This window comes from Pleurodeles waltl, chromosome 3_1, assembly GCF_031143425.1.
Source record: "Pleurodeles waltl isolate 20211129_DDA chromosome 3_1, aPleWal1.hap1.20221129, whole genome shotgun sequence".
Classification (NCBI taxonomy): Eukaryota; Metazoa; Chordata; class Amphibia; order Caudata; family Salamandridae; genus Pleurodeles; species Pleurodeles waltl.
In genome coordinates, this window is record NC_090440.1 from 1323420763 (window position 1) to 1323564941 (window position 144179).

Below are 144179 nucleotides of genomic sequence, written 5' to 3' on the forward strand. Positions count from 1 at the left end.
CTGTACTACACTCTATGCCACTATACTCCACTCTATACCCATCCCCATGTTATTTTAAGAAAATAGTGTGCCTCTCTTGGGATACCGTAAGTAGGTTTAAAATATTTGTTTAAAAAAAATAATAGTTAAACTATTGTGACAATATAAGAGAGGAGAATGTGTACAGAAGTGTGGGACATGTAGTAAACTGAAAGTAGAGCATACATTATAAATGTAAGTTGTATTTAATGGTATGTAAATTAAGTACTTAGGTTCTAACTATAAGTTTATAATTTCTCAAATTTGTATAGTTTAAGTTGGGCTTGTATATAAAGAATACATACAATTTTCCTAAAGTATAACTTAGCTTTAATCTTTGGTTTTCTCATTACTTTTTTTATTTTTTAATAAAACTTTTATCAAATCAAAGTGTAGAGTTTTATTTAATTGAGTGTTTTTAAGGGCAGTGTTGTAGAGTATAGTAAAAGACATTGTCATACAGTGTAGTGCCATAGAGTCTAGTGTTGTGGAGTGGAATGTAGTAGACTTCAGTAGAGTGGAGTGGCTCTGTATATAGTGGAGTAAAGTGTTATATTTTGGAGTGGGGTGTTGTGTCATATAGTGTAGTGCAGTCCTGGAGAGTGGACTGGCGTGTTGTACAGTAGAGTGGGGATTCATGCAGTACAGTTAAGTGTCGTGCAGTGGAGTATTGCCAATTGTAGTATAATGAATATGTGTTGTGGGGTGGAGTGGAATGTTGGCAAATTGCATGGAGTTGAGTATTGTGTCATAGATTTTGCACAGAGGGGAGTGGAGTAGAGAGTTGTACAGTGAAGTGGCATACACTGGCATAGAGTGTAGTAGAGTGCAGTTTTATAAAGTACAGTGGAGCATTGTAGAGTGGAGTGGCATACATTAAAGTGTTGTACAGTAGGATTAACTGTTGTTCAGTGTAGTTGAGTGAATGGAATAGAGTAGAGTGGACTAAAGTGTTATATAGTGAAGTGGCAGCTCAGGTAGTACAGTGCAGTGCAGTGTAATACACTGTAGTGGCATACTATGCAGTAAAATAAAATGTTACAGATTATACTGGTGTGTTTTACAGTGATGTAGATAGATAGATAGATAGATACTTTATTTTCATAGTCACTTCAGAATCATTGCACTATAACCATGTTCACAGTTTCATACATTACTAAAAGAATGATCAAATTCTGCGCTATCATAAAATACATTCCTCGTTTACTACTTGGTTAATCTAACCATGTTAGTCGGCTACAGTTCTGTATGAGAAAGGATCTCAAAGCAGGTTGCCTCATTGTGTTTCATATTGGCCCCTGCTGCTTTTTTGTTACCAGACTTAAAAATCTGACCAGTCAACAGTCCAACTGTAGGTCCCCTGGGACAAAGCATGCTAGGACAGCTTGCCTCATTGTTCCGAGGCCTCTATCTTTAAATTGATTTTCTGTAGAGCTTTCCTTTCAGGTGAGAGTTTTTCACAGGTGCAAGGCAAGTGTTGAAGGTCTTCAAAGCCAGTTGTACACAGGTGACAGGTAGTATTTGCATGACCTCTTAGCCATGGGTCTGTATTTGGAGCACATGGTAAAATCCCCAGTCGTTACCTTAAAAACAGCTCTTTGGTGTGCCTTGAGAATCCAAGGATAAGGTGTGCTTGGGGGCCCAGGGCCGAGGAGGTCTTCAGTGTCATCCAGACATGGGACCTCTTTGAAAAGGCTGCTTTGTCCTCTAATGAAGACTGGAGTCTAATTGACGTCTACACTGCTTTTTTTAAGACGCTGTGAGAAGTAGGGTACCCCAAGCCTTGTCTTCCTCAAGGAGTCTTTTAGATAGACTCTGGCAGGTGAGACATTCTTACGCTAAAGCTCCTGCCACATGTGTTGGATAAGGGGGTATGAGGTGGCTCCCCGGACTTTTTTCCAGAAATTTATGTATGCCCCTCATCTTGCCAGAGACTGATTCAGTAAGCCAAACTCAAGCCTGAGTTGGGCGGGAAAGGTGTATTTCAGGACATTGGAGATGATCTGATAAGCTTTACAGACAGTGCAGTCTAGTATTTGCGAGTCTCTTCCTCTTTGTACTTCACTCAAGTAAGTTCTTGAGGGCAGGAGTTTGGCTTTCATTACCTGTAAAACAGGAGTGAAGGATGGGCCATTCAGTTTTGTTTTCAGCCTTTTCAGGGATAATGCTACGGCCAGGCCTTTCCTCATGATGCTAGTTCTTTGACATGCAAAGTTACCGAACTTGTGAATGGAGACCCCAAGTTATTTATATTTGTGTGCTTGCTGGAGTTGTGTCATACCCCAGTACCATGGCTGAGGGAACATTCCCTTGCTACTAATTGACATAGTACGAGTTTTTTCTAAGTTATCAGATAGGGCGTTGGCATCCGGGTATAGCTGGGTGGCATTTATCAAACGCTGGAGCCCTACCTTGGTATAGCTGATCAGTACAAGGTTGTCCGCGTACATGTGACACGGCGGTGTCTGATCCTCTATTTTCAGTGCATGTGAGTTTGTGAGGGCAAGAAATCCCACCAGGTCTGCTAGATACATATTGAAAAGCCCTGCTTCAGTCCTTGGATGGATCTGAAAGTGGTTGGGAGATAGCCCAGCTTGTTAGTTTCCTCCAAAGCATATTCCTCTCAACATGGCCAAAAGCAGCCCTGAAATCAATGAAGCATAAGTGGAGCTTCAGTTTTCGTGCCTTAGCTTTGTCAATGAGGAGTGCAATAGCCATGAAGTTTGTTATGGTGCCGGATACTTTTGAGAACCCTGTTTGGGTGTCAGGGAATATTCTATTTTCGGCTATTCATGCATACAAATGCTCCTACAGGAGTCCTGTAAAGTACTCTGCTTCATTGTCTATTAGAGCAATTAGACAATAGTTCTTTGGATGTGATATGTCCCCGTTTTTGTAGATGGGTGAGATTATGGATCCCTTCCAGGACAATGGAATCATGCTGGTAAGGCCAATTTCTGAATAGAGGTGTTCTAAAGTCATTCCCCAGAAAGACCTGTTGTGCTGAAAAACTGCCGGAGGGAGGCCATTCGGTCCTGGTCCTGGTGCTCCTTCCCTCCTGTCTTTGGCTTTCAGGTCAGTTATTGAGGTGGTTGCTGCCATTGTAGTGCGTTTGCATATTGTGTGCCAGAAGCACTTGCTGCTCTTTACGTCTATATATAGCTTAGCCCACAGATCTTCTTCGCATGTCCTGTTGATTGGCCACTTGAGCTTGTTTAATGTCCACTTGTGGTGTCTTGAAGCACCTAGTAGGTCTGAGTTGGCCAGCTTCTGAGGTGCAATATGGTGGAATTGATCTTCCTTTGAAGATCTTTTAGCGTGGCTCTTTGTTCCTGTGACATACACTTTGTCACTGAGGGTACTGTAGGTGGACAGTCGAAGACAGGTTCTGCCAATTTTTCAATTAACTTGGTGGTTAGTAGTTCCCACTTCGTTACCTCACTGTTGCTTGTAGTTTTCAATTCGGCTACCAGGTCCATTGCTGCATTGGATAAGAGCTCTATGTTTGATTGAGCACATTTAACACATTTGTAGTTTGTGGTGTAGGGAGTGATGAAGGGTACTGTTGTCCTTTCTGAGTAGGGATCGTCAGAGGGAGTACTACCTCCTGTGGACAGTAGTCACTCTTCCCCTGTCCCCTCAGTGGTAGGTGGCAACTTGGTCAAACAGTGCCAACCAGATGAAGGAATAGTCAATCGTTGTAGAACATTTGCTGTTGGTATGAGCTCCGCCTCTTTTTTGGTCCCTGGTGTTGTTTTGCACATGCCGGCTGTTGCTCGCTTGTGTCTCCTGTATAGGAACGGTTTGTTTACAGGACGATATCTGAGATCTTCCCTTGGGGAGAGATGGGTTGAGCTGTGTGGATTCCAGCAGGGGTGCAGCTGTGAGGTCCGGTGAGACCTGGCATGCACGTGAATTGCAATTTCAATAGGTGGAGGTCACCTTAAGTTGTGTGAAGTATGCAGTTGTGGTTGTGGCGTTGTTACCTACCCGTTCCTCTGACAATGTGGCTAGTGCAGTTGGTGCAGTTGTAACTGTGGCCTTGTTGATGATGACAGGGACCTCCCCTTACCCCTGCTCACTTCCGGTGGATGGTTGCTGTTTCCAGGTGGGCCATGTTGTAGTGGCCTCCTGTGCTGTTATTATGAAAGGTGTGGGAAGATGATCTGCGTTAATAGTGTTAATCTTGCCCACGTGTGTGGCTGTATTTGAACATGTCTGCTCTTTAATCCCCTTTGACCCTGAGAACAGTGGATTTGTTACTTCGTGGCTGGCCTCTTTTACTGGGAACCCCGGTTTGGTACCAGTTGCAAGATTAATGATGAGGGCAATGTCCTTGCTGTTCATTTGTCTTTCTGTTGATTTGTCAATCCACGGGGCTGCCAGGTGGTTGTATGAATACCAGAGGTTGAGTGTTGCCTGCCGTCAGAGCCCGGGTGGTTGATGCTGCTGCTGCAGGAGCCATCCCAGGTGGTTGTATGAATACCAGAGGTTGAGTGTTGCCTGCCGTCAGAGCCCGGGTGGTTGATGCTGCTGCTGCAGGAGCCATCCAATCAGGCTCTGTTGCCCGGTCCTGGTCTCTTGCTCCCTGGCCATGCTCAATGATCTTGTCTGCGTGTAAGTAGTTTCCTGGCAAGTCCTGAGCTGGGGTGCCAGCTTTGGGATGGGAAAGGGGAGGGTAGCTGAAGGCCTCCTGTTTGAGAGATGCACACAGATTGCTGAGCATGAAAGGTAATGTGGATAGTTTGTCTATAATTGGGCCTCATGTGCAATTGCAAAAACAACAAGTGATGGACGGAATGCTGAACATTGTCAAACATTCACCCCCAGTCGCAGATCTGGGTTTAATCCATCGTTTTTTTGCTGCCCATGCCATTTCAGTTTGGATCCAGCCATATGCAAATCAGTCTTGACCCTGTTCCCCATGGGAACAGTCCAGCCCGAACTGCTAGGCCAGGTCTTCCCTGGACTGGAAACAAGCATCCTGGGACCGATTTCGGGGTTTCACCCCTCATCAGCCAGGCTAGCTTGAATCCAGTGGCATGGGAAGCACGGGACCCACGTCTGGGCATACCCTTTCCACTTAGGGCGACAAATGCAAAAACAACAAGTGATGGACGGAATGCTGAACATTGTCAAACATTCACCCCCAGTCACAGATCTGGATTTAATCCATTGTTTTTTTGCTGCCCATGCCATTCCAGTTTGGATCCAGCCATATGCAAATCAGTCTTGACCCTGTTCCCCATGGGAACAGTCCAGCCCGAACTGCTAGGCCAGGTCTTCCCTGGACTGGAAACAAGCATCCTGGGACTGGTTTCGGGGTTTCACCCCTCATCAGCCAGGCTAGCTTGAATCCAGTGGCATGGGAAGCACGGGACCCACGTCTGGGCATACCCTTCCCACTTAGGGCGACAAATGCAAAAACAACAAGTGATGGACGGAATGCTGAACATTGTCAAACATTCCCCCCAGTCACAGATCTGGGTATAATCCATCGTTTTTTTGCTGCCCATGCCATTCCAGTTTGGATCCAGCCATATGCAAATCAATCTTGACCCTGTTCCCCATGGGAACAGTCTAGCCCGAACTGCTAGGCCAGGTCTTCCCTGGACTGGAAACAAGCATCCTGGGACCGGTTTCGGGGTTTCACCCCTCATCAGCCAGGCTAGCTTGAACCCAGTGGCATGGGAAGCACAGGACCCACGTCTGGGCATACCCTTCCCACTTAGGGCAACAAATGCAAAAACAACAAGTGATGGACGGAATGCTGAACATTGTCAAACATTCACCCCCAGTCACAGATCTGGGTTTAATCCATCGTTTTTTTGTTGCTCATGCCATTCCAGTTTGGATCCAGCCATATGCAAATCAGTCTTGACCCTGTTCCCCATGGGAACAGTCCAGCCCGAACTGCTAGGCCAGGTCTTCCTGGGCCAGAGCAGCACTGCCACAATGCCGCAGTGGAGCTAGGGAGAGCTGAACGGGCGTGATGCCGGCGGTTACGGGGGAGTACTGGCCTGGAGGCTCTGTCCTGCTCCATCTGCTCAGTCCGCCCTGTCCTGCTCCTGTCTCCAGCTTCGACCCTGGTCCTAAGCTCGGTCCTCCAAGCTCCGATCTTGTCTCTGGTGCGCTGGCTCTGGAGTGCTCTAGATTGCTTCCGGTGCTCCTGCTGCTTCCACTTCTGCCTCAATATCAAAAAATGTGTCCTATTCAGAGAATGAAGTAAAATTATCTCCAATGAAAGAGAAAAGGGAGAAAAACGTTCAAAAGCAAACAGACTGTTAAAGGTTCTGGCTCAGCTACACTGCTACAATCTCCTCCAAACTCCGCACTGAAAACTCACTGTCGCGAAAAGCAGCATGTACAGTGAAGTGATATGCTGTGTTGTAGAGTGTGTGAAACTGTTGTACAGTGAAGTACAGTGTAGTGGCACAGAGTGAGCACATACAGGGGGTCATTCTGACGCCAGGGTTGGTGGGAGCACCGCCAACAGGCTGGCGGTGCCCCGCAGGGCATTCTGACTGCGGCGCTTTGGCCGCGGTCAGAAGAGGAAAACCGGCGGTCTCCCGCCGGTTTTCCGCTGCCCATAAGAATCCTCCATGGCGGCGCAGCTCGCTGCGCCGCCATGGGGTTCTGACACCCCATACCGCCATCCTGAGCCGCCAGGAACAGGATGGCGGTATGGGGTGTCGTGGGGCCCCTGCAGTGCCCATGCCAATGGCATGGGCACTGCAGGGGCCCCCGTAAGAGGGCCCCACTTTGTATTTCAGTGTCTGCTTTGCAGACACTGAAATACGCGACGGGTGCAACAGCACCCGTCGCACCTTCCCACTCCGCCGGCTCCATTCAGAGCCTGCGTCCTCGTGAGAAGGTTGATTTCCACTGGGCTGGCGGGCGGCCTTTTGGCGGTCGCCCGCCAGCCCAGTGGAAATCCCAGAATCACCGCAGCGGTCTGACGACCGCGGTGCGGTGTTCTGGCGGGGGTACTTTGGCGGGCGGCCTCCGCCACCCGCCAAGGTAAGAATCAGGCCCACAGTGTTATACAGTGGAATGGGGTATAGTAGACTACAGTGAGGCAGAGTGTGCTAAAGTTGAGAGGCAAACAGGCCCTCATTACGACCCTGGTGGTCAGTAATAAAGTGGCAGTAATTACCGGCAAATTATGATCATGGTGGTGATATCTCCGATAGACAGCCAATGTACCACACCGACTGCCAGGGCGGAAACAATAGTCACCACGGCGGTAGCCGCCTACAGCCAGGCGGAAGACAAAGTACCACCCACCATATTTTGACTCACAATTCCGCCACCTTTTCCGGTGAGGTACCAACGCCATCAAAAGCCTGGTGGAAACATCACAGAAGAGAAAGGACTCACCATTGGCGACACAGGGAAGAACCACACCACCATGGAACCCGAACTGCAAGTCTTTCTGATAATCATTTACGTTATACTCCACCTGGAACACCAACGATGACGAAGACAACAACGGTGAGTACAGCTGCCTAGCACACAAGGGAGGGTGGGAGGAAAAAGAGAGTGACACACACATGCACCACACACACCCGACATACACACGCCATATACACAACCGTATGCATTACAAAAACAATTTGACCATGAAACTCTGCAGAATTATGCAAAGGCAACAGGAATTTACAAAAATCATTGTAATCAGTCCAACAATAAAATCAAAAATCCGGTTTGGCCATGAAATAGAGCTGTACACCTGTATAAAAAAGGGACACTGCCCAGTTCATAGTTCAAAGGGTCCACATGGCCACAGGGCACAGTCCAATGCCCCACTCAAATCCTTCACTAATCCGGATAGAACACTGTAGGTGCATCAGTTGTCAAATAGGCACGCACCTCAGGGGGAGGGGGGGCACCTCAGCCGGATGCGGGAACAAGCCCACTGGTTCTGGAGGGGGCAACATGCCCTGTGCTTTGTCCTGGGGAGTGCAAGGCCACAGTCTCTCAAGTGGGTGTCTTGCCCACTGGCTCTGGAGGGGGCAACATGCCCTGTGTTTTGTCCTGGGGATTGCAAGGCCACATTCTCTCAAGTGGGTGTCTTGCCCACTGGTTCTGGAGGGGGCAATATGTCCTGTGCTTTGTCCTGGGGAGTGCAAGGCCACAGTCTCTGAAGTGGGTGTCTTGCGCACTGGTTCTGGTGGGGGCAGGCCGCACAGCAGCCCTTGGAGGATGGACTATATGGCGTCCGCCGGCGGTGATGGCTGCACTGTGGTGGTGGTTGTGAGAGGCTCCTGCTCAGACCCTGCACCCTCTGATGGCTGCACTGTGGTGGTGGTTGTGTGTGGCTCCTGCTCAGCCCCTGCACCCTTTGATGGCTCCACTGTGGTGGTGGTTGTGGGAGGCTCCTGCTCAGCCCCTGCACTCTCTGATGGCTGCACAGTGGTGGTGGTTGTGAGAGGCTCCTGCTCAGCCCCTGCATCCTCTGATGGCTACACTGTGGTGGTGGTTGGGGGAGACTCCTGCTCAGCCCCTGTACTTTCTGATGGCTGCACAACCACGGCTGGCGTCGGGGGCCCTGTGACAGCTGGTGGTGGTGGAAGTGTTTGGCTGGCAGCTTCCGCTGGTGTAGATTGCCTCCTTTCCTCCTGCTCATGGGTTGGGGATCCCTTACCCTTCCTGGCACTAGTGGATGGGCTCTTTCCCCCTCTGCCTGCTGGTGCAGGCTCCTTCCCCTTCTTTGCAGTGGGTGCAGGCTCCTTCCCCTTCTTTCCAGCTGGTGCAGGCTCCTTCCCCTTCTTTGCAGCTGGTGCAGACTCATTCCACTACTTTCCAGATGGTGTAGGCTCCTTTCCCTTCTTTGCAGCTAGTGCAGGCTCCTTCCCCTTCAGTATTGTTGGCCTGGAATCCTTACCACCATGAGTAGGTGGTGCTACCACTGGGCCCATTGACTATTTGGCTGAGGTGCTGGGCTGGGTCCTTGCTACCCTGCCCATACGTGCAGGACGGGGGGAGGAGTAGGGAACAGGTCAATCGTGGAAAGGAAAAGCTTTTTAGGGACATTGGGGCGGGAAGAGGGAGTAGTAATTGAAGTGGAGGCTGAGGGAGTGGTTGTTGGAGGTGTTTGTCTGCTGGATTTGGGTGCAGGTGCATGGGCTGTATGCTGTTGTGAGGTGGATGGCTATTGGGTGTCTGAGTGCTTGCATTTGTGTACTTTAGGAGTGGGGGACAGACACAGTGGGAGAGGACACAGGGGACGTGTGCATGGATGTTGTGGAGGTGTCTGCCAGTGAGGTGTGTGTTCTGCTTGGTGTGGTGATGATACTGGTAGTGGATATTGATGTAGTGCATGCAGGTGGGAGTGTAGACGCAACTGGGTGGGTGGTGGAGGAGGAGCAGGAGGAGGAGACAGCATAGGGGTGTTGTCATGTCTGCAACTAAATGGTGTTTGTGTGAGTGCCTGTGGGATGAAGTGTGGTGCTTGTGTTTGCCTGTGACACCCTTGGGTGTTGTCTTGTGTGTATGCTCGTCTGCCTGTGGGCTTGGGATGGGTTGGGGTTGAGGAGAATGGGACAGGGAAGTGGAAGTTGGAGGGGGGACAATGCCTGCCATCAGAGAGGAGGCCAGAGCCTGAATCAATCTCTGTTGGGCCACCAACCCACTGTGAATGCCCGCCAGGAATGCATTTGATTGCTGCATCTGGGCTGCCAGCCCCTGGATGGCATTCACAAAAGTTGTTTGCCCTACAGAAATGGATCTCAGGCGGTCAATAGCCTCCTCATTCAGGGCAGTAGGGCTCCCTGGGGCAGGGACTGAGGTGCCTGGGGCGAAGGAGATCCCCACCCTCCTGGGTGAGCGGGCCTGGGCAACTCGCTGAGGGGCTACTGGGAGGGCAGTGCTGGTACGGGTGGTGGCTGTACCTGCAGCTGGGGTGGGCACAGAGGTGTCCGCCACCACCAGGGAGCTCCCATCGGAGGAGGTATCAGAGTCTATGTTGTCCCCTCCAGTCTCCGCCGTGGTGCTCCCCTCGCCTTCCATCCCACTGGTGCCCTCAGCGTCAGTGGACTCTGCCCCCAGGGTCCTGTGGAATGCAGCTCCCTCTGTCTCCAGTGCCTCTGCCAGATGATGCTAATGCACATGAGGACAGGATGAAAAAACAAGAAAGGGGGGAGAGGGACAAAGGATACACAGGGTCAATGGCTGCACCAACACCACTGTTGGCGTACACAGCACACTCACACACAGGGAACAGGCCTACGCACTATGCATGGCACTATCAGTGAAATGGCTAATCACCAAGGAATGAGGAGGGGCACACACTGCCAACTGCAGCAAACTTGGGACCCACGCAGCCCTGCCCAGGAGTGAATACTAACAAGCTAGGTAAGCCGTATTTCCCATTCAAACCCTTAGCCACCAGAGGACCTACAGTGCTATGTCTGGCCTAGCCTGGGGGCACCCAAGGACACACAACCACCACCCGGATACCACCCCACCAGCCGTAAGTTGTAATGATAGCCACTGTACTCACTCCCTTGCGGCTGCTGTGATGCCCTCAAGCACCCATCCAGCTCAGGGTAGCCCACTGCCAGCATGTGGGCCATCGGGGGGTCAGGGTCCAATGGGCACCCCTTCCTCGTTGGGAGGCCATCCCCAGCTGGGCCTCCGCGGTCTTTCATGCTCAGCATCTCAGGTCCTCCCACCGCTTCCGGCAGTGGGTGCTCTGCCTGCCACAGACCCCCAGGGTCCCCATGTCCTTGATGATGGCACGCCATATTCCCTTCTTTTGATGGGCGCTGACCTGCAGAGGCAATACAGACAGAAGAACACCATTAGACAAACAGTACAGTCTGTTACACAGATGGCCCAACATACCCTTTTGCATCACCATTGGCAAACACATAGCCCAGCCCACAAAATGTACACAGCCAAGAGGACATCCACCCACTCTCATACACAAGGCCTTCACACATAAATTCAAGCATTCATGCCACATGCATCGTACACAAGGTGTACTCACCTATTTTGGTCTGGAGTCCCATACAGCAGTCCGTACTGGGGTAAGACCCCATCCACCAGTTGCTCCAACTCCTCAGAAATGAAGGCTGGGGCCCTTTCCTCCGTCACACTGGCCATGGTAGGTTCCAGACACAGGTCACAGCAGCACATGCAGTGTAGGTCCTCTCCAATGGAAGGTCAGGAAAGAAGTGAGGAATCAGATAGAAAATGGTGGTCACGTCTGCGGCGGTGCATACTGTCACCGCCGGAGTAGATCACCATTGGCCACTGTACCCAATAGTGCCCAATATTAACCAATGAGGAATTGCACAGCAGTTCATGACTGCCTACCGCCACGGCACACAATGTCAGCGGAATCACCTCACTTCCACCTGGCCCTACACACAAGACAGGCGGTTGTCATTTCAGGGGGGGTGAACAGGCCTATCAATTATTGCTGCGTCACAGGATAAATAGGCACATACTTCACAAATTACACTGTTCCATAACATGTTTGCACATGACGGACTGCTGTTGTGGCTCCATTGTTCAGTTTATGACAGCCTGCTCACACTTGTGTCCCTTAGATACCTATCACTGCGGATGAATAGGAGATGGAGACATACCCCCGTGTTCAGACCCCTAGAGGACTTGGCTACACTTGAGGACACAATCACAGAGCTGTGTGCCCAATTGGAGCGTGACCTGATATCTGCTATCCATCACCCTAATGGGATCCCCCCTCTAGTGCAAGTGCAATCAGTACTCCATTTCCTGGCAACTGGTTCTTTCCAAATGACAGTGGGTTTGACAGCAGGAATGTCACAGCCAATGCTCTCAAACGTGCTGACAAGAGTGTTGTCTGCCCTGATAAAACACATGTGCAGCTACATTGCATTCCTCCAGGTTGAGGATTGGGCCACTGCAAAAGCCGGATTCTATGCAATGGGACATATCCCCATTATAATTGGTGTGATTGACGGAACACATATTGCATTTGTGCAACCCCACCAGAATGAACAGGTGTTCAGGAATCGTAAGAGTTTCCACTCCATGAATGTGCAGATGGTGTGCTTGACGGACCAGTACATCTCCCACATCAATGCTAAGTATCCATGGTCGGTGCATGATGCCTTTATCCTGAGAAATAGCAGCATCCCAAATGTGATGGCCCAACTACAGAGGCACAGGGTGTGGCTAATAGGTGAGCCCTGGTTCCCACCCAGTATATGTTGGTGTATGCCTATGGTGTTGACCATAGGATAGTGTGTGGCTAAATGTTGTTCCTCAATATTTGCAGGGGACTCTGGTTACCCAAACCTATCATGGCTGCTGTCCCCTGTGAGGAATGCCAGGACAATGGCAGAAGAACGTTACAATGAGAATCATTGAAAGGACCTTTGGCCTCCTGAGGGTCAGGTTCAGGTTCAGGTGCCTCCATCTAACAGGTGGATCCCTGTGCTACTCACCCAAGAAGGTCTGCCTGATAGTAGTGGCATGCTGCATGTTGCACAACCTGGCCCTCAGACAGAATGTACCTTTTCTGCAGGAGGAGGAGACTTGAGATGCCCCTGTAGCAGCAGTGGATCCTGAGGACAGTGAGGATGAGGAGGCAGAGGATGAAGATGTGGACAACAGAACATCTGTGATACGTCAGTACTCCCAATGACACACAGGTGAGACAGTGCAACTTTATATTTCTATGACTATTGTTGTATTCTGTGTGGCATTACCATGTGGGCATTACCCACTTCTTTGCCCTACTTACTGTTACCTCTGGATATTTATTTTGCAGATGTCGGTGATATGACACATTCTCCTAGTGTGATCACAACAGCCAGCTATAGGTCATTAATTCAATGGTCATTCTATGCACAGTTCATTTGCAATGGTTCTAGCTGTTTCAATAAATACAAATTTGCAGTACATGAAATACTAGTAGTCGAGTTTTGTCCAAGGGTGTTTATTGTAGTGCTAAAATATAGAGGGAAAAGTGCAATGGAATGAGGTGATGATGGAGGAAAGTCCAGGGTATTGTTCCAGTCTGTTTGTAGCACAGGTGCATTGTCCATGGGGACATAGGAAGGGGAGCAATGCCAGTTCAAGGTGGACAAGGTGAGTGAGTGGGACACAAGAGGGACAATCAGGAAAGTCTAATTTCCTGGCGGTGGTCTTGGCAAGTGTCTCTGGCTTCTGTCTAGTTCACAGGGAATGTTTGTGGGGTGGTTCACCTTCTGCAGGAGGAGGGGTGCTGGTGGCCTGTTGCTCCTGTGGCGGGGCCTCCTGCCCACTAGCGGCGGATGTGGAGGGCTGTTCAGATGACTGGCTAGTGGTAGGGGCCAGCTGGTGTGACACTGCCTCCCTCATGATGTTGGCCATGTCTGCCAGCACCCCTGCATTGAGACCAGGGTGGTGTTAATGGCCTGCAAGTCCTCTCTGATCCCCTGATACTGTCCTTCCTGCAGCCCCATGTTCTCCTGCACGTTGTCTAGGATCTGGCCCATCATGTCCTGGGAATGTTGGTAGGCTCTCAGGATCTCAGAGAGTGCTTCCTGGAGAGTCGGTTCCCTGGTCCTGTCCTCCCCCTGGTGCACAGCAGTGCTCCCAGTATTCCTGTTGGCCTGTGCCTCTGTCCCCTGAACAGTGTTCCCAATGCCACTGACCCCAGGTCCCTGATTGTCTTGTGTATCAGGTGTGGCGTGGGGTCCCTGTACAGGTGGGTACACAGCTGATTGACGTGTCCTGGGGACAGAGGTGTGGTTATGCTGGGTGGGTGCTGTGGTGTTGGTTCCTGATGGGGGAGGCTCTGTGGTGGTCTGTGACTGGGCTTGGGTGACCGACTGTCCAGTGGTCCCTGATGGGCCAGGTAGATCGTCCAGATCCTGAAGTCCAGAGTTACTGTCATCACTGTGGGCCTCTTCTGTTGTGGGACAGGATAGTGGTGGGACCTCCTCTCCAGTGGCATTGGCTGGGGTACCTGCGGGGATGTAAATGATGTATTATGCTTCAGGTGTCTGACATTTGTATTTCTGTAGCTTCCCCTCTATGGTTGTTGTTCCCCTGCCAGCTTTTGCTTGTGTATGTTGGTGTATAGTGGTTATGATAGTTTCCCTATGCTGTGCATGCTTTGGTGATGAGTGTCCATGCAGGGATGGGAGGGATGTCCATGCATTGGTACAGCATACAGGGCTTGGCATTGGGATTAGTGTGATGTGATGGTGGAGTGTGTGGGATGGACTGAAGTGATGGGAGTGAGGGTGTGGGTGTATGATGGCATGCAGGTATGGGGGGTGATAATTGTTAAAAGTTGACTTACCAGTGTCCAGTCCTCCGCCAACTCCGGCGAGTTCCTCAGGATGCAGTATTGCCAGTACCTGCTCCTCCTATGCTGTGAGCTGTGGGGGAGGAGGTGGGGGTCTGTATAGCGAGCTGGTGTCTTGCTGCTATGGAACGTACCTTCCCCCGCATGTCGTTCCACCTCTTCCTGATGTCGTCCCTTGTTCTTGGGTGCTGTCCCACGGCATTGACCCTGTCCACGATTCTCCGCCATAGCTCCATCTTCCTTAATATTGATATGTGCTGCACCTGTGCTCCAAATAGCTGTGACTCTACTCTGACTATATCCTCCACCATGACCCTTAACTCCTCCTCAATGAAACGGGGGTGCCTTTGTGGTGCCATGGGTGTTATGTGATGTGTGTTGGTGAGGGTGTGTTGGGTAATGTGTTGGGGTGTGTGATGTGGAGTGCGTGATGGGTTTATGGGTGTGAGTGGTGTGTGTGTCTAGTTGTCGCAGTGGTCTTGGTGTCAGTCTTTGGGCAATGATTTGTATTCGTAAAGGGTTGTGGGTATTGTGGGTGTGGGTTTTATAGTGGTGTGGGTGTGTCGGTGTGGTGTGTGTATGGGTGTCAGGTGTGGTGTTGTTTTGTCTGTGGGTGTCCATTGTGAGCGCAGCGGTATGTACTGCCAATGGTTTACCGCCGTTGAATGTCCGCTCTGGTGATTCGTGGGTCATAATGTGATGGGCGTTGTTCTGTTGGCGTAACGGTGTGGGTTTTGGGACTGCCACTTTTCCACTGACCTTTGGTCTGGCGGATTTGTATATGTGGCTGACTTCTGTTGGATTGGTGTGTGTGTGTCACAATATGGTGAACGTATATTCACCAGCGCGGCGGTAAGTTGGCGGCCATAAGCACGGCGGTAAGCGGCATTAACCGCCAATGTCATAATGAGGGCCATAGTGTTGTGGAGTGGAGTGGCATATAGTGCTGTTGAGCGGAGAGTGACCTGCAGTGAAATAGTGTAGAGTAGAGTGTCATAGAGTGGAAAGGCATCCAATGGAGTAGCATGCAATTGACTAGCATACAGTGGACTGGGGTACACTGGAGTGGCATAGTGTGGACTAGCGTAGTATGGAGTTGCTTATAGTGGAGTGTCATTGATTGGATTTGCATACAGTGGAGCGGAGTATAGTGAAATAGTATCCAGTGGAGTGGGGTACAGCAGACAAGTGTACAGTGGAGAGCCATAAAGTGGAATAATGTACAGTGAAGTGGCGCTGAGTGAAGTGAAATGCAGTGGAATAGCACAGATTGGATTAGCATACAGTGCACTGTTGTAGAATAGAATAGGATACAATGGAGTAGAATACAGTTGAGTGACATAGACTGTAGTGGGGTACAGTGGAGTAACATACAGTGGAACAGCGTACACTAGAGTTGGGAAAATGGAGTGGTATTCAGCTCTTGAGTGGTACAGTTTGTAGTTGTGTGCAGTGAAATACTGTATAGTGTAGTGGTGTAGAGTGGAGTGGGGTACACTGGAGTGATGTACAGTGGACTGCCATACAGTGGAGTCGTAACAGTGGAGTGGGGTACAGTAGAGTACCTTACAGTGGAATAGCATACAGTGGAGTGGCATAAAGTTTAATGTGATAGAGTGGAGTGGCATAGAGTTGAATAATATAGAGTTGAGTGTCATAGAAGGTGGGTGCATATAGTGAAATAGTGTACACTGGAGTGCCGCAGAATGCAGTGGAGTAGAGTACAGTAGTGTGACGTAAAGTGAAGTGGCATACAATGGAGTGGCATAGAGTATTATAGCGTAGTGGAGTTTTGTCGGGTGTAGTGGCATAGAATGGTGTGGCATAGGGTAGAATAACATAAACAGCAGTGGAGAAGAGTGCAGTGATGTATAATAGAATAGTGTGTAGTGGTCAATAGTATACAGTGGAGTAACGCAGAGTGCAGTAGTGTAGAGTGGATCAGCGTACAGTGGAGTGAGGTACAATATAGTGTCATACAGTAGAATAGCATAGAGTGGAGTGTTGTAGAATGGAGTGGCATAGAGTGGGATAGTATATAGTGGAGTGGCATAGAGTGGAGTCACATCGAGTTGAGTGACGTAGAATAGCGGACAGTGGAGTGTTGTAGAGTGGAATGGCATAAAGTGGAATAGCGTATGGTGGAGTGTCGTACAGTAGAGTTGCACAGAGAGAAGTGGCATAAAGGGGAATTACGTAGAGTGAAGTATTGAGAGTGGAGTTGCATGCAGTGGAATAGTGTAGAGTGGAGTAGCGTACAGGGATCTAGACTTGAGTGGCATAAAGTAGAGTGACATGCAGTGGAACGGCATAGTGGAGTGATGTAGAGTGGAGTGGGATAGCGTAGCATGGAGCGGCATGGGGCGGGATTGAATAGAGTGAAGTGGTGTTCAGTGAAGTTGCATACAATGGAATAGTGCATGGTAGACTGGCATACATTGTATTTTCTTACAGTATGGTGGCATAGACTGGAGTGTCATAAAATGGAGTGATATACAGTGAAATAGCATACAGGAGAGTGGTGTACAGTGCAGTGGTGTGGAGTTGAGTGGGTTGTGGTAGGATGGACTTCTATACAATGAAATAGCATAAAGTGGAGTGGAATCTAGTGAAACAGCTGTAGAGTGGATTGGCGTAGAGTGAAGTTAGATACACTGTGTTGGCATACAGTAAAAAAGTGTAGAGTGCAGTGGCATACAGCTGAGTAGGGTACAGTGGATTGGTGTACAGGGGGATAATGCACTTTGGAGTGGGGTAGAGTGTAACAGCATAGAGTGTAGTGGCGTAGACTATAGTAGCATACAGTGGAGTGGCATAGAGTGGAGTGCAGTAAAATGTAGTGGTGTACAGTGGGATAGCATGGACTGGAGGGACAGAGAGTGGAGTGAAGTACAGTGGATTTGCATAGAGTGGAGTATTTTAGAATGCAATATTGTAGAGTGGAGTGGAGTAGAGTGTGGTAGAGTAGACTGTAGTGGCATACAGTTTAATAGTGTACTGTAGAATATTGTAGAGCAGAGTGGCATAGAATGGAATAGTAAACAATGTACGGTTGTAGAGAGGACTAGAGTGGAGTGGCATGCAGTGGAGTAGCATACAGTGGAGTGGTGTAGAGTGGAATAATCAACAGTTTACTGGCTTAGAGCAGTGGTTCCCAACCTGTGGTCTGGGGACCCCTGGGGGTCCGCGAAGCCTCCTCAGGGGGTCCGTGAGAGCCTAGAAAATAAAAAAATATTAACAAATATTGAAAAATTAGGTCCCCAGCTTCCAATAATGACTCAGGTGGGGGTCCCCGGATTCCTATGATGATTCAGTGGGGGTCCCTGGGTTCCATTAATGTTAAAGTGGGGGTTCACAGAAATCAAAAGGTTGGGAACCACTGGCTTAGAGTGTGGTATAGTGGCATATAGTGGAGTATTGTAGAGTAGAGTGACGTAGAGTGGATTGTCATACAGTGGAATGGCATAGGATGTAGTAGAGTAGAGTAGAGTGGTGTGGAGTAGAGTGGCATAGATTGGAGTAGTTTGTGGTGTAATAACATACAGTGGATTGTCATAGAGTGGAGTGACGTATAGTGGAGTGGCAACAGTGCAGTGGTGCACAGTGGAATGTGTACATTGAAATAGTGTATAGTTACATGATGCTCACTGAAGAGGGATACAGTGGATTGGCATACAGTATAATAGCATAGGTGGTATTGTCGTACAGTGGAGTTGTGTACAGTGGAATAGAATACAGTGGAGTAGCATAGACTAGAGGGGCGTACAGTGGAGTTGTAGACCAGAGTATAATAGAATGGAGTGACATAGAGTGTAATAGCATGCACTGGAGTGCTGTAAAATGGAGTGACATATATAAGAATGGCATATAGTGCAGTGGTGTAAACTGAAGTTTTGTACAGTGGAGTGGTACCTAGTACAACAGTGTATTTTGGATTGTTGTAGAGTGAAATTTCATTCAGTGGAGTAGCGTTGAGTGCATGAGTGTACAGTGGACTGGTGTAGACTTATAGAATGCAGTGGCTTGGAGCGCAATAGCATACAGTGGAGTGATGTAGAGTGTAGTGGGGAAGAGTGGAGTAAAGTGGAATTGCACTTAGTGGATTAGCATACAGAGGAGCGGCGTAGAGTCGAGTGACATAGAGTGGAGTGGTGTAGAGTGTAATAGTGTAGAGTGGATTGGTTTAGAGTGGAGTGTTATAACTGAAACAGACATAGCATGGAAGTGTGAGAATGCATTTTGATATAATGTGTCAGAAATATACATCTTCAGGTGTAAATGGTAATTTTTGGTAGCATATGTGAATAGTAGGGTAGTGTTAAACGTATAAGTTATAAAAAATGGGCTAATGGCTTTGTGTACTAAAGATAAAGGGCAGCCATGTCGTTTTTAGCACAATTTGGCTACATTCTGTGTTTTGCTGCATTCTGAATTACGGTCATAAATATAGGAAGTAGTTGGTTTTATTGTTGTTCACTACCTATTACCTCTTTTTGAAAGTGATAAGTAGACACATTTATTTATAAATTTCTATATACTTTTACAGTACTTTAGGGAGAAGTGCATATTTTTAAAAAACAAAAATTAAGCTGCACAGTATTTTGTAGGTATTACTGCGGTACTCTGTAGACTTTTTTGTGCCTTTTCCATGCGCTGTTTATACCCTTGCATACTACTTCACTTATGGCATGTGACATCACAGGACCATAACAACACATAACTTCTCAAATAATATTATTTGTCACAACACAGTGCATGGTAGAGTGGTGAGATATAGCTAAAGAAAAAGGTCTGTCACTTATATAATTTCAAATGGCAAATGAAAGTTATAAGTATAATTTTAGAATGTTTAAAGTTTGCATGGTTAAAATTTGGTTTATAAAAGCAAAATACATTTTCTTATCTATAAATAATCTTTAACCTTTGGCTTTTTATTGAATTTCAATGTTTTTTTATTTTTTAAATAAAAATATGTTTCAAAGCATAGAATCCTGTGTCGCAAGTGGAGAGTTGCTATGTGGAGTGTCATACAATACAGCATTGCAAAGTCTATCATCATAGATTGGAGGATTGGAGATTGATATTGAGTGGAGTAGTGTAGAGTGGACTAGTGTATCGTACAGTGTAGTAAAGTGTTACATAGGATAGTTTCATAGTGCCTCCTAAAGTGGAGTCAAGTATAATTGACTGGAGCAGTGAGTTGTACAGACATGTCAAACAGTAAAGTAGGGTGTTGTAGACTGTCATGGGGGAGTAGAGTATTTTAGAGTGGAGAAGGGTAAATTAGAGTGTCATACAGTGGAGTATCATCAAGTGGAGTGTAGTAAAGTACAGTGGAGATGATTGTCACAGAGTGGAGTGCTGTGTCACATAGTGGAGTGGTGTATCAAAGAGAGAAGTTGAGTGGCATGTCATTGAGTACCATACAGTGTAGTACAGTGGCATATTGACATTTCTTTTTCAATATGGGTTTGTGGCAGAGTCCATTGGTGTATGCGCATGAATGGACATAAACCACCCATAGAACAAGTATATGACGCAGAGCAACGCAAGCCAGCATGATGTGCCTGCATTGCATTATATTTAATTTTTGGAGCCACACAAAGGCATGCAAACTGATTTTGCGTGGCTTTTTAAATCATAAACGATATTGCATTGTGTATGCTCCCAAAAGAGGTGCAACAACAAAAAAAATCTTAGAAAGTATGGAGCATTAGCTCTAAAAACTACAAAGTCTCTATTAAAATAGTTGATAAAGAAGTTCCACATTGGGTGGTGTGGATGTTATACTTTTTCAACACCTTAAACTATGCTGTTTTCTGAAAGCGCAAATCACTTATATTAAATGTTGAAATTATGTGTACACATATATGTTCATCTTTTATTATTTTTAGAAATCAAAGAAAAACCAAAACAAAACCATTATTTTGAACAATTAAATGTATTACTATATAAACATGGAATATTAACAACAGAACACTATTGTAGAATCCTATTCTAAGCTACATTTACTTGAATTATTATCTAATACCTAAACATATAACAATCTAAATTGCTTCAATAAAACACACCCACACGTATTATCTAGCTACATTATTTAAAAAAATATATAAACCTACCTACACATTTAACAACTAACCACACAATTACCAGCACATATATTATTTTCTAAACATTACGGGCCCAATTCACAAAGGTAAAGATAGACTTCTGGTCCAAGTTTAGACCAAATGTCTAACTTTACGACTTTTTGTCGTTCAGAAAAGTAAGATACGAGCTGTATCTTTACATCTGCCCTTGTTACGATTCACCCCGAGGGCAGATATTCCATCCTGAGGGCAGACATAAAGCTACAACTCATATCTTACCTTTCTGAACTCCAAAAAGATGCACAGTTAGACTTTTGGTATAAGATTTGACCAAAAGTCTATCTTTACCATTGTGACTTAGGGCCAGATGTAGCAAATTCCGGCATTGCGACTCGCAAATTGAGAGTCTGAGCGACTCGCAATTTGCGAGTCACAATGCCGGATGCAGGATGGTGTCCCTGACACCATCTGCGAGTCGCAAGGGGGTCGCAAAGGCCCACCTCATTAATATTAATGAGGTGGGTTGCAATTTGCGACCCCCTTGCGAGTCGCAGCACTCACAGGGATGGTGGCCTGCTGGAGACAGCAGACCACCATGTCTGTGACTGCTTTTCAATAAATCAGTTTTTTTTTTTTTTAATGCAGCCCGTTTTCCTTAAAGGAAAACGAGTTGCATTACACACGAAAAAATGAAACGTGTCAGTTTCATTTTTTCAGAGCAGGGAGTGGTCCATAGGACCACTCCCCGCTCTGAAAAAATGTTTTCAGGGCCATTCACAAAGGGGAAGGGGTCCCATTGGGACCCCTTCCCTTTTGCGAATGGGTTACCACCAGTGTGACACTGGTGGTAACTGCAAATTGCTTTGCGACCGTGTTCGTGGTCACAAAGCAATTCTGCATTGCGATGCAACTCGAAAATAGGAAGGGGAACACCCCTTCCTATTTGCGAGTCGCATTCCAATTTTGCGAGTCGATAACCAGGTTACCGACTCGCAAAATGGGAATGGGCATCGCGAGGTGGCTTTTGCGTCTCGCAAACAGAGATTTTCGCTGTTTGCGGGGCGCAAAAGCCTTGCTACATCTGGCCCTTAGGCCCTGTAACACTGACCCACTACCCACTATTACACCTATAAAAGTTGAAATGTTCTTACCTAAAACTCACTAATATTTATAGCTAAGATATGCCTAGACATCTATGTTTTTAAATGAAAATATGTAATATTCCATAATCTAGCAAATAGCAACCTAAAAAATATGAACATTATTATCATTATATTGGTTGTGATGTGGTAAACAGTGCCTCTTGACTTCCAGAATTTATTTTTTATGAAGTTCTTTGAGGATTTCTCAGATGTATTTGCACAATTCCTTGAGAATTTGATTGTTTTTAGCAATCATTTTGAATTTGTGGAGGTTTCCTTTCTTTGATCGTACATGGGTTATTTTCTTTTGAATCCCACATTGTGGTGCTGGTGTCATTCCACTTTTCGGTTGTGTTTTGTTTTTGATGTTGTGGTTGTTGTTAATGGGCTGGCTCTTCTCAGTTGTTTCTTTTAATCATAGAATTGGGCTTTAAAAAAAATACTTTTGCTATAGAATTGATGCATTCAAAACAACCCTTCTTGCTTGCATACATTTTATTAGGTTCATTAAGATTGTCTCTAGTAAAAAAGTATAAATAAAAGAGTGTTAGATTTTATATCAAAAGTATGCATAGACAACATTTTTTCACACTGTGATTTTAAACTAAAAAATAAATAGTGACAATGAATATAGTGTTAAAACTAACTGTAATGGCCAGCATTCATGTTTGTCTATTATTATGTGTGAGTGGGAGGAGGCAGGTGTGTCACATATTGACCACACTCTTTGCACTTGCTAAGGATATGTTTGTGGGCATCATACATAGCTAGGAGATTGTTTGTAAAAAAAGGTTTTGGGGGTGTTTTTAGCTCATTTCTCTACATGGGGATTGTGTTGTTGTTTATATGCACAATCTGTCAAATGGTAGATGCCTTCTTCTTTAAATTTGTTTCTTAATATGAGAAATAACTTGCCCTACAGTACATAATGTTCAGCCATACATATTCAGATTTCATGAAAAAAACATACGGGAGATCATGTGCCTCAATTGACAATGTGTTGTTGCTATAGGAGGGTCTTACATCTTGTGATTGAGTTGTTCACAAAGAATGATTCATTTAAAAAAATATTTTGCATACTAAACATTTGTTTACAATGCAAGAGCTTATTGATTTTTTTTTTTTTTTAATGTTTTTGAATAATGTTATTATTTCCATAGAAAAGATGATAGGCTTATAAATAATGTGTCTGAAAGGTACTGTTTGCCTTTTTACAAAGTAGAAATAACAACATAAACACATAACTCTTAAATCAAGGGGAACATTTGAGGAGACTTTTAGTATACATTTGGCTCAGGGATGCATCACTTTTGTGGTGCAGCACTAAAGCAAAATCAATTTTGCCATTTAGTAAGACACACAAATTCGATTTGTGTGCCTTGGTGTAAGTTGTTAAATACAAAGTATTGTGATGCAGCGAGTAACGCTGCCTTGTGTTACTTTGCATTGGTAATGTGTTACATCGTTGGAGCATGAGAGCTTCTCTGTTTCCAATTATATGTTTGATGCAAAGCCAGATTTACTACAACTTGTAAACCTGCCTTCTCACCAAAATGGAATACCTATCCGACAGAGGCCTTACAAGGAGAAATATATTTCTTCCTCCTCACAGCACACGTGGAAAGAGGAAACTGCCTCTATTGTTTTTTTCAGGAAGTCCTTTCTAGCATTGTGCCTACGTTGGTGCAAGGCAGCACACAGTGCACCAGTGCCAGGAGAGAGCTGAGGAGTGCCATATCCTACTAGATATTGCACTGTTCGGTTCTTTCCTGTTCATACAACACAACACAGCTAAGCAACTTGCTGTGCAGCGTTGACTGAGAGCTAGAGAGTACAAACTTAACACATCTAATAAGATATGGAACAGTTGTGCTATCTCCTAGTGTTGGTGAAAACTTGTGGGTGCTGTGACAGAAATCCATTCTTCCCTAGGTTTTGCAGGATTCACTGATGGTTTTATGGTCTGAAGTGCACTGTGGTCTGCTAACCAGGCCAAAGTGGATGTGCTCTAACCCCTACCATATATGTGAAATTGCCTGATACCTGATTTGCATAGATAACTTTTGTGTGAGTTCCTACTATATGTTATTTTGTGGACCCAGTGCTTATATTTTGAGTGTGACTAGTGGACTGCAGCAATTATTGTGGAACAATCAGTAACGAAAACACATTCACTTATAAGCAAGACCCATTGGCTTTGCCATTGCTGTCGCCAATGCAGAACAATCTACAACAAGCAGATGTAACAGCCAAAATCAACATCCTCTGGATACCCGTGCAGAGAATCCTCTGAGTAATTATTGGCACACCATCATATATTCAGTAAATAAAAATACGATTGAAAATGCAATAAATTTCATAAACGGTGTTGTCTAAAGTATAGTTATTAAATGACAAATGAGACAGAGAATGCCTGTCTGAGGGCCGCTGATGTCTACGTCATTTTCAAGTATTTTTCTACATGTCTACCCATATGTACCTTATGCCTGAATAGTGGCTAACCAAAAATACGCAGTAAGGAATATTGGCATTCTTTTGATTTGTCAATTCCTCAAGAGTTCTTGTGCAAATAGGTTTAAGCTGTGATGTTGCAGGTCACTTTCGGAACTCGCAAGATGAGGCATGGCTACTCTGTTCAAGAGTATGTGATATTTCCAAACCCTTTACAGATTTTGCAATGGACGCTGTATACAATTCAGTTACCGAAGTTATATGTCTCGCTAACTTTTTCAGTTGTTACCATACCTAAGAGCGTTGCCAGTGTTTGCATACAAGCAACGGTGTGCTGTTATGTTCCTATTATGATTATTTTATTTGCAAAGCTAAATAGGTTTTGTTTATAACTGAAAATTCACGTCAAACCTATGAGCCTTGGTAATAATTGTTTTACGTATGTTGACGTTAGCTACAACACCTTTTTGGTCCCTTCTTTCATTACACTTTTCAGTGTAGAGTGAAAAATGTGAGTGGGTGCTGCTTTCATACCCTCAGCTGCTCCAGACATGTTTTTGTTCCAGGCACAGGCAGAAGAAACAGGCTAGTAGGCCAGTAAAGCCCAATTTGGCTTCAGGATATGTAGATATGGCTTATGTGCAAGAAGTTTGCCGCACCTGGAAGACTTTGAGTGCTTACATTTGAGAAGCATCAGAGAGGGGTAGGGAAGCAGAGCAACCCATGATTTGCAGGATTATATGATAATTGGTCTGCCAAGCCTACCCTGTGAAAAGATTCCTTACCCTAAAACGTAATGTGTGGGTTTTGTAATGTGTGCTGAAACAAGAGTTTCTAGGAGCCAGAAATATTTGCCTTGTGGCAATTAGCGGCAAACGGAGATACGCGGTGAAGGTTGGGAATACATGTAATCCTAAAACTTACCAGACGGACTGTAGTTTGTGAGCGCCCGTAGCAGTGCCCCATGCCATGATTTCTGCCAAAAACAATTGAATTATAAAATATCTTATGCACTACGATTTGATGTTTTAGGGGTAAAAATCCAGGCAGGAAGGTAAGCTATTTTAGTAAAGAAAACGTTTATGACCGTGGGATATGAATTATTAGGCATGAATATGTTGACACAAATAGGTTCAGATGACAAACACTAAGGCCCATATTTATACTTTTTTAGCGCCACATTTGCGTCAATTGTTTACGCAAAAGCAGAGCAAACTTACAAAATACAACTGTGGCCCATATTTATACTTTTTTAGCACTGCATTTGCGTCATTTTTTGATGCAAACTCAGTGCAAATTTACAAAATGCGATTGTGTTTTGTAAGTTTGCGCCGTTTTTGCGTCAAAAAACGACGCAAATGTGGCGCTAAACAAGTATAAATATGGGCCTAAATACCCAATTCATAAAGGTAAAGCTTTGAGCGGACATCTCCCCATGTAGAATTATGTCTATGCCTGGGAGGGGTAAACATCCTCCTAAATGTAACTGAGCAACTCCAGGCCAAGATGTTTTATAGAAGTACGAGTACGAATCCATTCCTTACCATAAGGTGGTGGGAAGATATATGGCTCAAATACAATTGTAAAGTTACTACTACTAGATACTTTACAGCCACATTTTGCGCAGAAATCTACCATTGTTTATGTACTGCAGATAGGTATCTATATCTATGCTATGCAGAGCTAAGAACTGAAAAGTGTAGAGAAACATGAATCACTTAAAAAAATGTAAACCACACATAGCAAATATCGCCACTCGGAGCAGTAATAAATAGAGTAAGGGTGGGTGAAACTTGCGGAGTTGTACTCCGCCCACAGATAAAAACGAAGCACTTTTCATGTTTGGATACCCGAGTCTCTACCTACGATGTTAAATGCACAGCTACGTGCCCCACAATGCAGCATGTTGACAGTACAGCCGGGGCTGATGGATGGTGTCACACCTAATTTGAAGCCTCTTGGAGTGCGTTTAGTGGTTGCCAAGATAAGGGAGACAGATGAGTGTTAAGTAAGTTACACATGTGTGCGTTTTTGGGAGTCTTCAGTTTATAGTGTGCTTTTGAGTAAGGTTAGCATAGATTTGTATCAGTCGGCCCTCACTCTCTTAGAGGTCAATTAGCACCAGTGGGAGGGTCTTCAGGAAGTCACTGCCAGTGCATCGGGAAGGAGCCCCTCACCCACAATCACCATCTTCTTTGGTCAACTGATGGCCCTGACTCTGGTTTTTGATCTCATAGTCATACATTGCCACATGTACAGCACCCACCTTCCCTCTCTGCCTCCTTGCACCCCTTCTTTCTCCAGTCCCTACCAAGGGCGGCCCCTCCACATGGGCAGAGGAGAGTCGCCCCACCAACAAAATGCCCCCCATAAGAGAAAAATAAAGTGTTAAGCTGAGGAGAAGTGCTGCCCTGCCTGTGACTGTGCTTTGTGGAGCTATCCTGCAGTTGTTGCTTCTGCCAGAGTAAGAGGGCAAAGACTGGACTTTGTGTGCCTTCCATATTGTGAAGAAATCTGCAAGGGCTTGATTTAGAGTTTGCCTTCTGGAGTCTCTGGAGAGACTCCTGCTCTGACAAGTGGTGCCCTATCCAGTCCCTGGGCCCTTGAAAGGAAAGCTGGTGAAAATCCAAGGAAATTGACTTCGGACGACTTTGGACTGCCGCCGCTGCTGAATCCAGTGAAGCCGCCTGCAACTGACTCCTTGATCTTTGCTGGAACACGACAACCTTCGCAGGCCCGATGCCGCTGCAGCCCCGCTGAAGTCCGCGACTCCGTGGAAGTTGCCGCACCACGTCTTGATCGACACCGCTCGAAGTGCGCGGATTCAATGTTTCGCACTGACACCGCGATCCCCGACTTCGCGCATCGACTTGTTTTCACTCTTCACCAAAGGTACTGTACTTGGGGGTCTACGCAACTCCGTGTCCAGCGCCGCTGGTGTCGGCTTGTTGGGAACGACTCCGTCATGACGCCGTGTTAACACCTCATCGAAGCATGTTGTGTTTCTAAGCGCTATTTTTGAGTTTAATCTTTAAAAATTCATAACCTGACTTGTGTATGTCTGATTTTTATCGTTTTTGGCTTGTTTTGTTTAGATAAATATTTCCTATTTTTCTAAACTGGTGGTGTGTCATTTTGTAGTGTTTTCATTGAGTTACTGTGTGTGTTGGTATAAATACTTTACACCTAGCACTCTGAAGTTAAGCATACTGCTCTGCCAAGCTACCAAGGGGGTAAGCAGGGGTTAGCTGAGGGTGATTCTTTTATCCTGACTAGAGTGAGAGTCCTTGCTTGAACGGGGGGTAACCTGACTGTCAACCAAAGACCCCATTTCTAACAATTTCCATTTTATTTTTCAACGTCCCGTCCTGAACCGAGTGTCAGGACGGGGCATGGCAGTTGCTGCCAAGTGGCAGCAGGGAGCTGTGCACATGTTTAAAGTGTGTATGTCCCTTTGACCAGCTGTCTTGCGACGGCCAGCCACACATGCACACTTTAAACATATCTAAATGGGTTAGAGAAGGCACAGGCCTCCAGTGCTCTGGTGAGCTCTGAGAGAGCAACCTCCCACCAATCCTGACGCTGGTTTCATGCTCCAGCGTCAGGATTGGCTTGTGTAGTTTCCTGGTTCCCGTGATGTCGCAAGTTGGAGCTGTGAGAGACGACGCTCGACGCAAGAGAGAAGATCTTCACCGGGTAGGTGCCCTTTTTTTACTTTTATTTTTATTGTATACCCTCCCCCCCCTCTTCCATTGTAAGTAGGAGCTGGCCGGCACTGGTCCGTACTCCCCTACTCCCTCCTGCTCTCATCTCCCTGCAGTGGCCACAATGTCCCCCAGATTAATTTTTGGTTTTATTTCAACTCAGTGGTATCTTCATATCCTGTCTGTGTGCAATGCAAGCACAGCAAACTGGTCAGTAGCAGTGCCGTGGGCACAAGGCAGGTGCCGCCAAAGCAGATGGCATGTGAGGGCTTACCTGTTGACTTTCATGGTAGAGGCCCTCCTGTCTGTGCTAAATAGGGTGACCATAAGGCTGGTGCCAAACCCTGTGTGGTAGCGCACAGTCTCAGGGTGCTGCAGTGGCTTCCCCTCGAGTTTTCACACTGAACGATCACTTCTGCATTGTTCCCTCATCTAGCAATGAGAGAGGGACCGAAGAGGCGGGAACTTGCTGCAGGTGCCTGGGACTGAAGCCATTCACCCCACCAGGAAATGTGGCATGTAATATAAATATGGAATGCCCCTAAAGTTCCTTAATGACACAATGTCATCAAGGATGTAATATGAGTCCTTGTTGTTTCATTTACAAGCTGTTTTCAGGTGCCCTCATTCAACAGCTTCCACTTTGGAGCTGGGGAACCAGGTAGGTTTGAGTCTCGATGCAGGCTCAACATCCTGTGATTCTGGGCAAATCAGTTAATCTGCCCATGTCTACCAAAAATGAATGTGTCCTTGTGTAATTGTACATAACTGGTGCTCATGTAAAGCGCTCCAGTATCTTCGTGTCAAGTTCGCACTTTATAAAACTGCAAAAATAAAAAATAAATAAATAACTTAGACTACAGTTCCCAGAGTACATTAGCTTGTCAAACTAAAAGCATTGGAGTGCTGATCTGCCTCATTAATGAGGACATCATATGGCATCATTAGTTACAATAAACTAATTATTGGAGTAAGATCCTGGGAAGCAATGCATGATCTATAAACTAGGCCCTTGACTGTCCTTCCCTCTTCATACAGAGTCACCTCTGGTGATACTCAAGCAAAGGGTACTCCTACCCTGCCAAGGAAAGGTGAATGGTGGTGTAAGGGGTGTGCTGTGCAATGACCCAGTTCCAGACACTGATCCTTTCTTTTTGACTTTGGTGGTTTCTTCTCTATGACTCAAAGCGAGGATAGAACCCTGGGGGCCAGGCACAGCTTCTTTCTCCTTAAATTCAGCTCTCAGATTTTGGAGTGCACTGCTGGGGATACACTGCTTCCTATTTGTAGATTTCACAGTCTTGAATGCTACATCAGTGCAGCCAATTAAATGCACCACCCACAGTCACATCTTAAATATTTTCCTAACATTGAGCATTAGTGGAGTACAGCTCCTTTCTCCTGGATGTCAGCTACACAGGCTCGGTCTGCACAGTGCAGCTGGAGCATTAGACACAGTTCTTCATCCTACCTTTATCATAGACTGACTCAAGGATGGAATATATAATATCATACAATGCATTGTGATAACATGTTTTATATTGCAATAACTAAAGAGACACGCTACCGTAGATGGGATGTACAGAGTACTTCTATGTAACTAAAACTAGTGTTGGGCGGTGGTAAACTCCGTCATGCTGCAGATGGTAGAGTATTTGCAGAACTCCACGCTCCAAGCGGCGCACGAGTGGCCAAACCAGCAGAGCAGAGTTCACCGCCCGCTCCTAAAGTAGAGCATATGTCATGTGCTTTGCCCTCGACATAGTAGAGCCAGAAACCATGGTCCAGACTATCCCACCCAGAAGAGAAACTTTACTGAGGAGGAGGCAGAAATGTTGTGAGCTGTTCTGTGGAGCAGTACAAGGAACTCCAGGGTTTGCCTCACACACTCTCTGAACAGTGAAGAGGAAGCAGTGTGACAGGAAGAAACCAACCAGGTAAATGCCTTGTGGCTAGAGGAATGCATTGTTGGAGACCTCACTAGGAAAGAGGTATGCATTGTTGGAGACCTCAATAAGGAAAGGCCAGATGAGAAGAGGATTGTGAAGGACACGTTTTTCAGGATAGAGTTGGAAAAGTCTCTGCCTGGTAACAAACCCAGTGTCTGCCTCTGTCTTGCCTCCCTCGATGAGCCGAGACTCTTCATAAGGCACACTGACCTGCTGGAATACACACAACAGACATTCCCCCTTTCATGCATATGCATACAAGGACACATGCCAGTGACGCACATCCTTCCATCTCTTCCATGAAGGCATAAAAGTAAAAATACAGATGTTGACATCTTCTTCCATCCCTATCTATGGTCTCCATGATTTTCCATTTCAGGTGATAACAGCACCAGCACAACTTCCTCTTATGGCACTGCCTCAATCAGGGCCAGACCACAATATATCCCTGTCACCCAACCAGGTGTGCCTCATTGCTATGTCTATCACAACAACACACCTAAGACATTTCCAACTTACATCATCCTAGCTAACAGCTGCTGTCTATGTGTTAATGCACTTATGCCAAGACAATACTGCCAACATGTGTGGAAAGTGTCAGTGTATTGGCCACATATACATGCTTCCTCACCATGTAATTGATACCTTTTCAGGCCCCATGTTGTCAGCTTCTCTGCCAACCTCCACCACCTCCACTGCTAATGCACTGTCTGTGCTGCTTTATGGACTGATGTCTCACACCAGACAGATGACACTGCCTACTAAATCAACATCCATAAAAACCTGTAATAGTCTATGTATCTCTTTCTCTACCATATGTGTGAGTACTGTAAAATGGTGAATCATTGGCATGCCAAGGGAGCAATATTAAGCATGCGTTACCAACAGATCTCAGGGGATAAGCAGTAGATGTGCACAACATACACCCTTGATCTTTGAAACAGTATTGGTAAATATACATGTATTTCACCTGTCTCCCACTGAATGCATCCATGTTACCATTGTAACCAATCATAGAGTGATGTTTCTTTTCACTGCACCCACCATGTGAATGTTTGTCAAAAATTCCCTCGTTCTCCTAGTAGCTATCATCCAGGATGCAAGTATGTGGATGTTCAAACCCTGTATAACAATGACATTTGTCTCTTCCATGTACTTTTTGTGTTGTGATATTTCAATACTCTGTAATAGTCTCTCTCTATGGACTCAAGGTCCTCCAGTAATGACAATATAGTTCCCCAATCAGACCGCATCAAGGGATAGCTTTCAAGCAGCTATTCAGCCTTCTGCCATATTTCATTTAGGTAAGTCTATGGCACTAGCACATCCTCTCTGCAATATCCATCTGTCTGCATCTCTTTGACACTGTTTGTCAACTTAAGAAATATCTATCCCAATAGTGTCTTCCATGTGTAATGATTATGCTATATCCACCTTTGATGGACTGGCATAACTATGATGTCTCTCATTATTCATTTATGCAGCTGCTGCATCAATGGACAAATGTCAACAACAACCCTCAGGCAGTGCTGATCAGCTGCTGATGTCACAGGGTCATGTGGCCGAGTATCTCCAAGGCCTCCACCCACCAACAAACACTCACCCCCCTAAAGACAGCCCAACCCATCCCAGCTTGCTTTATAATCATCCACAGTTATTTTGGGTTTAGGGGTCGTGAAGGCCCAGCCCTATTTTTATTGTCAACAACACACTAATTAATCACAATCATTGAAAATTACACGCAGTAAACACATCGTATTTACGTAATATTTACAGTGTTTCCGAAGGATGCCTAGCCTTAACAGAGTACTCTAATACATCCGAATACCTAACACTAACTAAAATAGTTTGATCCTGGGTACCCCAATGTTGGTGGTTGTGAATGAGATCATGACTGTTTAGCTAGTACCCCCAGTCCCTGCCTTTCCTCCCGCTATGGGTCCCAGGGGTATGATCTCCATAAGGGAATTCATATCCCTTCCCTAAAACCGTCTTATGGGTACACACTGTGGAGGGGGCCCTCCTGCCTGCCAGGATACATACCTTGGGCGCCCCTGCCACCCTCAGGGTCCACCCCTCCAAGGTCCAGTGCTCGCTTAAGGCCTTAGCACATGCGTGGCTAGATGCCAGCAATGGCTTGCAACCCCCGCACCCCTTGATGTCGTCCTCACTTCCCAGCAAGCACCCCTTGGAAGGTCCAATTACCTTGCCATCCTGTTCCTGTAAGAAAAATGTTTCCATATTTGTACTCGCAGTCATGATCCCACCCCTCCACCATTCAACACATAAAAATACGACAATCTGCACCAACCACTTTCACGACGAATCAAGACACCAGTGAAGATAGAACCTGTTGGAAGACAACATACCGCAAATATCACGTTAGGAGCCCCCTACCAATATTATCACAGTTTATTTCCAGAATACACTGGTGCCAAAAATGGGGCAGGCGGGTGTTTATTTACTTCAGGGGTCCGGTGGTGCCATAAACGCGGTTTGCGAATGCGAGCAAGAGACGCGCTGGACGACCGTGGCTGCCTTATAAAGGCGGGGAACAAGATGTCATTGCTGCGCGCTGACCCAGAAGCACAAAAATGCATCTGGGCTGTGGCAGCCCACAAGCCAATCGGCTGCGATGTTATCTCGGGATAGGCCGAGGTTGCCTGTCGCTCCCCATCCCCCGCCCCTTACGGCCCACAGCCATCACCATAAGCGGGGCCCCTCTTATTGGGGTGGTCCCAAGCATATTGCAAGGTATCACTGACGCCTCCTTCCACCGACAACCTGGGGCTCCTCACAGTAAAATGTGATCTCCCCTCCCATCCTGGTCCATCTTTGAGCGAGGGATATGGATCACCAAGGACCCGGATTCTTCTGGCTAATGAATATCCGCCAACTGCAGCCCTCTTGTGATGTCTCCCTTATTCCTAGCCACTAGTTCACCCAATCTGAAGGCCCCATAAAAGGCCAGGTTCAAGGCTGGCCTAAATAAGGCTCCCTCTCAAGGAGAGATTCAAATGCGATCTAATGCGTCTAGTATGGCTCCTTACTTTGCCCCATCTATGGGACGACTAAAGTCTGGTTTAGTGCCCTGGAGCCGCTGCTAGCCCTTGAGGGCTCTTCTCAGCAGTAATGATTTTGTTCCATCAGGCACGCCCCCACAGCTGTGCAAAGAAAGAAATGGCTGAAATGTGGCACCTAGAACATGCAATGGACCTCCTCTCCTCCCTCAAAGACTACAAAAATGCCAAGACTGATGATGCATCAAAACAAGGAGACAATCCTGCCTCACCCAGGAAATTAATATAGGCCGAAAATGCTCCCTGGACAGCCTTCCTTGTTCCGGGTGCTGGGCTGGCTTCCACGAGGTCCGGTATTCCTTGGCACCAATCTGCCACAGATGCTCCGGGAAGGGTGTTGGGAACTCTTCTGCTCCTGCAAGTTGGGACCTGAAAACCTGCAACTTAAAACGGGACAGGGCGTCAGCAGCATTATTCAGAATACCAGGCATGTGTCTAGCTCTGAGAGTCACATTCAACCTCAAACACAGTAACACTATCTCTTTCTGTAGCCTCAGGATCATCTTACACCTGGCTGCTTGCTGGTTAATGTAATGCACCACAGACATGTTATCTTACCAGAAGATCACAGATTGGTTGTGAAATCCATCTGGACAGATTGACAATGCCACCAGAAATGGAAATAGCACCAGGAAACCAATATTAGACACTAGGCCCTCCTGGACCCATTGCAAGGGCCATTGCTGAGCAGACCAGGCCGTACCGAATATAGCCCCAAAACCTTCACTGCCTGCCTCATCTGTAAAAAGGCCCAGTTCCTCGTTGGATCTAGGCAGACTTGGCCACATGACCGTTCCATTAAAGTCACATAAGAAGGACTTCCAAATCCTCATATCCTACTTAACTTCATTGGACAGCCTGGTGTGAAAGTGCTTGACCCTCAGTCCTGACATGGCCTTATCAATAGACAGAGAGAATGGGCACCCCATGAGGATTATTCGCAGCATGAAGTTGAGCTGCTACACCAAACATTGTAGGTGATGGAGCGTGACCTTCCAAGCTCTCAAACATGCCTGCAACATTTTAGAGAAGGAAACAACTTTTTCCCAAGGTATCCTAGACACTCCTGCCACTGAATCCAACTCAATCCCAAAGAATTCAAGCAATAACCATTGGTGTTGTGTCTTGCACCTAAAGACCCACTCCAAGAAAGTACTACATTTCTCAAAATAAGAACATGACACAGAACAGCCCATAGGCATACACCTCTCAATGTTGTACCTACCTTCCCACTGGAAACCCACAAGATGGAACTCATCAGAATGGACCGGTAACAGCCGAAATGCGGATTCAATGTCTGACTTTGCCATCAGAGCTCCAGGCTCCAGCTCCCATAGCATCTGAATTTCTAGAGAAGCATACCTGACAAAACAAAGTGCCCCATCAATGGCCTTTTTCACTGAGTGGCCCTTTGATGCAGACAAGTTGTGTATTAATCTAAACTCGCAGGGTTCTTTCTTGGGGACCACTCCTAATGGAGAACAGACAAAACCCTGCATGGGAACCTCAGCAAAAGTTCCATCTACACACCCCAACCCCAGCTCCTTTAGAATCTTAGCCCTAGCCACCTTGGGGTTGGACCTCAGAGACAGCTGATTCTTGCAATGTGGAGAGCCTACATAGCCTTGAGCTGGGATCCTGAAACCATCCTTAAAACTCTAATACAGAACCTGGGCAGCTGCCTAATTGGAGTAGGAATCAAGCCAAGGGACAATAGCCAATAGATTAACGGGGATGAAGCCTTAACAAAAAATAAATTACCCTGCCCAGTGCATCATTCTTATTTTGTGCACCCTTAGCCTGTGATTTCTTGAAACACTTGAATTCGGGATGGGAGGCCTGGCCATTGAAAGAACAGCAGTGCTTGAAACAGCATGTCCCAGGGGACTGGGAGCACATACGCTGGTTGAAATACCAGCAGGCACCTCTCTTGGTCGCAACCCCTAAGCAGTACCCAAGGAAGTCCCCGACGCTCCACGAAAGGAGCCCCTGAGTACGATTTGTGTATTGCCGCAATACTCATTGTGCGCCCCCACAATCCTGTTCTGGTAACAGGCTAACTGAGTGCCTAAATCAATGAAGCATTCCGCTAAAATGGCCTGATTGATGGAGATATCTTTCACACAATTGGACCGGGACTCCTCCACTTTCCTCTTCTGAGGCAATGGCCACACTCCCTCAAATGCACACACTCTTTACACCGCTTCACCTCCTCCTTGTCAGATTTGTCAACTTGTAAGTCAAATATATCAATGTAAGCCCCCTTCCAAATCTTCTCCCTAAGTTCTACTGGCACATGCAGCCCCTATTGTTCACGCTCAGAATGAATATCACCCAGGTCCGTAAGGGGGGAAGAGTAACCAGTACCTGAAATTGCCGCTCCGTGGGTCAGAGAAGACATCACCACAGGGGTTACCACTGCTGGCTCATCACCCGACTGTTGGGTGGATGCCCCTGACCCAGAAGCAACCTGCTGCACAGAAGACGTTGTAGCAGGAGTCCCCTGACCCCTCCGCCGGAGGAGCTAAGGATAGTCAGCTGGCTCTCTGCTCCCCCTTATTATTGTCTGAGCCAGGTCCTTTCCCCTTGGACACATGGCTGCCTTTCCTGGCAGCCAGATGTGAAACCAAATGCCAAGCCCACTCCATGACATCGCCTTCACTAGTACCTGCCAATGGGCCCCCCACCAGAGAGGTGGGCAGCATACCCACCTAAGAAAGCCATGGCAACACCTAAGCCAACTGTCCTATGAGGTCCTGCTGACTGGCCTCCCCATGGTGAGAAACACCTGTATTCACATCAGACACATCATTAGAAGGTCCCACCTCCATGACACTCTTGGTCGTGGTCTGAGCTGCCAAATGACTCATACAAACACTTGTGGGATGAACCGTACTCATGACCGGTGATTTATACACCATGGACTGTAGTAAAGGCTAAGGTGGGGCCAGCCCTTCTGAATTCACCACGTGATCTAACACCTGACAGGGGTGGCCTCCACTCGCCCCTCTGCAGCCCCCTTTCCCTTTCTCTGCCCAAGCACCCTCTTCGGAACCAGAGGGGGAATGCATCCCTGGGCAGTACTCTGCCCGCCGGGGCCTGTTCACCTGATCACCTGGAGCCTCCACTGGAGAAGAAGGTTGGGACCTCAAGGATGCTATGGCCTGGTCCATAGCATCCATTCTACGCATAAGAGCCTCTAAGAGTGTCTCCGTGCTTGAGCGTTTTGCACCCCTCTGCAGGTTTGCTGCCATGCTGCAGAAACAATAAAGGGAAACTACCCACTGGCACCTGAACAAACCTTGCCAACCAAGAACCAGTTATAGTAAATACAAATTCACAAATAACTTCAGTCTCAGGGGTAGGCTCAACACCCCAGCAGGCGATCAAAACCTGGAAAAGAGTAGCGTGTCCACCCAAAAACCACAATCTATGTCACTGCCAGCAGCATGCCTCACTGCAGCATCACCAATGACCACTAGCCCTCTGCGCACCTACCACTTCAAAGACAGTATTTGCCAAAACCTACTGCCTTAGACTCCAATGGGACCTTATGCCTTAAAAAACACAAAGGCTTAAAACACAAAGAACTGAATTTTCTAAGCCTACCGCCCTACACTACAAATGAAATGACCCCTGCATAACCCCCACACATATGGCCTGAAGGCCCCTCACCCAGCAGCCCCAGGAGCCCCACAGGAGCCGCCACTGAGATAAGCTTAGGTTAGGCAAGCTCAGCTCGAACCTGTACTGCTCCCCGTGAGGCATGCTGGTTCACTTGCATCCCTGCCCGTGAAGACATCCTACTTGCGGCAGCTGCAAGAAAAAAGAAGAGAAACAGAAAAAGGGGGTGGGGGACAGAACAAGGATCCCCAAGGTCCTTCAGGGGTCCGGTGGTGCCATAATGACGGTCTGTGAGCGTAAGCAAGAGACGCGCGAGCCGACCGCGGCTGCCTTATAAAGGCAGGGCCCACAACGTCATTGCTGTGCGCAGCCCAGGAAGCACAAAAGTGCATCCGGGGCCCCGGCAGCCCAAAATCCAATCAGCAGCAATGTTATTTCGGGGTGGGGGTGAGGGTGGATGGGGGCACCTGACGCTCCCCATCCCCCACCCCTTCCGGCCCGGCACCGCCACCATAAGCGGGACCCCCGATTGGGGTGGCCTCATGCAATCCAGACAGAAAGCATCCAGACATAAAGATACAATAGTCTTTTCATGCCCATAGGCCCAGTCCAAGTTTCAGCTAACCAAATACACCAATGTTATGTTTTATCTGCCAATGTTGACATGTCTTGTAAGGTTACTGTACATCATGTTTAGCTGTTTAAAACTGTATGCTACAACATCTTTACAAATGTCAAAGATCTAATTTCTCTTCTATTGCAGCACCTGGAGACACCGAGCCTGACAAAGATGCACATCCATCTGTGAGCAGAGGACTGTGTGCAATCCCAAAAGAGAAAAGGCGGCCAACTTGAGTGCCTGCAACACTGCTGTGGATTAAGATAATAATGGCCCCATGGAATTCACACCTGACAGAATACTTCACTGCTGGCCCTTAGTCTCCCTCATTGAGGAATCTATTGCATTTTACATCCCCAGGTAAAAGAAGAAAGGCAACAGATTTTAGTACCAGCTACACATGATTCACATACACCCAAGCCCCTCCCTGCCAGTACCTGAGATGATTCCACTGTTTCATCCTCTATCTGAGGTGCAACTTCTGCCTTCCCACCATCACCTCTCAGAGAGGACACCGCAGGTGAGGACAGGGCCACTCACATTGAACGTATCTCTACTCCACAGCCTCACCGGTGTCGAACCTCAACAAGAAGGACAAGACGTTGGCTGTGTGTAAGGGCCATGCATGTGGAATTGACTAGCATTGGCAAGACCTTTCTGGCAGGATGAGCTCTCCCAAAAACAGGGCCCTGAGGAGCGAGTGCGAGATCCATGAAATGGTGGGCCATGTGCAATATTGAGGAAAGACTGCTAGACCTCTCAGAGCTGCACTGATGGCATCTTCAGGAGGGCGAGGTAACAGGATAAGTTCAAGGAGCTCATACAGGTTTTTGCTCACACTGCTCTACTTCCTGCTGCAAGATCAAGTTATGAGCTTCAGACAGTCAGTGGTCAACAACCAGCTTCACGGACCACTAACCTTAATAAACGACCTCCCCCAGTGTATGACATGATACTGATGTCTCTGTAGGATCATTGTTGCATAGCTGGGGACTTGAATGACCCTCCTGTGGTCATGGAGGTGAACCTCCAACCCTGAAAACGTTCCACAACCCAACTCATGAATATTTACTATTAACAAATATATACATGAACCATTTCCCACTTCAGCCTTGCAAATCGTGGTGGATAACGATCTCCGCAGAATAGTGAATAATTAAGTAGATCTGTATTTTCCGTTTGAATTCCACATGGCATTCCCTATTCTGCATGGGCGTGCACGCCCATTTACAAACTGCTCCAAGCAAGTGGTAATTTGAAGGGATTGGGGTCGAGTGGGTGTTGGTTCAAGGAGGGAAAGGACCATGGTGTAAGTGGGTTGGCAAAGTGAGCATTGCATGCTGTCATTGTACTGTAGTTGGGGTTCTGGGTGGAGACTGGAGTCGAGGCCGGTATACTCGTGCTGTATGCTCTTCATACGAGTTTAGTGGCCGTATTTTGCAGCCTGGAAATCGAGCCTAGTGTTACTGCACCTAGCTAATCCAGGTGTGGATACACAGAGATTTTTGTGATTGAAATGAGTGGTATCCCAGCTGAGGATACCCCACCGTCCAAAACGTAGTAAGACCATTTATTGCTTGTAAAAAAGAAGTAATCCCTTTCCAGGCCCGGAATAGCAAGGGTAACCCGAATATAGGGAAAGCGGTTTCATCATGGGGTAAAATATGTTTCCCCTTACACCAAAAGGAATAAAAGTGAAATTGCACTAACGTGAAGTTATTTTTTCATGCACAGTTTTAGTCTGTGTACAATTGTACATGACCAACTCTCTTCGCATGCATGTAAAAAAGGAATTGATGAAACTGAAAATTTCGAAATTGCGCCACATGAGGGAGCGGACCTGCATGTGCTGATTTACAAATAATTTACAAATAATTATGACGAGGTTCCCCCATCTCTCTCGTCTCTCTTCAAAATATTTATTTTTTGTTGTTTTTTCGTAATTCATTTGCATATGTACGGAATGCATTTTGCAATTGAAGTGTATAATTTAACAAATGGTAATGAATGTTTGTGAGGTGCAGTAAATGCTAGCTTTCCTCGACAATCATTCCTTTCCAGCGCCCTGCACGCTGCTAAATAGATATGTAGCCACACTGACTAGTATTTATCCTCTTAAGAGCGGCACATGCACCCGAGCATCAAAGCGTTTGGGGAGTTTGAATACATGCTTACCTACTGCTGAATCTATTCCTGCTTTTAAATTGATAATTTATATGTTAGGAATTGTGGAGTGAGACTGCGAACGCCCAATAGTGTTAATTTACCAGGAGCATTGATGCGTCATTCTGGTGTAAATAAATTCCCAGCTGTTTCCACAGCTAACTGAAATGTATTCCTCATAGACTAACTCAATCTATTTAAAAAGAGTGTGGATCTGAGCTGCAGAAGTGTTACCAGGTGTTCTTTGTATTTGGCTGCTGTGTGTTTACATTTTGTATTTTTGGTATCTTTACAAAAGTCTGACTATGCTCCTAGGGTCATGAGAGCGAGGTACGTGGGGGGGGGGGGGGAAGTTGCGGTGTTACACCCCCCTAATAAATGTATTTTCAGGCAAAAGGTTGGGTACAGGGGCTTTAATTCTGAATTTTTACATAAACACGTACAAAAAACGAACAGACAATGTTGGGTATTTCACAAAATATTGTGTTTTCTCAAACTTAGTACTCCTACTAATAGGCACTTGTCTCCCTTTCCACCGCTCCCTCATTCAATCCCATGTGCCCTGAGTAAGTTTACACCTTGGGTAAGCTTCTTAATTTTGGTATTCACAAATTGCACTATTGTAGTAAATTGTACTTTTGTAGTTAGTCCAGCGCGTTACATGGCCACCCAATAGTACTGCAACCCCCTCTCTTACAAATAATGGAGGTAGGGACTGAATACTAAAGTGTAAGTTACCACAAAAGTGCAATTTGTGACTAGAACTTTGTAGTAAGCTTTGTAGTACAAAACTTACTACAAAGTGAAGTTTGTGAATCAAACGCCATGAGAGGTCAAAACAAGTGCATGAATTAGTTAATTTCCAGATTGTTCCGGATGTATAGCGAGAAGAAGATACTGATAATTTTTGGACCATCTATTCCCATCTGAAATTGTGAGCCGGACTGGCTCCGATTGCCTGCTTATCCGCTTATCTAGTACTGAGTGGTTGAACTGAGTGAATCTTTCATACCTGGATGAAGATTTGTTGACGTCACTGTCTCCTTTTAAAGAAGCCCCTCTCAGGCACACACATTCAATACTCTGTTATATGACATAAATCCAGTGGACCGGCACCAGTGCAAACTACATAATCCATTGTGATTTTTCATCTGCAAAATAAATGCTTCAGACAGCTTGACACCATGTGCCAACATTGTAGAGCAGTGGTTCCCAACCTTTTCACTTCTGTGGACCCCCATTTTATCAATACTGGAGCCCGGGGACCCCCACTGAATCATTATTGGAACCGGGGGACCCCCCACTGAGTCAATACTGATAGCTGGGACCTAATATTATTACATTTTTTAAACTGCCGCGGACCCCCTGACGAGGCTTCGCGGACCCCCAGGGGTCCCCGGCCAACAGGTTGGGAACCACTGTTGTAGAGGATGAACAAGAGTTTTTCACAATTTTTTTCAGTTGTGAATTTAATCACAATTTTTCTCGGTTGCGTAACCGTGAATGTGTTAACACGTTTGCATCAAGGGAAATAGTCAAAAGAGATTGTGGACCATTTCATAAATCATAGTACTCTTCTTCTGCTTAGAAATCATTTTAAACGTGTTTTAGATTTTTTTAATGATAATTTTGTCCATTAGTAACGTTTTTTACTAAATGGAACAAAATGGCTTAAATTTGTTTGCTGATTTCCTGTCAGAGGGCACCGAATTTGCCTCAAATGTAGTGGCAAATAGGGTTCTAACTTTCACATTTGTAGAGTGGAGAAACATGTTTGCTGCATTTTCTGTTATATAAAAACAGCAACTGTAATGCAAACTCTGGAGGAAATTTAATAAAAACTGATGCAATACAGTGTAGTAACCGAAGTGGCTGCAATGCCTCAAAGGGAGAGAGCAGAACTGTTCCACATCTGCTAAAATATGTCAATGTTTCTGTCTCCTAAGTCCTGAAGCACTTTTGGCTGCCATGTACCACAATCATCATAGCTGTCAATTTTCCCAGGTCCATGTGTGATTTGCTTGTCCAACCCCTGTTCTTTTATATTCTTGGAAAGTTGATTATTGGTTAGGGCAGATTAGTACCTACACTTAGCAACAGGCCACTAATCTCCACTTAGGTCCAGTTAGGTCTCAATAAATTAAGCCCAGCTCAACCCTTGGTAGCTTGGCAACGAGCAACAAGCACTTAAAAATCACAAAACAGTAAATAAGTAAAACACAAAACATTACAAAAATCCCACAACAATTTATAAAAGTATATTACATTTTAATCTTTAAAATGACACCAAAATGATTGAAATTGGATAAGGGTAACCAGAGATATGACTTTTTAAAGAATTTATGTTTTCTAGGGCATAGAAGCAACTAGAGCTCAAAAGGTTAACACAAATAGGTCACACTGGAAAGGGACAAAGTCCAGAGTTCAGGCCACCCATGAGGTGACACTGTCACACTTACTTTCAGAGGTGTTTCTTGATTCAGGAAAGTGGTCCACAGCATCAGCCAAGGGTTCAGAGGGACAGGTTTGCCTCTTGGGGCCTGGGACTACAACTCCCACAATGCACCTCTTCAACTTATGGGGTTGCTCCAAACGTCGCCAAAATCCTGGATCTTCTTCCAGAGGTCCTCCTTGTGTCCTTGAAGTGTCCACAACTGGATCCAAGGTTCCTGAAGCTCTGAGTTGCTCCTTGGGAGTTGGGACTACAATTCCCAGAATGCACCTGGTCAGAATCCTCAAATGGCTACTGGACACTGGTCAGCTGGGCTCTGCTGGCAGGGCTTGATGTAGGGGACTCTGGGCAGCTCCTTTGTATCTGTAGCAAAAAGGGAGTTTCTTCTTGAAGCAGTAGAAGACAAGCAAAGTCCTTTTAGTGGTGAAGCCCAAGTGTGCAGCTGGTGCAGTCCTTCAGAGTTCAGTGTCCAGGTGCAGGTCAGGGGTCCAGCAGGGCAGTCCTCCTTCTTCTTTGTCTTGTTCCTTGTAGAGATATGAGGTGTGTGTTCAGCTCTGCCATGTTTATCCTTGCTCCTGAGTGAAAAGCACGGCGGTCCTGGTTGTCCAATCACAGGCAGGCTCCTTCCCCCTTTGGTGACCACTTCCTGGGAAGTGTGGCAAAAATCAATCCCAGGGAGCAACATTCTTCAAAATCCAACATGTCTGAAAGTGATTTTTGGAGGTTAGATCTTGCTGAGCCCACCCACTGGAGTGGCTAAAATTCTAAACACACCTCTCTCCTGCCCTCTCCTAATCTAATCAAGAGAGCACCTAATTATCTGGGGTTGCAGGATGTGAGGGCAGTCCTGAGCTGCTCCAAATGTCGTTCCCTGGCTTTGAAGACCTATTTGGCTGCTCTTCCCTCCATTCTGTTTCCCCATCTGCTGAGGCAAAACTCCTTCCCCAGGCACATCCTTTGTATTCAGCCCAGGCTACTTCACACCTCATCAAGGCAGGCTGGCCAGGCTGCCAGAGGCTAGCCAATCAGAGAAGGGCACTACAGAGCTCAAGTGGGCAACTTTCAGGTAAAGTCTTAAAACTCTTACCTGAACTCGTTATCTTAACCCCTTCGCTGCCAGGCCTTTTCCCCCTCCTGTGCCAGGCCATTTTTTGCCTATTTGGAATAATTCTCGCTTAGGCCCTCATAACTTTTTGTCCACATAAGCTACCCACGCCAATTTTGCATCCTTTTTTTCCAACATCCTAGGGCTTCTAGATGTACACTGACTTTGTGGGTTCCCCTGAAGGAGGCCAAGAAATTAGCTAAAATACAGTGAAAATGTCGTTTTTTAAAAACAAATGGGAAAAAGGGCTGTAGAAGAAGCCTTGTGTTTTTTTCCCTGAAAATGGCATCAACAAAGGGTTTGCGGTGCGAAAATCACCAGCTTTTCAGCTTTCAGGAACAGGCAGACTTGAATCAGAAAACCCAATGTTTCAACACAATTTGGGCATTTTACTGGGACATACACAATTTTTACGATTTTTTGTGCTTCCAGCCTCCTTCCAGTCAGTGACAGAAATGGGTGTGAAACCAATGCTGGATCCCAGAAACCTAAACATTTCTAAAAAGTAGACAAAATTCTGAATTCAGCAATGGGTAATTTGTGTAAATCCTATAAGGGTTTCCTGTAGAAAATGACAGCTGAAATAAAAAAATATTGAAATTGAGGTGAAAAAAACAGCCAATTTTCACTACGTTTTACTCTGTAACTTTTTCCTGCAATGTCAGATCTTTGAAAGCAATATACTATTACGTTCGCTGGACTCTTCTGTTTACAGGGATATATAGGGCTTGTAGGTTCATCAAGAACCCTAGGTACCCAGAGCCAATAAATGAGCTGCACCTTGCAGTGGGTTTTCATTCTATACCGGGCATACAGCAATTCATTTGCTGAAACATAAAGAGTCAAAAATAGGAATCAAGAAAACCTTTGTATTTCCAAAATGGGCACAAGATAAGGTGTTGAGGAGCAGTGGTTATTTGCACATCTCTGAATTCTGGGGTGCTCATACTAGCATGTGAATTACAGGGCATTTCTCAAATAAACGTCTTTTTTACACACTGTCTTATATTTGGAAGGAAAAAATTTAGAGAAAGACAAGGGGCAATAACACTTGTTTTGCTATTCTATGTTCCCCCAAGTCTCCCGATAAAAATGGTACCTCACTTGTGTGGGTAGGCATAGTGCCCGCAACAGGAAATGCTCCAAAACACAACGTGGACACATCACATTTTTCTACAGAAAACAGAGGTGTTTTTTGCAAAGTGCCTACCTGTGGATTTTGGCCTCTAGCTCAACCGGCACCTAGGGAAACCTACCAAACCTGTGCATTTTTGAAAACTAGAGACCTAGGGGAATCCAAGACGGGGTGACTTGTGGGGCTCTCACCAGGTTCTGTTACCCAGAATCCTTTGCAAACCTCAAAATTTGGCTAAAAAAAACCTTTTCCTCACATTTCGGTGACAGAGAGTTCTGGAATCTGAGAGGAGCCACAAATTTCCTTCCACCTAGCGTTCCCCCAAGTCTTCCGATAAAAATGGTACCTCACTTGTGTGGGTAGGCATAGCGCCCGTGACAGGAAATGCTCCAAAACACAACGTGGACACATCCCATTTTTCTACAGAAAACAGAGATGTTTTTTGCAAAGTGCCTACCTTTTGAAATCTAGAGACCTAGGTGAATCCAAGACGGGGTGACTTGTGGGGCTCTCACCAAGTTCTGTTACCCAGAATCCTTTGCAAACCTCAAAATATGGCTAAAAAAACACACTTTCCTCACATTTCGGTGACAGAGAGTTCTGTAGATTTTGGCCTCCAGCTCAGCCGGCACCTAGGGACACCTACCAAACCTGCGCATTTTTGAAAACTAGACACCTAGGGGAATCCAAGATGGGGTGACTTGTGGGGCTCTCACCAGGTTCTGTTACCCAGAATTCTTTGCAAACATCAAAATTTGGCCCAAAAAACACTTTTTCCTCACATTTCGGTGACAGAAAGTTCTGGAATCTGAGAGGATCCACAAATTTCCTTCCACCCAGTGTTCCCCCAAGTCTTCCTATAAGAATGGTTCCTCTATTGTGTGGGTAGGCCCAGTGCCCGTGAAAGGAAATGCCCCAAAACACTATCTGGACACATCAAAATGATCAAATACCTGTTTATGCGGGGGGCACCTGCGTTTTTGGTCCTGGGCTCAGCAGTCATACAGGGAAACCTACCAAACCCAGACATTTCTGAAAACTAGACACCCGAGGGGGTCCAGGGAGGTGTGACTTGCATGGATACCCCAGTGAATCCTCAGCAACCCTCAAATTTAGCTAAAAAATCACATTTTTCCGACATTTCTGTGTGGGGTCACTGCACCGGGACAAATTTCCTACCACCCAACGTTACCCTCAGTCTCCCGGTAAAAATATTACCTCACTTGTGTAGGTGGGCCAAGTGCCTGTGACAGGGAAGAGCCAAAAACATGTCAAAATTGATGGGGAACTAAAGCGGGTCTAAAAGGGCAGTTTGGAAAAAAAAAAATTTAGGCTGACAAGTGGGGCGGAATTTCTATCGGTATAGATGAGACAATGCTGGGTGGTAGGATTTTTGTGGATTCCTGCAGATTCCGGTAGGTTCCATCACAAAAATGTGGGAAAAATGTGTGATTTCCAGCAAAGTTGGAGGTTTTCAGGGCATTGTGGGTAAGAAAATGGTGTGGGCTGCATTTGAAGCACACCACCCTGGACTCACCCAGATGTTTAGTTTTCAGATGTGTCTAGGTCTTGTGGATTTTTCTACATGGCAGCGTCCCAAAGTCCAAAAAGTGCAGCCCTCACTATTCCAAGTGGGACGATTTTGAGAGTTAGCCAAGCTCTCATGGCCCAAATGTAAAACCAAAACCCCAAATAATCAAATGTCCACTTGCTTGCCGTGGGATAAGATGTTTTAGTATGCGGGGGAGAGCTGAAAGACTGTTACCCCCTTCAGTTGGGGTAGGGGCATAACCATGCCCATGCTGGTTGGTAGCCACCACCCCACTATTTTTGTTTTAATTCCCTGGCATTTAGTAGACTTCCTGCCACCCCGGGGTGTGGATCGGGGGTAATTGCCCCATGTGCCCACTGGTGGGCAGAACAACTTGGGCCCCATTTATTTGCGGTGGGGGTATGGCCATACCCCCACCCTCTTATTTTGGAAAAAATCTTCCCTGGTCTCTGGTGGCCTTGGGGGCAGATGGGCCTTCCAAAAATAAACCGGCCAACAGTAATGTGCCCCCATGGGGAGCGACCCTTGCCCAAGGGGCTGCCCCCCCAAACAAAACACACACACCAATTCCTGGTGCCTAAGTGGTTTCTGCCCCCAGGGGACGATTGGCCTAATAGAAATAGGCCGATCTTCCCCCAAGGGGAGCAGAAATGACCTAAAATAAATTTGCCCCCAAGGGGAGCGATCCTTGTCTAAGGGGTCACTCCCCTTGCGTGAAAGTGGCGCAAAAAAAAAATCCCTGGTGCCTAGTGGATTCCGCCCCCCTTGGAGGCAGATCAGCCTAATAAAAATAGGCAGCTCTGCCCCCAAGGGTGGCAGAAATGTCCTAAAATAAATTTGCCCCCCAGGGGAACGACCCTTGCCTAAGAAGTCGCTCCCCTTGCATGAAATATTTGCAAAAAAATAAAAATCCCTGGTGTCTAGTGGTTTCTGCCCCCCTGGATGCAGATTGGCCTAATAAAAATAGGCCGCTCTGCCCCAAGGGGGACAGAAATGGCCCAAAGATAATTTTGCCACCAGGGGAGTGACCCTTGCCTAAAAAAAAAAAAAAAAAAAAAAAAAAATCCCGGGTGCCTAGAGGTTTCTGTCCCCCCTGGGGGCAGAAACAGCCGTAAAATTATTTTCCCCCCTGGGGAGAGGCCCTTGCCCAAGGGGCCGCTCCCCTTATGTGTACATATGAAAAAAACAAAATCCCTGGTGTCTAGTGGTTTCTGCCCCCCTTGGGGGCAGATTGGCCTAATAAAAATGGGCCGATCTGCCCCCAAGGGGGGCAGAAATGCCCTAGAAAAAAATGTGCCCCCAGGGGAGCGATCCTTGCCTAAGGGGTCACTCCCCACAAATAAAAAACACAAAAAACAAAAAATAAATAAATCCCTGGTGTCTAGGGGGGTTTCTGCCCCCCCTGGGGGCAGATCAGCCTAATTGTATTAGGCCGATCTGCCCCCGGGGGGACAGAAACAGCCCAAAAACAAATTGCCCCCCTTGAGAGCGGCCCTTGCCCAAGAGGCCGCTCTCCTTATGAAATAAACAAAAAACAAAAAAAATCCCTGGTGTCTAGTGGCATTTCTGCTGCCCGATCGCATAGCGATCGGGCAGCAGAAATGCTCAGAGAAGCCTGAAAGGAGAGAAAAGGCCTTTCCTCTCCTTTCAGTCTTCTCTGCCCCCTCCAAGCGATTCCCCTTCCATCCCTGCCTAGGGGAGGGGTGTGCCTGGCCATAGGGGGGAGCGCTAGCGCTCCCCCCGGGGGCCCATAGCAGGACGAGGTGCTCTCGTCCAAGGCACCGGGGAACCGACGCCTTGGACAAGATCACCTCGTCCTGGGCACAGTAGGGGTTAAATCCAACAATTGTAAGTTGTGGGATTTATCATACACAATTACTTTGATACCAAACTCAAGGTATGTAACACTTAAGGGGACTTTATTAATTAAAATAAAGTCTCTCCATTTTAGACTATAGTGGCCACTCATTACAATGAGTGAAAAAACTAATTTGTCTATTTTACGTCACCAGGGCTTATAAAACAATTTTTATAAGGTCCCTGCTTATAGTTAAAGAACACCCAACCCTGTGGGCATATAGGGCACACCTTAGGGGTGATTTATATGTAAAAATGAGGTTGTTTACATATAAGGGGGTTTTGCACCAAAAAATGATGCTAGGCTGGTTAGAGGCAAAAAAATGCCTCTAACTAGCCTAGCGTCATTTTCTGACACAAAACCATCCATCCACATGACTCCTGTCTTAGAAAAGACACTTTAATTAAAAAAAACATGCTTACCTATACTACAGTACTTACCTTGGATGGGGTCCCCCATCCTCTGGTGTTCCTCTGGTGTGGGTGTTCCTGATGTTTGAGGAGAATACCTGTGGACCCATACCATGGTGTTTAGCCATGGAAATCGGTCAACAAATCCCCAAACACCTAGTCTGACCCAGGCGTTAAATAATGGTTCAAAGCAAGCTTTGAACCATTATTTAGCCCCTCCTCCCACCTGTGTGTCTTTTTAGCACAGGGGATAAATATGGGGCTATGGGGTTAGCACCATTTTTTAGACGGGAACGCCTACCTTGCATCTCATTGACGCAAGGTAGGTTCACACATAAAAAAAATGGTGCAAACTCAAATATTTAGATGTTAGATGGGTCTAACGTCAAAATATAAATATGGAGTTAGTTTTGCACCAAATGTGCATAAAAAATGATGCAAATTAGGAGCAAATGGACTATAAATATGCCCCTTTGTCTCCTAAGTTAAGTCTTGTTGCTCGTTGCCAAGCTACCAAGGGCTGTGCAGGGGTTAATTTATTGAGATCTAACTGAACCTAGTAGTGGTTAGTGGCCTATTGATAAGTGTAGGTACTTACCTTCCCTTACCAGTAATTCACTTTCCAACATTTTTGGTGCACAGTGGTGGGATCCAGTACTTGTGTTCAGTATCACGCTACAGTTTTAAGTAAAGCAAATTAAAAATCATTTAAATTATCCTTGTGCAAAAATTGTTTTTAATTTTTAATTTGGATTAATTTCAATTATTGAATTTTTGTCATTTTTCTAAATTATTCTTTCCAATTTTTGCAAAAAGTATTTGTTTACACAAAACTGGAAACCATGGAGCTTGATCTGGCTAGCCTCTCCACAATGACAGTAGTCCAACTTTGAGGGTTGTGTACTGAGAGGGGGTTGCCTGCAGCCAGTAACCTCAGAAAAATGTTTTGATTAAATCCCTGACAGCTTGGGGCTGAGACCCAAGACGTAGGCACAGAGGAAGCTCCAGGGGAGGAAGAAGAAGGGGAGGATGCTAGATCCAACCACTCAGGGGAGGGAGGGCATCAGAGCCTTGGTGAGGATGAGGAAGACCGGTCCTCACCACATTTTGTTACCAGGGCCATACCCAAAGCTAGTTGGGGGAAGGGGGTCCTTTCAGAAAGAGAGAACCTGTCCCTTAGGGAAAGAGAGCTGGAACCCCAGCTAGCATATATAGCTTTGGAGGCAGAGAAGCTGGCCCTGGAAAAGAAAAAGTGGGCAAAGGAGGGGAAAAGAAATGGTGGCAGCGACGCTGAGATGTCCATGGGCGGGGGGTTGTGCCCCAGACTACCCAAGTGGGTGGTTCCTGCCTTTGTAGAGGGGGATGATATAGACAGATTGCTGGGGTCCTTTGAGAGGGCCCTCCAGATAAAGAGAGTTAAGCCTCAATACTGGGGTGCTCTTCTATGGGAGTTGGTTCTGAACTCTGGTAGGAATAGTCTTCTGACCTTTAGGAGGGAGGAGGCAGATTCATACCCTAGTATGAATAGGTGCTTAAATAAAAAGCTTGGTCTGACCCCAGAACAGTATAGGCTGACATTTAGGGACACCCAGAAGACAAGTCCCCAGTCCTGGGTTAATTTTGTAGACATCTCACTTAAGGCACTAGAGGGCTGGATACAGGGCAATAAGGTAAGTACCTTTGAGGAGCTTTACAATTTGATTACGAGGGAGTACCTTCTGATTAATTGTGCCCAAGAGAAGCCCCACCAGTATCTAGTTGACTCTAAGTTGACCAACCCCAGAGAGCTGGGGGAGGTAGAAGATAACTGGTTGGGAACTAGAGTTAACCAGAAAGCCCTAGGTGGTGATCAGAAAAAGAGAAGACATGGTTCGTCTTAGGGGAAGAACCAAGGGAAAGATGATAAAAAGTCTAAAGAGCCCTCACAAGAGTCCACAAAACCTTCTTAGGGTGGAGGAGCCCTGAGCCATGCCACTTCTAAGGGGAAGAGGTACCAGGGGAAGCATTATGATCCTGCTAAGGCAGGAAAGTTTCAGGAGCTTGCTAAGGCCGCAAGTGTTTTGAGCGTCATCAACCTGGACACAAAAGAGGGGATGCTATCTGCTCCAAGAAGCCTCCCACTGGTGGGCAGTCCCATGGGATTGCTAGTGTAGGAATGGGGGTGGAAGTTGGTCTAGGGCTGGGATCAGGGTACACAGAGGTAACCTTAGTGTTTGTGGGTGGGGTGGACATTGCAACTATGGTCCCCTTAACTCCCAGCATGGGAGGTATAGGTAGAGGCCTAAAGTCAATGGGGCTCAGGTGGAAGCTCTGAGAGATACAGGAGCCATGTGACAATGATCACAGAAAAACTGATTTCTCCAGAGCAGGTCTTACCTGGTGTCTTTCCCCGAATAGCATATGCAGATAGCAGAACCAAACTCCATCCCATGGCCATGGTGAGCCTGGAATGGGGAGGTGTGACTGGCACTAAGAAGGTAACAGTAGCTCCTGCCCTTCCAGTAGAATGTCTGTTGGGAAATGATCTGGAAACATCTGAATTGTCAGAGGTGGAAAGAAGGGTCCATGCACAGATGCTGGACCTCCCTGAATGGGTGTGTGCTGTGACCCGGTCACAGGCAGCACAACAGGGAAGTGCTGGGCACTTGGGCCCTGGAACACTGGGCCAAGCCTCCAAGAAGAAGAGAAAGGTTACAGGGTCTGGCTTTCCAGCCATACCAAGTACAGAAAGTCAGGAGAAATCCAACCCTGAGGTGGGGATCTGACTTGTGAGGGAGGACCCTTTCCCCTGCAAGGTCTACCTGACTTTGCAGAACTGCAAGGGGCAGGTGGGCCCACCAGAGAGGAATTGTGCCTGGGATAAAGAGAGTGTCCCACTCTTGAAGGCCTGAGGCAGGCTGCCTCCAGGCAATAAAGGGGGATACCAGTGGAATCCACAAGGTTTACTGGGAGGTTGGAGTTCTCTACATGGAGGTTGGGGACCCCAAACCAGGGGCAACCATGATATTCACTTAGATAGACATCTGGGGCAGACCAAGACCTGGAACAGGCTGGTCAGTCATTCTATTGACCCCACATGTCAGAGAAAGTCAAGGAGTTTTGCGGCTCCTGTGTCACCTGCCAGGCCAGTGGCAAGGAAGGGGGATAAGCCAAAGGCTCCTTTAATACCACTGCCAGTGGTTGGGACTCCCTTTGAGAGAGTGGGGATTGAGATAGTTAGTCCCCTAGACCCACCAACTGCCTCAGGCAACAAGTACATTTTGGTGGTTGTGGACCATGCCACCAGGTATCCTGATGAAATACCCCTTAGAACAATCACTGCTCCCACAGTGGCTAGGGCCATATTTGGTGTGTTCACAAGAGTGGGATTCCCAAAGGAGGTGGTCTCAGATAGAGGCACACATTTTATGTCAGCCTATTTGAAAACAATGTAGGATGAGTGTGGTGTTACATATAAGTTCACCACCCCCTATCATCCCCAGACCAATGGTCTGGTGGAAAGATTTAACAAGACCCCAAAGGCATGATCATGGGTTTATCTGACAACACAGGAGGAGATGAGATGTTCTCCTCCAATGCCTGCTGTTTGCATACAGTGAGGTGCCACAGAAAGGGGTTTGATTTAGCCCCTTTGATTTCAAGTGTATGCACCCTGTAAGAAACCCATTGTACTTGGTGAGAGAGTCTTGGGAGAAGCCTCTCAAAGAATCCAAGGAGAATGTGATAGACTATGTGCTGGGCCTGCGGTCATGCATGGCTGAGTACATGAAGAAGGCAAGCAGCAACCTGGAGGCCAACCAGGAGCTCATGAACCTCTGGCATGACCAGAAGGCTACCATGCCTGAGTATCACCCAGGTCAGCTGGTGTTGGTTTTGAAGCCTTTGGATCCTAGGGCACTTCAGGCCAAATGGACTGGGCCCTATCCAATTTTGGAGAAGAAGGGTGAGGTCACCTACCTGGTGGATCTTGGCACCCCAGGAATCCTCATAGGATCCTGCATGTCAACAGACTGAAACCCCATCAGGACAGGGCAGACATGGCCATGCTTATGGTCACTGATGAAGGGAAGGAGGAGGAGGTGAGTAATCCTCTGCCAGACCCCTTTCCACAAATGCACAAGATGGGTCAGTGGATCGAGTGGTACTCTCTCCCAAATTAATAGCCCAACAGGAAAAAGACTGCAAACAAGTTTTGGAGCAGTTTGCAGGTCTGTTTTCTTTGACCTCTGGACTCACCAATTGGTGTGTCCATGATATTGGCACTGGTGACAGCTTACCTGTCAAGAACAAGCTGTACAAGCTGTCTGAGCAGGTCAAGGCCAACATCACAGCTGAGGTGGCTAAGATGTTGGATCTCAAGGTAATTGAGCCCTCTGATGGTCATTGGGCCAGCCCAGTGGTACTGGTACCCACATTTGGGCATTGCAGGAGGTTTGTTCAAAGCCATGGGACCATAGTGGCTCCTCTGACGGAACACACCTCAAAGAAACAGCCCAAAAAAATAATTTGGACCCTAGGGTGTCAAAAAGCCTTTGACACTCTGAAACAGGCAATGTGTTCAGCACCGGTGTTACTGGCCCCTGACTATAGCAAAGAGTTTATAGTGCAAACAGATGCTTCAGAGGAATGAACTGGGGAAGTGTAATCACAAGTTAATGAAGAGGGCCAGGATCAGCCAGTTGCCTTCATCAGCAGGAGACTACTCCCCAGAGAGAAAAGATGGAGTGCCATTGAGAGGGAGGCCTTTGCTGTGGTCTGCTCCCTGAAGAAGTTGAGGCCATACCTGTTTGGCACTCACTTCTGTGTTCAAACAGACCACAGACCTCTCAGATGGTTAATGCAAATGAGAGAGGAGAACCCAAAAATGTTAACGTGGTCCATTTCCCTACAGGGGATTGGCTTCACGGTGGAACATAGACCTGTGAGTGGCCATGCCAACGCAGATGGCCTTTGCAGATTTTCCCACTTAGCTGATGAGGACTACCAGGGTGTAGGCTTGTACCCATCACCTTTCATCTGGGAGGGGGAGTGTAGAAAAGTCCTCCTTTTTGCCTTGGTCACCCCCAAACCTTTTGGACAGATACTGGTGGTTCCTGACTCTTGTCTGTGCCCTGGGTACTGCTTACCAGTCCCAGGACCAGTGCCTTGTGTGAAGTGGATATGCAAATTAGGCTAAATAAAATTGTCAGTATCAACCTACCTGTAAGTCCCTAGTATATGGTCGGGCATGTAGGTTTAGGGTCTCCAGTATAGGCAGTGCACCCATAGGTGCACTGCTGAGGTGTCCAGTGTCATTTTAAAGGCAGGCTTGCATTGCTGGCTGCTTTTTCACTAAAGTTATGTGCAAATTTGACTTTGGAATTAAAAGTACTTCCAAAGTCTTAAACTATCTTATTTTTACATATAAGTCACCCCTATGGTGTGCCCTATGCACCCATATGGTTATGTGCCCTGTAACTATAAGCAGGGACCTTATAAAAACTGTTTTATAAGCCATGGTGAGGTACAATAGACAAATTCATGTTTCCCTCACTGCAGTGAATGGCCTCTATAGGCTAACATAGGGAGACTTTATTTTAATTAATAAAGTCCCCTTAAGTGTCAGATACCTTGAGTTTAGTATTAAAGTAATTGTTACAATAAATCCCACAACTTACAATTGTTGTATTTAATATACCTAGTTCAGGTAAAGTGTTTTAAAACTCTACATTAAAGTTGCCAACTTAAGCTCTGTAGTGCCCTTCTCTGATTGGCCAGCCTCTGGCAGCCTGGCCAGGCTGCTTTCATGAGGTGTGAAGTGGCCTGGGTTAAACACAAAGGATGTGCCTGTGGGAGGATATCTGTTTTAGAAGATGGGGAAGCAGAAAGGAGGGGGAGAGCAGCCAAACTGGTCTTCATAGGTAGGGAAGGACATTTGGAACAGTTCAGCACCTCCCTCACATCCTGCAACCCCAGACAATTAGGTGCCCTCTTGAATAGATTAGAAGATGACAGGAGAGGGACGGGTTTAGGATTTTTAGCCAAACCAGTGGGTGGGCTCAGCCAGATCTAGCCTCTAAAAAATCACTTTCAGCCATATTGGATTTTTGGGGAATGTTGCTCCCTGGGATTGATTTTTGCCACACTTCCCAGGAAGTTGTCATCACGCGGATGGCTGTGATGGGATGCTACAGACCCCCCCGTTTTTCTCCCAGGAGCAAGGATAAATATGGTAGAGCTGCACCCACACCTTAGATCCCTACAAGGAAGAACATCAGAAGAAGAAGGACTGCCCTGTTGGACCCGTGACCTGCACCTAGACACTGCACTCTGAAGGTCTGCACCAGCAGCACACTTGAGCTTCACCACAAGAAGAAATTTGCTTGGCTTCAAATGGTTCAAGGAGGGATTCCCTGTTTGCTATAGGTTAAAAATAGCTAACCAGAATCCCCTGCATCAAATCCTGAAGAAACTGACCAGTTGACCACTGTCCAGTGACCATTTTGGAGTTTGAACCAAGTGCATTCTGGGAGTTGGAGTCTGCACCCTCAAGGAGCAACTCAGAGATTATGGAATCTTGGGGTGAGCTGTGGACCACTAAATGACCTTAAGAAACCTTCTGGAACAAGATCCAGAAGTTTGGAGAATATTGGTGAATTTTTGGGAAAAAGCTCCATAGAAGGACCAACCTGCAGCGGTGACTCTAGCCGGAGTGCCTCAACGGCAACCCGGCCTGACTTGCAGGTTCGTCCCACTGAAGAAAATCTCTTAAAAAGTGACTAAGTTCTAACGTAGAAAGTTGACCGTTACCTCCAGAGCAGTGTATCCAAAGAGGGCTCCAGGGACGTCGGATCAAGATTCAGGTTTGACCCAGTCGAAGGATTTTCATTTCGAGAAATCGTCTAAGTCTGAATGTAGAAATCTTCACCTGCGACGTGTATCAGAGGAAGGGATCCAGGGTGGTCGAACTGGACTGGAGACGTCATCCTGCTGAAGGAAATCTTCAGGAAAATGAATAAGGCTGAAGATAAACTTTTGGCCGACACTAAGGCCCTCATTACAACCCTGGCGGTCAGTGATACAGTGATACAGTGGGGGTAATACCGACAACAGGCCGGCGGTAATAACTATGAAATTATGACCACAGCGGAAATCACTCAGAAAGACAGCCACTTTAACATAGCGACCGCCAGGGTGGAATCAACAGGCGGTGGTAACCGCCTACAGCCAGGCAGAAGACAATGTCTTCCGTCCACTGTATAATGACACACCAATCCGGCACCTTTTCTGGGGTGGTACCAACGACATCAAAAGCCTGGTGGAAACAATGCACAGAAGGGAAACAAATCACCTCTGGATGCTCAAGGAAGAACCACACTGCCATGGAGCCTGAGTTGCATGTGTTCCCCATGCTCTTCTATGTTCTGTTCCACTATGAACACCAACACCGGCACAGACGACCACGGTGAATACTGCAGCCTAGCACACAGGGGAGGGGGGTAGGAAAAAGAGAGTGACACACACACACACGCAACACGCAGCACCCCCAACACCATATACACAAGCAGATGCAGTAACATTACAAATTCACCCTGTGCCCCTCAGGAATAATGCAAGGACAACTCCAATAGAGTAAAAAGAGTGTAATAAGATCAATATAGTAGGAATACGTGCATCAAAATAAAAAAGTATATACATATTTAGAAATCAAGAGTCCTCAATGTTCGTTGGCCACAGGGCCACATCACAAAGTCCAAGGCCCCACCTCAGTCCTGCAACAACATGGAGAGAACACTGCAGGGGCATCAGGTCGAAAATAGGCCCCTCAGGGGGACGGGTAATGGGGGGGCACCTCAGCCGGAAATGGTACAATGCCACTGGTCCTGGAGGGGAGTGTAAGGCCAGAGTCTCTCAAGGGGGTGACTTGCCCACATGCTCTGGAGGGGGCAACATGCCCTGTGAGCTTCATCCTGGGGAGGATGGGGTGAATGGGTGAATGGATGGCTTCTCCACTAGTTCTGGAGAGGGCATCGTGCCCTGTGAGCTTCATCCTGGGGAAGATGGGGTGAGTGGATGGCTTCTTCACTGGTTCTGGAGGGGACATCGTGCCCTGTGAGCTTCATCCTGGGGAGGATGGGGTGAGTGGATGGCTTCTCCACTGGTTCTGGAGGGGGTATCGTGACCAGTGATGCAGATCTTGGGGAGTGCAGGGTCACAGTCTCTCAGCTGGGTGTCAATCCCACAGGATTTGCAGGGGTCAGGCCGCCCAAGAGCCCATGGGTACAGGACTACACACTGTCCGCCGGCGGTGACGGCTGCTCAGTGGTGGCAGTGGTGGTGATGGTGGCAGTGGTGGGGGGAGGCTCCAGCCCATCCCCTGCAGCCTCGGACGGCTGCCCACTGGGGCTGCTGCTGCTAGTGACTGTGCTGGTGGCGGACCCGCCAGTGGTGGGGGGAGGCTCCAGCCCATCCACTACAGCCACGGACAGCTGCCCACTGGGACTGCTGCTGCTGGTGGCTGTGCTGGCAGTGGTGGGGGGAGGCTCCAGCACATCCCCTGCAGCCTCAGATGGCTGCACCACAATGGTTGGTGGTGGGACTCCGACTGAGTCCCAGCACCAGGCCCCTTGTCTCTACTGCCTGCTGTTGCATGCCCCTTGCTTTCCTTCCTGCAGCTGGGGCTGCCTCCTTGCCCTTCCTTCCTGCAGCTGGGGTTCCCTCCTTGCCCTTCCTTCCTGCAGCTGGGGCTGCCTCCTTGCCTTTCCTTGAGGCACTTGGGGCAGGCACCCTTTCCGTCTGGCTGGCTGGTGGCTGGGATCCTTTCCCACCTGGAGTAGTTGGGGACACTACTGTGCCCGTGGACTGGGTGGCTGAGGTGCTTGCCTGGGTTTTGACCACCCTGGCCTGACGTGAGGGATGGGGGGAGGTCTAGGGAAGAGGTCAATGTTGGAGATGAAAAGATTCTTAGGGACATTGGGGCAGGAAGAGGGAGATGGTTTGGGAGTGGAGGAAGAGGGAGTGGTGGTAGGAGGTGTCTGCTGCATTTGGGTGCAGGTGCATGGACTGGATGCTGTTGTGATGTGGATGGCTGTTGGGTGTCTGAGTGCTTGCTTTTGTGTACTTTCGGAGGAGGGGTCACAGACACAGTGGGAGAGGACAAAGGGACATGTGCATGGATGTGGGGGAGGTGACTGCCAGTGATGGGTGTGTACTGATAGGTGTGCTGGTGATGGTGGTAATGGATGAGGATGTAGTGCATGCAGGTGTGAGTGTAGACGCAACTGGGAGGAATGTGGAGGACGAGGAGGAGGGGGACACAGTGGAGGCAGTGGATGTTGGTATGTCTGATTCTGGATGGTGTTTGTGTGAGTGCCTGTGGGATGAAGTGTGGTGCTTGTGTTTGCCTGAACCACTCTTGTGTGTTGTCCTGGGTGCATGCTCGTCTGACTGTGTGCTTGGGATAGGTTGGGGTTGAGGGGAATGGGACTGGGAAGAGGATGTTGGAGGGTGGAAACAGGGACAATTGCTGCCATCAGGGAAGCCAGAGCCTGGATTGATCTCTGTTGGGCCGCCAAGCCAGTGTGAATGCCCTCAGGAAATGGATTGGACTGTTGCATTCGGGCTGTAAGGCCCTGGATGGCATTCACAATGGTTGACTGCCCAACAGAGATGGTTCGCAGGAGGTCAATAGCCTCCTCACTCAGGGCAGCAGGGCTAACTGGGGCAGGTCCTGAGGTGCCTGGGGCGAAGGAGATGCCCACCCTCCTGGGTGAGCGGGCACAGGAAACTCAATGAGGGGCTGCTGGGAGGATGGTGCTGGTATGGGGGGTGGCGGCTGTACCTGTAGCTGGGGTGGGCACAGAGGTGTCTGCCACCACCAGGGAGCCTCCTTCGGAGGAGGTATCCGTGTCCAAACTGTCGCCTCCTGGCTCCACCGTGGTGCTACCCTCGCCCTCCATCCCACTGGTGCCCTCATCGTTGGTGGATTCTGCCTCCTGGGTCCTGTGGGATGCAGCTCCCTCCGTCGCCGGCACCTCTGCTCCTCCACCAGATGATGCTAATGCACATAAGGACAGGGTGATAAAACAAAAAAGGGGGGGACACACTTGGTCAATGGATGCACTAACACCACAGTTGGTGTACACAACACACTCACACACAGGGAACAGCCCTACGGATTAGGCAATGCACTACCAGTCACAATGCTAGTCACCAGCCCATGGATAGGGACATCTAATGCAAATTGCAGCATACCTGAGACCCGCAGCCCCCTGCCCAATAGTGGATGCCTACTAGCTTGGTTGGAGGCCTTTCACATTAGAATCCGGCCCAACATGGGACCTACTTTGCAATGCCAGGCGTAGCCTAGGGGCACCCACAGGGCCCATACCCCTCTCTCAGATACCACTCCACCAGGCGTAAGTTGTAAATTAGGGCACTGTACTCACCCCCGTGTGGCTGCTCTTATGCCCCCAAGCGCCCATCTATTGCCAGATAGGCCACTGCCAGTATGCGGGCCATCAGGGGGGTCAGGGTTCGACGCGCACCCTTCCTCGTTGGGAGGCCATCCCCAGCTGGGCCTCCTCCATCTTCCGTGTCTAGCATCTCAGGTCCTCCCACCATTTCTGACAGTGGATGCTCTGCCTGCCATAATCCCCCAGGGTCCGCAAGTCCTTGGCGATGGCACGCCATATACCCTTCTTTTGATGGGCACTGACCTGCAGAGAAATAGACACAGGGAAAGGTATTAGTCCGAATGTCCTGCCTGTTACACTCATGGCCCACCATGTCCCTTCCCATCCCCATTAGCACAAATATGGCCCACCATACATGCTTTATGCTGCCAAGGGACCATCCACCAACCTCCCCTACATGAGGCCTTCACACACCGCACTCCATGCATTCACGCCCCATGCAACGTACTCATGGTGTACTCACCTGTTGGTCTGAGGACCCATACAGCAGTCCGTACTGGGGTAGGACCCCATGCACCAGTCGCTTCAACTCTAGAATGTCACAGCAGCACATGCACTGTAGGTCCTCTCATGCTGAAGGTCAGGTAACAAGTGAATGCACAGATAGAAAATGTCAGACACGTCCATGGCGGTGCGTACCGTCACTGCCGGCTTACATCACCATTGGCCACTGCACCCCATAGGGCCCAATGATAACCAATGAGGAGTTGCACGGCGGTTCTCAACCGCCTCCCGCAAAGGTGCACAACGTCAGTGGAATTACCTCATTCCAGCTGTCCCTCCATAGAGAACCGGCGGACGCCATTTCGGGGGGGGTGAAGGCCTTGGATCCTAACTGCGTCACAGTACACACATGTACTATTTGGACATCTCCAACAAAATAATGTTACAATCACAAAATACATTGAACTGTAGTGGTTTGAATGTAGAGATAATGACCAGCTGCTCACTCTTTTGCCCCATAGATTGCAACCGCTGCGAATGAATGGGAGATGGAGACACCCCCGTGTACAGACCCCTGGTGGACTTGGCAACAATGGAGGACAGGCACATTATCATCACCTAGAGACTTGACAGGGCCACAATCACAGAGCTGTGTGCCTAATTGGACCCTGACCTAATATCTGCTATAAGTCACCCCACCGGGATCCCGTCTCTTGTGCAAGTCCTATCAGTGCTCCATTTCCTGGCAACTGGCTCTTTCCAAGTGACAGTGGGCTTGGCAGCAGGAATGTGAAAGCCAATATTCTCAGTATTGCTGACCAGAGTGTTATCTGCCCTGATTAAACACATGTGCAGCTACATCATTCTCCCCCAGGGGGATGATTTGGCCACAGTGAAAGCTGACTTTTATGCAATGGGACATATCCCCAACATAATTGCGGCAATTGATGGAACACATATTGCATTTATCCCCCAGCAAAATGAACAGGTGTTCAGAATTCGAAAGAGTTTTCACTCCATTAATGTCCAGATGGTGTGGGCCCTAAGGTGGTGTGTGGCTAACAGTTGTCCCTCGATATTTGCAGGTGACTCTGATTACCCAAACCTCTAATGGCTACTGACCCCTGTGAGGAATCCCAAGACAAGGGCAAAGGAATGAAGGAACTTTACAATGAGGCACATGGGCAAACAAGAAGGATTATAGATAGGACGTTTGACCTCCTGACGGCCAGGTTTCGTTGTCTCCATCGTACAGGTGAATCCCTGTGCTACTCACCCAAGAAGGTGTGCCAGGCATGCTGTAGGTTGCACAACCATGCCTTGTGTTGCCAGCTGCCTTTTCTGCAGGAGGAGGAGGCTGGAGATGTCCGTGTGGCAGCAGTTGATCCTGTGGACAGTGAAGATGAGGAGGCAGAGGATGAGGATGAGGACAACAGAAGTGCAATTATTTGTCAATACTTCCAATGAGACACAGGTAAGACAGTGTTATTTGATGTGTGACATTGTCACTGGCAGGCTGTGTATTCCTACTTCTATGCCCACTCACTATACCCTTTGGCATCTCATTTTTCAGATGTTGGTTCCCCACTATTGCTCTTGGTGTGTTCAGTGCAGCCAACTGCAGGTCTTTCCAATGTGAACATTACTCTACAGTTGAATTGCAATGTTTGAACCTGGTTAAACGAATACATTTTGAAAACATTTGACATACACCATAATTGTATTTTATCAAAGTGTGTTTATTGCAGTGCTCTGAAGAAGAGGGGGTAGTGCAATGGGCTGGAGTGATGATGGAGGAAAGTCCAGGTTAGAGTCCAGTCTATTTGTATCACAGGTGCATTGTCCAAGGGGGCATAGGAAGGGGAACAATGGCAGTTCAAGGTGGACAGGGTGACAAAGTGGGACACAAGGGTGACAATCAGGAGAGTCTTATTTCCTGGCGGGGGTCTTGGCAATAGTCTCTGCCTTCTACCTGGATCACAGGGAGCGTTTGCGGGTGGATCTCCTTCTGCAGGGGGAGGGGGGCTGGTGGTCCTGTGGCAGGGCCTCCTGTCCACTAGCAGCAGTAGAGGTGGAGGGCTGTTCAGTGGTCTGGCTAGTGTCAGGGGCCCAGTGGTGTGCCACTGCCTCCCTCATTCTGTGGGCCTCTTCTGTGGGGGGACTGGATGTTGCTGCCACCTGTTCGCCGGGGACATTAGCTGGGTTACCTGTGGGGATGTAAATGCAGTTTTATTGTTTCTGTCTGTGACATATTGTGCATGGGTGTGTTGCCCTCTATGGTTGTTAATGCCCTGTCACCTTTGCCTTGTGTGACTTGTTATTTGGTGGGCTAGGTGATTCTCTCTAGTGTGGTGATAGGTGTCCATGCAGGTCTGTGAGGGGTGTCCATGCATTGGTATGGCATGCAGGGCTTGGCATTGGGATGAGTGGGTTGTGATGGTGGGGTGTGTGGGAGGTGGTAGAGTGATGGGAGTGAGGGTATGTGATGGCATGCTGGTATGGGGCTGATAGTGATAGAGAGTTGACTTACCAAAGTCCAGTCCTCCTGCTACTCCTGCCAGGCCCTCAGGGTGCATGATTGCCAAGACTTGCTCCTCCCATGTTGTTAGTTGTGGAGGAGGAGGAGGGGATCCACCGCCAGTCCTCTGTACTGCGAGCTGGTGTCTTGCTGCAAAGGAATGCACCTTCCCCCGTAGGTCGTTCCACCTCTTCCTGATGTCATCCCTTGTTCTGGGGTGCTATCCCACGGCGTTGACCATGTCCACGATTCTCCGCCATAGCTCCAACTTCTTAGCAATGGATATCTGCTGCACCTGTGATCCGAATAGCTGTGGCTCTACCCTGATGATTTCCTCCACCATGACCCTTAGCTCCTCCTCAGAGAACCTGGGGTGTCATTGTGGTGCCATGACTGTAGTGTGATTGGTGTGGGTGAGGGGGTGTAGGGTGATGTGTTGGGGTGTGTGTTGTGAGGTGTGTAGGTGGTGTATTGGTGATGGTGGTATGTGGCTCTGGTTGTGTTGGTGCCCTTGCTGTCTCTCTCTCTCTGTTGGCAATGGTTTGTAGTCGTAGAGGGTTGTGGGTAATGTTGGTGTGTGTTTTATAGTAGTGTGGGAGCGTGGGTGTGGTGTGTGTATAGGTGTCAGGTGTGTGTTATTTAAATTGTCCAATGTGGTGTTGTTTTGTATGTTTGTGTGTATTTTGAGCACAGAGGTATGTACCGCCAATGGTTTACTGCCATTGAATGTCCGACGTGGTGAGTCGTGGGTCACAATGTTGTTGGCGTAGTTCTGTTGGCGTAACGGTGTGGGTTTGGATACCGCCAGTTTATCACTGACCTTTGGGCTGGCCGACGTGTGTGTGGCTGAATAGTGACGGATTGGTATGAGTGTGTCATAATATGGTTGGCGGATATCCACCGCGTGGCGTTATGTTGGCAGCAGTCAACATGGCGGTAAGTGGAATTTACCGCCAATGTCATAATGAGGGCCTAATTCTTTAAAAATTATCTCTGGTTCCTCCTATCTGATTTTATTCATTTTGTGTCAAATTAAAGATTAAAATATTTCCTATTTTTATAAATTGGTTTTGGATTTTTAACCAGTTATCTGTGTTTTCTTTAATTACTGGTTTGTGATACTTGAATGCTTTATACTCCTTGGTGGTCATTATGAATATGGTGGTAAACACCGCACCGCCGGCGGTGGCGGTAACTACCGCAAACAGACTCACGGTCCGGACCGCCAAATAATGAAGCACATGAGAAACAAGCAGCAAGCCATACACCCACCGCCATTTTGGTAGTCCCGCCGCCGACGGGGGAGGTCACCCTCAGCCTGGCAGAAAGGCCCTACCCCCCCCCCCCCCAAATTATGAAACACCACACTGCCATCAGTTCCAGGGCGGGACCCACTGCCAGGCAAAGCGTGGTGGAAACGACCCATGTAAAGGGAAACACTCACCGTAGGCACACACAACACGCCGACGCAGATTTGGAGCGAGAGTTGGAAATAATCCCAGTGCTTCTCCTTGCCATATTTCTCCAGGACCGTGACCGACGATGAAGACGACTATGGTACACATGGGAGGAAAGGGCACATTTACACACCCACCCACCCCACACCACAACGCACTCCCAACCCCTGCCACAATCCCAAGCAATACATACCATAACAAGATGTACATACCAGACGCAAGCCAACAAATACCTGCACCAATGCACACACCAGTGTACACCACACCCCCACAGTGAAATGCTGCAAAACGGCTCAATATAGCACCAACATCTCTGCTGGGCACTCAAATTTATTAATAAGAAATATTATAAAATGTCCAAACAAGTCCACAGGCCAGTCCATATTCAAGTCCCGTAAGGGCAAAGATAGGCTACACTTGACTCCAACAATGGCAAAGGAAACTCCACTGAGATGGGGCATCTATGGGGCAGCTAGGCACCTCAGAGAACAGGGGCAGTGGGTGGCTGGGGTGGTGAGTCAAGTCTTGAAGTGGGGGTCTTGGGCTTACGTTTAGGAGATGGAGGTGGAGGTGGAGAGGGGTTGGGCTTGCCTTTGGGATAAGGGGGAGTGGGAGGAAAAACTTCTTAGGTGCAGTTGGAGGGGATTTTGAGTCAGGTGAGGGAGTGGTGGTATGAGGTGTAGGTGTGCTGGCCGTGGATGCAGGTGCCTGTTTAGTCTGCTTATATATGGTGGATGTGTGTGGTGTGGATGAGTGTGAGCGTTAGAGTGTTATTGAAGGAGGAGGTGGACACAGTGGGAGAAGACAGGCTGCCAGTGTATATGGATGTTGTGTGGGTGTCCTCAGGTCTGGTGAGTGTGCTGCAAGTGCATGTGAATGTAGTCGTGATGAGTGCAGGTGTGGTGTCTGCGGTGCATGACTGGATGTCAGCTGTTGTGGTGACTGCAAGAATGGGAGCAGCAGCAGTGACTGAGGGTGCAGTGCATGTGGGTATGCATGGTGAGGTGACAGAAGGGAGGCGGGGGCTGACACAGTGGGGTGTGGATGTTGTTGTGTGTGCTTTGGTATGTTGGGTGTGTGCTTGCCTGTGGTGGGAAGTGTGGTGCTTGTGTTTCTCAGTGTGCTTCTTGTGTGTTGATCTGTGGGCATGGCTGCCTGTATGTGTGCTTGGGATGGGTGAAGGGAGTGGGGTGCTGGAAGGTGTAGAGGTGGTGGGAGGGGGGACGGAAAGACCAGGGACACTGGCTGCCATCAAAGAGGAGGCCAGAGCCTGAAAAGATCCCTGGAGGCCAGACATGGCACCATTAATGCCTTCCAGGTGTGCATTGCATTGCTGCATCTAGTATGCTAGTCCCTGGATGGCATTCACAAGGGTTATCTGCCCTACAGAGATGGTTCTCAGGAGGTCAATAGCCTCCTCCGTGAGGGCAGCAGGGCTGACTGGGGCAGGGATTGAGGTGCCTTGGGCGAAGGAGATGCCCACCCTCCTGGGTGAGCGGGCACGGGCAACTCGGTGGGGAGCTACTGGAAGGGAATTGAAGGTATGGGGGTGGCGGGAGTTGACAAAGAATGGGTGGGCCCAGTAGGGTTCTCCACCACCAGGGAGCTGCCATTGGAGGAGGTATCGGGGGTGGTACTCCCCTCGCCCTCCAACCCATTGGTCCCCTTGGCGTCGGTGGACTCTGCCACATGGGTCCCGTGGGCTGCAGCATCCCCACTCGCGGGTGCCACAGCTCCCTCACCAGAATATGCTAATGCACACAGGGACACAGGAGCACAGGGGTGGGGAAACAAAACAAGAAAGAACTATGTCAATTCCAGGGAATATGTACATGTTGTGACACATACACTTCCACCCAGCTCAGGCACAAACCGTCAGCAGACACAACACATTTTATGAATGTGCCCCTGACTGCTAGGCATGACCCCACAGTACACCACATTCCCATCCTGACCCACTACTCTGATACACTTTGTGAAGTGAACCAATAGAGAGACGATGCCAAGCTAACACATCTGCAAGTTCATGAGGCTATATTGAATACAATGGGCCAAACAGGGGACCCCCTCACAGGCCTACAGACCCTGCCAAAACTAGCTAGCCTGTTCAAACTGACATGGCCCATGGAGACATATATATGGACAAATTTCAAGCCAAAAACTGCCAGACACACTATGGGTGAGTATTCACACAGCAAACAAAATCACCTACAGGCATCCGACACATTCACACACATCTAAGGAAGATAAACTCACCTGCTCCTCTGGTCGCCCATAGAGGTTGGCATACAGGGTTAGGACCCCATCCACCAGCTTCTCCAGCTCCTCCATGGTGAAGGCCGGGGCCCGTTCCCCTGTGACATGTGCCATCTCAGGGACCAGAGTCAGAACACAGCAGCACACGTAGTGGAGTTCTTCCCTTCTCGTAGTGCAGGAGTCAAGTGTTAAGGCCCTATCTAAATGGCGGTAGATACCGCATCTGTGTGCACCGTCAACGCTGGTGGGGATCATGATTTGCCCAGGTTCCCAATTGACAACCATGTTATCTAATGATCAGGTGCACAGCGGTGAACACCGCCTACCGCCATGACAAGTTACGCCAGAGGAATGAAGTAATTTCCTCACTACACTACCTGGATGGCAGGAGTCTGCCATTTTGCATCCACCACGCCTCCATAGCCTGGCCGGGGGCCTCATCCATGGCTCCATTCCCTTTCCCTTTCATCGAGTACTGACATGAGTACTGGTCCCCCACATGTAGTGTGTCTACACTGTGATGCCACAATGACTGAGACACCTCACCACACATTAAGCTGACAGGATTACCTCCTTCTTTGTGTTTGTGTGCGTTACATATGTGTCGCATTGAAAACATAAATTCTGTCACCATGTGATACAAGTATATGTCCAAACTCAAAGTATGTTCCTTCCTCACCCATAGGTACTGACCCATGTGGCGAGGGAGAGCCCCATCTGTTTACAGACCACTTGTAGATCTGGCCACCGTGGAGGAACATCACATCATCATAACTTACCGACTTAATAGAGCTACAATCCTTGACCTCTGTGCAGAAATGGATCCTGTTCTGAAGCCGGCCAATAGGAATCATCATGCCACACCTACAACTCTGCAGGTACTATCTGTGCTACATTTCTTAGCTACAGGCTTATTCCAAGTGACAGTGGGCATGGCTGCAGGGGTATCTCAGCCAATGTTCAGCCACATCCTGTCCAATTTCCTGAATGCATTCGTTCAACACTTGCAAAGTTATATTCAGTTTCCCCAAAGGGCTGATCTCACCGTCATCAAATCAGGATTCTATGCCTTTGCAAATATCCCCCATGTGATAGGTGCCATTGATGGTACCCACATAGCCCTCATACACCCAAGAGTAAATCAACAGGTGTTTTGGAATCGTAAAAATTATCACTTCATGAATATCCAATTGGTGTGTACTGCTGGTCAGTACATTTCACATGTCAATGCAAAGTTCCCAGGATAAGTCAATGATTCATTTGTCCTGAGAAACAGCAGTGTGCCACACATGATAGGACAACATTTACATAGCTGACAGCCAGGCTGTATGCAAGTAAATTGTGCGTGTTTCAGCCCTCTTTCACCCACTTTTGCAGGGGATTCTGTCTACCCCAACATGCAATGGCTCCTGACTCCTGTGAGGAATCCCAAGACAGATGCAGAAAGGAATTATAATGAGGCACATGGTCATACTAGGAGGGTGATTGAGAGGACCATAGGACTCCTGAAAGCAAGATTTCATTGCCTACATCTCTCTGGGGGATCCCTGTCCTATGTCCCTAACAAGGTGTGTAAGATAGTGGTGGCCTGCTGCATGCTGCAAAACCTGCCTGTGAGGAAAGCTATCCCATTTCTGGACGAGGAGGATGCTGTCCAACCAGCCCTGCCACCTCAGTGGATGGATGAGAGTGATAGTGAAGAAGAGGGGGAAGACATAACCTCCAGGACCCAGCTAATCTGGCTATACTTCCAGTGAATCTCAGGTACATTTCCTATGATGCTGATGGCTTCACTGCATTGTTTCTGGCTTACTCATGTAGTAGGTACTGTGGTGTCCTTTACCAGTGATAAGGCAAAATCATGACTCATGTGACAGATGCCAGTTAACGCAATTGAATGTACAGTGTGACATACTTCAGACACTACAGTCTGTTAGATACCCTGCTGCAATAAAAGTGGCATTATGATGGTAACTGGCTAATGCATTCACATTCACATTTGATAGCTCATATTGATTAAGGACAGATATTTTGAGTGAACAGGTGTATTTATTCCAAGTCAAAACATCCCTGAGCTTTGGGACAGTGGAAGGGAGTTGGCACATGGTGAACAACATACTCAGGTACATATGCTCAGCTGTTGGTTGCACAGGGGTATAGTCCATGGGGCCATTGGAAGATGGTGAGATGGTAGTGGCATGTCAATGAGGTTGCTCAGTGGCACACAAGGGAGACAGTTCAGGGCAAAGTCACTTCCTGGCGCTGGTCTTGGTCTTGGCTGGTGTTTCAGTGGGATGTCTGGGTCTGAGGGCACCTTTGCAAGTGTGAAGCTGGGCTGCAGGAGTAGGGGTGCTGGTGTCCTGTGAGTCCTCTGGCAGTGCCACCAGTCTAGTAGATGCTGCAGATGTAGATGGTAGGGCAGTGTCCTGGCTAGTGTAAGGGGCCTGCAGGTGGGTGGAGGACTCAGGCTGGATGTTTGTCTGGCGCTGCAGTACCCCTGCAATGGAGGCCATGGTAGCACTTGTCTGTTTCCATTGCTCCATGGGCCCCTGGTGGTGTGCTACCTGCAGCCTCTGATTCTGCTCCAAGGTGGCCAGGATTTGCCCCATCCTGTCCTAGGAATGGTGGTATGCTCCGTGGACCTCAGGAATCACCTCCTGGGCAGCAGCATCCCTCCTTGGGCCACCCCATGGGCTACTGATACCCTCCCACTGGCCCTAGTCCCCTGTGCCTGTGTCCCCTGCAAAGGTCTGGCATTCCCACTTGCAGTTGGCCCTTCATAATCCTGCCTGGTGGTGGGTGGAAACTCGAGCCTCTGTACATGTGGGCTGCCAGTCCATAGCCTGGTGACACTGGTGTGGGGTCATTTGGCCAGAGCTGATGGTGGTGGCTGAGTGTTAGGGGTGTCAGTGGTGTCCTGGGTGGGGCTTCTGGAGGGTGCCTGTCCAGGGCTATGGGATTTGCCAGGGATTTCCTCTGTGTCCAGACATCCCTCTGCACTCTCCTGAGTGGGGCCTTCGTCTTCAGGTGGAGGACTGGCACTCCTTGAAGTCTCCGTCCGGGTGGCATGGGTGGTGGTGCCTGTGTGTGAGAGAATAGAGATGTGGGTGTCCTGCACATTCTTGTCAATTGCACCACTGTTCAGCAGTAATTGGTGGTTGAATTCCCATGTAGCGGCAGGCAAGGTCCCTTTGTGTAAAGTTTGATGCATTTATTGAGGGTGGTGGTGGTGCATTGTGGGTGTTGTGGTGCTCCTAAGATTACATGCATGGGTTGGTGACTGTGCACAGGGGGATGGATGGTGATTTGTATGGGGGATTGTGGGCATGCAGGTGACTTTGATGTGAGTGTGTGGGTGTTGTGGACTGGGCAGGGGATGGGGTCCTGGTGGTAGTGAGAGGGATGGGTGATACATGCATTATAGGTGTGGTGACTGTTAAAGTATTGTAGTTGACTTACCCGAGTCCAGTCCTCCACTGAGTTCAGTGAGGCCCTCCAGGTGCAGGATAGCCAGGACCTTCTCCTCCCAGTCGGTGTATTCGGGGGGAGGAGGTGGTGGGACCAACAACAGTCTTCTGTACGGCGATGTTGTGCCTGGATGCCATGGAACGCACCTTCCCACGCAGGTCATTCTATCTCGTTCTATCTCTTTCTGATGTCATCCCTTGTGCTTGGATGATTTCCCACTGCATTGACCTTGTTGACTATCCTCTGCCATAGCTCCATCTTTCTGGCCAAGGGTGTCTGCTGCACCTGTGTCCCGAACAGTGGCCAGGCATTTCCAAGAGAGTCATCAGAGTAATGTTGACTCACTGTAGAAAGATTTCAGTTGAGTGAAACATACCTCGACCCAAAATACATAATAAAATTATGTAAAAAAAACACATTTAAAACGGTGGCCGCACAATTTCCGTCAATGCAACATTATGATTATAGTGCCCAACTTACACCTCAAACTGCGATCACACATAATTCATTGATCATATCCCAATAAAGATCATAAATGTTAGAGCAATAGTATGAACATCACACATTTCTTAACATGATGCCATACAATAACGGTACATGGATGAAAGGAATTCTACAATATTAACACATTCACAAATATGCCCCACTATCACACTTTGAGATAGGACACTATGCTCATTATGATATTGATGTTGTCATAAAAAAAAATTATCCATCATCTAGTCATGTTCAAAAATCAAGCCCAAAATTGTGGCACAGTGGTGGCTTCCATGGGGCTCTAGTGAATGGCATAGGTTGCCCTAAGCAGCGGGGTACACATTAACCTCTTTGAGTGTGAATCAAATTATGAGGAAGCAGGTTTTGTTTTTTAAGCCTACCTCCTCTGGCAGCTGTAAGGCAATGAGGAGTACCATCACACAATGTCTCCCTGTATGAGAGAAGATTGGTGCACCACCAACTAAAGGATCCCCTCAAATGTCCCACTGGATGGACACCGACATCTGAAACCTGCTGATGATAACCATATTAAGCAGTACATTTCTTGTTCTTAAATTAAATGGGAAAGTGATGATTGATTGGTTGTATGACAGAATATAGTGAACAACAACATTATGATCCCAAAATATTGTGGTAAAACATTCTTTAAAAAATAGTGAGTTTACATACTTTGCATAAAAATATTGTGCAAAAAATATCATAGAACAGAATATTGTAAAAAAAGGAAGCCATGGAGTCCACCGCCTATAAAGAGTGCCTGTGGAACCCACAATGGAGCCCAATATATTGTAGTGAGAATGTCAAAGAAGACAAAGCCTTAGAAGAGCTAACAAAAAAATGTCTTAATAGAGGGTAAACTATAACTAATATATAGGAAGCAAAAAGGAAATCCAAGATTAATTCCAGGGAACAGGTATTGTTTGACAAATCTAGGCACTCACAAGGAAGGAAGAAATGGGAAACAGAGTCACATTTCAGATTGATTACCACATACAGTAGGCAGGAAAGAGCTATAAGATCTATCTTGGTACTTGGTTAAGAATGATCCTGTCCTGGGGAAGGTGGCACCTTGCAGACCTGGCATAATGTTCAGGAAGGCAAGATCAATGCAGCAGGAATCAGTGAGAAGTAGTTCTGAGACAACTGGATCTTCCAGGATGACTTGGCCAGAGTTTAAGAAATGTGGGAGGTGTAAGGGTTGCAGGCACGGTGTCAACACCAAACTGTACAGAACACCCTTTGACAAAAAGAGCAAATCAATAAATGGCAGTTAGCATTGTTAAACTGAGGGGCATATTTATAGTCCACTAGTGCCACCTTGCACCACATTAATGTAATTATTTTTTATTTTAACCTGTCCCAACGAGGCTGAAATCCCCTTGCCATATTTACAGAGTAGTGCAATGCATGCATTGCGCCACTCTGTAACCTTTTGAGCTACATTATGCCAGCGCCAGTCATAATGTATGCAAAGGGGGCGTTCCCTTGTTAAGGTAGCTGAAAAAATGGCGCAAGGGAATCCATAAGATTTCCTTGCATCATTTTTTACTGCACTTTTAATGCCAGCTTAAGAGCAGGCATTAAAAAGATGCTTCCATTCTGTAGAATGGGCCCCTACTTACTCTGCAGGAGTAGCGCCAATATTTTGGCACTACTCCTGCTGAGTACATCAATAGAGTCATGAAAAATGATGCTATTGACCCCTTCCATGTGCCATGGTCCGCCATATGTTAGATACGGCACACACATGGTGGCAGTAGGGGGGGTGCTAAGGGGCACAGGAAGAAGTGGAGGTGCACTCAGTACAGCGCCACTTTCCATAAATCTGGCCCTAAGTTCACTGTCCATGTCCTGCAATGCCCATGCAAGTTAATGTATGTAGGTAGAACTATACATCCTGTGCACAAGAGGATCTAACAACATTTGCAGGGCATTAAGTTAGTATGTAATTTATGCCCCAGTGGCCATGCTCTTCCTAGAGAGCCTTTAGCAACACAAAAGGATGATGGACAGAATGCTGCAACGTTTCAACCTCTCACCCCCAGTCACAGATCTGGGTTTAATCGATCATTCTTTTGCTCACCATGCCACCCCAGTTTGGACCCAGCCATATGCAAATGAGTCTTTACTCTGTTCCCCATGGGAGCAGTCCAACTCGAGCTGCCAGGCCAGGTCCTCTCTGGACCGGAAACAAGCTTCCCAAAACCGGTTTCAGAGTATCACCCTTCATCAGCCAGGCTAGCTTGAATCCAATGGCACAATGAGCAAGGGACCCACGTCTGGGCATACCTTTCCCACCTAGGGCAACTTTAGCAACACACAAGGATGATGGACGGAGTGCTGAAACTTTTCAACCACTTACCCTTAGTCACAGATCTTAGTTTAATCCATTGTTCTTTTGCTCACCATGCCACCCAAGTTTGGACCCAACCATATGCAAATAAGTCTTGACCCTGTTCCCCAATCCAGCCCAAACTGCCAGGTCAAGTACTCCCTGGACCGGAAACAAGCATCCTGGGACCGGTTTCAGGGTATCACCCTTCATCAGCCAGTCTAGCTTGAATCCAGTGGCACAGTGAGCAAGGGACCCATGTCTGGGCATACCCTACGCACTTAGGACAACTTTAGCAACACAAAAGGTTGATGGACGGAGTGCTGTAACTTTTCAACCTCTCCCCCCCACTCACAGATCTGGGTTTAATCCATCATTCTTTTGCTCACCTTGCCACCCCAGTTTGGAACCAGTCATACACAAATCAGTCTTCCAGCCGGAATTGCCAAGCCAGTTCCTTCCTGGACTGGAAACAAGCATTCTAGGACTGCTTTCAGGGGATCGCCCTTCATCAACCAGGCTAGCTTGAATTCAGTGGCATAGTGAACAAGGAACCCACATCTAGCCATACCCTTCCCACTTAAGGCAACTTTAGCAACACAAAAGGATGGTAGACGGAGTGCTGAAACTTTTCAACCATTCACTCCCAGTCACAGATCTGAGTTTAATCCATCATTCTGTTGCTCACAATGCCACCCCATTTTGGTCCCAGCCATATGCAAATCAGTCTTGACCCTAATTCCCAAGGAATTGATTTGCATATGGCTGGTTCCAAACTAGGGTGACGTGGCAAGCAAAATAACAATGCATTATACTCAGATCTGTGACTGGGGGTGAGTGTTTAAAAAGTTTCAACACTCCGTCCATCATTTTAATTTGTGATGTTGCTTTGTACACTAGGGTTGTGCACTAGGGTATATCCAGACGTGGGTCCCTTGCTTGTTGCGCCACTGGGTTCAAGCTAGCCTGACTGCCAAAAGGTGATAGCCTGAAACCGGTCCCAGGATGCTTGAATCCAGTCCAGGGAGGACCTGGCTTGGCAGTTCAGACTGGACTGCTCCCATACGGAGCAGGGTCAAGACTGATTTGCACATGGCTGGGATCAACCTGGAGTGACATGGCATGCAAAATAATGATGGATTAAACTCAGTTCTATGACTGGGGGTGAGCGTTTGAAAAGTTTCAACATTCTGTCTCATTTTATTTTGTGATGTTGTTTTGTGCCCCCTAAGTGGCTAGGGTATGGCCAGACGTGGGTTGCTTGCTTGCTGTGTCACTGGATTCAAACTAGCCTGGCTGACGAAGGGTGATACCCTGAAACTGATCCCAGGATGCTTTAATCCTGTCCAGAGAGGACTCGGCTTGATAGTTCGGACAGGACTGCTCACATAGGGAGCAGAGTCAAGACTGATTTGCATATGGCTGGGTCCAAACTGGGGTAACATGGCAGGCTAAATAACAATGGATTAAACCCAGATCTGTGACTGGGGATGAGTGTTTGAAAAGTTTCAACACTCCGTCCATCATTTTATTTTGTGATGTTGACTTCTTAGAGAGCCATCAGAGTAATATTGAACAGTTGAAATATTTTGTCATTGATGCTATCCCACATGATATTAGAGGTGGTGATATGGAAAGGAAATTAAAACAGCTTGAGGATAGGTACCTCATGGAACTCAGTTCGAAGACTCTCAATGGCCTCAATATTGAGGACGATTTATATACCTACTTGTAGGAGAATCCCATATTTCGAACATGAAGCCTTTTTTGAATAATTCTTAAACATTTTACCATTTAACGTAACAGGTGTTTCGGAGTAAGTGTGATTGTAGGGTGTAGGTGTCCAGGGGATCCTGCAAGTTCAATACACTGCAACCCACACATTCCAATAACAGAGATGCAAGTGTGGATTCATGCCATTAGGCAATGGTATTTCCTTTATTTGGTACACCCATCAGGGTGGGAACAACAAGATACAAAGCAGGAGTTATAGATGTTGCCAACAGGTCAAATAATCTATGGGACATTTTTTATATTTAGTTAGAAAGAAAGTCATATGTTATTTTCTTTGATCAAGTTTTAGGATTTAATTTATGTAATCATGTCCCAAATGGCTGGATGCACAGACCAAAAAAGAGAACAATAACAGCCAACTCCACCCACTTGGGAGCAATGATGTTGTATAATCGTTTGACTGCTGGGTAGCTCTGGGCTATGGATTTTTCGCAAGATGAGACAGGATTGGCTTTCATATGGCCAAACTGGGGTGTAATGAAATTGCCATTCTTGCATTCACATTGAAAGAGAAATACAGGGCACTGGATTTGGTGTATCTCTTTCAGGGTGAGCTATGAACTAAAAGGAAAGGAATTGCTGTTTTTACCTATGCAGGGGGCTGAACATCTAGTTGTGATGAGCTAAAAGTAATTGCTGCATATTTTCAATTCCGGTTTGCACAATTTTACCATGTATGATTTTGGAACACTTAAAGCAACAGAGAATTAAATAAATTTCAATCATATGCCGCAATGATGCTATGGTAGTCTGTCTTCACTTACTTTGATGATGTCACAATAGACGGGAATGTAAATATTCTGAAAAATGACACCTCACTATTTGTGAGCAAAGCTATGGGACAGCTGAAACGCTTCAAATGGTTCCTTAAGTTGCACAATAAATTGAGTGTGGGCAGTATCATACTCTGTCGCTCACTTGTGCGTGACGCAGGCGCTTTTCCTATACTTGTGAGAGAAAGTGTGGATATTTGCAAGGAGGTTGCTGTATCTTTGAGAAGCTGGTACACCCTTTGTGTGGGCACAACGGGAGCCAGCACTGACCCAAATATATTTATATTACCTAGCGTGGTCGCCACTATGTAGTTATAGTTAGGACCTACTTTCTATAAGAGGAGCGTTTTTTGACATACCTATATCTTTGGCACTGTTTGACAAATCTTAACAAAGTTTTTTTTAAAAAAGCGTTGCAGTGATTCTTGTTGCACATGGAAAGTTTCGGGGTGATCCGTCAAACAGGGGCTGAGAAAAAAGGGACAAAAAAGGTTGCATTTGCCATGTTAATTCCCATAGGATTTTTTAGATACGACTACAGGCGGACCACTGGACGTAATTACACCAAATTTGGCAGAAAGCTAGCTGTCGGTACACAGATTACGCTTTTGGTTATTTGGAGTAAATCTGTCCGGTAGTTTTGAGAAATTTAGAAAAATTCTAATTTGTACATGTCTGGTCACAAAGTAGTCACGAATAAAGATAAGCTCAGGCAGGGAAATGGACAGCTCTGATAGGCTGCCAACATTTCAAACAAGGAAGTGTTGTTAGCCATCTTGGGACTCGGCTTGAGCCAGGTCACATAAAAAAGTAAAAATAAAATAAAACGGGCCAGGGTAGGGACACCCTGACTCCTTAGCACTGGTGAGGGGTCCCATAGGATACATTTTTAAATATTTTTTTTGCTGCAAGTTCATGAGATTCATTTTTTTTATAGGCCCCTGGGTGGGCCAGGTCTCAGGGTCATTAAAAATTTAGTGTGGGGGGTGGCCCCACCCCCGACAGCTCCAGGGCCCACCACCTCCCAGGAGCTTTTTTTAATTTGCGAGGGCCTAAGGTCTTCCTGCTGCCCTGGGGACTGCCACCTTCCCAGGACTACTATTTTTATCTATGCGTGGGACCCATGCCTCCCCGCTGCCCTGAGGACCACCACCTACCCAGGCCCTTCAATTATCAGCAGATGGTGAATCAGGATGGGGGAGAGCGGCCAAACTAGTCTTCAAAGGTAGGGAAGGACATTTGTAGCAGATCAGACCTTCCCTCACATCCTGCAACCCCAGACAATTAGGTGCCCTCTTGATTAGATTAAGAGAGGACAGAGGAGGGTGTGTTTAAGATTTTAAGCCACACCAGTGGGTAGGCTCAGGCAGATCAAACCTCCAAAAATCTCTTTCAGCCATGTTAGATTTTTGAAGAATGTTGCTCCCTGGGATTGATTGTTGCCACACTTCCCAGGAATTGGTCATCAAAGAGGGAAGTAGCCTGCCTGTGATTGGGTAACCAGGCTCCCCCTGCTTTCCACACAGGAGCGAGGAATTAGAAGGACTGCCCTGCTGAACCCCTGACCTGCATCTGGACACTGTACTCTGAAGGACTGCACCAGCTGCACACTTGGGCTTTACCACTGAAAGGAATTTGGCTGTCTTCTACTGCTTCAAGAGGGTGCTCCCTGTTTGTTACAGGTACAAAGGAGCTGCCCAGAGTTCCCTGCATCAAGTCCTGCAAGCAGAGCCCAGCTGACCAGCGTCCAATGGCCATTTGAAGATTCTGACCAGGTGCATTCGGAAAATTGTAGTCCCAACTCCGAAGTAGCAACCCAGAGCTTCTGGAACCTTGGATCCAGTTGTGGACACTTCAAGGACCCAAAAATGACCTCTCAAAGAACATCCAGAAGATTGGAGATGTTTGGCTCAACTCCATAAGTTGAATAGGTGCTTTGTGGGAGTTGTAATCCCAGACCCCAAGAGGCAAACCAGAACCTCCGAACCGTTGACTGGTGCTGTGGACCTCTTTCCTGAATCAAGAAACACATCTGAAAGTAAGTGTAACAGTGTTACCTAGTGGGTAGCCTGAACTCTAGACTTTGTCCCTTTCCAGTGTGACCTTTTTTAACCCTTTGAGCGCTAGTTGCTTCTATGCGCTAGAAAACATAAGTTCTTTACAAATTCATATCTCCCGGTCCCCTTATCTGATTTTAAACATTCTGGTGTCATTTTAAAGATAAAAATATATTATAAATTGGTGTTGGATTTTTTGGGATTAAAATGCTTTACACACTTGTCTGTTAAGTTAAGCCTTGTCGTTCGTTCCCAAGCTACCAAGGGTTGAGCTGAGTTTAATTTATTGAGACCTAACTGGATCTAAGTGGGGTTAGTGGCCTATTGCTAGTAGTAGGTACTTACCTGCCCTTACCAATAATCCACTTTCCAACCTGGTCCCTATAAGAACCCCCGCACTCGGGGACCACCACCACCCGGTGCTATGTCCTGTTGGCGAGGGGCCATGAGGCCCCCCTCATGGAGCCTCTGATGGCCCTGGGGACTGCCACCCCCCCAGGGCTGGCTCCTGCTAAGTGGACATAGCTGTTTTCTGTGGCTTGGTTTCAGTGGTGCAGCTTCAGCCAAACCACAGAAAACACTTCAGGTTTTGATAACGGGACCTTTAAAGCAGGTCCTGCTGTCCAAATCCGAAGCATTCATCTCTGTCTCCTGAACGTGTGCAGAGGACAGAGATGAAATACTTTAATAAGCAGAGAGTTGCTGTCAAAGCAGCTCCGTGCTTGCTGAAGCATTGGCTCTGTGAGGGAAGCCTTAAGGCTTACCCTGCAGTGGCAGGTAGCCCATAGGGGCTTTTTACTAAAAAAAAATGTTTTAAAGTAGGGACCACAGGTGGAGGCTCCCTTGCAGTCCCACATAGCCCGTGGGTGTTTTATTTAAAAAACAAAAACAAAAAAAAAGATTAATTAAATAAATATAGAGAGACAGTGGGAGAGCCTTTAGGGCTTCCCCCGTGGTGCCAGATAGTCCGTAAAGGTTTTTTTATTTTTTTTATTTTATTATTTCACATAAATAATATGAAAGCACATAAAGGGCTAGAAAAAAAAGATTTTAAAAAATAAACCCATATAGCTTAGTGTAAAGGTCACAGACCTTCACACTGAGCTATGGGGGTTTGAGTCCTGATGGCCTTATTTCTATTTTTTTTTCTAATGAAAAAAACTAATATTATATTTCAAAAAACCTCATACAATATTTTTTAGGAATTGGAGACAAAGAACTCATTCTAACTATATCAGACATCAAAGCTTTAAAAACTCTGTATCTCTCCCTCACACTTTCTTTCTCTCTCTTTCTCTTTCAATCAATTCTCCCACTCACACACCCACTCAGACACTTAAGCACCCACTCACAGTTCCACTCAGACACTCACGCACCTACTCACAAACCCACTCAGACACAGCATAGGATTGAGTGGTTAGGGGGGTTGGCTACTTTTATACATCTCTGAATAAGTATGTGAGTAGATGTGTGTGTGGGCGTTTACAAGAGATTGTATCAGCAAATGAGTGGGTGTATGACTGTTTATGTGGATGATGTAATCAGGGAGATCTCAGTGGTGATGTGATCAGTGATGTCACTGACCTTGTCATGAGTGTTGTAATATGTCAGGTCACAAGCAGTGCATTATGGGAGCGCAAGTTATAATTAGCTCAGGTAACTATAACTGCTGAATTTCAATGATTTTGTATGAGTATATGCAGAACCTAACTGTAACGTCCATGTAACCTTTGTTTTTTTCAGCGATAATAACATATTATATAATATTATATATATATATATATATATATATATATATATTTATATAACACCCAACGTGTTTCAGAAAACAATGCTGTTTTCCAAAAAGCGTTGGGTGTTTTGTGTGCCATTAAACATTCACTTCAGCAATTAATTTGTGACTGAGACTATTTCTCTTCCGTTGGCGAAGTATGGATCGCTAAAAGTTTGAGGAATTATTTTTTGTATTTAAAGGGGATTGTTACCCCCTCTCGGTCTGTCGTGTTGTGGCATAAGGACTCAGTGGCTTTTCATTTTTATTTATATATATTTATAAATATATATTACCATCACAATTCCTCCTAGCGGGGACCCTCTTGACTCCGGTGCATGTACAGGTGAGGTACCCATTTACAAATTACAAACGCAATGCCAGCCAGCAACGCGGACTCCAGGACACCACAACAACAATGTATTTTTGCAAATTTTATTTCAGGGTGCCCCTTTTTAGCACTGGAATAAATTTAGCAAAAATACATTGATACTGTGGTGTCCTTGAGCCTTGGAGTTTGTGAACAAGGCTATGGCCAAAACGCATCATTAAAATGATCTATTGAAGGTTGCATTCCTTTGGTGTCCGGATCATTTTTCCTGGTATCAGGAGGGTGTTGTTTGTGGATTATTGGGTTTCCGGGACCCAGACCGGACCGCTCATGAATGGCCCCTGCACTCACCGGAACTGTGTTTGTAATATATATATATATATACATGGTGCGGGGTTGGGTGCATATATGGGGTAGGCAGCAGGGCCACTTAATGTAAAGTAATTAAAATTACTTACCATTAAAAAAATATAGAACTTCACTGAAAGAAACAAAGGTTACAGGGATGTTATATTTAGGAATTAAAAAAAAATAATCAAAGTTCACCTAAAAAAACAAAGGTTACGGGAACTTTATAGCTAGGTTCACATTTTACTAACACAAAACCATAGAAAATCAGCAGTTTTAGTTATGGTCGGCTTACATGAGTATAATGTGTGCCCTAAGATAACTATACCTTGGGCCCTCATCATGCATTGCCAATTACCCCACATATTACATCACTCATGACATCTTTGATAACATCATTCATAATATCAATTTAACATTTGCAGTAAAATTATTGAGGAGAAAACTGTGCATGGGGGGAGCGAATTATAGTTACCTTGGGGCGTGAGTTATAGTTACTTGACATAACCATAACTGTAGCTGCTGAACTTCTATGGTTTTGTGCAAGTTAAAATTTGAACCTAACTATAATGTGGGAGTTATAGTTACTTGAGATGACACTAACTATAACTGGAGAATTTCATTGTTTAAAACTGATCATTTTACCTGACCATACCGTTACTTTAACCTTTGTTTTTTTCAGTGAGTATATATGTGTATATAAAAATATTTTTATATATTATATTAATTTTTAGAATGTATAATGTATTGTACTGTGCTGAACTGAATAAGAATTATAGTCTATGAAATGTGTACGATTGCCGTATACCACAACACCTAAAAATAACAAAAATAATTATTAATACACAAAAAATTAAAATTACAAAACATACATAAACAATAATATATACCACAATTAATTACAACAGTTACATTAATATTTAATAAAGATAATTTAAAATAAAAAATATGTTTAAATAATATAAACATTATGGGCCTTATTACGACTTGACGGAGAGGTTTCCTCCATCACAAATGTGACGGATATCCCTTACGCCCTACTACGATCTCCATTGAATATAATGAGAGCATAATACTGCGGGACAGGATATCTGCCACATTTGTGATGGAGGAAAACCCCTCCAGCAAGGTCATAATAAGGCCCTAAATAACAAATGTAATATCACAAATAATAGCAATCCAAAATGAACAGTACCAACAAAAGAGTTTGACTTCCACAAATCATTGCACTTTGGAGGGGTTAGATTTACTATTCCTCCTTCTACTTCCTATTTCTACATAAGCAGATAAAGGAAAAGCATTACTACTCCCACTACACCATAATCAAAAGAAGAGAAAGTGTTTGATGTTTGAAGATTTCACAAGGTCAGACTTGCTATTCTCATTCTGACGTAAGCAAAAGCAGGGAAATTGTTTGACTTCGGAGGGGTGAGATTTACAATTACCACTCCAAACTAAGCAACAGTAGGGAAAGTCCTCTCCAACATTCTACTTCCCCTGACATCACAGTATCTCCTGAACATCTAAACAACCTCCAGAAGACAAAACCCTGCACTTCTTCCACCCAAAAATATTTAAAAACAGCTCAAAGGTAAGTAATACACATAACCTGGTAAATAAAAATTAGCAGTGCAATAGAAACAATAGACATACAAGTATTAAAAAACATGAAAGTTGCAAGCATAATTATCAGTTAGGAACATTTACATGATATTTACCCTAGAACACAGTATAACACATCAATAACATACAATAATCTCAAGAATAATCAGTGCCGTCAAACTTCACTAAACATAACACTTATTTATACACTAAGCCCCTCGTTACAACCCTGGCGGTCGGTGATAAAGCGGCGGTAATACTGCCAACAGGCCGGCGGTAACAAAAATGGAATTATGACCACGGTGGAAACCGCTCAGACAGACCGCCACGGTGGTAACAACAAGCACCACGGCGGCAACCGCCAACAGCCAGGCGGAAGACAATGTACCGCCCACTGCATTATGACCAGCTTATCAGTAAGCTTTTACAACAACATCAAAATCATGGCGGAAACAGAATACAGAAGTCAAAGGACTCACCTCTGGAGACAGAGGGAACAACCACGATGCCATGGAGCCCGAGTTCCACATATTTCCCATGCTTGTCTACCTTTTCCTGCATTACGAACACCAGTGCCGGCGAAGACGACCACAGTGAGTACTGCTGCCTAGCAAACAAGGGAGGGGGGAGGAAAAAGAGAGAGACACACACACGCAACATGCAACACCCCCACCCCCAACACCATACACGCAACCAGATGCAGTAACATTACATTTTCCACCCTGTACCTCTCGAATAATGCAAGGACAAAATTAATGGAAGAAAGTGAGTGTAATACGATTAAAGAACATGAATAAGTGCATTGAATTACAAACGTATATACATATTTATAAATGGAGGGACACTGCCCAGTCCTCAGTGTCCGTGGGCCACAGGTCCACAACACATGGGCCAAGGTCCCACCTCACTCCTGCAACAACATGGAGAGAACACTGCAGGGGCATCAGGTCGAAAAGACACAGGCACCTCAGGGGGGCGGGGAATGGGGGGGCACCTCAGCCGGAAGATGGTACAACACCACTGGTCCTGGAGGGGGCTACATGCCTTGTGCGATGTCCTGGGGAGTGCAAGGCCACAGTCTCTCAAGTGGGTGATTTGCCCACCGCTTGGTCCTGGGGAGTGCAAGGCCACAGTCTTTCAAGTGGGTGGTTTGCCCACTGCTTTGTCCAGGGGAGTGCAAAGCCACAGTCTCTCTAGTGGATGCTTCTCCACTGGTTCTGGGGGGCATTGTGCCCAGTGTGCTTCATCCTGGGAAGGATGGGGTGAGTGGATGGCTTCTTCCACTGGTTCTGGAGCGGGCATTGTGCCCAGTGTGCTTCATCCTGGGAAGGATGGGATGAGTGGATGGCTTCTTCCACTGGTTCTGGAGGGGGCACTGGTTCTGGAGGGGGCATTGTGCCCAGTGTGCTTCATCCTGGGAAGAAAGCGGTGGGTGGATGGCTTCTTCCACTGGTTCTGGATAGGGCATTGTGCCCTGTGATGCAGATCTTGGGGAGTGCACGGTCACAGTTTCTCAGCTGGGTGTCATACCCACTTAATTTGCAGGGGCCAGGACGCACAACAGCCCATGGAGGCAGAACTACACACTGTCTGCCGGTGGTGACGGCTGCTCAGTGGTGGCAGTGGCGGGGCAGGTGTCGGGGCTGACAGTGGTGGGGGGAGGCTCCAGCCCATCCCCTGCAACCTCGGACGGCTGCCCACTGGGGCTGCTGCTGCTGGCGGTGGTGCTGGTGGTGGTGCTGGCAGTGGTGCGGGGAGGCTGAAGCCCATCCCCTGCAGTCTTGGACGGCTGAACCACCATGGTTCGTGGTGGGGTCTCCGAATAAGTCCTAACACCAGGCCTCCTGTCCTTCCTGCCTGCTGGTGCAGGCCCCATGCCCTTCCTGTCAGCCGCCTGGGATTGCCCTTGCCCTTCAGACCTGCAGCTGGTGGTGCCTCCTTGCTCTTCTTAGTTGCAGCTGGTGGTGCCTCCTTGCCCCTCCTTGATGCACCTGGTGCAGGCACCCTGTCAGTGTTGCTGTCTGGTGCCCAGGATCCTCTCTTCCACCTGCAGTAGCTGTCGACACTACTGTGCCCCTGGACTGGGTGGCTGAGGTTCTTGCCTGGGTTTTCTTCACCCTGGCCTGACGTGACTGATGGGGGGAAGGAGGGGTAGGGAAGAGGTCAATGATGGAGGGGAAAAGCTTCTTAGGGACATTGGGGCAGGAAGAGGGTGAAGATTTGGGAGTGGAGGAAGAGGAAGTGGTTGTAGGAGGTGTCTGTCTGCTGTGTTTGAACGCAGGTGCATGGGCTTGATGCTGTTGTGATCTGGATGGCTGTTGGGTGTCTGAGTGCTTGCATTTGGGTACCTTGGTACGAGGAGGCACAGACACAGTAGGAGAGGACACATAGGACGTGTGCATGGAAGTGGGGGTGGTGACTGCCAGTGAGGGGCATGTTGTGATTGGCGTGATTGTGGTAGTAGATGAGGATGTAATGCATGCAGGTGTAAGTGTAGACGCTACTGGGAGGGAGGTGGACGAGGAGGAGGAGGGGGACACAGTGGAGGCAGTGGATGTTGGTATGTCTGATTCTGGATGGTGTTTGTGTGGTGATGTGTGCTGCTTGTGTTTGCATGAACCACTCCTGTGTGTTGTCCTGGGTGCATGCTGGTCTGCCTGTGTGTTTGGGATAGGTTGAGGTTGAGGGGAATGGGATTGGGCAGAGTAGGTTAGAGGGGGGAGGCTAGAAACAGGGACAATGGCTGCCATCAGGGAGGAGGCCAGAGCCTGGATTGATCTCTGTTGGGCCGCCATGCCAGAGTGAATGCCCTCCAGGAATGCATTTGTTTGTTGCAAATGCGCTGCCAGCCCCTGGATGGCATTCACAATGGTTGACTGCCCAACAGAGATGGATCACAGGAGGTCAATAGCCTCATTCAGTGCAGCAGGGCTAACTGGGGCAGGGCCTGAGATGCATGGCGTGAAGGAGATGTCCACCCTCCTGGGTGAGTGGGCACGGGCAACTCGATGAGGGGCTGCTGGAAGGGCGGTGCTGATACGGGGGTGGTGGCTGTACCTGTAGCTGGGGTGGTCACAGAAGTGTCCGCCACCACCAGGGAGCTTCCATCAGAGGAGGTATCACTGTCAGAACTGTCCCCTCCAGTCTCCAGCGTGGTGCTCCCCTCGCCCTCCATCCCACTGGTGCCCTCACTGTCAGTGGATTCGGCCTCCAGGGCCCTGTGGGATGCAGCTCTCCCCATCGCCGGTGCCTCTGCTCCTGTGCCAGATGATGCTAATGCACATAAGGACAGGGTGACAAAACAAAAAGGGGGGACGAGACAAAGGATACCCTTGGTCAATGACGGCAACAACACCACCGTTGGCGTACACAACACACTCACACACAGAGAACAGCCCTACGCATTAGGCAATGCACTACTAGTCACAATGCTAGTCACCAGCCCATGGACAGGGATACCTAACACCAATTGCAGCATACCTGAGACCCACAGACCCCTGCCCAGTAGTGGAGGCCTACTAGCTTGTTTGGAGGAGGTTGACATCACACCCTGCCCAACATGGGCCCTACCCTGCACTGGCCGGCCTGGCCTAGGGGCACCCACAGGCCCACATCCCTCACACGGATTCCACCCCACCACGTGCAAGTAATATATTGGGGCACTGTACTGACCCCCTTGTGGCTGCTGTGATGCCCCTAAGTGCCCATCCAACTCCGGATAGGCCACCACCAGTATGTGGGCCATCGGGGGGGGTCAGGGTTCGACGGGCACCCCTTCCTCATTGGGAGGCCATCCCCAGCTGGGCCTCTGCCATCTTCCAAGCCCAGCGTCTAAGGTCCTCCCACCGTTTGTGACAGTGGGAGCTCCGCCTGCAGTAGACACACAGGGCCCCCACGTCCTTCGCGATGGCACGCCATATACCCTTTTTTGATGGGTGCTGACCTGCAGAGAAATACACATGGGAAAAGGTATCAGTCAGACCGTCCTGCCTGTTTCACTCATGGCCCACCATAGCCCTCACATCCCCTTATGCACAGACATTGCCCACCATACATGCAGCAGACTGCCCAGGGCCCTTACCCCAAACCCCCCTTACACGAGGCCCTCACACACAGCAATCCATGCATTCATGCCAAATTCATCGTGCTCACAGTGTACTCACCTGTTGGTCTGGAGGCCCATACAGCATTCGGTACTGGGGTAGGACCCCATCCACCAGTTTTTCCAACCCTGCAGTAGTGAAGGCAGGGGCCCTTTCCCCAGTGGCACGAGCCATGGTCGGTTCCAGACACAGGTCACAGCAGCACTTGCAGTGTAGATCCTCTCCTGTTGAAGGTCAGGAAGCAAGTGGATGAACAGATAGAAAATGGCGGTCAGGTCCGCGGAGGTGTGTACTGTCACTGCTGAAGTACATCACCATTGGCCATTGTCACCCATAGGGCCTAATGGGATCCAATGAGGATTTGCACTGCGGTTTTCGACCGCCTCCCGCAACGGCGCACGTCAGCGGAATTACCTCATCTCCACCTGTCCCTCCATGTAGGACAGGCAGATGCCATTTCAGGGAGGGGGGGGGGGCAGGCCATGGCACCTAACTGCATCACAGTACATATTATAATGTTACAGTCACAACATGCAAAGCGGTGTAGTGTTTCGAAATATGGAATACTGACCAGCTACTCACTGTTTGCCCTCAAGATTGTAACCACTGCAGATGAATAGGAGATGGAGACATCCCCCCGTGTACAGGCCCCTGATGGGCTTGGCAACAATTGAGGACAGGAACCTTATCCTCACCTATAGGCTGGACAGGGCCACAATCACAGAGCTGTGTGCCAATTGGAACCTGACCTGATATCTGCTATCTGTCAGCCCACTGGGATCCCCGTCTTGTGCAAGTCCTATCTGTGCTCCCTTTCCTGGAAAGTGGCTTCTTCCATGTGACAGTAGGGCAGTGGGCTTGGCAGCAGGAATGTCTCAGCCAATCTTCTCAATAGTGCTGACATGAGTATTGTCTGCCCTGATTAAACACATGCGCAGCTACATCGTTTTCCCTCAGGTGGAGGATTTGGACACAGTGAAAGCTGATTTCTATGCAATGGGACATATCCCCAACATTACTGGGGCTACTGATGGTACACATATTGCATTTGTCCCCCTCCGGAGAACTGAACAGGTGTTCAGAAATCAAAAGAGCTTTCACTCCATGAATGTGCAGATAGTGTGCCTGGCGGACCAGTACATCTCCCATGTCAATGCAAAGTATCCTGGGTCTGGCATGATGCCTTTATCCTGAGGAATAGCAGCATCCCATATGTTATGGCTCAGCTCCAGAGGTACCAGGTGTAGCTAATAGGTGAGCCCTGGTTCCTACCCAGGGGTTGTTGGTGTATGGGTATGGTGTGGGCCCTAAGGGTTAGTGTGTGTCTAACAGTTGTCCCTTGATATTTTCAGGTTACTCTGGTTACCCCAATCTCTCATGGCTACTGACCCCTGTGAGGAATCCCAGGACAAGGGCAGAAGAACGTTACAATGAGGCACATATGCGAACAAGAATAATAATAGAAAGGACATTCGGTCTCCTGAAGGCCAGATTTTGTTGCCTCCATCTAACAGGTGGATCCCTGTACTACTCACCCAAGAAGGTGTGCCAGATCATCGTTACATGCTGTGTGTTGCACAACCTTGCCTTACGTCACCAGATGCCTTTTCTGCAGGAGGATGAGGCTGGAGATGGGCGTGTGGCAGCAGTGGACCCTCTGGACAGTGAAGATGAGGAGGCAGAGGATGAGGACAACAGAAGTGCAATAACACAACAGTACTTCCAATGACACACAGGTAAGACACTGTAATTACACTTTACATTGTCAGTTTTGTATTTGACATTGTCACTGGCAGGCTGATTTTCCCACTTCTCTGGCCACTTACTGTACCCTTTGGCATCTCTATTTTCAGATATTTGTGCCTCACTGTCGCTCCTGGTGTGTTGACTGCAGCCAACAACAGGTCAATTCTATGCATACATTACTGTACAGTTTTATTGCAGTGTTTAAAGTTCGTTTAACGAATACATGGTTAAATGCTTTGACAGACTCCACACTTGTATTTATTCAAATGGTGTTTAAGTGCTAATGACTAGAGGGGGATGTGCAATGGGCTGGGGTGATAATAGAGGAATGTCCAGGATAGAGTCCAGTCTATTTGTATCACAGGTGCATTGTCCAAGGGGGCATGGGAAGGAGAGCAATGGCAGTTCAAGGTGGACAGGGTGACAGAGTGGGACACAAGGGTGACATTCAGGAGAGTCTTACTTCCTGGCTGGGGTCTTGGCAATGTTCTCTGGCTTCTGCCTGGAGCGCAGGGACCGTGTGCGCCGTGGTTCTCCTTCTGCAGGGGGTGGGGTGCTCGTGGCCTGTTGTTCCTGTGGCCTCCTTTCCACTAGTGGCAGCAGAGGTGGAAGGCTGTTCATCGGTTTGGCTAGTGTCAGGGGCCCAGTGGTGTGCCACTGCCTCCCTCATGGTGTTGGCCATGTCTTCCAGCACCCCTGCAATGGAGGCCAGGGTGGTGTTGATGTACTTCAAATCCTCCCTGATCCCCAGGTACTGTCCCTCCTGCAGCTGCTGTGTCTCCTGCAACTTGTCCAGTATCTGGCCGATCATTTCCTGGGAATGGTGGTATGCTCCCAGGATGTTGGTGAGTGCCTCCTGGAGAGTCGGTTCCCTGGGCCTGTCCTCCCCCTGTCCAGGCTTCTAGAGCTGCTGTCATCAATGTGGGCCTCTTGTGGGGGTGGACTGGAAGTTGCCGGCACCTCCTCTCCGGTTACGTTGGGTGGGGGACCTGTGGGGATGTAAATGCAGTGTTATTGTTTCTGTTTGTGTCATCTTGTGCATAGGTGTGTTGCCCTGTTTGGTTGTTATTGCCTTGGCAGATTTGCCTTGTGTGAGTAGTGATTTTGTGGGCTAGGTGATTCTCTCTAGTGTGCATGCTTTAGTGATGGGTGTCCATGCAGGTCTGTGAGGGGTGTCCATGCATTGGTGTTGCATGCAGGGCTTAGTATTGAGATGAGTGGGTTGTGATGGTGGGGTATGTGGAGGTGGTGAAGTGATGGGAGTGAGGGTCAGGGTGGGAGTTTGTGATGGCATGCAGGTAGGGGTAGTGATAGTAAGAGAGATTTGACTTACCAGAGTCCACTCCTCCTCCTACTCCTGCCAGGCCTTCAGGATGCATGATTGCCAAGACTTGCTCCTCCCATGCTGTTAGTTGTGGGGGAGGAGGTGGTGGTCCCCCACCAGTCCTCTGTACAGCTATTTGGTGTCTTGCTGCTGTGGAACGTACCTTCCCCGTAGGTCGTTCCACCTCTTCCTGATGCCATCCCTTTTTCTGGGGTGCTGCCCCCGGGCATTGACCCTGTCCATGACTCTCCGCCATAGCTCCATCTTCCTAGCAATGGATGTCTGCCGCACCAGTGATCCGAATAGCTGTGGCTCTACCCGGATGATTTCATCCACCATGACCCTTAGCTCCTCCACGGAGAACCTCAGGTGTCGTTGTGGTGCCATGGGTGTATTGTGAGTGGTGTGGGTGAGGGTGTGTGGGGTGCTGTGTTGTAGGGTGAGTGGATGGTGTATAGGTGATGGTGGTGTGTGTTTGTGGTCTTGTCTGTGGTATTGCTATCTCTCTGGTGGCACTTGCTTGTATTGGTAAAGGGTCGTGGGTAATGTGGGTGTGTGTTTTATAGTAGTGTGTTTGTGGTGTGTGTGTATGTGTGTAAGGTGTATGTAGTTTGAATTGTCCAATGTGTGTGTTTTGAGCGCAGCAGTATATACCGCCAATGGGTTAGCACCATTGAATGTCCGCCGTGGTGATGCGTGGGTCATAATGCTGTGGGCGTAGTTCTGTTGGCGTAACGGTGTGGATTTTGCTACCACCAGTATATCACTGACCTTTGGTCTGGCGGACTTGTGTGTGTGGCTGTATAGTGAAGGATTGCTATGTGTGGGTCATAATATGGGTGGCGCTAATCCGCTGCGGCGGCGGTATGTTGGCGGCAGTCAGCATAGCGGTAACCGGTACTTAGCGCCAATGTCATAATGAGGGCCTAAATCTTTTGTAACTCGTAGCATTGTGCCTTTCTGCTTGCCTGCATGTAACATTAACCTGTGCTCACCTGCCTGCTCAGCATCTTGATCGAAATGCTTGCATACTAATCCAGCCATATTGTGAGGTATTAAAGCAGTTTTGTCCTTATTCCAAACTTTGCCATCACTAATATTTACTATGTTCGGAAAACTATTTTCACTATGTACAGGATTTAAGAACATGGACATTCCTTTTAGACTTGAGAACTTGGACATTCCTTTTCACAAGGTTTTTTAATCCTCACCCAAAGTCCTACAGACAAATTTCGAATATATCTTGTACATGTAAGTTTGTATATGCACTCTGGACTTTCCTCCTAACATCTACAAACTTTGACCATATAGATGCATCAACTATATTTTGGGCCATCCATTCCCTCTTCAAATTGGAGACTGGAATGCGTTTTCTCAAGAGTGCGAATAGTGATACGCTGTTGGAAGCTTTATGTGTTGACATATATGCCAGTAACATGTCTTCCACAACCATATTGCAATTAAGTTAGTTTGCAAATGCCAACTGTAATTGATCTTCCATGGTGGGGTTGAATCTCTTCACCAAACTATTGCTCCAGGGATGGTTCAATAAAGTTTTGATGTGTTCAATTTCAGGGATGTTTCAACATTTTTTCATATCAGATAAAACTAACTGGGTACCATTGGCTGTAACCATTTCACTGGGAAACCCTTTATTTCTGAAAACATTCTACAGAAACTGGGTAAAAGACTTGGGCCCTCATTATGACATTGGCGGTAAAAGCCGCTTACCGCCGTGCAGAAGACCGCCACCACACCACCGCGGAATTCCAGCACAGCTATTGTGACCCACAGTTCGGAATCCGCCAAAATTCAGACACCCACACAAGTCCGCGGCACCAAAGGTCAGTGATAAACTGGCGAAAACAAAACCTCCACCGTCACGCCAACAGAAATACGCCCACACTATCACAAAACACGAATCCACACGGAGGTCTTTCAACCGCGGTATTCCATTGGCGGTACACACCGCTGTGCTCAAAATACACACACTCTTACAAAACACAGCCACATTGGACAATTCCAAATACACACACCTGATACACACACACCACTCCCACACACCCAATACTATGTAAAACACACACCCACATTACCCACAAACCCCTATGACAACAAATCATGACCGAAAGCAGGAGATAGACACCACCATCAACAACACTAGCATCCACAGGCACACAACACCTTTACCCACATAACTTCCACGCACCTCACACAACACCCCACTACATATCAGCACACTTATCACCCCATACACCACCCCACACATCACCTACACCACCCCATGGCACGGCAAAGACAACCAAGGTTCGCGGAGGAGGAGCTCGGGGTCATGGTGGAGGAAATCATCCAGGTAGAACCACAGCTATTCGGATCACAGGTGCAGCACACCTCCATTGCAAGGAAGATGGTGCTATGGCACAGAATAGTGGACAGGGTCAACGCAGCGGGACAGCACCCAAGAAATCGGGAGGACATCAGGAAGAGGTGGAACGACCTATGGGGGAAGGTGCGTTCCGTGGTCTCCAGACACCACCTGGCGGTTCAGCGGACTGGCGGCAGACCCCACCTCCTCCCCCACAACTAACAACATGGGAGGAGCAGGTCTTGGCGATTCTGCATCCTGAGGGCCTCGCAGGAATAGGTGGAGGAATGGACTCCGGTAAGTCAAATCTTGAACTACTTCATCCCCCAACCACCTGCATGCTATCACCTACCCCCACCCTTGCCCTCACCCCATCACTCCTACTCCTCACAAATGTCCCACTATCACAAACCACACATCCCAACACCAAGCCCTACATGCAACACCAAAGCATGGACACCCATCACTAAAGCATGCCCACTGCACATACCCATACACCCCCCTAAACCATCATCACACAAGGTCCCACACAAGAATGCTAGCACTGGGGTACACGGTCACCCACCCATTGCACACCTTGACACACACAGATGCAATAATCATGCATTTCTACCCCTGCAGGACCCCTACCCAACGTCACCGGACAGGAGGGTCCACACATGTCCACACCACCAAGAGAAGAGGCCCACAGTGATGACAGCACCTCTGTCCAACTGGATCTAGATGACCAGCCCGGCCCATCGGGGACCTCGGGACAGTCGGTTCCCCACACCCAGTCCACTACAGAGCTTCCCCCCTCTGGAAACACCAGCACAGCACCCACCCAGCGGGCCCATACCTCCGCCCCCAGGACACGTCAATCAGCAGTGTGTCCACCACTACAGGGAACCCAGGCTAACCCACCACCCCAACAACAACAGGGACCTGGTGGCAGTGGTAGTGGGCACACGGTCCAGGGGACGAAGGGCCAGGAACACAGAGGAACTGGGAGGGCTGCTGTGCGACGGGGGGCGGACAGGCCCAGGGAACCCACTCTCCACGAAGCCCTCTCCTCCATAATGGGAGCCTACCACCACTCCCAGGAGACGATGGCAACGGTACTGGCCAAGTTTCAGGAGACCCAGCGCCTGCAGGAGGAACAGTATATGGGGTTCAGGGAGGAACTCAGAACCATCAATTCCACCCTGGGCACCATCGTAGGGGTGCTGAAGGAAGTACTCAACACCAGGAGGGACACTGTGGCTCTACAAGGGGTCCATGACACTAGCCTGGACGATGACCTGCCCACCACCTCCGCCAGCGCTAGTGGACAGGAGGCACCGCCACAGGACCACCACACCAGCACCCCACCCCCTGCAGAGGGAGAACCACCCAGCAAACGGTCCCTGAGATCCAGGAACAAGACAGAGAACGATGCCAAGACCCCCACCAAGAATTTAGACCACCCTGATTGTCATCCTACTGTCCCACTTTGTCACCCTGTCCATCCTTAAACTGCCCCAGCTCCACTTCCTATGCCCATTTGGGCAATGCACCTGTGAGACTAATAGACTGGACTCTGCCATGGACATTCCTCCACCATCACCCCTCACCATTTTGCTACCCCCTCCAATTGTGAGCACTAAAATAAACACCCTGAAAGCACAAAACAATCTGGAGTCTGTCTGTGATTTCGGAATACTGTATTAGCAATAACTGTGGCAAAAAGCTCTTTCATTTGTAATGTCAACATACCTATGTCACACAGCTCTAGTCCATGAGGAATCAAAGCAGTTGTCACACTGTGGGACCCAGATCTGTGAAATCGTAAGGGAAAGTGACAACTCAGTGACCATTCACTGGGTGAAAAAGACAGACAGTAGAGAGGTAGTGGTGTATAAGTGCATGTAGTGGGCAGGTTTGTATTCTTACCTGTGTTTCACTGGAAATATTGCTGGATCACAGAGTCCCTGTTGTCTATGTCTTCTTCCTCTGCTTCCTTGTCTTCACTGTCCACAGGCTCCACAGCTGCAACAACACCGCCATCTGGACCATCCTCCTGCAGAAAGGGCACCTGTCATCGCAAAGCCAAGTTGTGAAGCATACAGCAGGCCACGATGATCTGGCACACCTTCTTTGGTGAGTAGAATAGGGATCCACCTGTCATATGGAGGCACCTGAACCTGGCCTTCAGGAGGCTGAAGGTGCGTTCGATCACCCTCTTAGTTCTCCCATGTGCCTCATTGTAGCGTTCCTCTGCCCTTGTCCTGGGATTCCTCACTGGGGTCAGTAGCCATGACAGGTTGGGGTAACCAGAGTCACCTGCAAATGGCGAGGGACAACTGTTAGACACACACTAACCTGGAGGGATATCCCCAGACCCAGACAACCATTCCCACTGACTAGCTTCCAGGTGCTCATCTAATAGCCACACACGGTGCCTCTGGAGTTGACTCATCACATAAGGGATGATGCTATTCTGCAGGATGTAAGCATCATGCACTGAGCCAGGGAACATGGCATTCACATGGGAGATGTACTGGTCTGCCAAACATATCATCTGTACATTCATCGAATGATAACTCTTCCGGTTTCTCTACACCTGTTCACTCCTGTGGGCGGGGGACCAAAGCCACATGTGTCCCATCAATGGCACCTATGATGTTGACGATATGTCCCAGGGCATAGAAATCACCTTTCACTGTAGGCAAATCCTCCACCTGACGGAAAACGATGTAGCTCCGCATGTGTTTCAGCAGGGCAGACAACACTCTGGACAACATGTTGGAAAACATAGGCTGGGACATCCCTGATGCTACGGCCACTGTTGTTTGAAATGACCCACTTGCAAGGAAATGGAGCACTGACAGCACCTGCACTTGAGGGGGAATTCCTGTGGGATGGCGGATAGCTGACATCAGGTCTGACTCCAGCTGGGTACACAGTTCCTGGATTGTGGCACGGTAAAGCCTGTATGTGATTATCACATGTCTTTCCTCCATTGTCAACAGGTCCACCAACGGTCGGTACACCGGAGGATGCCGCCATCTCCTCACATGTCCCAGCGGACGGGGCCTATGAAGACAACAGCGAGCACAGAGTCAAACAACTCAGAGGTATGTACCCACAGCTTACACAGAACACCATTCATACTCAAAAAGTGACCTGTATGTGTGTTGAATCTAGGCCTAGGTATGTGTGACGCAGTTGAAAATGAAGCCATGTGGGCCCCTGAAATGGCGGCTGCCTGACCTCTAAAGTGGGACAATGGGATGTGAGGTAACTGCGCTGGCGTTGTACACCGAAGACAGCGGCGCAATGCTGCATTGGTTAACATTGGACCCTATGGGTCCCAGGAGCCAATGACGATGTACGCCGGCGGTGACGGTACGCACCGCCGCGGATGTGACCGCCATTTTCTATCTGTACAATCACTCGATACCTGATCTTCGACAGGAGAGGACCTACACTGCAAGTGCTGCTGTGACCTCGGTCTGAAAGAGGCAATGGCTCGAGTGTCTGGGGAAAGGGCCCCTGCCTTCACATCGGAGGAGTTGGAGAAACTCATGGATGGGGTCCTCCCCCAGTACACGCTACTCTACGGTCCTCCAGACAAACAGGTAAGTACACTGGGAGCATGCTGTATGGGCTATGCCTGTGTGGAGAGGGGTGGATGTAAGAAGGAAGGGGGGAGAGTGCGGCGTGCATGAAACAACGGTGAGTGCATGTGCCACATGGCAAGGGTAGGGATGGGAGCCAATCAGTTTGACGGTGCAGTTGGTAATAACTTTATCTTCCCCCTGTACAAATCATGTAGGTCAGCGCCCACCAGAAAAAACATATTTGGCGTGCCATCGCCAAGGACGTCCAGACCCTGGGGGTCTACCACAGACGGAGCACCCACTGCCAGAAAAGATGGGAGGACATTCGCCGCTGGAGCAAGAAGACAGCGGAGGCTCAGCTGGGGATGGCCTCCCAACATCGGAGGGGTGCCCGTCGCACCATGACCCCCCTGATGTTCAGGATCCTGGCGGTGGCGTACCCGGAGTTGGATGGGCGCTTGAGGGCATCACAGCAGCCACAAGGGGGTGAGTACACTCGCATTCTGCTGACTTTGCGCGCAGTGGAGGGGTCTGGGTGGGGGAGGTGGGTTGTGGGTTTCCCAAGGCCAGGGCGAGTTCCGTAGACAAGGTCCCTCTGTAAGGCAGGCCATGTGGCACCCCACCCCACCTCTGTAGAGTGACAACTACACCTAGTCATGCCCCTGTGTCATCTATGTGTGTAGATGTCGTCCATAGCCTTGTAGGCCTTTTCCAAGGAATTGAACAGTGGAGCCCAAGAGCGCGGCGTAGTGCAGGGGGCTTCTGTGTCTGTCGTGTCCACCAACGGTAGCGGTAATGCATGCACTGAACATGTCTTTCTTCTGTCGTCCCCCCTCTTTTTATGGTCTCCCTGTTCTTGTGTGCCTTAGCATCACCAGGCGGAGGAGCAGTGCCACCGGAGCAGGAGGGAGCTGCATCCCACATGGCCATGGAGGGCCACACTACGGAATCGGAGTTCACCAGTGGGACGGAGGGCGAGGGGAGCTCCACGGGGGGGACAGGAGCTGAGACCAGTGTCCTCTGATGGGAGCTCCCTTGTGGTGGTGGCAAAATCTGTGCCCCCTCCATCTAAAGGTACAGCCACCATCCCCCCTTCCAGCACCGCCCTCCCAGCAGCCCCTCAGCCTTCGCCCCGTGGCCACTCACCCTGGAGGGAGGGCATCACCTTCGCCCCAGGCACCTCAGGCCCTGCCCCAGTCACCCCTGCTGCCCTCAGTGAGGAGGCCATTGACCTCCTCAGGTCCCTCAGTGTTGGGCAGTCTACCATTTTGAATGCCATCCAGGGTGTAGAAAGGCAGTTGCAATAAACAAATGCATTCCTGGAAGGCATTCATTCTTGTCAGGCGGCCCTTCAGCGAGCTTTTCAGACTCTGGCCTCAGGACTGATGGGAGCCATTGTCCCTGTGTCTAGCCTCCCCCCTCCAACTTCCTCCACCTGACCCAATCCCCTGTACCTCAGCCCATCCCAAGCACACCTCTAGACCAGCATGCACACACGTCAACACACAAGGGAAGCTCAGGCAAACATAAGCACCACACATCCCACAGGCACTCACGCAAGCATCACACACATGCAGACACACCAACATCCATTGCCTCCACTGTGTCCCCCTCCTCCTCGTCTCCCTCCTCCCTCCCTGTCTCATCTACATTCACACCTGCATGCACTAACTTTACAGCCACTACGTCCCTCTCCAGCACACCCACCACCACACCCCACTCACGTGCAGTCACCACCCCCACTACCATTCACACGTCCTCTGTGTCCTCTCCCAGTGTCTTTGACGCCCCCTCCGAAGATACACAAATGCAGGCAGACACCCACCCAACAGCCATCCACCTCACAACAGCCTCCAGCGCATGCACCTTCACCCAAAGTCAGCAAACAAACATCTCCTACAACCACAACCTCTTCCTCCACTCCCAAACCCCCTCCAGCTACCCGTTCCAGTGTGTCAAAAAAACGTTTCCTGTCCAACCTTGACCTCTTTCCCACACCTCCCCCACCCCGTCCGTCTCATAGGTCCCGAACTAGCACCTCAGCCACAACATCTCCGGGACCAGTGGTGTTTGTAGTCACCTGAATCTGGAGTGCACCGGCCACCAGGGCAGCCAGTGTGGCACGGAGCCACAGCACAGACAGTCCCCCACCTGTGAAGCATCAGAAGTTGGCCAGTGCCCGGCAGGATAGGGGGAAGACTCCAGCCACCAAAGCCTCTCCCAGGGGTCCTGGTGGGAGTGTGGAGTCAGCTGTGACACCTTCCAAGGTGGGGAAACGGCCACAAGAAACCCGGCAAGTCTGGGAAGAGCAGCACGGCGGAGAAGACCGCCATCATCCCCGCTGCCCAGGAGGCCACCGCCAGCACCAGCCCAGCTGCCCAGGAGGCCACCGCCAGCACCAGCACAGCTGCCCAGGAGGCCACCGCCAGCAGAAGCCCAGCTGCCCAGGAGGCCACCGCCAGCACCAGCCCAGCTGCCGAGGAGGCCACCGCCAGCACTGACCCAGCTGCCCAGGAGGCAGCACCATCCCAGCTGTCCAGGAGACCACCGCCAGCACAATCCCAGCTGCCCAGGAGGCCACCGCCAGCACCAGCCCCGCTGGGCCATGAAGGACCGCCAGCACAAGCCCCGCTGGGCCATGAAGGACCGCCAGCAAAAGCCCCGCTGGGCCATGAGGGACCGCCAGCAGCTAAGTCCCTGCAATGGAGACCGCCGTCTCAAGCACCGCTGAACAGGGCACTGCCGTCTCAAGCACCGCTGAACAGGGCACCACCGCCTCAAGCACCACTGAACAGGGCACCGCCGCCTCAAGCACCGCTGAACAGGGCTCCGCCGTCTCAAGCATCGCTGAACAGGGCACCGCCGTCTCAAGCACCCCTGAACAGGGCACCACCGCCTCAAGCACCGATGAACAGGGCACCGCCGCCTCAAGCACCGCTAAACAGGGCACCGCCGTCTCAAGCATCGCTGAACAGGGCACCGCTGTCTCAAGCACCGCTGAACAGGGCACCGCCGTCTCAAGCACTGCTGAACAGGGCACCGCCGCCTCAAGCACCGCTGAACAGGGCACCGCCACCTCAAGCACTGCTGGCCCATGAGCGCCAAGGTCACTGATGCTACTGAGTCCGTCACGGGCAGAATGAAGCACTCTGGGCACCATGCCCCCTCCAGAACCAGTGGGAGATCCATCTACTACCTCTGTCCTTAGCAGGATGAAGCACTCTGGGCACCATGCCCCCTCCAGAACCAGTGGAGACTGTTATCCACTTGAGAGACTGTGGCTTTGCACTCCCCAGGATGGAACAGTGGGCAAACCACCCACTGTAGAGACTTGAGAGACTGTGGCTTTGCACTCCCCAGGATTGAACATTGGGCAACCCACCCATTGTAGAGACTTGAGAGACTGTGGCTTTGCACTCCCCAGGATATAGCAGTGGGCAAGCCACCCACTGTAGAGACTTGAGAGACTGTGGCTTTGCACTCCCCAGGATAAAGCAGTGGGTAACCCACCCACTGTATAGACTTGAGAGACTGTGGCTTTGCACTCCCCAGGATGGAACAGTGGGCAACCCACCCACTGTATAGACTTGAGAGACTGTGGCTTTGCACTCCCCAGGATGTAACAGTGGGCATGTGGCCCCCTCGTGTATTGGGCGTCGTGCACTCAAGCGGCTGAGGTGCCCCCCTTTCCCTCCCCATGAGTTGCCTGTTTAGGTGCTGTCTGATGCCCCTGCAGTGTTCTCTCCGTCATGGCCGGGGATCTTGTGTGGGCCTCGCCCATACCGTGTGGGCCCAGTGTTCCACAGACTTAATTGGAGCACTACCTGGACTACTATGCTTGGTATATATTTTGTAAATGGTATATATATATATTTTTGCCTACTTGATTTGAATATATTACAATGGTTACACTCATTTTCTATTGTCTTTGCATTCTTCTGGGGAGGTTGGGGGTGTAACCGTGATGTATTAATATGCATTAGTGTGTGTGTTGTAGTGGGTGGGGGTGGGGTGTTCCGTGTTGCATGTGTATGTCCCTGTTTTTTTCCTCCCCCCCTCCCCTGTGTCGTAGGTGCAGTACTCACCGTGGTCTTCGCCGCCGGCGTTCGTGCTCCTGGTAGAGGAGCAGGAAGACTATCGCAGGTAGAATTTGGTGTTCCGGGTCCATGGTGTCCTCGTTCCTCGTGGGGTGTGTAGAGGTGAGCGTTTTCCCTTCGAAATACCTGTTTCCGCCGTGTTTTTATCCGCAGTGAATCCGCCCCAGAAAAGGTGGCGGATTGGCCTGTCATAATAGTGTGGGCGGTCCAGTGTCTCCCGCCTGTCTGTTGGCGGTGACCGCCACGCTGTTTGTTAGTACCGCAGTGGCGGTCAGAGTGTTAAAGTGGCTGTCTTTGTTGGCGGTTTCCGCCACGGTTGTAATTGCAAAAATGTTACCGCCGGCCTGTTGGCGGTATTACCGCCGCTTTAACACCGTCCGCCAGGGTTGTAATGACCACCTTGGTATTGATGTTGTTCACAAACTACTCTCTGGTCATTTTGACATAGAGTCTACTGGCAAAATTGCATATTTAGACTGATAATCTAAAACATTTATTGGGCCTGTGGTATCCAAAGCAACAGTTGACCAAAGAATAGTAGGAGAATCTATGGGAACAACAGGAGATGGACTTTTATCTTGAGGTTTGTCACTGACAATATAGGGAAGACAATCTCTAAATAGTCTTCAATGGATATATATTTACACCAAGTCACCAACAATCCTCACGTAATCCTCACAAAGTCTGATGTGGCCCTCATGAGCTAGTTCTAAGACCTTTCTTCTTAAAGAGGATGGCAAAACAAGCTAATCCAATTTCCGAAGCAAACCATCTTCACAAGTTAACTCAGATAAAATTTGTGCATATGGTTTGGTTGAATGAGACAAGCACTTTGTATTCAGACAACCTAATGCTACCCAAGATGTAATTTTCTAGAATAATTCCTCACCACCTAAGCCATCGCTCCACTAATTTTCAGGTAAAGTACAATGTTATGGTCTTCTGAGTAGCTAGTTCATAATCTATCTCATAGTTGTCCTCCAGGGTCAACATAGAAAAGCAGCACCCATGATCTTTTTGCCAGGCACATATTCAATGTTGTAATTGCATTCCTGCAAGCAGTATTGCCATTTGATAATCCCAAGAGCGGCATCCGACCACTTTTGGTGCTGAGGGGTTATGATCAGTAAAAAGGATAAACGGCACCCCCCACACATACACTGTAAAATGTAAAGTACTCCACCTCAAAGCTAAAGCTTTCCTCTCAATAGTCGATGTGTATTCCTCTTCTCAAATGCTGTTGGAAGTGAATACAGTGACATCTTCACTGTCATTCTTACATCTTTGCTTTAACAATGCACTCAAACCAAAATTGCTAGCATCAGTAACACATACACTAGCATCTTTGGTATTGAATAGTTTAAATATTTTTTTTATTTTTATGATGTCTTTTTGACATTGTTCATTCCATTCATGCAAACCTACTGTTTAGTAACTTTCTTACTGGGTTAGTAATATCAGAAAAATGGGGTACAAATTTAGAATTAAGGGCCAGATGTTCTAGCATTAGTGTTTGTGATTACCAAGTAGCGATTTTTTGTGATTTGCTATTTGGCAATCGTAAACAATAATGTGTTTTACACTTTTTGCAACTCATAGTGGTTCGTAACGAGACCTACCTCATGAATATTAATGAGGTAGGTCTCAGTTTGGCACCCACTGGGAATCGCAAAAACCACAGGGATGGTGGCCTGCTGGGGTCAGCAGACCACCATGTCTGTGATTCCTTTTAACTAGAGCAATATTTTTTTTAATGCAGCCCTATTTCCTAAAAGGAAAACAGGATGTGTTTAAAAAAAAGAAAAGTTTTCTTGTCATTTTTAAAAGTAGGTAGTGGTCCACAGTACCACTGCCTGCTCTAAAAAATAAAATTGTTCAACCATTCTCAATTTGCGAATAAGTTGGTGGTAAAATGCAAATGTTTTGCGACTCCATTTTGGTTGCGAAAACACAAACTAATGCGAATCGATATCAGCAAAGGATGCTCTAAACACGTCCCTTCCAAATACCGACTAGTAAGCCCAAATTGTGTTCTGTAACAGGTCACCGAATCACAATTTAGGCTTGGTACATATGAGAATGTTTTTTGTGTTCACAAACGGCCTGGTTCTGCAAATCCTGCCTTTTGCAAAAGCAAAATAAGCGTTGTACATCTGGCCAAAAATGCATCTAAAGAAAATCTCAGTTGATCTTTTTTGAGTTGGGTGAATAGTTTTGGATTCGGTACCTCTCATAAAAATGTGAGGATCTAATTAATCTACTCCTGGTACAGTGATTTTGCATTTCTCACTGCTAAGGAAGTAAATCTTTTTCTTGTAAAGTCTGCAGTAGTTTCAGAAATCTGGAATTTTGTTGTTCACTGTCATGACCATAACTCATTACATTGTTCTGAAAAGAAAAGACCCCATTTGACATTTTGAACATTTCTTTCATTAGCCTTTGAAACACTGAGGATACGGATGCTAAACCAAAAGGCATTTGTTTAAAGCAAAACACACCCTTGGGTGTAACAAAGGAAGTAAGATGCCTGGGTTCCTCATGGAGCACCACCTGAAGATATGCAGCAGACATATCCAAAGTGGTGAAAATAGTAGTACCATCAAGAGCAGATAACATCTCTGAAAGTTTAGGTAAAGGTTCCCTGTCTACCCAGTTGTTGTGAGTAAAACTGCTTATGTGAGCACAAAGCTGTATTGAGTTGGCACCCTTATGTCTCAAAATAATTGGTACCAACCATTCAGACCCTTCAGTGGGTTGAATTACATGCAACTCGAGATGTTTGTTTAGTTGCTTGAGCACGTCTCACCTTAAGGACACAGGTACTCATTTGTGCACTACGGGAGCGCCCCTTTCTTTTGCAACTATTCTGTGCTGGAAACCTTTCAGTTTGAAACTCTTACAAATTAGAACCTTCTTTTGGCACATAAATTGTTCTTAGCTTTCTTGCCCTCAAATTGAAATATTCCTTTGAATTCCCATTGATTCTAAATTCTTTTATCACCATAAGCAAAATTATTGATGCCTAGGAGGTCTCAGGTCCTAAGGGCTGAGTTTCCTAAAGAACTCTCGACCAATTATTAGAAAAGAAGAACAAGAATTAGCCATCAATTCACACTATTATTTAAATTTTAAGGTTTCCTTTTGAAAGATTTAAATCTGACTTTGTATTGAGCAGTCACGGCTGCTGTCAGGAATAGGTGTGGGGTGGGGGATCAGCGCTCACAGTGGGTAGCATAAAAAAAAAAAAAAAGTACCTGCCCCTCGGTGATCTGCCATTCCTGCTCCAGCAGCCTCTTTTTTTCTTCCCTCCTCAATCAATCTGGGTGCTTCTCTCATGCTGTTACACAGCAAGAAAAAAGTGCAGCGATTGGCCTGAGAGGGCAGAAATGCAGCTCAGGGAGGAAGCGAGGCATTGCGCTTTGTCTCCGCCCAGCTGCAAAATAAAAACAAAAAAACAGGCCATTCAGGGGTTAGATGCTGGAGCGCGGAGCTCAGGAGGGACGAGTGTTGCCGGGTCTCCTTCCTGCCCCCCCACCCTTTGTTGTTGACATCTTTGTAGAAATGTATGTCTTTCGAAAACAACATTTTTGTATGGTAAGAATCATTTATACAAAGTCTTGAAATCAGAGTAATACTCATCATATACTTCCTGAGGTACTTTTTCTCCTACAGATCCTTCTTGATGAACTTGATACCTGACTTCAAGTATAGGCAAATGTTCCAAAATTGATTTGTTTTCAGGAAGCAAATGATGTATTAATAGGGCTTTCTTTATCTTTTTGGTGCAGGTATTTCAATCAATAGCATCTAAGTACATTTCAAATGTTTTATTCCAATGAAACAAATTTAATGGAGGGTATCCTGGATCTGTTAAAAACAAAGCTGGAGCAGATAGTCTAGCCACAGAGCAGAGGAGGAAGACAAAGAAAGTATGGAAACTCCAGTAGACAATAATTGTATTCAGTAAATTGTAGATGTAAACGTATAGTAGAATGCAGATACGCTTCTCATTAAGAATGTTCAGTCAGAAAATATTTGAAGCAATATATATATATATATATATATATATATATATATACAGGGAGTGCAGAATTATTAGGCAAATGAGTATTTTGACCACATCATCCTCTTTATGCATGTTGTCTTACTCCAAGCTGTATAGGCTCGAAAGCCTACTACCAATTAAGCATATTAGGTGATGTGCATCTCTGTAATGAGAAGGGGTGTGGTCTAATGACATGAACACCCTATATCAGGTGTGCATAATTATTAGGCAACTTCCTTTCCTTTGGCAAAATGGGTCAAAAGAAGGACTTGACAGGCTCAGAAAAGTCAAAAATAGTGAGATATCTTGCAGAGGGATGCAGCACTCTTAAAATTGCAAAGCTTCTGAAGCGTGATCATCGAACAATCAAGCGTTTCATTCAAAATAGTCAACAGGGTCGCAAGAAGCGTGTGGAAAAACCAAGACGCAAAATAACTGCCCATGAACTGAGAAAAGTCAAGCGTGCAGCTTCCACGATGCCACTTGCCACCAGTTTGGCCATATTTCAGAGCTGCAACATCACTGGAGTGCCCAAAAGCACAAGGTGTGCAATACTCAGAGACATGGCCAATGTAAGAAAGGCTGAAAGACGACCACCACTGAACAAGACACACAAGCTGAAACGTCAAGACTGGGCCAAGAAATATCTCAAGACTGATTTTTCTAAGGTTTTATGGACTGATGAAATGAGAGTGAGTCTTGATGGGCCAGATGGATGGGCCCGTGGCTGGATTGGTAAAGGGCAGAGAGCTCCAGTCCGACTCAGACGCCAGCAAGGTGGAGGTGGAGTACTGGTTTGGGCTGGTATCATCAAAGATGAGCTTGTGGGGCCTTTTCGGGTTGAGGATGGAGTCAAGCTCAACTCCCAGTCCTACTGCCAGTTCCTGGAAGACACCTTCTTCAAGCAGTGGTACAGGAAGAAGTCTGCATCCTTCAAGAAAAACATGATTTTCATGCAGGACAATGCTCCATCACACGCGTCCAAGTACTCCACAGCGTGGCTGGCAAGAAAGGGTATAAAAGAAGGAAATCTAATGACATGGCCTCCTTGTTCACCTGATCTGAACCCCATTGAGAACCTGTGGTCCATCATCAAATGTGAGATTTACAAGGAGGGAAAACAGTACACCTCTCTGAACAGTGTCTGGGAGGCTGTGGTTGCTGCTGCACGCAATGTTGATGGTGAACAGATCAAAACACTGACAGAATCCATGGATGGCAGGCTTTTGAGTGTCCTTGCAAAGAAAGGTGGCTATATTGGTCACTGATTTGTTTTTGTTTTGTTTTTGAATGTCAGAAATGTATATTTGTGAATGTTGAGATGTTATATTGGTTTCACTGGTAATAATAAATAATTGAAATGGGTATATATTTTTTTTTGTTAAGTTGCCTAATAATTATGCACAGTAATAGTCACCTGCACACACAGATATCCCCCTAACATAGCTAAAACTAAAAACAAACTAAAAACTACTTCCAAAAATATTCAGCTTTGATATTGATGAGTTTTTTGGGTTCATTGAGAACATGGTTGTTGTTCAATAATAAAATTAATCCTCAAAAATACAACTTGCCTAATAATTCTGCACTCCCTGTATATATATATATAATTTATTGACTTTTTTTTTGCAGAAATTGCTACTAATTTATTTTGACATAGAACAGGAGAACTGTGATAGAACAGCAATATGTTCTGAAATGTGCCAATCCAAGATGGAGGTTATGATTTTAAACTATATCCCCACTAGTGCCCAAGCGAAGATAGCACCTGGAACTGTATTGATGTGCACATGAAACGCACCCAGACTAAACTGGTTTCCTTGGGGAGGCATGCCAGACACTGGATTGAATCATGTCAAAAGAGGAGATGACCAGAAAGGTGTTGCTAGGAGTCACAGCGGTAACAACTGCAACTTCAGAAGATACATACCATTCAGTGGTGGCATGGGTACAATGCAGAAACAGACAAAACGATGCCCATGCAGAGGTGTGCAGCACTGCCCTCTCAACAATGATTTCTCCCAGAGTTCTTTAGGCTAGCTTAAGCAAATTGGTAGTCCACAGTCCAGTTCCCTCATCACCCCTGAAAAGAAGGTGTTGAAATACAAACTAATACAGTAGCAGGTAGGTTTCTTTGTCAAGACCTGCTGAGTAGGCACAATGACCATCAACACCATGCATGCCACTGCTAGCGCAGGTGTTCTAATAAAATTATTAATGAGTGTTCATGTATTCTGAATAATGGGTTTGTGTAGAAAATATAGGCCCTCATTACGACCCTGGCGGTTGGTGTTAAAGTGGCTGTATTACCACCGACACGCCGGCGGTAACTACTGCCAAATTATGTCTATGGTGGAAAGATCTTTGAAAGACAGCCAATGTACCACACTGACCGCCAGGGCAGAAACAACAGCCACCACGGCGGTAGCTGCCTACAGCCAGGCGGAAGTCCATTTTCCGCCCACCATATTATGACCCAGGAAACTGCCACCTTTTTCAGGGTGGTCCCAAAGACATCAAAACCCTGGCGGAAACTGAACTCAGAAGGGAAAGGACTCACCATTGGAGACACGGGGAACAACCATGCCACCATGGAGCCTGAACTGCATGTCTTCCCTATGATCTTCTACTTTCTGCTCCACCACAAACACCAACGGAGGCGAAGATGACGACGGTGAGTACAGCCGCCTAGCACACAAGGGAGGGAGGGAGGGAGGAAAACGAGAGTGACACACACACGCACAACACACACCCCCCAACACCACGCACACAAACAACTGCATTACAAAAACAATTTTACCCCGTTACGGAGATGAATAATGCAAGGACAAAATGATTTTGCAAAAGTGAATGTAATGAGATCAACACAGCATAAAAAATAAGTTAGGCAAGACAATAGATATATACATATGTACAGAAAAAGGGACACAGCCCAGTCCACTATTTGTGTAGTCCACATGACCACAGTCTAAAGTCCAAGGCCACACATATCACCTGCTTCAACACGTAGAAAACACTGCAGGGGCATCAGTTGGTAAATTGGCAGGTCCCTCAGGGGGATGGGGGATGGGAGGGCACCTCAGCCGGAGATGTTACAAGACCACTCGTTCTGGAAGGGGCAACATGCCCTGTGCTCTTGGTCCTGGGGAGTGTTGGGACACACTCTCTTGAGTGGGTGTCTTGCCCACTGGCTCTGGAGGGGGGCATCGTGCCCTGTGCTCTTGATCCTGAGAAGTGTTGGGCATGTGGGTGTCTCGCCCACTGGTTCTGGAGGGGGCATTGTGCCCTGTGCTCTTGATCCTGGGAAGTGTTGGGCATGTGGGTGTCTCGCCCACTGGTTTTGGAATGGGCATCGTGCACTGTGCTCTTGATCCTGGGGAGTGCTGGGCATGTCGGTGTCTTGCCCACTGGTTCTGGAGGGGGCATCATGCCCTGTGCTCTTGATCCTGGGGAGTGTTGGGCCACAGTATCTCGAGTTGGTGTCTTTCCCACTGGTTCTGTAGGGGGCATTGTGCCCTATGCTCTTGATCCTGGGGATTGTTGGGCACGTGGGTGTCTTGCCCACTGGTTCTGGAGGGGGCAACCCGTCCTGTGCTCTTGATCCTGGGGAGTGTTGGGCCACAGTCTCTAGAGTGGGTGTCTTGCCCACTGGTTCTGGAGGGGGCATTGTGCCCTGTGCTCTTGATCCTGGGGAGTGTTGGGCATGTGGGTGCCTTACCCACTGGTTCTGGAGGGGGCAACCTGCTCTGTGCTCTTCATCCTGGGGAGTGCAAGGTCACAGTCTCTCGAGTGGGTGTCATACCCACTGGATTTGCAGGCAGCAGGCCGCACAGCAGCCCATGGAGGTAGGATTACATACCATCTACCAGTGGTGATGGCTGCACAGTGGTGGTGGTGCTGCTGGTGGGGGGAGGCTCATCCTATCGCCTGCAACCTCAGATCGCTGCTCAGTGGTGGTGATGTTGCTGGGCTGGGGGGGCTCCTGCCCATCCCCTGCAACCTCGGATAGCTGCACAACCATGGTTGGTGGTGGGGGCTACGTCACAGTTCCTGACCCAGGCCCTTTGGCCTTCCTGCTTTGTGGTACAGGCTCCTTGCTCTTCCTGGCAGCTGGTGCAGGCTCCTTGCTCTTCTTGACAGGTGGGGCAGGCTCCTTTCACTTCTTGCCTGCTGGTGCAGGCTCCTTTGTCTTCCTAGCAGGTGGAGCAGGCTCCTTTCCCTTCTTGCCTGCTGGTGCAGGCTCCTTGGTCTTTCTGGCAGCTGGGGCAGGCTCCTTTCCCTTAAGACTGCCTGGTGCAGGCTCCTTGACCTTCAAGACATGTGGCCTGGAATCTTTTCCACCATGAGTGGATGTGGTGACGACTGGGCCTGTGGACTGTGTAGCTGAGTTTCTTGGCTGGGTTCTTCCTACCCTGCCCATACTTGCAGGACGGGGAGGAGGGGGAGGGAAGAGGTCAATGGTGGATAGGAACAGTTTTTTAGGGACATTGGGGTGGGAAGATGGAGAAGGAATGGGAGTGGAGGAAGAGGGAGTGGTTGTTTGAGAGATCTGTCTGCTGCTTTTGGGTGCAGGTGCATGGGCTGTATGCTGGTTTAGGTGGATGGCTGTTGGGTGTCTGAGTGCTTGCGTTTGTGTACCTTAGGAGGGGGACAGACACAGTGGGAGAGGGCACAGGGGACGTCTGCATGGCTGTTGTGGCCGTGTCTGCCAGTGAGGTGTGTGTTCTGCCTGGTAGGGTGATGATGCTGGTAGTGGATGATGATGTAGTTCAGGCAGGAGTGAGTGTGGATGGAACTGGGTGGGAGGTTGTGGAGGAGGAGGCGGGGGAGACAGTGGAAAGAGTGAATGTTGGTGTGTCTGCATCTGGATGGTGTTTGAGTGAGTGCCTGTGTGATGAAGTGTGGTGCTTGTGTTTGCCTGTACCACTCTTGTGTGTTGTCTTGTATGCATGCTCATCTGGCTGTGTGCTTGGGATGGGTTGGGGTTGAGGAGAATGGGACTGGGCAGTGGAAGTTGGAAGGTAGAAATAGGGACAATGGCTGCCATCAGAGAGGAGGCCAGAGCCTGGATCGATCTCTGTTGGGCCACCAGTCCAGTGTGAATGCCCTCAGGAATGTATTAGTCTGTTGCATCTGGGCTGCCAGCCCCTGGATGGCATTCACAATGGTTGACTGCCCTACAGAGATGGATCTCAGGAGGTCAATAGCCTCCTCACTCAGGGCAGCAGGGCTAACTGGGGCAGGGCCTGAGGTGCCTGGGGCGAAGAAGATGCCCACCCTCCTGGATGAGCGGGCAACTCAGTGAGGGGTTGCTGGGAGGGCGGTGCTGGTACAGGGGTGGCGGCTGTACCTGTAGCTGGGGTGGTCACAGAAGTGTCTGCCACCACCAGGGAGCTTCCATTGGATGAGTTATCTGTGTCAGAACTGTCCCCTCCAGTCTCCGCCATGGTGCTCCCCTCGCCCTCGGTCCCACTGGGCCCTCACCGTCGGTGGACTCTGCCTCCTGGGTCCTGTGTGGTGCAGCGCCCTCCGTTGCCGGTGCCTCTTCTCCTCCACCAGATGATGCTAATGCACATAAGGAGAGGATGACAAAACAAAAAAAAGAGGAGAGACAAAGGATACACTGGGTCAATGGCTGCACCATCACCACAGTTGGCGTACACTGCACCCTCACACACAGGAAACATGCCTATTCAATATACCATAGCACTAGCAGAGAAATAGTTAGCAGCCAAGGCATGGGGAGGGGCACACACCTCCAAACACAGCACACCTGGGGCCCACGCAGCCCTGACGAGTTGTGGATGCCTATGAGCTAGGTAGCAAGATTTTCCCTTCTGAATACTAGCCACCAGGGGACCTATGCTGCATTGTCGGGCCTGGCCTAGGGGCACCCACTGACAGACATCCCCCACCCGGATACTACCCTACCATGCGTAAGTTTTAATGATGGGCACTGTATTCACCCCCTTGTGGCTGCTGTGATTCACTCAAGCGCCATCCAGCTCAGGATAGGCCACCACCAGTATGCAGGCCATCAGGGGGGTCAGGGTTCAACGGGCACCTCTTCCTCATTGGGAGGCCATCCCCAGCTGGGCATCCACTGTTTTCCATGCCCAGCACCTCAGGTCCTCCCACCGTTTGCGACAGTGGGTATTCCGCCTGCCATAGACCCCCGCGTCTGCACCTCCTTGGCGATGGCATGCCATATACCCTTCTTTTGATGGGTGCTGACCTGCAGAGGCAATACACACAGGAAAATTGAATTACACAAACAGTCCTGCCTGTTACACATATGGCCCACCATACCTGTTTCCATCACTATTGGCACACATGGCCCAGTACACAACCTATACGACGCCTAGAGGACATCCACCCATCCCCCTTACATGTGGCCTTCACACACACCACTCCATGCATTCATGCAACATGCATCGTGCCCACAGTGTACTCACCTGTTGGTCTGGAGGCCCATACAGCAGTTCATACTGGGGTGGCACCCCATCCAGCATTCTCTCCAACTCCTCCAAAGTGAAGGCAGGGGCCCAGCAGCCAATGCATTGTAGGTCCTCTCCTGTGGAAGATCAGGTAGCAAGTGAAGGATCAAATAGAAAATGGCGGCCACGTCCTGGTCTGGAGAGGAAATTTCTTCAGGCTTTACCAGAACTAATATCAGACTTTGCCTGTAGGAACTCTAACTTCACCATTTGGGTGATTTTAATATTCATGTTAATGATGAACATAACATCACCCCTGTTGGAAAATGGGTTATTGGTAAGGGCAGGTAGGTACCTACACCTAGCAACAAGCCACTAACCTCCACCTAGGTACAGTTAGGTCTCAGTAAATTAATCCCAGCTCAACCCTTGGTAGCTTGGCAACGAGCGTCAAGGCTTAACTTAGGAGACAGTGTGTAAAGCATTCAAATATCACAAAACAGTAATTAAATAAAACACAGGAAACAGTTTAAAAATCCAAAACCAATTTATAAAAATAGTTTATATTTTTATCTTTAAAATGACACAAAAACGATTAAAATCGGTTCAGGGGAACCGGAGATATGAATTTTTAAAGTATTATTATTTTTCTAGCGCTTAGAAACAAAAAGCGCCAATCGGGTCATCTGGTTGCACCAGGACCGGGACAAAGTCAAAGTTTCAGGCCGACCGCGATGGAGCCCTGCTCGGCTACAAGTCGCGGGAGGCCTCGGTTGAAAAGTTACCTTCTGACTTAGTCTTTATTTTGAAGTTTTTTCTTCACCGGGACGAACCTGCCAGTTGAATACGACCTCCTGGAGCCCTTGTCCGGATACGCGATGTGGGTTTCCTCGTGGTGATTTCTACCTTCGGACTTAGTCGTTTTTTCGAGATGAAATTCCTTCGACCGGGGTAAACCTGGATCTTGATCCGACGTCCGTGGAGCCCTTCTCGGATACGATGGCTGGGAGGTCCCGGTCAACTTTTTACGTTCGGACTTAGTCTCTTTTTCGGATGTTTTTCTTTACCGGGACGAACCACGAAGTCAGGCCGGGTCGCGGTTGAGGCAAGCCGGCTAGAATTTCCGCGGCGGGTCGGTCCCTCTCTGGAGCTTTTTTACAAAATTTGTCAAATCTTCTCCAAACTTCTGGGGCTTCACCCAGATGTTCTTTTAAGGTTCTTTTGGGGTCCACAGCTCACCCCAAGGGTCCAGAAGTTCTGTGATGGTCCTTGGGGGGTGCAGACTTCAACTCCCAGAATGCACCTGGCGCAAACTCCTTTTTGGCCACTGGACAGTGGTCAGCTGGTCGCTTTCTTCAGGAGTTGGTGCAGGGGACTCTGGTTTAGCAATTTTTCACCTGTAGCAAACAGGGAGTCCCTCCTTGAACCAGTTGAAGCCAGGCAAAGTCCTTCTTGTGGTGAAGCCCAAGTGTGCAGCTGGTGCAGTCCTTCTGAGTGCAGGGTCCAGGTGCAGGCCAGGGGTCCAGCAGGGCAGTCCTTCTTCTTCTTTAGTTCCTTTCTTGTTGAATTCTGGAGGGGATCTGAGGCGTGGGTGCAGGTCTGCCAGTTTTATCCTTGCTCCTGGGTGAAAAGCAGGGGGGCCCTGGTTCTCCAATCAGGGACAGGGTCGTCCCCCTGTGATGACCACTTCCTGGGAAGTGTGGCAAAAATCCATCCCAGAAGGCAACAGTCTCTAAAAATCCAACATGGATGAATCTGATTTTTGGAGGTTACATCTGGCTGAGCCCACCCACTGGTGTGGCTAAAAATCATAAACACACCCCTCTCCTGCCCTCTCCTAATCTAATCAAGGGGGCACCTAATTGTCTGGGGTTGCAGGATGTGGGGGTGTTGTTGGGTGCTGCAAATGTCCTTCTCTGCCTTTGAAGACCAGTTTGGCAGCCCTCCCCCTTCCTGCCTCACCATCTGCTGAGGGGAGATTCTCTCCCCCAAGCACATTCCTTTGTGTGAAGCCTGGCCACTTCACACCTCATCAAGGCAGCCTGGCAGAAGCTGCTGCAGGCTGGCCAATCAGAGCACAGCAGCAAAAACAATGCAGAGCTGAAATTGGCAACTTTTTAGGTAAAGTCTAAACTTTTTACCTGGACAAGTTATATTAAATCCAACAACTGGAAGTTGTGGGATTTATTACAACAATCAATTTGATACCAAATTCTTGGTATGTAACATTTAAGGAGACTTTAAAATTTAAAATAAAGTCTGCCCATTCTAGCCTATGAAGGCCATTTACTTCAATGAGGGAAAAACAAATTTGGCTGTTTTTACCTCACCAGGGCTTATAAATCTATTTTTATAAAGTCCCTGCTTATAGTTACATGGCACCCAGCCCTAGGGGCACATAGGGCACACCTTAGGGGTGACTTATATGTAAAAATAAGGTAGTTTAAGACTTTGGAAGTACCTTTAATTCCAAAGTCGAATTTGCATTTAACTTTAATTTAAAAGCAGCCAGCAAGGCAGGCTTGCTTTTAAAATGACACTGGGCACCTCAGCAGTGCACCTAGGTGTGCACCACCTATGCTGTGGTCCCTAAACCTACATGCCCTACCATATACTAGGGACTTATAGGTAGGTTAACTTAGCCAATTATAATTAGCCTAATTTGCATATCCATTTTACACAGAGCACAGGCCCTGGGACTGGTTAGCAGTACCCAGGGCACCTTTAAAGTCAGGAAAACACCAGCAAAAAGTGGAAAATGGGGGCAAAAAGTTAAGGGGCCTCTACAATCAGCCCTGTTTTCTCACACAACCCCCCCCCCCAGCCCACACGCCCAGGAGACTCAGCCCAACCCTGGGAGAGTCTTCCTGGCTTGTTAGGCGAGGAAGACAGTGAAGAAAACTGGCTGTCCCTTTGCAGGGCCTACTCTGCCTTATATCCTCCTGTCAGGGTCACTCCCTATGGGTAGTGAAGCCATCCCAACAGTAAAAGGACCCAACACAAACTGAAACTTTCCTCTAGGGGGGTCTTCCTCCTTTCTCTCTGCCAACTTGGGTAGTGAGGTGCCCACCTCCCCTACTCCAAACTTTGCTAGGGCAACACCTAGCTTACCCAAAGAGGTCACCCAACACTTGAGCAACCCCACCATGACCAATAGGGTCAGGGGGCCTACTTTGCTATTGGCCCTGGGGTCTGCCTCCCAGGCCAAGTACAGTGCTGCCAGGAAGGCTAGCACCCAGCAGAGGCTACTGACAGCTGTCAGTACCCAGAACCACACCCTAAGCTCTCCACTGACAGGTGGCTGAGCTGCTTTAGGGGCATCTTTGGGGTCCTGGCACCCCTCTTGCTGTCTAGAGTGGGGGGCTACCACCTCCTGTGGCAGACACCCTCCTTCCACTCTCCCTTCTGTCAGTGCAGGGGCAACACCTTGCATCTGGACAGCTGCCTGACTACTCAGGACTTCCTTGGGGTCAGGTGAGCCCTCACCAGTGCCAACTCTGGGCTCCCCCCCTACTGGGGAAGAAGGCCTTTGGCTCCCTGGAACTCTCTTTAAGAGTGGCCTACCCTTCCTTTTCTTCTTTCCTTTTCTTGGGGACCCCTGTCTCCTAACTGTAGGGACTGACTCCCCAGGACTTTGGGTTGGGGGGGCGCCCTGGGCGACAACCCCATCTGTGACCAGACTCACCTCTGGGAGGTCATTGCCCAGGATACAATCTAGGGGAAGGTCAGCACTGACTACCACCCTAATCCAGTCAAGGATACCCTCCCTTTCTAGGGGCACTATGGCTACAGGTTTGGAGGTGACCTCCCCTGTGGCTATCCTGACTTTCTTTGTCTTTCCTGGGACATACATGTCTGGGGTCACTAACCGGTCACTCACTATAGTGTGACTGGCACCGGTGTCTCTCAGGCCAGTGGTAGGGATCCCATTCACTTGAATGTGGTGGAAGTGCCTACTCCCACCCTCAGGGATCACCAGCTTACCATCTGGTCCTGTCTCCCAGCTCAATGCTAGGAGGACTTCATCATCTGAGGAATCCTCCTCTATGGCTACACTGGACAGTCCAGTGCTAACCACCTTCTTTGGACAGGCTGCATCTCCTCTGAAGTGACCTGTCTGCTGACAGTCAAAGCAAGCCCTACTGTCCAAGAGTTTTTTTAACCCTGGGTCTCCCTGTCTCTGCTTGTCAGAGTGGGAGTGGGATTTACTCTCCTCCTTCTTAGGGTTCTGGGGTACAGAGGGAGTCTCTGTGGTGGGCTTACCACCTCCCTCCTTAGGTTTTTGGGGACCCGTCCCCCCCTTCTTGGAGTCTCCCCCCTGGGACTTGACAACCACCCTGGTTCTCAACCACTCATCAGCTGCCTCCCCTAGCTCTCTAGGGTTGGTCTGCTTAGAGTCCACTAGATGCTGGCGTAACCTTTCTTGGATACAATTGGTCAAGATGTGCTCTCTCATGATCAGATTGTATAACCCCTCATAAGTATCTACTTTGTTACCAATAATCCAGCCCTCTAGTGCCTTTAGTGAAATGTCCACAAAGTCAACCCAAGACTGGGTACTGACCTTCTGGGTGTCCCTGAACTTCATTCTATATTGCTCTGGGGTCAGACCAAACTTCTTGGCTAAGCACCTCTTCATACTAGGGTATGAATCTGCCTCCTCCCCCCTTAAGGTCAGAAGCCTATCCCTCCCTGAGTTGGGGACCAACTCCCACAAAAGGGAACCCCAGTATTGAGGCCTAACCCTTCTCATTTGGAGTGCCCTCTCAAAGGCCCCCAGCCACTTATCGATGTCATCCCCCTCTACATAAGCAGGAACTACCCCCTTGGGTAATCTGGGGCAAACTCCCCCACCCATGGACACCTCGGCTTCTTTATCGCTGCTTCCATCTCTTTTTTCTTTGTATGCCCACTTTTGCTTTTCTAGGGCCAGCTTCTCTGCTTCCAAAGCTATGTATGCTAGCTGGGCCTCCAGCTCTCTTTCTCTGATGGATGGGTTCTCTCCTCCTGAAATGACCCCCTTCCCACCACTAGCTTTGGATCTGCCCCTAGTGACTGTGTTTACTGAGGACCGTTCTTCCTCATCCTCACTTGGGCTCAGATGCCTTCCCTCCCCTGAGTGGTTAGAGCTTGCATCCTCCCTTCTTTCTTCCTCCTCTGGAGCTTCCTCTGTCTCTACCTCTTGGGCCTCAGCCCATGCTGTCAGGGATTTAATCAGGATTTGCTTCCTGAGATCAGTGGTTGCAGGCAACCCTCTCTCAATACACAACCCCCTAAGCTGGACTACTGTCAGTGTGGGTAGGCTAGCCAGATCAAGCTCCATGGTTCCCTAGTTTTGTGTCAACAAAAACTTTTTGCAAAAATTGGAAACAAGAATTTAGAAAAATTACAAAAATTCAATAATTGAAATTAATCCAAATTAATAATTAATAAAAAAATTAAAAATTAAAAATAAAAAATAAACAATTTTTGCACTAAGACAATTTAAAGGATTTTTAATTTGTTTTACTTAAACTGTAACGTGATACTGAACACAAGTACAGGATCCCACCGCTGCCACCAAAAATGTTGGAAAATGGGTTATTGGTAAGGGCAGGTAGGTACCTACACCTAGCAACAAGCCACTAACCTCCACCTAGGTACAGTTAGGTCTCAGTAAATTAATCCCAGCTCAACCCTTGGTAGCTTGGCAACGAGCGTCAAGGCTTAACTTAGGAGACAGAGTGTAAAGCATTCAAATATCACAAAACAGTAATTAAATAAAACACAGGAAACAGTTTAAAAATTCAAAACCAATTTATAAAAATAGTTTATATTTTTATCTTTAAAATGACACAAAAACGATTAAAATCGGTTCAGGGGAACCGGAGATATGAATTTTTAAAGTATTATTATTTTTCTAGCGCTTAGAAACAAAAAGCGCCAATCGGGTCATCTGGTTGCACCAGGACCGGGACAAAGTCAAAGTTTCAGGCCGACCGCGATGGAGCCCTGCTCGGCTACAAGTCGCGGGAGGCCTCGGTTGAAAAGTTACCTTCTGACTTAGGGCCTGATTACGATTCCGGCGGGCGGCGGAGGCCGCCCGCCAGAATTCCGCCCTCCATAATACCGCTCCGCGGTCAGAAGACCGCGGAGGGTATTATGAGTTTTTCCCTGGGCTGGCGGGCGGTCTCCAAAAGACCGCCCGCCAGCGCAGGGAAAAACTCCCTTCCCACGAGGATGCCGGCTCGTAATAGAGCCGGCGGAGTGGGAAGGTGCGACGGGTGCTGTTGCACCCGTCGCGTATTTCACTGTCTGCAAGGCAGACAGTGAAATACATTTTGGGGCCCTCTTACGGGGGCCCCTGCAGTGCCCATGGTGTTGTCATGGGCACTGCAGGAACCCCCAGGGGCCCCGCGACTCCCCCTCCCGCCATCCAGTTCCCGGCGGGAGAACCGCCAGGAACTGGATGGCGGGAGGGGGAGTCGGAATCCCCAAGCCTGTGCAGCAAGCTGCGCCGGCTTGGAGGATTCCTTGGGGGCAGCGGGAAACCGGCGGGAGACCGTCGGTTTCCCTTCTCTGACCGCGGCTAAGCCGCCGCGGTCAGAATGCCCCGCGGGGCACCGCCGGCCTGTCGGCGGTGCCACCGCGTCCCGCGGCCCTGGCGGAAGTAATCCGCCAGGGTCGTAATGACCACCTTAGTCTTTATTTTGAAGTTTTTTCTTCACCGGGACGAACCTGCCAGTTGAATCCGACCTCCTGGAGCCCTTGTCCAGATACGCGATGTGGGTTTCCTCGGTGGTGATTTCTACCTTCGGACTTAGTCGTTTTTTCGAGATTAAATTCCTTCGACCGGGGTAAACCTGGATCTTGATCCGACGTCCGTGGAGCCCTTCTCGGATACGATGGCTGGGAGGTCCCGGTCAACTTTTTACGTTCGGACTTAGTCTCTTTTTCGGATGTTTTTCTTTACCGGGACGAACCACGAAGTCAGGCCGGGTCGCGGTTGAGGTAAGCCGGCTAGAATTTCCGCGGCGGGTCGGTCCCTCTCTGGAGCTTTTTTACAAAATTTGTCAAATCTTCTCCAAACTTCTGGGGCTTCACCCAGATGTTCTTTTAAGGTTCTTTTGGGGTCCACAGCTCACCCCAAGGGTCCAGAAGTTCTGTGATGGTCCTTGGGGGGTGCAGACTTCAACTCCCAGAATGCACCTGGCGCAAACTCCTTTTTGGCCACTGGACAGTGGTCAGCTGGTCGCTTTCTTCAGGAGTTGGTGCAGGGGACTCTGGTTTAGCAATTTTTCACCTGTAGCAAACAGGGAGTCCCTCCTTGAACCAGTTGAAGCCAGGCAAAGTCCTTCTTGTGGTGAAGCCCAAGTGTGCAGCTGGTGCAGTCCTTCTGAGTGCAGGGTCCAGGTGCAGGCCAGGGGTCCAGCAGGGCAGTCCTTCTTCTTCTTTAGTTCCTTTCTTGTTGAATTCTGGAGGGGATCTGAGGCGTGGGTGCAGGTCTGCCAGTTTTATCCTTGCTCCTGGGTGAAAAGCAGGGGGGCCCTGGTTCTCCAATCAGGGACAGGGTCGTCCCCCTGTGATGACCACTTCCTGGGAAGTGTGGCAAAAATCCATCCCAGAAGGCAACAGTCTCTAAAAATCCAACATGGATGAATCTGATTTTTGGAGGTTACATCTGGCTGAGCCCACCCACTGGTGTGGCTAAAAATCATAAACACACCCCTCTCCTGCCCTCTCCTAATCTAATCAAGGGGGCACCTAATTGTCTGGGGTTGCAGGATGTGGGGGTGTTGTTGGGTGCTGCAAATGTCCTTCTCTGCCTTTGAAGACCAGTTTGGCAGCCCTCCCCCTTCCTGCCTCACCATCTGCTGAGGGGAGATTCTCTCCCCCAAGCACATTCCTTTGTGTGAAGCCTGGCCACTTCACACCTCATCAAGGCAGCCTGGCAGAAGCTGCTGCAGGCTGGCCAATCAGAGCACAGCAGCAAAAACAATGCAGAGCTGAAATTGGCAACTTTTTAGGTAAAGTCTAAACTTTTTACCTGGACAAGTTATATTAAATCCAACAACTGGAAGTTGTGGGATTTATTACAACAATCAATTTGATACCAAATTCTTGGTATGTAACATTTAAGGAGACTTTAAAATTTAAAATAAAGTCTGCCCATTCTAGCCTATGAAGGCCATTTACTTCAATGAGGGAAAAACGAATTTGGCTGTTTTTACCTCACCAGGGCTTATAAATATATTTTTATAAAGTCCCTGCTTACAGTTACATGGCACCCAGCCCTAGGGGCACATAGGGCACACCTTAGGGGTGACTTATATGTAAAAATAAGGTAGTTTAAGACTTTGGAAGTACCTTTAATTCCAAAGTCGAATTTGCATATAACTTTAATTTAAAAGCAGCCAGCAAGGCAGGCTTGCTTTTAAAATGACACTGGGCACCTCAGCAGTGCACCTAGGTGTGCACCACCTATGCTGTGGTCCCTAAACCTACATGCCCTACCATATACTAGGGACTTATAGGTAGGTTAACTTATCCAATTATAATTAGCCTAATTTGCATATCCATTTTACACAGATCACAGGCCCTGGGACTGGTTAGCAGTACCCAGGGCACCTTTAAAGTCAGGAAAACACCAGCAAAAAGTGGAAAATGGGGGCAAAAAGTTATGGGGCCTCTGCAATCAGCCCTGTTTTCTCACAACCCCACAGTCCTCATCTAGCACTACCACCCATCACCCCTGGTCTAAGTTAAGTCACAAAAACTGGATAGCTAGTTTAGAACTTCATCGTCAGTTCTCCACTACTAATGAGACTTGCTTGGCATCAACATTTAATGAATGGATTTCCAACTCCCTGAATATTCTACTTCCGACTAAGACCGTCCATAACATTGTACGTACCAAGAAGTCCTCTTGGTTTTCTCCTAAGATATGGCAACATAAAAAGATATGTAAACAGTTAGAAAGGAAACAGAGAAAAACCTATGACGTTGACTCTAAACGTGAATATAGGGCTGCAATTAGAGACTATCATGCAGAAATTAAAACCACGCAAGGACTGTTCTATGCTGCCAGAATAGAACAATCCTCCAATTCCCCTAAAGAAATCTTTACAATTTTTAAATAATTAACTCAAGACACTTCTCCTTGCAGACCAATTCAAGCACCTTTGGGGCACAGTAACAATTTGGCAGCTTTGTTTCATGAAAAAGTTCTTGATATTCAATGAGGCTTCTCCCATCTCTCCACACAAGAAGCCACCATGGCATTTAAAGACCCTTCGAATGTCACTTTCATAGCGTTTCAGCCTCTGACTGAGAACCTAGTTCTCGATCTCCTTCGCACTATAAAATCAGGCTCTCACCTTGATCCGGCCCCACCGTCTATATTAATCCTCGGTGCGGACGTTATTGTGCCTGTTCCAACTAAGATTCACAATAATTCTCTAACCTCTGGTCAGCTTCCACAAAACTGGAAACATGCTGTCATCAAACCTTTATTAAAAAAGCCTAGGCTTGATCTTAGGTCATTGAGCAATTATAGACCAATTGCCCTTCTGCTGATAAAATCTAAAATTATCGAAAAACATGTTAACAAACAAATTTCAGGCTTTTTCGAGGATTACAATCTTCTACATCAGAGGGGTTTTAGATCTTTGCATAGCATGGAATCTGCCCTGTTGGTGGTTACCGATTACACCCGTCAACGCTTGGATTCAGGTGGCTATGCAGCAATTATCCTTTTGGATCTGAGTGCTGCATTCAATACTGTAGATCATAATATTCTCCTTCAGAGAATCTCTCGGATGGGTTTTTGAAGGACACCATTTCAGTGGCTCTCTGATGTCCTGAAGGACAGGACCTTTCAAGTCCTTGATTGATCTTTTTTTTTAAACCTCTGCAACTCAGTTGTGGGTTGCCGCAGGGCTCCTCTCTGAGCCCTACTCTTTTTAACATTTAATATGTCCCCCCTGGCAAGAATTATTGAGCCACATGAACTATCTCTAGTATCTTATGCGGATTATACTCAGTTGGTCTACTCCTTCTCTGCTAAGAATACCAAAGAACAGGCTACTTTATCTTCCTGTCTCTCAGATATCGCCAGATGGATGATAGAAAGCAAGCTTAAGCTCAACGATGGGAAAACAAAAGTTATGATCGTCGGGAATCCTTCCTACTTAGGTCCCCATCCTTAGCAGTGAACTTGCCTAAGGATCTACCTCCGCCAAAAGATTCCATAAAAAGCTTGGGTTTTTGGCCAGACCCACATCTTACAATGGAATGCCTTTCTAAGAAACTGGCAGCTACCTGTTTCGATTTTCTAAGAACCCTTAGGAAAATCTTTAAATGACTTCCATTTTAAGCCAAAAGACTTCTTATTCAGGCTCTGATACTTTCACATCTTGGTTTATGGGAACGTACTGCTCCTGAGCTCTCCTTCGCATGTTCTAAAGAGACCTCAGGTGGTGCAGAATGCTGCTGCTCACCTACTCACAGACACCCCCAGACATTCATCTGCCACTCCAGCCTTGGCTTCCCTCCATTGGCTTCCGATTGAACAACGCATTATTTTTAAAGCTACGTGTTTTATTCACTGATCCTTTTGAAACAAGGGTCCAGACTTCCTCAGATGAATGATCACTCCCTATACCCTCCCCCCCCGGAGAATACTCAGATCTTCTTCAGCTTTTTTAATTAACTCCTTTTGTGTTAAGAAAGTTAGATGGGGGGGTAGATTCTTCACTTGTAGAGCAGCTAAGATTTGGAATTCCCTCCCCTTGGAACTTAGTCATGACATGTCAGAATCTTCTTTTTGTTGAAAATTTAAAAATGTATTGTTCCCTGTTTAGGTTTGTTCCTCTTACCTAGTGATCTTCCTTAGCGCTGGAAGGCCTTCGGGTAGCCATGCGCTCTACAAATCCTCGAAACTAAACTTAATTAAACGTCCACGGCAGTGCATACCGTCACCGCCGACGTAAATCACCATTGCCCACTGTAACCCATAGGGCCCAATGTCAACCAATGAGGAGTTGCACAGCGCTTCCCGACCGCCTCCCGCAACGGCGCACAACGTCAGCGGAATGACCTCACTTCCACCTGTCCCTCCACACAGGACAGGCGGACGACATTTCAGGGGGAGGGCTGGCCCTGGAAAATTGCTGCGTCACTGGTGAAATTAGGACATACTGGACAAATCACACTGACCCATTACAAGCTAACAACATGCAAAGTTCTGTTGTAGCTCCATTGTTCAGTTTGTGACTTGCTCCTCACTCTTTTGCCCCATAGATTCCTACTGCTGCGGATGAATAGGAGAAGGAGACCCCCATGTACAGACCCCTGGTGAACTTGGCAACACTGGTGGACAGGCACATAATACTCGCCTATAGATTTGACAGGGCCACAATCACTGAGCTGTGTGCCCAATTGGAGCCTGACCTGATATCTGCTATCCGTCACTCCACTGGGATCCCCCCTCTTGTGCAGGTTCTATCAGTGCTCCATTTCCTGGCAACTGGCTCTTTCCAAGTGACAGTGGGCTTGGCAGCAGGAATGTCACAGCCAATGTTCTCAATTGTGCTGACAAGAGTGTTGTCTGCCCTGATTAAACACATGTGCTGTTACATTGTTTTCACCCAGGTTGAAGATTTGGCCACAGTGAAGGCCGAGTTCTATGCAATGGGACATATCCCCAACATAATTGGGGCGATTGATGGAACACATATTGCATTTGTCCACCCCCGGCCAGAAAGAACAGGTGTTGGGAAATCGTAAGAGTTTCCCCTCTATGAATTTATAGATGGTGTGCTTGGCGGACCAGTACATCTCCCACGTCAATGCTAAGTATCCTGGGTCAGTGCATGATGCCTTTGTCCTATGGAATAGCAGCATTCCAAATGTGAAGGGCTAACTACAGAGGCACAGGGTGTGTCTAATAGGTGAGCCCTGGTTCACACCCAGTAGATGTTGGTGTATGGGCATGGTGTGTGTCATATGGGGTAGTGTGTGGCTGAAAGTTGTCTCTCAAAATTTGCAGGTGACGCTGGTAACCCAAATCTATCATGTCTGCTGACCCCTGTGAGGAATGCCAGGACAAGGGCAGAAGAACATTGTGATGAGGCCCATGGATGAACCAGAAGGATAATTGAAAGGACCTTTGGCATCCTGAAGGCCAGGTTCCGGTGCCTCCATCTGACAGGTGGATCCCTGTGCTACTCACCCAAGAAGGTCTGAAAGATAGTGGTGGCATGCTGCATGTTGCATAACCTGGCCCTCAGACGCCATGTCCCATTCCTGTAGGAGGAGGAGGCTGGAGATACCTGTGTGCCAGCAGTGGACCCTGTGGACAGTGAGGATGAGGAGGCAGAGGATGAGGATGAGGACAACAGAACATCAGTGATCAGACAGTACTTCCAATGAAACACAGGTAAGACAGTGTTACTTCACATTTCAATTACATTTGTTTGAATCTATGTGGCACTGGCATGCTGATATTTCCCACCTCTATGCCCACTAACTCTGGCAATTAATTTTGCAGATGTTGGTGACCTCACATATACTCTTGTTGTGATCCCTGCAGCCAGCTACAGGTCATTAATCTATGCTCATTTTCGGTACAGTTGAATTGCAATGTTTGTACCTGTTTCAATTAATACATAATTGATATACATGACATACATGACATACTCCAAGCTGCTTTTTTTCAAAGGGTGTTTATTGAAGTGTTAAAATATAGAGGGTAAGTGCAATGGGATGGGGTGATGATGGAGGAAAGTCCAGGGTATTGTTTCAGTCTGTTTGTGGCACAGGTGTATTGTCCAAGGGGACATAGGAAGGGGAGCAATGGCAGTTCAAGGTGGACAGGGTGACTGAGTGGGACACAAGGGTGACAATCAGGAGAGTCTCATTTCCTGGTGGGGGTCTTGGCAAGTGTCTCTGGCTTCTGTCTGGATCTCAGGGAACGTTTGCAGGTGTTTCTCCTTCTGCAGGGGAGGGGTGCTGGTGGCCTGTGAGTCCCATGGCGGGGCCTCCTGTCCACTAGCGATAGAGGAGGTGGAAGGCTGTTCAGATGTCTGGCTAGTGGCAGGGGCCCGCTGCAGTGTGACTGCCTCCCTCATAATATTAGTGTCTGCCAGCACCCCTGCTATGGAGCTCAGGGTGTTGTTGATGGCCTGCAAGTCCTCACTGATCCCCTGGTACTGTCCCTCCTGCAGCTGTCTGTCCTCCTGCACATTGTCTAGGATCTGGCCCATTGTGTCCTGGGAATGTTGGTAGGCTCCCAGGATCTCTGCAAGTGCCTCCTGGAGAGTCGGTTCCTTAGGCTTGTCTTCCTCCTGGCGCACAGCACTCCTCCCAGTTTCCCTGTTGGCCTGTGCCTCTATGCCCTGAACTGTGTGCCCACTGACCCCAGGTCCCTGATTCTCTTGGGTATGAGGTGTGGCCTGGGGTCCCTGTAGAGGTGGACACACTGCTGATTGACGTGCCCTGGTGACAGAGGTGTGGGTATGCTGGGTGGGTGCTATGGTGGTGTTTCCTGATGGGGGAAGTGCTGTGGTGGTGTGTGACTGGGCCTGGATAACGGGCTGTCCAGAGGTCCCTGTTGGGCCAGGTTGAACATCCAGATCCTGAAGACCAGAGTTGCTGTCATCACTGTGGGCCTCTTCTTTTGGGGAGCTGGATTTTGCTGACACCTCCTCTTCGCTGACATTGGCTGGGGTTGTAAATGATGTGTTATGGTTTCTGTGTCTGACACATTGTGCATCCATGGCTTGCCCTTTTTGGTTGTATTTGCACTGGCAGCTTTGACTTGTGTACATTCATGTATGGTGGGATGATTCATTCTCCATAGTGTGCGTGCTTCAGTGATGAGTGTCCATGCAGGGCTGTGAGGAGTGTCCATGCATTGGTAGAGCATGCAGGGCTTGGTATTGGGATGAGTGAGATGTGATGGTGGTGTGTGTGGGAAGTGGTGGAGTGATGGGAGTGAGGGTGAGGGTGGGGGTATGTGATGGCATGCAGGTAGGGGGTGTGATAGAAGTAGAGAGTTGACTTACCAGAGTCCAGTCCTCCTGCTACTCCAACCAGGCCCTTAGAATGCAGGATTGCTAAGACTTGCTCCTCCCATGCTGTTAGTTGTGGGGGAGGAGGTGGGAGTCCACCGCCAGTCCTCTGTACAGCGAGCTGGTGTCTTGCTGCAATGGAACGTACCTTCCCCGTAGGTCGTTCCACCACTTCCTGATGTCATGTCCAGTTCTTGGGTGCTGTCCCACAGCATTGACCCTGTCCACGATTCTCCGCCATAGCTCCATCTTCCTAGCTATCGATATCTGCTGCACCTGTGCTCCAGTTAGCTGTGGCTCTACCCTGATGATTTCCTCCACCATGACCCTTAGCTCCTCCTCTGTGAACAGGGGGTGCCTTTGTGGTGCCATGGATGTTGGGTGAGGTGTGTAGGTGAGGGTGAGTTGGGTAATGTGTTGGGATGTGTGATGTGGGGTGTGTGAGTGGTGTATAGGTATGTATAGTGTGTGGCTCTGGTTGTGTCTGTGGTCTTGATGTCTCTCAGCTGGCAATGGTTTGGAATGGTAAAGGGTTGTGGGTACTGTGGGTGTGTGTTTTATAGTGGTGTGGGTGTGATATGTGTATGGGTGTCAGGTGTGTGTTGTTTGAATTGGCCAATGTGGAGTTGGTTTGTCTGTGGGTGTCTGTTGTGAGCGCAGCGGTATGTACCAACGTTGAATGTTCTCCGTGGTGATTCGTGGGTCATAATGCGGTGGGCGTAACGGTGTCGGTTTTGATACCACCAGTTTATCACTGACCTTTGGTGTGGCGGAGTTGTGTATGTGGCTCAATACTGATGGATTGGTGTGTGTGTGTCATAATATGGTAAACGGATATCTGCCGCCGTGGCGGTAAGTTGGCATCAGTCAGCCTGGCAGTAAGTGGGATTTACTGGCAATGTCATAATGAGGGCCATAATAACATAGAAAATAATGCACACATTTGAAAATGTGCTTACAATGGGTGGCTGCCAATGTTCACAAAGTGTACTTATTAATATCCTAATACTGTGAAATGTTGAATGTATGATTGACTAATGTAGTAATATGTCATAATAAAGGTTATGCATTATGTCTTAGATTTGTTAATTGTAGGCCTCAAGTTAGCGAAGGTCTTGGCCTACTTGCCAGGCCTCATGTCAAAGCTGCATTTCTTAACGTTTAATAAATGGCTGTCCTAGAGAGGTAAACTGTGATTTTGAATTTGCATTGTTTAAAATGTGCTCATAACTGAGAGTTTCTCATGAGAACCGATGGCTAGAAGATCCTGTACTTGCTAATGTAACATCATTTTGTGTGTAATGTGTGTGAGACCGACTTTCTCAGGAGGAGAACAATGGAGATACTGACTGGAGTAGAAGCTGCAATAATATTGTTATCTGATTAGCCGGATGATGAAGACATTGCAGGACAACCAATCAACGACATGTGAATGGAGTAATAGTAGAATTCATAGATTTGGAGTTTTAGTTTCATTGGACAAAGTGTGAACATGCGATTAATTGACCAATAGGGATTTGGGAAATAGTTTAGTAGTTTTGATTTAACAACAGTCCACTGAGAGAAGACAGATTCTTTGCCCATTTTCTTGCTGGCCGAAAGGTCAATATTTTCTTGTGCGTCTTGACAAGAGACATGCTTAACTTTAATGCTTAAAGACTTTGGCCCTCATTACAACATTGGCGGTAAAAGCCGCTTACCGCCGTGCAGAAGACCGCCAACACAGAGCCGCGGCTGCGGAAATCTGCCACAGCTATTATGACCCACATCTCGGAATCCGACAAAATTCAGACACCCACACAAGTCCGCCACACCAAAGGTCAGTGATAAACTGGTGAAAACAAAACCTCCACCGTCACGCCAACAGAAATACGCCCACACTATCACGACACACGAATCCACGCGTCTTTCAACCGCGGTATTCCATTGGCGGTACACACCGCCGCGCTCAAAATACATACACACTTACAAAACACAGCCACATTGGACAATTAGAAATCACACACCTGATACACATACACACACCACTCCCACACACCCTAGACAATATAAAACACACACCCACATCACCCACAAACCCCTACGACCACTATTACAGAGAGAAGGGCAGAGAGAGACACCACCATCCACAAACTAGCATCCACAGGCACACAACACCATCACCCACACAACTTCCATGCACAAAACACCAGACACCACTACATATCACCACACTTATCACCACACACACCACCCCACACATCACCTACACCACCCCATGGCACGGCAAAGACACCCCAGGTTCTCGGAGGAGGAGCTCAGGGTCATGGTGGAGGAAATCGTCCGGGTAGATCCACAGCTATTTGGAGCACAGGAGCAGCACACCTCAATTGCAAGGAAGATGGAGCTATGGCGAAGAATAGTCGACAGGGTCAACGCAGTGGGACAACACCCAAGAAATTGGGAGGACATCAGGAAGAGGTGGAACGACCTACGGGGGAAGGTGCATTCCGTGGTCTCAAGACACCACCAGGAGGTTCAGCGGACTGGCGGCGGACCCCCACCTCTTCCCCCACAACTAACAACATGGGAGGAGCAGGTCTTGGCCATTCTGCATCCTGAGGGCCTCGCAGGAGTCGGTGGAGGAATGGACTCTGGTAAGTCAAAGCTTTAACTACCATATCCCCCACCCTACCTGCATGCTATCACATACCCCCACCCTCGCCCCGACCCCTATCACTCCAACTCCTCACAACTGTATCAATCTCACAAACCACACATCCCAACACTAAGCCCTGCATGCAACACCAACGCATTGACACCCATCACTAAAGCATGCCCACTGCACATACCCATACACCCCCCTAAACCATCATCACACAAGCCCCCATACAGGAATGCCAGCACTGGGGTACACACTCACTCACCCATTGCACACCATGACACACACAGATGCAATAATCATGCCTTTACACCCCTGCAGGACCACTACCCAACGTAACCAGACAGGAGGGTCCAGACATCTCCACTCCACCCACAGAAGAGGCCCACAGTGATGACAGCACCTCTGTCCACCTGGATCTAGATGACCAGCCCGCACCATCAGGGGGCCTCGGGACAGTCGGTTCCTCTCACACAGGCACAGGCCACCACAGACCTTCCCCCCTCTGGAAACACCAGCACAGCACCCACCCAGCGGGCCCATACCTCCGTCCCCAGGACACGTCAATCAGCTGTGTGTCCACCACTACAGGGAACCCAGGATAACCCACCACCCCAACAACAACAGGGACCTGGGGGCAGTGGCAGTAGGCACACAGTCCAGGGGACGGAGGCACAGGAACACAGGGGAACTGGGAGGGCTGCTGTGCGACAGGGGGAGGACAGGCCAAGGGAACCCACTCTCCACGAGGCCCTCTCCTCCATCATGGGAGCATACCACCACTCCTAGGAGACGATGGCAACGGTACTGGCCAAGTTTCAGGAGACCCAGCGCATGCAGGAGGAGCAGTATTTGGGGTTCAGGGAGGAACTCAGAACCATCAGCTCCGCCCTGGGCACCATCGTAGGGGTGCTGAAGGAAGTACTCAACACCAGGAGGGACGCTGTGGCACTACAAGGGGCCCCGACGCTAGCATGGACGATGAACTGCCCACCACCTCCGCCGGCGCTAGTGGACAGGAGGCACCGCCACAGGACCACCACACCAGCACCCCACCCCCTGCAGACGGAGAACCACCCCGCAAACGGTCCCTGAGATCCAGGAACAAGACAGAGCACAATGCCAAGACCCCCACCAAGAAATTAGACCACCCTGATTGTCATCCCACTGTCCCACTTTGTCACCCTGTCCATATTGAAACTGCCCCAGCTCCACTTCCTATGCCCATATGGGCAATGCACCTGTGAGACTAATAGACTGGACTCTGCCATGGACACTCCTCCACCACCACCCCTCATCATTTCACTACCCCCTCCAATATTGAGCACCAAAATAAACACCCTTAAAGCACAAAACAATCTGGAGTCTGTCTGTGATTTCGAAATAGTGTATTAGCAATTACATTAACAAAATGCTCTTTCAATTGTAATGTCAACATACCTATGTCACACAGCTCTAGTCCATGAGGAATCTAAGCAGATGAGACACGTTGGGACCCACACCTGTGAAACCGTAAGGGAAAGTGACAACTCAGTGACCATACACTGGGTGAAAACGACAGACAGTAGAGAGGTAGTAGTGTAAAAGTACATGTAGTAGGCAGGAATGTATTCTCACCTGTGTGTCACTGGAAATATTTCTGGATGACTGAGTCCCTGTTCTACATGTCTTCTTCCTCTGCTTCCTCCTCATCACTGTCCACAGGCTCCACAGCTGCCACAACACCGCCATCTGGACCATCCTCCTGTAGAAAAGGCACCTGTCGTCGCAAAGCCAAGTTATGAAGCATACAGCAGGCCACGTTGATCTGGCACACCTTCTTTGGAGAGTAGAATAGGGATCCACCTCTCATATGGAGGCACCGGATCCTGGCCTTCAGGAGGCTGAAGGTCCGCTCGATCACCCTCCTAGTTCGCCCATGGGCCTCATTTTAGCGTTCCTCTGCCCTTGTCCTGGTATTCCTCACTGGGGTCAGTAGCCATGACAGGTTGGGGTAACCAGAGTCACCTAATGGCCACACACGGTGCCTCTGGAGTTGACCCATCACATAAGGGATGCTGCTATTCCGCAGGATGTAGGCGTCATGCACTGAGCCAGGGAACATGGCATTCACATGGGAGATGTACTGGTCTGCCAAACATACCATCTGTACATTCATCGAATGATAACTCTTCCGGTTTCTGTACACCTGTTCACTCCTGTGGGGGGGGACCAAAGCCACATGGGTCCCATCAATGGCACCTATGATGTTGGGGATATGTCCCAGGGCATAGAAGTCACCTTTCACTGTAGGCAAATCCTCCACCTGAGGGAAAACGATGTAGCTCTGCATGTGTTTCAGCAGGGCAGACAACACTCTGAACAACACGTTGGAAAACATAGGCTGGGACATCCCTGATGCCATGGCCACAGTAGTTTGAAATGACCCACTTGCAAGGAAATGGAGCACTGATAGCACCTGCACTTGAGGGGGGATTCCTGTGGGATGGCGGATTGCTGACATCAGGTCTGGCTCCAACTGTGTGCACAGTTCCTGGATTGTGGCACGGTCAAACCTGTAGCTAATAATCGCATTTCTTTCCTCCATTGTCGACAGGTCCACCAGCGGTCGGTACACCGGAGGATTCCGCCATCTCCTCACATGTCCCAGCGGACGGTGCCTATGAAGGACAACAGCGAGCACAGAGTCTAACAATTCAGAGGGATGTACCCACAGTCTACACAGAACACCATTCATACACAAAATGTGACCTGTATGTGTGTTGAGAGTAGGCCTAGGTATGTGTGACGCAGTTGGTAATTAGGCCATGTGGGCCCCTGAAATGGCAGCTGCCTGACCTGTAAAGTGGGACAATGGGATGTGAGGTAACTGCGCTGGTGTTGTTCACCGTCGCGGTAGGCGGTCGAAGACCGCAGCACAATGCTGCTTTGGTTAACATTGGACCCTATGGGTCCCAGGAGCCAATGACCATGTACGCCGGCGGTGATGGTACGCACCGCCGCGGACGTTACCGCCGCGGACGTGACCGCCATTTTCTATCTGTTGAATCACTCGATACCTGATCTTCGACAGGAGAGGACCTACACTGCAAGTGTTGCTGTGACCTCGGTCTGGAAGAGACAATGGCTCGTGCTTCTGGGGAAAGGGCCCCTGCCTTCACATCGGAGGAGTTGGAGAAGCTCGTGGATGGGGTCCTCCCCCAGTACACGCTTCTCTACGGTCCTCCAGACCAACAGGTAAGTACACAGGGAGCATGTTGTATGGGCTATGCCTGTGTGGAGAGGGCTGGTTGTAAGAAGGAAGGGGGCAGAGTTCTAAGTGCATGAAAGACGCTGGGTGCATGTGCCACATGGCAAGGGTAGGGATGGGGGCCACTCACTTTGACGGCGCAGCTGGTAATGACTTCTCTTCTTCCCCTGTACATTTGATGTAGGTCAGCGCCCACCAGAAGAAGGATATTTGGCGTGCCATCGCCAAGGACGTCCGGACCCTCGGGGTCCACCACAGACGGAGCACCCACTGCCGGAAAAGATGGGAGGACATTCGCCGCTGGAGCAAGAAGACGGCGGAGGCTCAGCTGGGGATGGCCTCCCAACGTGGGAGGGGTGCCCGTCGAACCATGACCCCCCTGATGTTCCGGATCCTGGCAGTGGCCTACCCGGAGTTGGATGGGCGCTTGAGGGCATCACAGCAGACACAAGGGGGTGAGTACACTCTCATTCAGCTGACTTTGCATGCAGTGGAGGTGTCTGGGTGGGGGAGGAGGGCTGTGGTTTCCCTAGGCCAGGGCGAGTTCCGTAGGGTAGACCCCTTCGTAAGGCATGGCCCTGTGGCCCCCCACCCCACCTCTGTAGAGTGCCAAGTACAGCTATTCATGCCCCCGTGTCATCTATGTGTGCAGATGTCGTCCATAGCCTTGTAGGCCATTTCCCAGTAATTGCACTGTAGAGCACAACAGCGCGACGTAGTGCAGGGGGCTTCTGTGTCTGTCTTGTCCGCCAACGGTAGCGATAAGCCATTCACTCAACATGTCTTCCTTCTGTCCCCCCCCCCTTCTGTGGTCTTCCTGTTCTTGTGTGCATTAGCATCATCAGGCGGAGGAGCAGTGGCACCGGAGCACGAGGGAGCTGCATCCCACATGGCCATGGAGGGCCACACTACGGACTCTGAATACACCAGTGGGAGGGAGGGCGAGGGGAGCACCACTGCGGTGACAGGACCTAAACCAGCGACACGGACTCGTCCGCCGATGGGAGCTCCCTTGTGGTGGCGGCAACATCTGTGCCCCCCACTTCTACAGGTACAGCCGCCACCCCCCCCCTACCAGCACCGCCCTCCCAGCAGCCCCTCGGCCAGGAGGGTGGGCATCACCTTCGCCCCAGGCACCCCAGCCCCTGCCCCTGTCACCTCTGCTGCCCTCAGTGAGGAGGCCATTGACCTCCTCAGGTCCCTCACTGTTGGGCAGTCTACCATTTTGAATGCCATCCAGGGTGTAGAAAGGGAGTTGCAACAAACCAATGCATTCCTGGAGGGGATTCATTCTGGTCAGGCTGCCTTTCACCGAACCTTTCAAACTCTGGCCTCAGCACTGATGGCAGCCATTGTCCCTGTGTCTAGCCTCCCCCTCCAACTTTCTCCACCCAGACCCAGTCCCCTGTACCTCAGCCTATCCCAAGCACACCATCAGACCAGCCTGCACACACCTCACCACACAAGGGAAGCTCAGGCAAACATAAGCACCACACATCCCACAGGCACTCACGCAAGCATCACACACATACAGACACACCAACATCCACTGCCTCCACTGTGTCCCCCTCCTCCTCGTCTCCCTCCTCCCTCCCTGTCTCGTCTACACTCACACCTGCATGCACTACATCCTCAGCCACTACGTCCCACACCAGCACACCCACAAGCACACCCCGCTCACGTGCAGTCACCACCCCCACTACCATTCACACGTCCCCTGTGTCCTCTCCCAGTGTGTCTGTGACGCCCCCTCCCAAGATACAAAAACGCAGGCACACACCCACCCAACATACATCCACCTCACAACAGCCTCCAGCGCGTGCACTTGCACCCAAAGCCACAAAACTTACACCTCCTACAACCACCACCTCTTCCTCTACTCCCAAACCCCCTCCAGCTACCCGTCCCAGTGTCTCCAAACAGCTTTTCCTCTCCACCCTTAACCTATTTCCCACCACCCCCCGTCCAACTCATAGGTCCCGAACTAGCACCTCAGCCACAAAATCTCCGGGCGGGACCAGTGGTGCCTGTTGTCACAGGTATGTGGAGTGCACCGGCCACCAGGACAGCCAGGCTCCCCCCTGTGAAGCACCAGAAGTTAGCCAGTGCCCGGCGGGAGAGGGGGAAGACTCCGGCCACCCAACCTGCTCCCAGGGGTCCCGGTGGGAGTGTGGACTCAGCTGTGACTCCTCCCAAGGTGGAGAAGGGCCAGAAGAAACCCAGCAAGTCTGGGAGGAGCAGCACGGCGGAGAAGACCACCATCATCCCCCCTGTCCAGGAGGGCCCCGCCAGCCCCATCGTCGCTGCCCAGGAGGCCACCGCCAGCCCCATCGTCGCTGCCCAGGAGGGCCCCTCCAGCCACAGCCCAGCTGCCCAGGAGGGCCCCGCAAGCCACAGCCCAGCTCCCCAGGAGGGCCCCGCCAGCCACAGCCCAGCTGCCCAGGAGGGCCCCGCCAGTCACAGCCCAGCTGACCAATGAAGGACCGCCAGCCCCAGCCCAGCTGGGCAGTGAAGGATCGCCAAGTCAAGCACCACTGAACAGGGCAAGGACCGCCAAGTCAAGCACCGCTGAACAGGGCAAGCACCGATGAACATGGCAAGCACCGCTGAACAGGGCAAGGACCGCCAAGTCAAGCACCGCTGAACAGGGCAAGCACCGCTGAACAGGGCAAGCACCGCTGAACAGGGCAAGGACCGCCGACTCAAGCACCGCTAGCCCATGAGCGGCAGGGGCAATGACGCAACAGGGACCGTCACGGGGTAAGTGATGCACTCTGGGCACCAGTCCCCCTCCAGAACCAGTGGAGACATGCATCCACTACCTCAGTCCTTGGCAGGATGAAGCACTCTGGGCACCAGTCCCCCTCCAGAACCAGTGGAGACATGCATCCATTACCTCAGTCCTTGGCAGGATGAAGCATTCTGGGCACAAAGCCCCCTCCAGAACCAGTGCAGTAAGGCATCCACTACCTCAGTCCTTGGCAGGATGAAGCACTCTGGGCACAAAGCCCCCTCCAGAACCAGTGGAGACATGCATCCACTACCTCAGTCCTTGGCAGGATGAAGCACTCTGGGCAAAAAGCCCCCTCCAGAACCAGTGAAGTAAGGCATCCACTACCTCAGTCCTTGGCAGGATGAAGCACTCTGGGCACAAAGACTCCTCCAGAACCAGTGGAGTAAGGCATCCACTACCTCAGTCCTTGGAAGGATGAAGCACTCTGGGCACAAAGCCCCCTCCAGAACCAGTGGAGACATGCATCCACTACCTCAGTCCTTGGCAGGGTGAAGCACTCTGGGCACAAAGCCCCCTCCAGAACCAGTGGAGACATGCATCCACTACCTCAGTCCTTGGCAGGATGAAGCACTCTGGGCACAAAGCCCCCTCCAGAACCAGTGGAGACTGTCATCCACTTGTGAGACTGTGGCTTTGCACTCCCCAGGATTGAACAGTGGGCAACCCACCCACTGTAGAGACTTGTGAGACTGTGGCTTTGCACTCCCCAGGATTTGAGAGTGGGCAAACCACCCACTGTAGAGACTTGTGAGACTGTGGCTTTGCACTCCCCAGGATTGGACAGTGGGAAAACCACCCACTGTAGAGACTTGTGAGACTGTGGCTTTGCACTCCCCAGGATTGAACAGTGGGCAGCCCACCCACTGTAGAGACTTGTGAGACTGTGGCTTTGCACTCCCCAGGATGTAACAGTGGGCAAACCACCCACTGTAGAGACTTGGGAGACTGTGGCTTTGCACTCCCCAGGATTGAACAGTGGGCAACCCACCCATCCACTGTAGAGACTTGTGAGACTGTGGCTTTGCACTCCCAGGATACATCAATGGGCATGGAGGCCTCTCGTGGATCTGGCATTGTGCACTCATCCTGCTGAGGTGCCCCCTCTTCCCTTCCCCCTGAGGTGCCTGTTGTGTTTCTATCTTTGGTGCTCCTGGTACAGGAGCAGGAAGACTATCGCAGGGAGAATATGGAGTTCCGGCTCCATGGTGTCCTCCTTCCTCGTGGAGTGTGGAGAGGTGAGCGTTTTTCCTTTGAAATTCCTGTTTCCGCTGTGTTTTTGTCCGCTGTGAATCCGCCCCGGAAAAGGTGGCGGATTGGCCTGTCATAATACTGTGGGCGGTACTTTGTCCTCCGCCTGTCTGTTGGCGGTGACCGCCGAGCTGTTTGTTTGTACCGCCGTGGCTGTCGGAGTGTTAAAGTGGCTGTCTTTGTTGGCGGTTTCCGTCACAGTCGTAATTCCAAAATTTTTACAGCCGGCCTGTTGGCGGTCTTACCGCCGCTTTAACACCGTCCACCAGGGTTGTAATGACCACCTTTGTGTTTCCTGAACTTTGATGCTGAATCCTGATGCCTTCCTGATCGACTGATGTCCTGAGGACGATGACTGACTCTGCTTGCTGATCCACATTGAGGATAGGTATGACGAATTAGACTATTGATTATCATGTATATTTCCTTTTCCTTTTTAGGTACCAAATGAACTGTTTTGATAGAGCCATAGTTAGATGTTTTCCAAATTCATGTTATTAAATTGTTTTGCATGAAGCCCAATATGCCGATGCTAATGAGGTGTTAGTTAAGGATCCTCACTAATAAAATTGTTCTAATAGGGAATATTGCTTGATGATTTCTTCGTTGAACTTGAATGTATGTAATCTCTTCGACGCAGTTGATTTTGTTATTAATTTGCACTGTAACTTTAGGATGTGTTGAAGTTCAAGCTTTCATTAGATTACATTTCTTCTGCCGCTTTGCACAGCCAGTATTGTTTCTGTATATGTTTCATTTGATTTTTAGATTAATCAACATGACCGTAGCATTGTTAATATAGGGAAATAACTATTCTACATTTTACTAAAAGGTGTGGTTATTCATGACTGAAAGGTCATGGTGCGTGACATTTACTGAATCTGTTGAATATTACTGTTATTGATTATTGATTTGCATGTACTAAAGTTATGATAAGAACATATTAATTGCAAGTCAAAAGGTTCATCGACCTATTTGCATCCCCTTGTAAGTTTACTTATTAAGGTCAGAGGCACCAACAGAGATGGTAGCAGAGGATGGTTAGTCTCCTTAAGAGCTTATCATAGACGTCCGGTAAAGAGTAACAGGTGTTAACAGGGTTGGTAAAGGGAAGTGAAGGTTTGTCTCCTTAAGAGCCCATGATAGATGTCCAGAGGTATTGAGATTTGGATTTTTATTTTTCAGTGATGCTAATTGGAGAGAAAATGTTCCCTTAGGCCAGAACTGATTTTCCCTATTGGTAATGATTGTTTGAGGATGTTTTCGACGTTCTAGTAACAGTGTGAATGAAGTAGATTGCACTTGCACAGCTTATGCAAATCTCAGGTAAATTGTGAAATTTGTGAGAGTTTAGGGAGTTTGCGTACTCCAAATGAAGTTGTAGTAGGAGTGTGCGTACTCTGCAGTGTGAGAGTAGGGAAGTCGTTGAACTTCATATGTGTGTGGTGCTCTGTGCTCAAAAATTGTCCACATGGTTGTTGATGTACATGGTCTAAGACTCCAGAGTATATTGAAAATTGTATGAGACACTTGGTTTATGTTGTAATCTGTCTGATTTAGTAGGTCAATCGGGCGTGGTCGACAAGTCAGAGTGTGAGTCAAAGTAAGCAAAGGAAAATTTCAACTGAGATTTGGCAAGTCCTATTTGTACCAGAACAGACCCATTGATCAGTTGAAAGTAGAATTTGCAGGTCGAATTTTTCTTGCGAGTCTGGGAGACCGAGAAAGAAGGAGTAGCTGTTAGAGCGAGAGCCGTCAGTGAAAAATCCATAAGGTTTCTGAAGGGATTGTGTTACCTTTCCTGCAGTAAACCAACAGATTTGTTTTTTGTTTTTTGATTTGTGCTTGTAATTTTTGCATTAGTTTGTGTGAGTCGAAGTTTGCGAGGACAAGCCGCAAGGCTTTGTCAGCTGCAGTACGTGTGAGTGTGACATCATTGGAGCTGTGCTGGGATAGGTCGGTTAGTGAGAAGGGTCGTGCACGGATTGGCAGCCCCCCGTGAGAACCATTTGGTTGAGAAAGTAGGTGAAAGGAATCTTGGAATAAAAAGTCACTTCTTGATTTGATTTTGAATAACAAAAGGTCGAAGAGTTGACATTTTTCAAAGCTTTAGAGAGTACCCTAGGGGGAGATACGTATAATACAACGAGTATAGGAGAGGATACACCGCCAGAAAATACACCAGCTTACATTGTAATGGAAGAGAAGGGTGTTGCGCCATGTCTTTGGCTGAAGCAATGGTGCAAATTGACAGAGAAGGAACTTAGCATTTCCCACAAATGGGACGTTCAAGTTGAGGGTTTTGGAGCATTTAAGGATGCTGCTATATGAATCGAAGTTCCTTCCGAGACCAGCACAGTTTGAGGCATTAGCGATTTGGGAGCTAGTATCCAGACAGCAACAGAAATTCGAGAGGAGGATGAGAAAGGCAGACTTTAACAGAGGCTAGGTGGGACAGTGATCAGAGAGTTTGGAGGATGGAGACTTTGCCCTGAATTAAGGCCCTCATTATGAACATAGCGGTCCGTTCCGCGCCGCCGGCGGTGGCGACAGAAACCACCAACAGAGGAGTAGGGCGGACAGTCAAATAATGAACCAAACAAAACACAGGCATTCCGCAAACCACCCACCACCAGTAGAGCAGTGCCGCCGACGACAGCAGAGTCCGCCCACAGGCCGACGGAAAGGCCCAACCCATCTATCAAATAATGAAAATGAGCCAAATATTAGGAAACACTCACCGGAGGCTGACACAACGCGCCGAACCAGACATGGATAGAGAGCTGCAGATCATGCCAGCCCTGCTCCTTGCCATATACCTCTACGACGAGACCGCCGACGAAGACGACGACGGTAAGTACCACAACCTATGACACAAGGAAAGAAAGGGCAAAGTCACATACCCACCCACCCTGCAACACCCCCAACCCTTCACAGCAGCACACGTCATACACCCCACAGCAAGAGGTACTTACCCGACACAAGGCTAATCCAACTTGACCATTGTACACACAAATGCCCCACACCCATGAACAATGAAACAAAAGACCAGGGTTCAACGGCGTGCCGCCGAAACACAGGTGACACAGAAAGTTTAATGCTGAAGCTCACAGAGCCAAATAGTACAAACAGGGCCAATGACCAGTCCGTATGGCTACAATCGCCATGGGCCACAACAAACCCAACTTGACTCCAACAAGTGCATAGTACTCCACCTAATGGGGCAACATATGGGCATCCAGGCACCTCATGGAACAGGGGTAGGGGGTGGTGGGGATGGGGATTTGTGACGGGGGTGGGCCTTGGACTTTCATTTGGAAGGTGGAGGTATGGTGGGTTTGTCCTTTGAAGGGGGTGAGGACTGTTTCGATCGGGTGGAGCCAGATGGACTCGGCTCAGTCCAGGACCTTTTTTTATCTGGAGAAGGGGTACGAGAATTTGAATGGCAGACAGGGGTGGGCAGTGATGTGGAAGGAGTGGAAAGGACAAGGAGGTGGGCACATTTGGGGACAACACGGGGTGGGCCAGTGGGTTGGAAGAGGTCAGCAAAGGAGAGGAAAAGTTTTTTGGGAGCAATTGGGGTGGTCGTGGATGTGGGCGTGGGTGTGAAGGCAGAGGGTGTGGATGTATGTGGTGTAGGGATGCGTGTAGTGGGTGCAGGTGACTGGACAGCATGCTGTGGTGTGGTGGATGTCTGATGGGTGGGTGTCTTGGTGCATTTGTGTGTTTCTGGAGGAGGGAGTGGACACAGTGGGAGAAGACAGACAGCTAGTGTAGGTGTATGTTGTGTGGGTGTCTACAAGTCTGGTGAGTATGCTGCATGTGTCAATTACAGTAGTGGTGGTGAGTGCAGGTGTGGTTTATGGGGTGCATGTATGGATGTCTGCTATTGTGGTGAGTGCAGGAAGGGTAGCAGCAACAGTGATTGAAGGTGCAGTGCATGAGGGTGTGGATGTAAAGGGGACAGACAGGGAGGTTTAAGAGGTGGGCACACTGGGGGAAGTGGATGTAGTTGTGTGTGCATGTGTCTGTTGGCTGTGTGAATGCTTGTGGTGGGAGGTGTGGTGCTTGTGTTTAGAAGTGTGTTTCTTGTGTGTTGAAGTGCTTGACGGCGTGTCTGAATGTGTACCTTGGACGGGTGAAGGGAGTGTGGTGCTGGAAGGGGTTGAGGAGGTTTGAGGGGGGACGGAATGGCCAGGGAAACTGGCTGCCGTCCGAGAGGAGGCCAGAGCCTGAAAAGATCTCTGTAGGGCAAACACAGCATCGTCATTGCCATCCAGATAGGCATTTGTCTGCTGCACCTCTGATGCTAGCCCCTGGATGGCATTGATGATGGTTGTCTGCCCTACAGAGATGGTTCTCAGGGAGGGCAATAGCCTCCTCTGTGAGGGCAGCAGGGCTGACTTTGGCAGGGGAGGAAGTGCCTGGGGTGAAGGAGATGCCCACCTTTCTGAGTGGGCGGGCACGGGCAACTCAGTGGGGAGCAGAAGGGAGGGTGGTGATGGGATGAGGGGTGGCGGAAGATGTCACGGTGGTGGTGTGGCCACTACGGTCCGCCATCGCCGGGGAGCCGGTCTCGGAGTCACTACCTCCTGTAGTAGTAGCCTCCCCTGTGGAACTCCCCTCGCCCTCCCACCCACTGGTCCCCTAGGCGTCGGTTGTCTCTGCCTTCAAGGATCCGTGGGCCGCTGCATCCCCACTTGCCGGTGCCTCAGCTCCCTCGCCAGATCATGATGCTGTTCCAAAACAATACAAGATAACAGGGATGGGGAGACAAAGCAGGAGAGACACTTGTAAATAGCTGAATGGAGGTACATAATGGCCAGACATACACCAACCCAGAAGACACACTCAACAGGCAGCACCTATGCCCAAGGCCATGCCCCTGACCAGAGTACTGCTCTACACCAATCCCCTGGAATACCTAAGGATGCGACGTATGGGAGACCTGGCAAAGACACCCCTACACCCTTTGGGGACCATTAAGTTGATGGACACCAGTCAAAGTACCTGCCTCTAAGCAGCATGAACCCTAATGCACACCCAGACAACCTTCCAGACTGAAGTATGTGAAATGAGTACTCACCCCCTTGTGACTGCTGTGCAGCCCTCAAGCGCCCATCCAGGTCTGAGTACGGCACCGCCAGGATCCGTCGCATGAGGGGGGTCAGTGCCCGACGGGCACCCCTTCCACGTTGGGAGGACTTCCCCAGCTGGGATTCACTGATCTTACGCTCCCAGCGCCGCAGGTCCTCCCACCTCTTTCAACAGTGGGTGCTCCGCCGCTTATATACCCCCAGGGTTCGCACCTCCTTGGCAATGGCATGACAAAGTGCCATCTTCGGTTGGGCGCTGACCTAAAAGGGTGACACAGAAATGGACACAGAGGTCAGGCACTTGCACGATAGGAACATCTGGCTAATCGTCCACTATGGGACAGACAGTACTGTCAGACATACATGACATATGCACACAGCATGCCATGCCCGATGGCCCTTGCAGGCACAGAGGTGCACACATATGTCCAATCAACACCATCCATTACACACACACACACTGCCCCCGAAACCCAGACTCACCTGTACCTCTGGCCGTCCGTCCAGTTTTGCTTACAGGGGCAGGACCCCGTCCACTAGCTTCTCCAGTTCCTCCTGTGTGAAGGCCGGGGCCCGTTCCCCTGTGACACGAGGCACATCCATAGCCAGAGGCAGGCCACAGCAGTACACACAGTGGAATACCTGTCCGCACGAGATCAGGGAGTCAAGTGAATAAATGATGACGAACGCGTGTACGTTCTGTGGCGGTGTGCACCGTCACTGCCGGCGGCGATCATGATACGCCAGGATTCCCCATTGCCAACTATGTTAACCAATGAGGGTGCGAACGGCGGTAAACACCGCCTTACTCTGTGACATCAACGTCTAGCTGTATGAGGTCACTTCCACAACGAAAGGGCAGATTTACGGTGGGCAGGCATTTTGCCATGACCCACGCATCTAAAATTAAACACTTCTCATAATGCAGGCCCTACTAGCCACATGAAGCACCTAGGCCTCTGTCAAGTCACTATTGTAGCACACATGAAATACTCTGTTCCCTTCTTGTGATGTACATATATATCTGTCAGGTAGCAGTTAATGTAGAGACACTACAATGAGCAATGCAGTGCACAAAATATGAAATGTGTGCCAATGTATGTGTCTTCATCACACCTTTTTTAAACCCCTCGTAGGTATCAACCCTTCTGGCGAGGAAGGGCACCATCGGTGTACAGACCACTAGTGGATACGAGGACCATGGTGGAGCGTCATATCATCATTACTCACAAACTCACACGTGCAACAATTCAGGAACTTTGTGCTTTACTGGATCCTGCACTAACTCCGGGAAATCGTAATCAGCATGCCATCCCAACTGAAGTGCAGGTGCTCTCTGCACTCCATTTCCTGGCTACGGGCTCTTTTCAAGCAACAGTGGGCATGGGTGCTGGATTTTCACAGCAAATGTTCAGCATGGTACTGACAAGATTTCTGAATGCATTTGTACAACATCTGCAGTCCTTTGTGAGGTTTCCCCTAAGTACTGACCTCCCTGCCATCAAGTCTGAATTCTATGCCTTTGCCAACATACCCCATGTGATAGGTGCCATCGATGGCACCCACATACTGATCATCCCCCCAAGAGTGAGTGAACAGGTGTACAGAAATAGAAAGAACTTTCACTCCATGAACATTCAATTGGTATGTACTGCAGACCAGGACATCTCACATGTGAATGCCATGTTCCCAGGATTAGTCCATGATTCCTTTGTGTTGAGGAACAGTAGTGTGCCACAGAAGATGGAACAACTCCAAGAGGACAGAGGGTGGATCATAGGTAAATGTGCCTGTCACTAACTGACACATTGCAGAGAAGCAGCCTGTCTGACTAAGGGGCATGACAATGACGACTCTGTATTGCACCATTTTCTAGGTGATTCTGGCTATCCAAACTTGCGTTGGCTCCTGACACCAGTGAGGAATCCCAGGACGGATGAAGAGAGAAATTACAATGAGGCCCATGGACGTACTAGGAGGGTGATAGAGCGAACTATAGGTCTCCTGAAGGCTACATTTCGTTGTTAACATATCTCTGGGGCTTCCCTGGCGTATGGGCCTGATAAAGTGTGTAGAATAGTGGTGGCCTGCTACATGCTGCACAATGTGGCAGTGAGAAATTCTATCCCCCTCTTGGAGGTGGTGGGTGATGTAGGTCCTGATCAGCCACCTCAGAGAGGTGAGGAGAGTGATGGTGATGATGAGGAGGGTTAAGATGTCAATTCGAGGAACCAACTGATACAGCTCTACTTCCAGTAACTGTGTGGAACTTGGGCCTGACATTGGGGTTTGTGACACAGACTGTCAGTGTGGTCAGTCATTTTGGGGGGGGTTGCTAATGATATGCGATACATGGCCCACTTCTGCATGGGACAGATTGAAATTATATGCTTTTCCTCAATGCCACCAATTTGGCACACAGGACTCCCTTCATGCACAGAGTTGACAATAAAGTAGTTCTCAGCCAGTTGCATCCATACTTCACTTTGTTCACAATTTAACACAGGGGGCAGTGTTACAGGTGTGATATGTGTTTAATTGTTTGCAGTGAGTGAATAGTACTATTTACAGTGATGGCAAGTAGTTGCGGGGGTCCTCAAGACCAACATGGTGGCAGCCTTGTTTGCACTAATGAGGGGTCCATCTTGTCTTACAGGAGTTCATATTGCCTCTTGTGTGGTTGGTGATTGGGTGGGATGGTTGCAGTGCATATTGTTGCAGAGTTACATTTTGAAGGGGGCCTTGTTCTTAGCTGGGGTTCCAGTGCCATATCTAGGCCTGAGGGAACGTTTGGGCGCCTGCTGTTAATCTTCAGGGGATGACATGGTAGGCCCTTGGGTTTCCTGTGAGGGTAGTTCCTGGGAAGTTTCTGCTGATGGGATGATCTAATTCTGGTTGTCCGGTGCTGTTGTGAGGGCCTCTTGTCCTGTGTGGGTGTCAGACTGGTTTTTGACCAGCTGCAGCAGTGCTCCTGCTATGGTGGCCATTGTGGTGTTGTGCTCTTTCCACTGCTCCATGGCCTGTTGGTGTTGTTCCTGCTGCATCCTCTGACTGTGCTCCAGGGTGGACACAATCTGTGCCAACCATGGGTATGCTGGTAGGCCCCCAATACCTCTGATATCACGTCCTGGGCTGCTGCATCCACCCTGTAGCCTCCTCCCTGGCCCACTGACACCCTTGCACTTGCCCTATCCCCCTGTGCCTGTGTCCCCTGCACAGGTCTGGCAGTACCACTTGAACTGGGGCCCTCTCCTTCCAACATGTTGGGAGTGGGAGACTGTGGCCTCTGTACCTGTGTTCCATCAGTCTGTGGCCAGGATACACTGATGTGGGGACGCCTGCCCTCGGCTACTGATCTTGACTGGGTGGTAGGGGTGGCAGTGGTTTCCTGGGTGGGGCTGCTGCATGGTGAGAGTCCAGGACTGTGTGAGGGGCCTGCCTGCTCATCGGTGTCCAGGGATCCTTCACCAGTGTCCTGTGAGGTGCCTCTGTCTCCCTGGGGGGCACTGGCAGTCCTTGTCCCATCAGTTAGGGGTGCATGGGTGGTGGTGCCTGTTGGGGGCATAAACATGTCTGTAACAGCTGCATGAACGTTTGGGGTGAACAGGACTGGGATATTTTGTGCTGGTGTTACTTTCAGTGGCCTCCCAGGGAGCCTTTGTGAGGTTAACATTGCATTTGACGCCAGTGTGGGGTTGCATTGTGGTGGGTTGTGTCATTCCATTGTGAGTACATGCAGGGGTAGGTGCCTGTGCACAGGGGGAGGGATGTGGGCCTGTTAGTGGGTTTGTGTTCATGCAGGGGAATGGATTTAGTGGCTCATGCCTGGGTAGGGTGTTGGTCCTGGTGGGTGTGGGTGGGGTGAGGTGGTGCATGCATTACAGGTATGGTATATGTGGGGTATATGTTGATGCCATACCCGGGTCCATTCCTCCAGTAAGTCCAGTGAGTCCCTCAGGGTGCAGGATGGCCAGTACCTTTTCCTCCCAGTCTGTGTATTCTTGTGGTGTTGGTGGCGGTCCTCCCCCAGTCTTCTGCACTGTGATGTGGTGCCTTGATGCAATGCCCCTGACCTTCCCCCGCAGGTTGTTCCATCTTTTGCGGATGTCGTCCCTGGTGCGTGGATGGTGTCCCACTGCATTGACCCTGTTCACAATGGTCTGCCATAGCTCCATCTTCCTTGCGATGGGTGTGTGCTGCACCTTGGCCCCGAATATTTGTGGCTCCACCCTCAAGATCTCTTCCACCATGGTCCTTAACTCCCTTTCAGTGAAGCGTGGATGTTTGGGGGGGTGCCATGGTGAGTGTGGTGATTGGTGTCAGGGCTGGGAACGAGGTGAGGGTGCTCTGCTGTGGGTCGGTGTGCGTCTCCTGGATGCTGGCGTTTGCTGTCTTCCTCTAGTACTCTCCATCTTCTTGTCCTGGTTTCGTTGCAAAGGATTGTGGGGTGTGTCTAGGGGTGTTTTATGGTGTTGTGGATGTGTGTCAGGTGTGTGGCTCATTCGCCTATCCAATGTGTGCCCCTCATGCTGTTGAGTCCACTTGCTGTCCGTGGCAGTTGTAGCCGCCAATGGGCATCCGGCCTCCACTGTCCGCCAAGGTGATTTGTGCATCATTATTTGGAGGGTGGGATGTGGGTGTGCTTGGCGGTGGCGGGGTGGGGAGGCCCAGGATTCCCGCCGACAAGGTCATGGCGTGGAGTGGTGGTCTAGTGATTTTTGGCAGGGATGGGATTTTCGTTCATTATATGGTGGGTTTCCATTCACCGCCAACGCTGGGATTCTGTTCACCGCCGCCATGGCGGTCGGCGCTGTTTCCCGCCGTGTTTATAATGACCAAATAAGTTGTTTCCGGCAATTACTCAGGACAATGAGAAGGAAGGAAGGAAAGCTACTAGGAAGACTAACAGAAGTCCATCTGAGAGTAGGGAGGCTAGAAAGTCTTCAACTGTGGAGGGGGAATCAGATGATGATAAGTTAATTACACAGTTATTGAGAAATCACCCACCACCAAATACAGCACATGAGAGTGGTCAAAGTACCAGTGCTGATCCGACAGCTCAGACACAGGTTAATGGGACAATGAGTCCAATGCAGGTCAATGCTTGCCTGACACAGAATGTGATGCAGAGTGGTCTTAATGTGCCTACTACTCCTCTAGTTCAAAATCACGGGCAACCGCCACAGGTTCAGAGAATTTACCCTGATATGCCCATTATGGAAACGACTTTGAACTTAATGGTGCCTACGGAACAGAATTACCCAGACCGATGTTGGTTCAGACTGAACCAACTCCACTTTTACTGTCCCAAGTGCAGCCGCAGGCAATGCCAAGATTTAGTCCAGTAACAGGGACACAGTCAGATAAGACTCCGATGATGAATCAGAATATGGGAGTTACTCTCCCACAGAGCGTAAGTGCCTGACCAACACCAGATGATATGTCGCTACCTATTACTGTTGGTTCAGTTGTACCCTTATTTGCACAGAAGAAACCTATTGTAGATGAACAGGGTGCAATGTCCCAGAGTATGATGAGGGGAGGACATAATGAAAATGTTAAGGTAGTCTCTCCAATGGGACAGACTTTTGACGAGTCAAGATCATTGTGAGACGTTAGTCCATTCATAGCACTTCCAGATGCTATGGCAGGGTCAAACGTTAGTCAGAGGTTGAAATTGTTGACACCGCAGACCCCGAATGCAGTTGCACAAGAGGTGCCACCAGCCCAAGCAAGTAACATTTTGCTACAAGGTTTGGCAGCTCAGCAGTTGACTGAATGGTTAGACCAGCTGAATACCCTGCAGAGTGCTCCTAAGGGAGAGGAGTGTTTGAATTATGCTAGGCTAAGCATGGAAGCGGGTGAAGTCATTGAAGGAACTATGGGTATGAACAAGTTAGAATCCTACACAGAGGCAGAGCTAAGATATATGCGCCTTGACTTTTTCGAAGGAAGTGAGCAATGTGCATCAGAAACTAGCAGACCTGGCAGAGAAGTACGGCATAGAAATAGAGAAAACAAAGCAGTTGAAAAGGATTAGATTTTAAGGCTAAGGACTTTGAACACATGAGATCTGCTGGAATGAAGGCACACCTTAAGGAATTGTTTCAAAGTGCCCAGACCTGGGGAGCATTAGACAAGTGGGAGGGCAGATGGGTAAAGAAAATAGACAAAAGAAAAAGGGATTCTGTGGAGCTGACTGCAAATGTGCAACAGGATAAAGATCCAGTGAAAAGTTTACCAATGAGAGAAATTCCCGTGGGGAATTTTGTTCATGTCCCTTGGTGCCGAAGTGACATTCTATCATTTACAAATGATTATTGAAAATTGAGAGAGAAGCCAGTAGAGTGGTATCAGCACAGACAGGTCTGTGAAACTTGTGAAGTGTCTGTGGAAAGACTTGAACACATTACTAGAGATAGTGGTTCCAGATGATCTGTGGATCGAGTGCAAGAGGAGGGTAAATTGGCCAACAAGCGAACCACAGAGAGCCAAGAATACAGGTGCACCATCTCCTGAGGTAATGAAATATTACTATGAGTTGATTGAGTTTTTGAAAACAAGAATTTCGCCCAAGAATATTGATTGGCAGAGGATTGACAGGACAGCTCAGGAAGCAAAGGATTCGATACACGCGTATTATGATAGATTGCTGCAGGCGTTCAAGCATTACAGTGGTATAGAGACAATTGAGGTGAGATACATGATTCATTTTGTGTTCAGATTTATGGAAGGGTTGAGACCTGAAATTGGCCAGATGATTAAGGGTCATTTGATTTGCTAGCAAGCAAAGCCGATTGATGAGGTGTTGCAGTATGCAAAATACTGTAGTGATGAGATTGAGTTGAAGCAGAAAAAGTTGAAAGAGAAGGCAATGGTGATGCAGATTAAAGCAGCTCAAACAGGAATGCAAAGGAATTTTCCGCAACAGTAACCGCATCCGCAGCAGGGAAACATGGTTGTAAAGAAATGGCTCCCTGTTTCAGTTACCCCCCACTTTTTGCTTGATACTGATGCTGACTTGACTGAGAAGTGTGCTGGGACCCTGCTAACCAGGCCCCAGCACCAGTGTTCTTTCACCTGAAATGTACTATTGTTTCCACAATTGGCACAACCCTGGCACCTAGGTAAGTCCCTTGTAACTGGTACCCCTGGTACCAAGGGCCCTGATGCCAGGGAAGGTCTCTAAGGGCTGCAGCATGTCTTATGCCACCCTAGGGACCCCTCACTCAGCACAGACACACTGCTTACCAGCTTGTGTGTGCTGGTGGGGAGAAAATGACTAAGTCGACATGGCACTCCCCTCAGGGTGCCATGCCAACCTCACACTGCCTGTGCCATAGGTAAGTCACCCCTCTAGCAGGCCTTACAGCCCTAAGGCAGGGTGCACTATACCACAGGTGAGGGCATAGGTGCATGAGCACTATGCCCCTACAGTGTCTAAGCAAAACCTTAGACATTGTAAGTGCAGGGTAGCCATAAGAGTATATGGGCTGGGAGTCTGTCAAAAACGAACTCCACAGCTCCATAATGGCTACACTGAATACTGGGAAGTTTGGCACCAAACTTCTCAGAATAATAAACCCACACTAATGCCAGTGTTGGATTTATTAAACAATGCACACAGAGGGCATCTTAGAGATACCCCCTGTAT